This window comes from Stenella coeruleoalba, assembly GCF_951394435.1.
Source record: "Stenella coeruleoalba genome assembly, chromosome: 6".
Lineage (NCBI taxonomy): Eukaryota > Metazoa > Chordata > Mammalia > Artiodactyla > Delphinidae > Stenella > Stenella coeruleoalba.
The window spans coordinates 98874403-99018581 of record NC_137151.1 but is presented as its reverse complement, the minus strand read 5'-3'; the positions used below and the strand labels follow the sequence as shown (position 1 = coordinate 99018581).

Here is a 144179-nt window from a genome sequence, read left to right as displayed (position 1 = left end):
AGAAAGGAAAAAAAAAATAAAAAGGGTAAAGATTGGAAAGGAAAAAGTAAAACTGTCACTATTTACAGATTACATAATTATAGGCATATTTGTGCACTTAAAACATTTTGAAATTTATGAAAAACTGCTGGAACTAGCAATTAAACTTAAGGTATTATAGTACATGACCAATTTGCAAATCCATTTTATTTCTATATACTAGCAATAAACAATTGGAAAATTAAATTAATCTTAAAATGCAATTTATAATAGCATCTAAAAATAAAATATCTGAAAATTAAACCAATGAAAGATATGTAAGACCTACATATTATAAATTACAAAAGATTCCTGAGAAAAATGAAAGAAAACACAGAGGGAGAAATATATGGTGCTTATTATTGAAGGATTCAATATTGTTAAGATATCCATTCTCCCCAAGTTTATCTACAGATTCAATACAATCTCAAACAAATTTAGCAAAGTTTTTTGAAGAAATTCAAGCTGATCCTATATATTTTTTTCTGAAAACACTAATGGTCAAGAAGAGCCAAAACAATTTTGAAAATGAACAAATTTGACAGTTTGGAAGACTTGCACTACCCAATGTCAGAAATTATTGTCAAACTATAGTTACCAAGACAGTGTAATATCATGACGAAGATAGACAAATAAATCAGTGAAACAATATAGAGTAGAGGCATTGAACCACATGATTAATTTTTGACCAAGGCATTAAGAAAATTCAATGGGAGAAAGAAAAGTCTTTTTAACAAATAGTGAGAGGAAAATTGAGTATCTGTATAGAAAATAAAACAAAAAGAACCTTGTAATGGCTGCTATAGTGTACCATGCAGAGTCCTCCTTCAGACACATTTTCTCTGCCACTGGAGTGTTGGCTGTCGATGACTCACAGCTGAGTCTCTTATTCTTCAGGAATTGTAGCTAACCAATGTTACAGCTTCTTCCTGGTGAGTGCTGGCATCCAATAACTGGTTAATGTAGAGGTACTATGGCCAGCCCTCTTACATCATCGGGGACAGTGCTAAAGAACCATCCTAAATCCCAAGCTCCTCATAGGATTAGCCGAGGTCCCTTTTGCATCACAGTTCAATTTCTCCCTTTGCCCAATCCTGCTTCCTTCACCTTTTACAGGTATTTTTCCTGGGATAAGGCACTAATAAACCTCCTGCATGTGAAAATGTTTCATGGAGAACTCAATCTACAGCAAACTCAACCCTTACTTTACTCCATACCAAAAGAAATAATTTGAGATGGATTATAGATCTAAGTGTAAAAGTAAAAACTGTGAAACTTCTAGAACTCATGAGAGAATATCTTCATAATTTTGGGCTAGTCAAAGATTTCTTAGGACACAAAAGGCATTTTACATAAGAGGCAAACATTGATAAATTGTATTCCATCAAAGTTAAAAATGCCTGTTTATCAAAAGATATCATCGAGAAAATGAAAGGCAAGTCACCATCTGGGGGAAAAAATACTTAAAATATCTGAAAAAATAACTTGTATCCAGAAATATAAATAACTCTTTACAAATCAATGATATAAAGATAAATAGCCCAATAAAAATGAGTAGACAAAAAGAGATGTATGAAAGGCACAAGTAAAGGTGTTGAACAACATTGGTCATCATGGAAATGCAAATTAAAGTCAAAAAGAGATACTGGGGCTTCCCTGGTGGCGCAGTGGTTGAGGGTCCGCCTGCCGATGCAGGGGACACGGGTTCGTGCCCCGGTCTGGGAAGATCCCACGTGCCGTGGAGCGGCTGGGCCCGTGGGCCATGGCCACTGAGCCTGTGCGTCCAGAGCCTGTGCTCCGCAGTGGGAGAGGCCACAGCAGTGAGAGGCCTGTGTACCGCAAAAAAAAAAAAAAAAAAAAAAGAGATACTGTTTCACAATCACTTAGAAGTGCTAACATTTTAAAAGACTGACAACATAAGGCAAGAATGTGAAGCACCTGGAACTCTCTTATATTGTTGATGGACTATAATATTCTATAAAAATTTTGAAAAGTTTTTCAGTGTTCTATAAACTTAAATGTACACCTACTCTATGACTCAACAATTCCACTTCAAGGTAAGAATGAAAGCTTATATTCACAAAAAGACATGAACAAAAATGTTCCTAGTAGCCTAATTCCTAACAGTTAAAAATTGGGACAAACCACATATCCATCAACAGGACAGAAAAACAAATGGTTATATCTACACATTGGAATATTACTCAGCAATAAAAAGAAGTGAAACTACTGATACACACACCGATATGGATGGGTCTCAAAAGCATGTTGAATGAGAAAAAGCCAGACTCAAAAGAATCATGTGTTTGATTTCATTTATATCAAGTCTACAAAGAGAAAAATCTATGGTAATGAAAAACAGAAAATAATCTCCTCTAATTAACTAAAGAAGCATGATGGAATATCAATTGTGGCTGAAATGTTCTAAAGTATATTTACTTGCAGAGTTTTAAAAAGATTTCCAAAAAAAAAAAAACAAAACTGTGTTCTCCAAATAAAAGACACAGCAGGTATTAAAACAAACAAACCTCACCAATGGACTATCACTCAACCATAAAAAAGAATGAAATAATACCATTTGCGGCAACATGGATGGACCTAGAGATTATCATATTAAGTGAAGTAAGTCAGACAGAGAAAGACAAATATATGATGTCACTTATATGTGGAATCTAAAAAAAGTGACACAAATGAACTTATTTACAAAACAGAAATAGACTCACAGACATAGAAAACAAACTTATGACTACCAAAGAGGATGGGTGGGAGATATAAATTAGGAGTTTGGGATTAACATATACACACTAATATACATAAAATAAACAACAAGGACCAACTGTATAGCACAGGGAACTATATTTGTTATCTTTTAATAACCTGTAATGGAAAAGAATCTGAAAAAGAATATTACTAAGGTTACCTTTAGTTTTTTCAGAGTGAGAAAAACAGCAATTTCCTTACACAATGATTGTATCTTCAAGGTATCGCATATCCTACAAGTTCAGTATTGCCAAAATCAAGAATAACTTTTTCCTTATGGTCACAAAGAATCTAGGGGCAAGACGGGAATAAAAATGCAGACTTACTAGAGAATGGACTTGAGGATACGGGGAGGGGGAAGGGTAACCTGGGACAAAGTGAGACAGTGGAATGGACATATATACACTACCAAACGTAAACTAGATAGCTAGTGGAAAGCAGCTGCATAGCACAGGGAGATCAGCTCGGTGCTTTGTGACCACCTAGAGGGGTGGGATAGGGAGTGTGGGAGGGAGGGAGGGAGGGAGACACAAGAGGGAAGAGATATGGGGATATATGTATATGTATAACTGATTCACTTTGTTATAAAGCAGAAACTAACACACCATTGTAAAGGAATTATACTCCAATAAAGATGTTAAAAAAAATAGAATATCTTTTTCCTAAAGAGTGAGCAGCTTAATAGAAAAGACTCGAGACTTCATTTATTTTGAAGACTAGTGCTAAAAAGAGTGTTCGCTTATTTTGTTTTGTTTTGTTTTGATTTGATTTATCTCAGAAGGCCAAGTGCTTGTTGTTGCTGTTTTGCTTGTTTTTTCACTGTGGTATATAATGCATTAGTCATTTGGTAGCAAGACAAGGGATCACCTTTGCTTTCTCAAAACCGAAGACCCCCCTCCCAACCCTGTAGATTCCTGGGAAGAATATCAAGGTTGTTCTTTCTTTATTATACCACATTGTCTTACTCTTGATAAGTAAAAGCTCTCTGCCACAGTTGCTAAGAGATCAAGAAATATGATGAACCTTATTTTAATTATAGTAGTCTTCTTAATAGCTTCCTTTTGTGGTTTTCTACGGGGAACAGTGCTGTTCTCCACTACGGGGCACTTAGAGATGTGTAGGCACATTGTCTGGTTGTCATAGTGACAGAGTAACACTACTAGTATCTCATAGTTGGGGACCAGAGATACTAAATATCTTGCAATGAACAGAATAGTCCTGTGTAGCGAAGGATTATTCCAACCAATGTCAGTAGTGCCCTGTCTTAGTCTATTCAGGCTGACATAACAAAATACCATAAACTGGATGGTTTAAATAACAGGAATTTATTTTCTCATAGTTCTGGAATACATAAGTCTGAGAACAGAGTGCCAGCATGGTTGGTTTCTGGCAGCCGTCTTCCTGGTTTGCAGATGGCTACCTTCTCACAGTGTCCTTAACGTGATGGAGCGAGAGAGAGGCAGAGAGAGAAACAGAGAGAGACAGAAACAGAGAGACAGAGAGAGGGAAGAAGCTCTCTGTTCTCTTCTTATAAGAACACCAATGCTCTCAGATTGGGATCCCACCCTTATGACCTCATTTAACTTTAATTACTTCCTTACTACAAATACAATCACATTGGTGGTTAGGGCTTCAACATATAATTTGGGAGGGATACAATTCAGTCTATAGCACACCCCTATTGAGGACAGACATTAAAACTAACATTATTCCCTTAGGTTAAAATGAAATTGACACCTTCAAGATAAATCTTAACTCCTGATCATGGGGGTCAAGGCCCTTTCTATCCTGGCCCCAGACTCTTTTTCCAGCCTCATTTCTGGCCATTTCCCCAAATTTCTCAATATTTCCCAAATTCCTTTCTCACTTCCACACCTCTGCTTTTGCCCATGTTATTCTCTCAGCCTGGAATGCTTTTCTCTTTTTAGTCTGCTTAGGAAGTACCTACTCATCTTTAAAAGGCTTAACCAACATGACCCCCTCTTTGCAACTTTTTCTCACCACCATCACCACTGTAAGAATTAATTAATTTCTTCTTTACATTGTATTGAAATTACTTACAGCCTCTTTTGATAGAGTTTGATTTTTATAGCTGCAGCATCTAATAATACAAGGTATACAGTCAACAAATATTTCTTGAATCACATTAAAATTTAATTGATGTCAATTGTGACATCATTTATTCTTATCTACTTCCACCTTTGACATGTATCTCTTTTTTTCTTGGCTTCCTGTTGTAGAAAATTATGATTTAGCCCCAATACTACCCTTCAAGCCTTCATTTCTTCTCTCCCCATTCTCCTGATATATTATGTTACAACTTTTTACAAAGTGAATATTCATTGTTTATAATAGCGATATATGTACATATAGTAATGACTGGGTATATCTCATTCCTTAATGTATTTCTTGTAGATAGATAGATAGATGATAGATATATAGATAATTTTGCTCTACCAACTGAGCTAGCTGGGCAATTTTTTTCTTGTCTTGGACACGTTATGTCGTGTTGCTCAAAACTCCTCACCACTAAAATTTAAACAATGTTGGTAAATCCTCTCTGAATACCAATTTTGACATTCTCAAAATCTACAATGATCCTTTTGTTGAAGGATGAAATTCTCAATGACATATATGTGAAACAAAGGAGCTAAATTTATTGCTTATTAAGCAATAGAGAGCTCTTCTTATGTCTCAATCTCTCTGTACAAAGCAAGACTTGATATCATAAAGGGTTTTAGGAACCACGGAGTTTGAGGATTGGCAGACTTTCTGAAGCAGCAGTGTTTAGAGATTGGCTGACTTTCAGCTGTGGAGTTTAGGGATTAGCTGACTTTCAGAAGCAGTTCCTAGAGTGATGTTGTGACTGGTTGGCTGAATTTCAAAAGCATGGGACTATCACTAATTGATTAGTATGGGTTTAATACTTGTTCTGTGGTTACTTGTTTATTACTTTGGACTAGGACCAAAGAACAGTCTTTCAGTCCTCATTTTCAAATTAAGAGGCAAGATTTTTCCAGCTAGGGCATGCACCAGCATCACCTGGAGTGCCTGTTAAAACACAGATTGCTGGGCACCACCCCAGAATTTATTATTCACTAAGTTTGGAGTTGCACCCAACAATGTGCATTCCTAACAAGTTCCCTGGTGATGCTTCTGCTCCTGAGGCAGAGACCACACTTTGAGAACCACCAAGTTAGAGAATGGAAAGTTCCAAGGGTAAACAGTAACTAGAGTTAGCCAGGTTGAAAGAACTCTTTGGTGGTGGTAACCTACAAGATGAATGGGGCTGTGGTTGGATAGAGGAATGTCAAGGCAATGGATAGAGGCACGGACAGTACAAAGGCTAACTGTGGTGCTTTCTCGGGGACTCATGGGTGGCAGAGCTTAAGAACTATTGGTGTGGAATATCTGCAAGAAAGACATCAAAATGATAGCTTTGGGACTTCCCTGGTGGTCCAGTGGTAAAGAATCCACCTTCCAATGCAGGGGACGCGGGTTCCATCCCTGGTCAGGGAAGTAAGATCCCACGCGCCGCGGGGCAACTAAGACCTGATGCAGTCAAAAAAAAAACAAAAAACAAACAAAAAAAACACGATAGCTTTGACTTTCCTCCTTCCACAGGATATATGAATGTCTTTCATGTCTAAATTGTCAGTTAGACAAAGGAAGTCACTTTACCATAATTTATTTTTCTTTTTTGTAAACATAAAATACCTAAATAAAATAGAATTTTAATTTCCTCTTTCTTTTCAATGTATGCACATAAATGTTGCCCTTGATAATTAGCAAATCCATTGCAGGCAATGGATGCTTTATACATCTCAGCAGGCAATTCAGTGCCTTAAGAAAAGGAAGATCCCAAGGGGGAAAAATGTGCATCATCAGTTCCTACCACATGAAAGATGTATGTTGAAAAATCAAGGTCCATGCCCAAATGTGCAATATATTTTTGTCTCAAATCCATTTCCAGCACAAGAAATATGGTTCCAACTAGACTGAAGATTTTTCTTTTCTTAAGAAATGTGATAGTTGCCAACTAGTGATGGAGTTTCCAGAATTCCTCTCCCAATACTTAACAGATGAATTTATTGGATGGAAAAGTAAGAGCAAAACCGAGCCTCTTTGGAAGCATGCCCAAACTCAGCAACAGCGATATCACTAAGTGTCACACAGAGGCATGTACAAAAGACAGGAAAAGAGTGGAGCAAGCATGAAACCACCAAAAAGGCAGCAAAGTAGAGCATCCCTAACCTTGATGGAGTGCTGGGGTCAGGGTGTGGGCCTCTCCAGCCATCAGCATTGCTCGGTGGCTCATCAGGGTAAGCATAAGGAATGGCAGTGTCCTCACTGAAGTAATGAATGCTCAAGAACATGGCATGTTGTCCTCTCTATTCTCTACAAAGCCTGTGACAGCTCTTACCTTCCACAATACAAGTTTCCTCCACCTAGTGTTACGGACCAATCATTTTTGAAAGCACCAACAGATTCAAGAGAAGTTCCCCCAAATCAGAGACTATAAATCTCTACATTTTGAAATGACAGAATCTTTCATAATGGTGGGAGAATGCAAGGAATTGCGCACAGAAATTCATAATCCTCCCTACTTTCAATTCTAAGCATTCGATCAATAGTTGATGGTTCGCCCCAATGTGCACATTTTCAGCCAGAGTGACATCTATTTTAACAACATTTTATTTTCAGTTTTTTTCACGGAGAGCGAGCAAGCACTCTGTCAGTACGATGTGCTTTTTTAAAGTTTCTCAAATGAGTCTTCCAGACAATTCCAGAAGGTTCACAATGGCACAGATTTTCTGTGCACATGCAATTTATATTCTTCCTTTTCACTGAGGGATATACTGTTCTGACTTCATTCATTCAACAAACACGTCTGTGTACCTACCTTGTGCTGGGCACCATTCTTGATGCTGAACTTCCTAAGTGAGTCAAGTCTGTGGTCACCTCCAACTATGGTCTCCTGTTTCCCTACTAGTTTCTTAAACCTGGCATCACACAATTAGAGTTCTGTTCTTCTGACTCAAAATAAACAGAGGATATGTTCCTTGTTAAAACAAAAAAAATGCTAGCAATATTTAACAAGTAACATGGTCATTTAAACATTTCTATCATTTAGCCCAGGAGTGTGAATGCTTTCTGAGAAAGGTTTTGGTTAGGGGAAGATGAAGAGCCCAGAATCTAAAGGGTGGGAAGAAAAGCAGGCAGGTCTGGAAGAATGGGGCCATGTAAGCCTCGTTTCACTTCTACCCTACTCAGGGCTTCAGCTGTAGTGCTCCATTTTTTGTACATTGTTCAAATGTCTAGCCTTTCTTCTCAAAGTGTGGTCCTTTAGCAAATGCTGTCAAAATCACCTGGGAGCACTGGTTTAGATACACAGAATGCAAAGAATAACAGGCAGGGGGGAAATCTATGTGTGATTGACGACGAGCACAACCTCCATAAACCTAGCTCTTTGTTAGTTCCGCCACTAAACATTTGCAGAATGCCTGCTACGCCTGCTAAGTGACAGGTACTAGACACACAGTAGAATAAAACACACATGTCCCTCACTCAGAGTTCATATTTTCACATCTACCTTCACCACTAAAATATAAACTCTGAGTGAGAAACACACATGTCCCTCACTTAGAGTTTATATTTTAGTGGTGAAGGTAGATGTGAAAAGTAGTCACTTTTGTAAAAAAAAAAAAAAAGTAGTCACTTCACTATTTTGTGATGAGTGTTTTTAAAAAATAAGAATATGCCTGTATAATAGGACAGAATTGGGGCACCTAAACTAGTCTAGGGAGAGCTGTGAGGGAAGACAAGTAGGAATTAGCCTGGAGGCAGGGATCTAAGGTCAAGAGTGAAAATATCATTTGAGGCCGAGGGAACAACACCATAAAGGTCTAGAGTGAGAATGGGTGTGAAATAATAAGAATATATTTGTCTCTGCCCCGGGTTCTTGCTAATGTTTGGTCTTTGACCCTGGTTCCTAACACAGAGATCCTAAAGTCTTAGTAATTTCCCAAGTACTGGGGGTGACAGGAGCATCTCACACAGGACTCCTAAATCCCTAAAAATTTCCCGGCTGCTAGGAGCATCTTTTGTTCTAATAGAGCAATTCTTAATAAGCTCCTGGATGGCAGCTCGTCACCAGAAAGACCAATCATGACTAGAAGCTTGGAACTTTCAACCCCACCTTCCAACCTCTGGGGAGGGAAGAAGGGCTAAAGACTGAGTTAATAATGGATCATGCCTACATGATGAAGCCTCCATAAGAATCCCTAAAGTACAAGATGGACCATGCTCCAACCCATCTAGAATATACCTATTGTATGCACAGAGAGATGTTTAGAACTTGATCATCATGATAAACCCACTTTGTAAAAAATCTACTTACCTTATAATTTTGAGGTCTCAGAGAAGAAATTAAAAGCTATTTTATTATTTTGGAGGGGAGGCTGTTACCTCTTTGCTCTCTAACCCACATGACTTTCCCATCTCCTTGGCCATCTAACAAGTCTTTAGAATTTCTAATGGAAACTAATCTGCATTTCTAGAAAACTGCAATAAAAACCCAGCTGAGTTCTGCCAACCTAGCCCCAACCATAGACTGTTCTTCCTCCTATGTTTCTTCTTCTTTCTGGCAATGTGTGTTTTCCCTAAAAATGAGGTTAATAATATTAGGTAAAAGTAAAGTCTAAGAAAAAGTATCTCCTCTTATCGGTAGGGTCCAGTTAGAAGACAGCAGTCTCAACAGTTATTTTAAAAGAAGGAGTTTACTATTAACAATTGTACATTAGATATAAAGAATTGTTAACTGAGAGAAAGATCAGAAAGGTGAGATAAAGTGACAACTGCAGGAAGTAGCTATCACTCCTTCTTGTTTAAAAATAAAAATAAATAGGGACTTCCCTGGTGGTCCAGTGGTTAAGATTCCCCAATTCCAAGGCAGGGGGCACAGGTTTGTTCCCTGGTGGGGAAACTAAGATCCCACATGCCACACAGCGCGGCCAAAAATAAATAAATAAATACACATAAGTATACATATTTTTATTTTAAAATTGAAAGAGGTTGGAATTATTAAAGCGTAGGTGCTTGGAGCAGGGGCTTTTCTGAGGTCAGGGTGCTACTCAGCTAGTGCTGGGAGTCTTGGAAGCACTACAAACTAGATTCAGCTGCAGCTACTGGAATGAACTGCTAGCGCTGAGGTAGAAAAGCTTTGCTGGGTAACTCTCACAGGAGGGGGAGCTGAAAGGAAACCCACAAGAAGCAAACAGCAAAAAGAAAGTCCATACTTCCTGCTCTAGCCTTACAGTCCACTCTAGCACCCCCCTACTGGCAAAGCCAAGCAGGGACTCAGCGGGCAAAGCACAAATGCGATCTGCAGAGTCCGAGTCTCAGCATGAGAAAGAAGCATGTAGAAGAGTGAGTTTAAAGTTGAGAACAGATGACTCCTCTAGTCCTTTAAAAAACAAACAAACAGAAAAGGAAGTCTTTAGCAAAAACTGGAGTGTAACTCTGAATTCCAAATCAACATCAGTGTCCAAAAGCACAGAAAAAAATGAAACATCAACTGTAAGTACAACAGGTTCTGTGAGTTAGCCACCCCTTGTACAGGCCCAATAAATGATGATATAGCTCCATTTTCTTAGAGACGGTGAATATTTAAGCCAAACGTGGTAGATTTATTTAATTAGTGTTTCCTCCCGTGTAATACACTCATACAGCCACATCCCTGCCTGGCTTTATGGTGGGCACAATGTACTCTTCTAGCTCCTGATTTTGTACTCTGACATGTGACTTGCTTGAATCAGTGAGATGTTAGGGAATGTGACCAGGCTGGAAGTGAACTTGCATAGTTGAGCTTCTGCGCTTTGGTGATCTACCATGAGAGTAACATGCCCCCAGTGTAGCTGCTGCCCTTTCAACCTTGACCCCAGAATAAGATGCATGGTTCTTATCCCATGCTCTGAGTAGCCACAGGTCCTCGGAAGAGGAGAGACACATGGGACAGACCTGAACTCAGCCGGAAGCCAGGAGTTCAGGCTAACCCAGCCAAGTAACATTCAACCTGCACATCCATCAATGTCAGAAGAAAATCTGTTACGTTAAGCTCTTGAGCTTGTTATACAGCATTGTTGTGGCAATAGCTGACTAAAACTTTAGGTTTCCCAGGCTTCACTGATGTATCACCAGATCTAATCACGAAGCAGAAAACACTCTGATTATTTAATAAAGAGAATTGCTATACGGTTGATAGAAAAGGCCAAGAAGTCAACTGGAGGACATTGAGACAAGCCAGAGATTGATAACAATAAGAAACTGCTTCTACCCCTAGGCTGCAGGGGAAAAGGGGAGAGGTGGGGATCACTCAGTGGAAACTGAAACCTTGACAGGCTTCCTGGTGCTAACTGGAGCCAGAGAAGATACATGGCTAACTGCCAGAGATGCCACCTAAGGCACAGAGAAGATAACAAGAAACAGACAACCCGGTCTTATAACACTTTGAGATGACAATCATTCCCCCCTCTCTCCTCTGAGCCTAAAACCAATCTGTTGATACAAAGGTTAAAAAAATCTGATTAGTAAAACTGTATTAAAAAGTAGAGCTTGGGGCTTCCCTGGTGGCACAGTGGTTGAGAGTCCGCCTGCCCATGCAGGGGACATGGGTTCGTACCCCGGTCCGGGAGGATCCCACATGCCGCGGAGCAGCTGGGCCCGTGAGCCGTGGCCACTGGGCCTGCGCGTCCGGAGCCTGTGCTCTGCAACGGGAGAGGTCACAGCTGTGAGAGGCCCGCGTACCGCAAAAAAAAAAAAAAAAAAAGAATAAAGCTTGGACTTGAGGCCAATGTAGGCTTCCAAATAGTCCTCCCTCCCCTATTCACACACCCAAGACCTCAGGCCTACAGAGCAGACATTCACCTCCCCACCTCCAGCTGCGTAGAAGATCCTGGCCTGCCTCACCCCCTTTGAATGCAGATGTCCTACTAACAGAGACAAAGCAAATGAGGCCACCAGTGCATGCAACCCTTCACACGTTAACTCCGCCCAACAGCAGACGGTGGAGCAGCCGACCCTCACCACCACACCGCACAGATACATACCGCCCCTCCTTTCGTGGGAAAGGGCCAGAAGAGGGGGAAAAATACACACAAAAAAACCTTCTTCCTCTTACCTCAGACAGGCTGGAAATGTCTATTTTATTAGCTAGGGAGAATAAGGAGGGAGGGAGAGAAGGCTTCCTCCATAGGTCCCCCCCTCTAAAACAGTCCTCCCAGGGACCCCGGCAACAAGGAGGCTCTGGCCGTGGGTGTAGAGTGTGCTACTTTTAGCTGTGCTCACTGCAGCCGCTCCGACAAGGCACCCGAGTGCAGAGTGGAGCTGAGGCAATGGAAATGATGCTAGTGGCTGCCTGAGCCTAGGCTGACCCAGCCAAGAGAAGCCGGGGCAGTAAAACCAAGAGGGAAAAAACCAGCTGACCGAATAGCAGATGTCTAGGGACTCTAGTCATTTCCTCTACGGTTAACTGGGATTTGGGGTTTGGAAAGAAAGGCTTTTTTCCCCCTTTTTGATAGATAAGAGAGTGGGTCTTCGCGATATTCAGAAGGGAGCAGCTGCCTGTTTTGGCAACCGTCTAGAGGAAAAGAGTGAACATGTGAAGTATTACTGCAAGAATATAAGGGAGAAATTTGAGTAGACAGCCAAGAAAGAGTGAAGAGTGGAGAACAGTAAATTTAGGAGATCTCCATATGATGCGGTTTCTCCAACACAGTGCATTTAAAAAAAAAACAGGGAGCAAGGAGAGACGGGTAGAAGCAAAAGGCTTGGAACAGTGAGCACCAAATTGAGGAAAAAATTTCCTGAGAGATGCTTAAAAAGTAATCAGAGAAACAAGTTAAAGACCCAGAAAGGGCAGTGTATCTGGAGCTTGAAAGGGAAAGAATCACAAAGAGATTCCTCTACTACATCAAACTCTCAATGGACGGAGAAATCTGCTGTGCTAAGAGCTCCGAACCAATTGCTTTGCATGAGATCCGGGCTACTCCAAGTGACTTTGTCAAACTTCAGTTTCCCACTTTAAACACAGACCAAACAATTTCAAGGTGTATATAGCCTATTAAGCTGACTCATCGCCAAGAAGCCAAGTGAGTTTAGACACGCAAGGGTTTTCTCCTACGATTCTGAGAAAGGCTGGATTAGCCGCTTCGTCACATGCTCTTCTGTCTTTGCCCTTCTCACCTTCAGGGTGTGCTTTTCGTCATCTCATAGCTCATTGCTGGAGAATGCTGTGTCACCACTTCACTGTTCTTCTCCTGTATCTGGCGTATCCACCAATAGATCTGACATGGCTACAGAGAATTAATTGTTGATATAGATTTAAAAGCTTCTGTGCCTTTAGATAACTCTCTGTTCTAGACTTAAGCTGACTACTTATCACACTTGGATAAAAGCTGTGCCAATCCTTAGATAATCAAGTGGTATATTTTGCTGAAAGCAACCCTTAAAACTGTCATTGGGACCTGAAATTAAAACCAAAATCAAATCCCAGGTGATAAAAGCAACAATCATTAAAAGGTATTAACATTGAACTGTGACTAAGGGATCATTTAATCCAGACTTAAATATCTGAATTTCTAAATGACAACATCTGAAATAGATTGTCCTCTGCTACTCAGCCACGTGGAGGGATGGAGAGGCAGACTGGTCCAAATATTCTGGACTGTCTTCTGGAAGCAATGGAAAGAAACTACAATTTAATGTGAGTTTTCCAAATACCATACACTTTGCCAACCGATTTTGTACTCTTTATCGCATTGTGGCATTGGTGTCACTACTTTTACTTTAAAGATTCATAAACTTAAAATCAAAGAGCTTATGTCACTCATTTAAGTTTACACAGCAAGCTTTTTAACTCTAAATTCACTTCCATTTCATTTTTCAGAAGTTAGTTCTTAAAAGCTGTCCTCTTTAAGCCACAGCTCCTGGTCTCCTCTTATTGGACCTCTCAGAAAGAAGTCACCACCCACTGAAAGAAGAGACACCTCTCACAGACATAAAAAACAACCTTATGGTTACGAGGGGGGAAAGGGTAGGGAGGGATAAATTGGGAGATTGGAATTGACATATACACACTACTATATATAAAATAGATAACTAATAAGGACCTACTGCATAGCACAGGGAACTCTACTCAATACTCTGTAGTGACCTCCATGGGAAAAGAATCTAGAATGGAGTGGTTACATATATATGTGTAACTGATTCACTTTGCTGCGCAGCAGAAGCTAACACAACATTGTAAATCAACTCTAATCCAATAAAAATTTGTAAAAAAGGAAAGAAGAGACACCTCTGTGAACCAAAAAGAATTCAATTAAGTCCAATGGGCAACATGTCTAAGACACTATAATAGGTGCTGGGAGCAGGAAGCAGAGAATTAGGAACAGAAATACAAATATGACATGACTCTAGCCCTTTGTCACAATTTTTCTTCCTTTGAAGTCTTCTCCGCCCCCCCCACCCTTCCTAGAATTGACTTCTCTCACTTGAGGTGCTCACTGTACCAGGGACATCTTCTCCCATAACACCTATAATGTTTCTTTAGACTTTGACCTTATTTAACAAAGGAGAATTCAGCAGTTGATCCTCCTTAGGCTGGAGGAAAGGAAAATTTTGCAAATGAAGTTAACACATTTTCTCCCTATATTTGAGCGCCAACTTCTTCAGGACAGGAAACGCATCTGTACCGAGAGTCTAGTATAGGGTCTGGAGCATGGTCAGGGTTCAGTCTGAACCAGAATGAACCAAACTGAATGACTTAAGTTAATTAAGTAATCCAATCTAGTAGTCTAAAGAAATAAACAACTAGGTAAGAAACAGGGCAGATTAAACTAAGGATCAGCTCAACAGATCAGATGTTTCCAAATAGGAGTGTGCTGCTGAAAAAACTAATAATGCTAAAACAAACCCAAAAAAGTTGAAATATCACAGAGAAGAATCCATAAAACATGCAATATAATATTATCTTTTGCCCTTTTCAGGTTGTCTTCTAAAAGCATCCTGTAGATACCACAGTTTATTCTGCCCAGTGTTCCACAATCACAGGCTACAGGCAAGGTACGCAGTGTTCACTGTAACAAATTTGTATTCTAATCTCTTTCCCCCAGCTCATCTGTTATCCTGTTTCACGTCCTCTGATGCTGCATATGGGAATGCCACCTGAAAGGAATTAAACACCTTATTTTATTCATAGCAATATTAATGGCCTCTATTTATCGAGTACCTGCTCTTGGTCAGGCACCCAACAGGCCCCTGAGAGATTTTTCTTGTTTAGTCTTCACAACAACCCTAAAGAAGTGGGCATCAGGTTTCCACGTTTTACAGATGAGATTTCTGAGACCAGGTTAAGTAATTGCCCCCCAAACTCCATAGTAACAGGAAGCAGAGAGAAGATGCAAATTTTGGGTTTTCCGACTTCAAGGACCCTTAAACACCCACCTAAGCTCAGTGGCCTTAGAATTATTTGGTAGGAAATAAAAGATATCAAGCACCGACTCAAATTCTTCATTCCCAGAGAAAAGAGATCCTCCTCCTAGCGGGTCCTGCTGCGTTAAGCCGCCCTTACGGGGTAAAGCTGCAACTTCGGTACACAGTTTCAGCCCAACTCAGCTACCTTCAGAAACAGCATTTGCCCACACATACAGCTGGGAAGATGGGGCTGAAATGAAGTCTCACTTTACTTGGGAGGGTCCTATTCTGTGTCAGAGAAAGGGGGCTTACACTTTGCACCAGCAACACAGTAGGCAACACTGAATCCATGGCAGTCTCAGGAGGAAGTGTTTTCCCCTTTCACCGTTGCAAATGCTCTACCCAAATGCAGGCATGTACATAACCAGAATAACTAGAGTCAACCTCAAAGTCTCCCGGGAGGGAATTCATAAGCACTGTGCAAAGTGGTTTATAAACGTCATATTATTATTTCTTAAAATGGGTTAGGCAGGTGTTTATCCACGCTTTTTTAGAGACCAAAATGATTTTGCATTCTCGAATCTTTCTGCTGTAGACTGGATATGGTTACAGGCTGTCTCCAAAGAAGAAAATGAATGCGTGAAAGCACATGGCATGTTAGAGCTGGCAGGTGCCTCAGAGTTCAGCTCGCCCAGCCATCGTCATGCTATGGCCAGGAGAGCTGGTGACTTGCCTCGGGACACGTCCTGGACACATCAGTAGATGAGCTTGGCTGGGAACCCAGCTCTGCCTGCTCTCGGTCCAGGATGATTTTTATAACACCCTGAGGGAAGCGATGTCAATTCAGGGAAGCAAGAGTCAGTGTGTCATACGCTGACTTGGAATGCTAATGTCAAGTCAATATGTTACAATATTTTTTAAAAGTAAATATAAAGATTTTTACTTAAACAGTACAGGCTGATTTTTTAATTAAAAAATATAGATAAGGAAAAATAATGAATGGGTGGAGAAAAACCAAAATGATCATCTTATCACCAAGAGATAGTCGCTAATCAGTAAACCTTGGTATCTACGCACCTGGACATTTCTACGCTTACGTGTGCTTATAAAGTGACTCTTACACACATGGGACCATGCTATAAACATTCTTTGATAACCAGCTTAGTAGCATATTTCAGATATTTTTCCAAGCGGATGTATCTTCATTGATGTTATTTTTTATGGCTGACTAACATTCCGTGGCATGGCTGCTACATTATTTTTTAAGCCAGTTCCCTAAAGTGAGACTCTGACATTTTTTTCACTACCAAAAGCAACAAAAACATGATGCAATAACTAAAAGGGCTCAGCCCTCTGCCAGTGATGTTCCCTTAGAGCTGTGTCAGCATGGACAAGTTACTCACCTCTAAGCCACTTCCTCAGCCAGCCATCATGCCTCTCTTGCAGGGGTTGTGTGGTATCTTAGTGGAAGGAACACAGCCAACACATGTTAGTTGCTTTAGTTTTTATTATTTAGTTGTATGGCATGTTATTACTATTAACAACTCTTCCACAAACATCTTTTTTTATTGAAGTATAGTTGATTTACAGTATTGTGTTAATTTCTGCCGTACAGCAAAGTGATTCAGTATACATATATAGATATAGATATATATTCTTTTTCATATTCTTTTCCATTATGGTTTATCACAGATATTGAATATAGTTCCCTGTGCTCTACAGTAGGATCTGTCGTTTATCCGTTCTCTCTATATAATAGTTTGCATCTGCTAATCCCAAACTCCCAATCCTTCCCACCTCCACCTCACCTCCCCCTTGTCAACCACAAGTCTGTTCTCTATGTCTGTAGGTCTGTTTTTGTTTCATAGATATATTCATGTTGTGTTTTAGCTTCCATATATAAGTGATATCTTATGGTATTTGTCTTTCTCTTTCTGACTTACTTCACTTAGTATGATAATCTCTAGGTCCACCCATGTTGCTGCATTATTTCATTCTTTTTTATGGCTGAGTAATATTCCATTGTATATTTGTACCACATCTTCTTTGTCCATTCATCTGTCAATGGACATTTAGGTTGTTTCCATGTCTTCACTATCGTGAATAGTGCTGCTATGAACATAGGGTGCATGTATTTATTTGAATTATAGTTTTGTCTGGATATATGCCCAGGAGTGGGATTGCTGGATCACATGGCAACTCTATTTTTAGTTTTTTGAAGAACCTCCATACTGTTTTCCATAGTGGCTACACCAATTTATATTCCCACCAACAATGTAGGAGGTTTACAAAAATCTTTTTAGCTAAATTTTTGTGGACACTCTCAGTTATTTCCTGAGAATAAGTCTTAGAAATTTCATGACTAAATCAAAAAATGTTAATGAATTTTCACATTTATTGCCAATTGCCCTCTTAAAAAACTGTGCCCACTTACTTTTCCATTAAAAAAACAAAAAACAAACAAAAAAACAAGAGTGCTCATTTCCTCACACCCTCTCCATAATGGGCATTATGATTCTTTTTAAATAATCTTTGCCAAGTTGAGTAGTTATAAAGATAGATCATTACTGTTTTAATTTTATTTCTTTGTGGGTTGAGAAATTAAATAGCTTCCATCTATATTTTGGGCATTTACATCTCTCCTCCTTGCACTCTCTTACCCCTTCCTTTTACTTCTTCTCCATTTTTTAACTTGTCTCTGGCACAGTTCGATCTCTCTGAAACTGGTCATGAAGTTTGCTTAGCAGCTGCTTTTATCCGTTGAATTTAAAAAGTGTCCACTAGACTAGTAAACGTCTCTGAGAACAGAGACATGGACGGTTTCCCTCCCTGTTATCACTCTCCATAACGCCTAGTTGTGAAATGTTCCCAGTAAACCCTGATGGAATGGTTGACTGACCGAATGAATGAACGGATGGATGCATGGACGATGCGTGGAAGACCAGAAGGATTGTTCCCTCGAGGAGCCTGCAGCAGCTGACATGGCACAGGTCCCCAGGTTTGCCAAGCCTTCCCTTCAATCCATTTAAAGAAGGATACCCAAGCTGGGGCCACACCTCTGGTGACGCTCTCACTACCAGAAACTCCTTCCCATCCCATCGGGAGAGTTTTCTTGTTATAAGGCCACGTATATCACCAGGCATGCAAGCAACTCAGATTCACTTGATCTGAGGAGGAGAGCCTGAGTAAGCAGTAAGTATTCATCAGATAGATGATATTACCTTTGATTTTCATTAATAAATCTATATCGTGAACCTATCAAGTGAAGAAATGAGGGCTCGGGGAGAAACAAATACAGGGGGAACATGGAGGGAAGGACAGGATGCGATGCTGCCCCCATCCTCAAGGACAGGAGTCCTTCCAGATGTTGCAGGAGCCAGGCAGGTGAGTAATTGTGGTAATGCAGCCGCAACTGACGGAACATGAACTTTATCTAAAGAGGACAGTTACTCCACAGTTCTAGCCAATTGCTGCTGTAGCCAATTGCTGCTGTAACAAGAGTGTGGGTGAAGAGTTGCCAGAATCTGGAATGTTATGTGAAATACCCTGATTGAATGTTGGTTTAGTTTTGCAACCATTATGTAGTTCCCAAAAAAGGTTAGATCTGTTGCTCACTTGCAACCTCCGTCCAGGAAGCTGACAACTCGAAAATAAAGCAGCCAGGCTGCAAATGAGGGGCGCAGGTGGTAAAGAGAAGGGAATGCCAGGGAGAGAACAGTGTTTGTGGAGCAGGCAGCTGCAGACAGAAGTAAGGCAGGAGCCTCATTTTGTAGGGCGACGTTCGGAGAGGTCGAAAGGACCACTGAACGAATCCCTCAATCTTTCAAAAGCTATAACCAGCAAAGAATTAGTGTGCAGGGCACGGAGGCAGAGTTAGCAGAGTTGCATTAAGCAAGTGGGTATATAACCATTGTGAATATAGGACCTGGTGGATTCAGTAAGACACTAGAGAGCTACGGTTGGGGGAAGATTGCAAGCCCAAGTCTCCACAGGACAGAAAGACCTCTCCAACCTCCACGGCATCACAGATGCACCTCTTACCCTATTGTTTCACCTGAAAGTCACCCAGGATACCACAAATTTTGGACACCCATAAACAGGCGTGCCATGGCAACTTCAACCAGCATGACAAAAATCAGAAGACTCATGAGCCTGACTTTGCAGAATTTATACTGGCAGACTCCCATTTTCCAAGCTGCTGCCCATCCTCTTTCTCTTTAAACAGCAAACTCGTGTATGATGCTCTATTTTTCCATTTGAAAATGCTCCAGCCGAACACTTGCATGGTTACCATGGCAACTATCAGGTAGCATCGTCTTGTGCCTGAAGCTGAGACTGCCAGCAAGAAAGCCAATACAGTAGTATATTGTTTCTTCCTGGACTAATCTTTTAACCTATAGCCTATAGAGTTCCCATAATATATGCAATCAGGAGCTTGAGTGGTTCATTGAATTTAATGTGCCACGGCTCTCCTCTGATGGAGCCATCCATTCCGTAGTGGGCCTTTATTTTGAGTTTTCTCCTTGGCAATGAAAAGTGCAGTGTCTACTGTGGGGCACGTTTTGTGATTTCTAAGAGTTTAAGAAAGAAAATGGCTTTGTATACACCAACAGACTCTGTCTTTTTAATCTCACACTAGTTGAAGAGTTATTCATCTTATTTTGACTGGACCCAGGTGGGCTATTTGCCAAACATCTGATTTCTAGATACTGTATATATCACCAAGGGAGAGCTAATATATTTCTGCGATTGGTGAACACTCTAAAGAGGCAAGAAGTAAAAGCCAGCTGGTTCAGCCAAACAGTGGCTATCAATTCCAAGTCCTCTGAGGTGCCCCCTCCATCTGTGTCCTAAAAGAGTGGTCACATCCCCCACCTCCCTACCCCAGCCTCCTGGCTGAGAGGGAGATAAGATTAGCAGAGGATGGTGGCATATTTTACTGTGGAAAGGGCCAACGCAGTGGGACATCATGCATGGAAGTGTTCTTTGGGGTCAGTAAAATGAGAGGCTCCATTGTTTCAGAAGCTTGCAGCATAGATGAGAGATTAGAATAGGGGATTTAATGAGTTGCTGTCCTCTTGTGCTTGGACCTTTAAATGTTTGAGAGAACAATACTCTGTAATGGCCTATATGGGAAAAGAGTCTAAAAAAGGCTGGATTTATGTATAACAGATTCACTTTGCTGTACACCTGAAACTAACACAAGATTGTAAATCAACTACACTCCAATACAATTTTTTTTTAGAATGTCCGCGAGAAGCGTGGGTAAACACTGGAATCCCTTCGTGGGCTCTCGTTCTTTGAGTGTGAAACCACTCAGGATGGGATTGGACTGCACAGACGTAGCTTTGTACACATTAGAATTTTTTAAATTGAAAATTAAATTTTTCTAATAATTTAATAGTTTTATCAAACTACTGACTAGTTATAAAATCTTTAATATTAGGCTTTTCATTCAATGGATGTTACCTGAATACCTGCTCTGTTTTGATTTGATTTTTTTCTAATTGGACCTAAGGCACACACACTCTCATCACTGGTCCAAGCATGAACCTTTTTGGTTATTTACTTACTTATTAATAACTTATGAACCACCATGAGCCCATCACCCTCTAGTCACAGTTCTAGATGTTGTGGGAAGTACAGAGATGCAGGAAACAGATTACTCCTTTCAAGAAGCCTGTAATTTGGTGCGATAGGCTGATAGCGGCTCCCAAAGACATGTCCAAATCCTACGCCTTGGAACCTGTTGACTGTCACTTTATTTAGAAAAAGGGTCTTTGCAGATGTGATTACGGTAAAGGATCTAGAAATGAGTAGATGGCTGAATTCACTGGGTGGACCCTAAATGTCATCACAGGTGTCCTTCTAAGAGAGCGATAGAGCTCTGACTCACCTCGACAGAAAACAAGGCAATGTGAAGACAGAGGCGGAGATTTAAGGGATGTGGTCACAAGCCAATGAACACCAAGAAATTCCAACAGTCATCAGAGGCTGGAAGAGGCGTGGAGCAGCTTCTCTTCTGGAGACTCAGCTTGGCTTCAGACTTCTGGTCTCCAGAACTGTGGGAGAATACATTTCTGTTGTTTTAAGCCAGCAAGGTGGTGGCTTAAAACAACAGAAAGCCACAGGAGACATACATTTGGTAGGACAGTAGGCACACATATGAGCAGCTGCCACAGCGGCAACTATAGTAACTAGCATTTACCAAACACCTCTATGCTAAGCATTTTATGTGCATTATTTCCTTAGTTCTCCAAACAATACTATCAAGCAGGGACCATAATCACCTCCATTTTATAGATGGGGTAGTTGAGTCTCAGTGTGTTAGAAAACCTTCCCAAAGTCTTAGATCTCATTAGGGGCATTCAAGGGATTCAAGCACTATATACTGAAAAGTACACCCTCTAACTCATCCCTTACATAGTGAAAACATACTCACACACCCTGACCTCTAAAGCACAGGTCATTCATGGGTGCTGAAATCAAGACAGCTTCTTTCTAGACTTTCTAATAGAAAAATTGTGGATAGTTTAATTGAAGCTTCACTTTTCTCTGTCCTTTGGGCCTTTATTACACTGGTACTCTAAGCCATACTTCATCTGCCTAATAGGAAAACTGCTATGTCTGCCTAACACAGAAATGTGTAAAATGCCTTCAGGAAACATGGAGTCAACCAGTTTTGCTGAAACAAAGCTGCTTACGTCAGAGTCACCAGAGAGAAAAGGAGAATTTTGGTCCAAGCCCAAAGATGGTGGAGAACAAGGGAAGGCGGATCTGGACTCGATCCTGTAATCAGGATTTGGTGGAGGTGACTAAGAAAGGATAATTAGACTAGTGACTGGGGGTCATTGGTGACTTTGAACTTACAGGGTTTGGGGTGAGGATAATGGTACGTTGAGGGAATTAAGGACGAATTGGGTGGTGTGGAAATGGAAGCAGCTGGGATAAGTGTTTCCCTGGAGGTGCCTGGCAGCAGAAGAAAGGAGACAATCAGAATGGGGGTCTGGGGACATGTGGTTGGTGGGCATCAGAGGGTCAAGCCTCTCCCCTGCAGGAGAGAACTGGTGAGGGTGGGGACAAAGGAGACTGGAAAGGAAGCCAGTGTTTTCTTTCAGCCCCAGGGTGAAAGCACAGGCTCTTCCTAGACTCCAGAGCAGATGGCTTAAACTCAGGGCAGTAATTCTCAAAGAGTGTTCTAGGGAGGCACTGGCGGGCCCTTTGGAGAGCTTAAAGTCAAATGTCAGAAACACTAATGCTTTGATGATGTCTGTTCTTTAGTTTTTGCATGAGCCAACACCTTCATTCAAAAAATATTTTACTAATATTTAAAATAGCTGAGAACAGAAAATATGTATTTCCTTCTCACCCTGGCCCAGCACTGAGGCCGTGTTTAATAAACGTGAGCTGAAGGAATGAATGGTGTCTAATAGCATGACTCTGCCATGTGAGCTCTGTGACCTTGGGAAAGTTACCCAGGCCGGTTCCCTGATCTCCAAAGTGCAGATAATAATATCCCAGTCACAGAGTAGTTAGAACATTAATAGAGATAACAATGTAAACATGTAGCATAACTGCCAATACATAATGGTCCTATCAAGTTGCCGAGACCATGTTTTGAGAAGCCATGCAGTAGAGTGGTCAGGACAGAACCTGTGAGGCAAGCACACCTTACCTCCAATCCAGTTCAGCTGCTCACTGCCTTCATGACCACAGACCACTGACTTAACCTCCCTAAAGATGGTCTTTCATTGATAAAATGTGGATTAATAATATTTACTCTATTAAGGGTGTTGTGAGGAATGAATGAGATCTTATATGGAGAGCTGGCCTCTCTCTCCTTTGACATTAATATGCAAATTTTAAAATAATGCTTCACTTTTAAATGGAAAAAGAAAAGTGAAATCTCTGGTAAAAGCTGTTTGGATGTGTTCTCTTATTTTTTTAAATACACTTTGCTCTGATTTCTTTCCGTAGTTTAAAAGATAAACAGTTACGTACTGATAAATTTAATATCACCCCCCCCAGATTAAAAGGTATTCCCAACCTCTCTATTCTGAATGGGGTAGAACTTGATACATTTTCATGCATCTGTGACAACATGAAACTCCATAATGCTCCTTAGTCTAGTCTCTCTGGTTGGTTTCAGTACCTCAAGGTGAGTAAAACGAAAAAGGTTCGTTTTACTATGCCCCCGATGATGTGAGACGAATGGGAAGAATAGCAAGTAAGATTTGAGAAGATCTGAGAAAGTAGATTCTCACAGTTCACACAGCCCCTGAGTGCCAGTCCATAATATCACTTCTGGATGATTATTGAAGACATGAAAAAGAAAATATAACAATTAGATCTGACATTTCAGGGTCTAAAATCCCACGAGATTCTGCTTGATTAAAAATGGTCCATGCAAAAACTTTCAAAACCTGAAATTAGTTTGAATGTATTAAAAACTCTTCTCACACATACTAATAACAGACAAATGAACTTGATACCAGACCATGAAGATAGTCACAGGAAATGTGTTGATTCAATGCTCTAAGTAATAAATTGGAAACAGCCATGTGTCCTAACTTCCACTCCATGAACATAGAGAGTACATAGTGATTGAGTGTTCATGAGACTTGGAAATGTTTAAAACAAGATCCCTGACATACAGAGGCTCAAGGTGCAATGGTGGAGACAAATACGTAGGTATTCTAGTGCTACAACAGAGAGATGGATAGTGGGTGATGGGAATACACAGTTTATGGAGAATGGCGATCTTAAACTGGATTGACAGATTTAGCAAAACATTTAATTATATGACCTTTAATTCACTAGCTACAGACTGAAAAAAGACAGTTGATGGAGCTCGATTTTTAGCTAAATATTAAGCTCTAATTCCTCACTCTTCCTTTTTAAGATATCCATCTCTTCTGCCTCTGATCAGAAATTGAGTTCTTTTTTTTTTTTTTTTTCCTGGCTTATGGGATCTTAGTTCTCTGACCAGAGATTGAATTTGGGCCCATGGCAGTGAAAGTGCTGAGTCCTAACCACAGGACCGCCAAGAAACTCTTGGAAGTTGAGGTCTTGATGCTACAGTGTATTGAAAAATCTATTGAAAAATTGATTTGAAAAATAAATCTGTCGAAAAATAAGAAACTCAGACAACTTATTGTTTTTTTTCTACACTGCACCAAAATATTAATTTAAGTGATATAATGTTGCTATGTTTGTTTCTCATTAACTTGGCACGTAGGTCACATTAGTTACAAAATAAGTGAATTTAGAGCAAAAGCAAAAGGCTGCAAGAAGATAAATCTCTCAAGAATTACAAGAAAAGTGATGTTATTGGTACAGAGGAAATAGTTAAATGGAAATTTCAAAGAAGTCAGTAACTTATTTTTTTTTTTAATTCAAGGTTTAGATGTATTTTGAAAGTCTTTGAACTGGTAAGCTCAGAAGCTGGCTCTAGTTCTGCCTCTGACTTTATCTAGGTTTGGACAAGTCACCACCCTTGGTGTCAGTTTCCAAAGCCTATAAAATGAGCGGTTGGTATTAATCAGAACTCTTTTGGATGCCAGTAAAAGAAATCTAATTCAAACTGGCTTAATTTACAGGAGGGGAGGCTTTATGATTTAGATAATTGAAAAGGGTATACCAGCTTCAGGCATAGCTGGATCTGGGAGCTTTAAATTATGTCACCAGGGCACTATAGCTCTCCATCTATTAGCTCTGATTTGTATTGTGTTGGCTTCATCCTCAGGCATGTTCTCCCTCTGTGATGACAAGATTTCTCCTCGCAGCTCCAGGTTTACTTCCTAAAACTTAAAGCCCAAGAGAAAAAAGTTTTTCCTTCACTGCAGTTCCAGAAAAATTCCCAGAATTGAATTTCATTGAATTTGATTGACTTGAGTTGCATCCCTAAACCACTCACTGTGTGAATAGGGAATGCAGTGTTCTAATTGGCCAGACCTAGTTAAAATGCCCTGCCCTGGAGCCAGAGGTGGAGTCAGTACATATACAGCCCAAGAGTGAAGGAAGATTGATTTCCAAAGGAAAGCCAAGAGTCAGCTACACAATAAAGGGGAAATGGAGTTTAGAAGTCCCGAACAACAGATGTCCACGGTAGGAGGGAACACATTGCCTCTAAGTCCCCTTTTAACCCGAAAATGGCCTCTTGAAACTTTTTCTTCATTAGATAAGGAAATTGTTACCCAGAAAGTTTCAGTGATTTGCCCAAGTCTCACAGCTAGTTAATGAGAGAAACTGAATCCTGATCCTTTAACACGCTATACTGTGTTCCACAGCTTTTCAAGGGTTCTAACTCCAGGGATCACAATGGGCTCAACAGTAAATGGCTCACAAAGTGTGAACCCTACCACTTCAGGTGAGTATTATAATGAAGAACATTTTCTATATTTCTTCTGAAGATGCTATCAGGAACATCTGATAACTTATCGTAGGTACAGTGGAAAGCCTCAGCATCGCCTAATTTGGTTGGCTAAGCCTACTTTGAACATGCTACACATGACCCCTGTTCCAAGTCCAGCTGAGGATGCTTTGAGTTCTCATTTTAAATGTCGAAGAAGAACACATTTGTGGTTACCATAGCAACTGTCTAGAGGTGACTCCTGTGTGGACGTGAGGATGCCAACCACAACACTGTTTCTTTCTCTTGATCTAGACTAGTGCTGTGATGGGCCCAGGCAAGGGTGAATTTCTTTCTTAAGCCTTTTAGATGATAATGCATGGCCAGCATTTGAAGCCCTGACCTAGCCCTTTAAATTCTTATTAAAGCAGGTTTGGCTGAGGGTTTAATAGTTCATTCAATCCCACACCTCATGTTTCACTTCAGAGCTTCCCATAGTGCATATCTGGTGACTTATTTTAAATTGCATTTTTTTCCTCTCTTCTCAAAGGAAAGGATCTTGTCCACTCTGGGACATTATGTGATTTCTGGTTTTCCAAGATACAAACTCATGAATATTCTTAATTAGAACTGTGGTTTCTCCATCTCTTTCAAATTGGGCTATGTTGGAACTTAATTGCAGCAAGAGACCAGGAACATCTGGCGGGTCTAAAACAGCCATGATCTGTGGTTCAGAATATACCGTATGAATTACCGGCAGAGTGATGCGTCACTGTGATTGCTGATACGCTGTGGAGATGCGGAGGAAGAAGGAAGCAAAGCAAGTAATGGCCTCTCAGTTAAGTTTTCCAAAAGGCTCAGATGATTAACTGTCTACAGGCAAAGTTTACTCCTCCACTGAAAACAGAAGCAACAACATCAAACAGGCACACCTGCCATCTCAATAATTTAGGGATGGTGAAAAGAAACATCTCATTTTTTTACATTAGCAGACTGTCCAGTGTTTGGCTGCTCTTTTCCAAATGATTTTTATTTTCCTTCCTTCCTTCATTAGTGTGAAGCTTGAAATAAGTTCTACTCAATCTCATGTTGTTGACTTGATTTGTGTCCAAACATTGTACTGGTGTTGACCTAGGCAGTGATAGACATCTTCAAGGGAATATGTCTTGCTGTTTAAGATGTGATCCTTGGAAACTGAGAAATATTTAGTAGAGAAATTCCACCTGATTTTTGAGACTTTAATGGAATAAATTTAAATGTTTATGATTGAAAAGCATGTAGAGCGTTTTGGTAAAAAATAATAGAGAATTTATTCAATAAATACGGAGCATACACTATTTGCAAACTCTTTAGATGCTACAAGGGATATAAAGATACATGTTCTTGGGATGTTTACAATCTACAAGAGGAGATGAGAGAGTCATTAATAACTAGAATGTTAGGCCAGATGTGATAAAGTATGGTAGTATTTCAAAGTAGGTAGACTTCGAACTTGGCAGGGGAGAGCAAATCAGGTAAAAGGACCAGTAGAAGCAAAAATTCACAAGAGATAAAAGGGGTTGGAGATGAAACTCACTGAGTGTCTACAGTGTGAGAAGCAGGTTACAGATTTTTTTTTAACGCATTATCCCACTTAATTCCTGGAAAACCTTATGAGATTATTCCCAGATAACTTCCAGATAAATAGAGTGAAATTCTGAAATGCTAAATAATATCCCCGCCATCACTCAGGCAGTAACTGATGGTACTACTGGAATTTAATATTCACGTTCATGGAAAGATGACCAGCGCAGTTGGGCTAAATTGAAAGTAGATCTGGGAAAAGGAGGCTGGAATGCAGTCAGTCGAGGTAAGATCACCCAGGACTGGAATGTCAGGCTGCCAAGTGCAAAGTCAACTCCGCAGGTCATGTGAACCATTCATGGTCTAACCTAAAACTCAGCCAGCTTACCCACGCCCTGAGAGCTTTGAGAAGCCCAGTGCCACAACCTGAGACTGTTAAAAAGCCCTCCCCACATTGTCCAGGCTTTCTTATGTTTACTTCCTAACATCTCCATGCCCCTGTGCCATACATATCCATGTAGATGGGATATACAGCTCCATCCTAGGTTTCCACAAAAATCCATCACCTTCAAGTATTGTATGAGCTTGGTAACTTCTTTCTAAAGATGAATGGGGGGGTCAAGGGGAAAGATTATGTCAAGGAGAGAGATTTCTTCCTTCTGCCATCACCTGGACCCGTTCCTTCTGTTTCCCATTCCCAGGTTTTTGTTTTCTAGTCCCTTTCTTTCTGACACAGGCAAGAAGCTGCTCTTATTTGTCTTTCTCATGGAAGTTCCACCCATGCCCTTGGGTGGGTCCCTGGTGTTTGTCTTCTTCCCCAATACCTTGTGAGATATCTCTCCTAAACAAATGCAGGGTTCTCCTTGGAAGGAGTTCCAGTAGGATGGATGGATGGGATTGGGGTGAGCCTAGAAGCAGGGAGTTATGAGCTGAGGTCATGGCCCAGGTGCAGCATAAGCTGATAACGCCGACCCAGATCTTGGCAGTAAAGGTGGGAGAACAAAGGGTAAACATGAGACATTAAGGAGAAACTGTTTTTCAAATGGCAGGAAGGAGAGCTTTTCTCTTTTGTAGCTATGTTTGCTCCACGAAAACCACTTACTTTCTTAATGAGGGTTAGGGTTTTTTTTTTCTTTCTCTTCAAAAAGCTATAGTTCTATCTAAGTTTTGGCCATAAGGCTGTATTCTCTCCAGTTATAAAATAGAATATCAGCAGGTGGTCTCAGAAAAGAATTTTCCTAACATGCTGTACACTTTGTCAGGAAAATTTTTTCATACTGCTAGACATTTTCTTTCTTAAATCATGATTTCATTTCCAGATATTTAAACCTTTATTTCCATTTAGTTTGCTTTGAAAAGCAGCAGATTAGCTGGAGCCCAAGATTGTCTATGATCAGCTGAACGGCAGAGAACACGGCCACAGTGAGAGCAGGGAACGAGAATCATTTGTCTTTTCAGCAAGCACACACAAATGATCCTTTCCCTGCCATATGTTCCAGAGAATTCTTTTATTTCCCTTCAGGTATTTGACCCCCTATTGAATAGAGGCATTGATCAAAGTTGAAGCTGCAGAATAGAATAGCTTCAGTTTTCAGTAAATCAAATGTTAAAAAAGAATCAAAAGCAGAATTCTTGATGTTTAATTCTTATTCCTGAGTCCCTGGCTTATGTGAACATGAGGATATTGCTTAATAATCTTGTGTTTCTGTTTCCTTCCCTTTCTTTCTCTTTTTCTTTTTTTTCCTTTTTAAAAAATATACACAGCCAAGAAATTCTACAATGAGAAATTGTTTTGACGTCCACTGACCTTGGAGATGGGACTCCTTAAGTAAAAATGGTGATTTGAAATAAAACTCCTTGTGTCTATTTCTAAAGAATTATGATTTGGAAGGTTCATGTGAGGTGAAGGAGAACGAAAAGAAATAGACATCAAGTTGAGACGCTGTGCCAAACATCTGGAGGAGAGAATGAGAGCATTATGGGAAAACAGATGGAGGGAAGCTTGGCCAGATAAAATTAAAGGCAACACCACCCGGCATCCGATTAGCTAAGAGAACTCTCTTTAAAAGGAAAATATCTATAAAACCTGTACTTTGAATAGTCTCTTGACACGAAAATGCTTTAAAAAAAATTAGAGTTCTTATCAGGCCTTGAGGTTTACTTTGAAGGTTTTCATGTATTAATTACTGTGTGCATTGTTTTGTTTTATTTTTTAATTAGAAACAAGACCCTAATTGATAACCAAAAGGCTTATAGATAAAGACCTACACTAAAAATTATTTCTATGCTGTTTTAATTAACCTACTGAAATCCAATTTGGAAAATCAGGGTCTAAGTCGTTTGTGCGTGTGAGTTAAATATCTGTGTTTGTCAGGGGAAGCTGATAATGCTTCTTTGGGAACTGGCTTTACGTCTTCAAGAAAGAGCTTACTTTCATGTATGAACATTTTATCTATTAGCTATATTAAGCACAGGGCTAAAGGCTCACAAGCCTTGCAGAGGTACAGGAAAATGTTTAAAATCTGCTCTTAAAAAATGTGTTGGGTCCAAAATAAAACACTCTAAAATGGAAATTAATAATTATATCAAGAATATATAATAATATCAAAAGCAAGTTTACAAAGATGATTTCACATTTATACAACAAAATACTGTGTTGTATTTAATGTGACAAATGTGACAGGAGCCCTCTAAAATCAAGATGCCTGGGTCTTAGAGGGGTCCTAAAATAGCCCTACTAGTGGGGAGAAGCATCTCCTGCTAGTAAGAAATCACCCACACTCTTCTGCTATACATTCCTTTTGTAGCGCAAAAGGAAAGAGGAGCCCTTTCCTTTAATAACCAAATTAAAAGGTTGGAGTCTCCAATCCATGAACTGGGAGATGTACAGCACACTCCTCAAGATTCCATGTTATCCCCCAGAGGTCTGTTGACATCCTAGTTACCTCTTGCCCAGACTTCCTGCTTCTTCTGAATTCTTTTTTTTTTTTTAATTTATTTTATTTATATATTTTTGGCTGAGTTGGGTCTTCGTTGCTGCGTGTGGGCTTTCTCTGATTGCAATGAGCGGGGACTACTCTTCGTTGTCGTGTGCAGGCTTCTCATTGCGGTGGCTTCTCCTGTTGTAGAGCACGGGCTCTAGGTGCGCAGGCTTCAGTAGCTGCAGCACACGGCCTTCAGTAGTTGTGGCTCACGGGCTCTAGAGCACAGGCTCAGTAGTTGTGGCACACGCCTTCAGTAGTTGTGGTGCACGGGCTTAGTTGCTCGGCGGCATGTGGGATCTTCCCGGCCCAGGGATCGGACCCGTGTCCCCTGATAGGGCAGGCAGATTCTTAACCACTGCACCACCAGGGAAGCTCCGTCTGAATTCTTGATCCCTGCTCACTTGTCCTTCTCCTGTGACTACTCTCCTCTTCCCATGCTATGTGCAACCACCTTTGTCTTCATTTCTTCCAAAATACACCACCAACATAAAAGCCATTGCGCTCAACAGACTTATCTGATTGTTTGGCAAGAATGAAGAGGGACTAGCATCTCGTGGGAATAAACAACTGAATATTGAATGCAAGAGGATAGTGTACTTGCAGTGCCTCAGCCATCCCCCCAGGGGAAACTTTTTAGCAGCACTTTCTTGTCTTGGGGCTCGGCCTGCCCCCAAATCGCTGGGGCACACCATCCCTATCAAGATTCCCATTATCCAACTCTCCTTCTCTTCCAGCTCCCAGTACTCTGCAGAGAAAACTGAGCATTCTTGTTACAGACCACCTGGCTCATCTCACCTGGTGCTTTCTTTTGCACACCTAATGATGTCCATTATTGGACTCTCCCAACAAAGACATCTTTTGCCCTTCATTAAATTCTGCTACATCCTTGAAATGTGGGAAATGCTAAGTAATCTTCCTTTTTTTGGATAGTAATCTTTACCTTCCTAATCTTTACCTAAATCTTTACCTTCCTAATCTTTACCTAAATCTTTACCTAAAGAAGACCCACGTGCTCAAATTAACAAATGGCACATGTTCCAGCAAGACTTCTTCCTCTGAATTTTTTTTTTTTTTTTTTGGCTGAGGTTGAAAAAAAAGTCCTTGGAGATTCAAGTCCTTTGTTGCTTAACAGAGAAGACAGAGTGAAAAAACCACAAGACCCAGCTTTTGCTACCCTGGATCAACATATTTCAACTCAAAATACTGATTGAGTCCAGGGTAAGGAATTAAAGAATGGATTCTACAGTAGAGCCAATCGTCATTAGAAGAGTTAAATAAAAGAGACAAACATGGGAATGAGAAGCCAACAAAAGCCCCAGGGAGAAGATAATGTATGAGTTGAACCTTGAAGGAGAAGTAGGATCATTTCCCAGAAAGGCTAGGGAACCATTTTCTTCCGTTTCATTTGACTCAGGACATCTTGACTGAAAATATACCCTAAAAAAGTCCATTTTGTCTCAATGTAGTTTAAAGGACAAAACCACAATGTTAGTTTACTCCACAAAGAATGAAGAAAACGTTCACTGATTTTCACCAAATTTGCTAAACTATCAGTGACTCGAGATACTCTTTGATTCTGACTTGGGCTCAGTGCACTAATTTTTCCCAGTTAATCAATGATGATCATTTACAACCTGCCAAGGACAAGCACTGGCCTAGGAGACAGGAACAGACATGAGGGAACATACACTATAAGACACGGCCTTTCCGATAGCTGAGTGAGGGATGATACAGATGCAAATTAAAAATTGTAAGGACTTCCCTGGTGGCGCAGTGGTTAAGGATCCTCCTGCCAGTGCAGGGGACACAGGTTTGATCCCTGGTCGGGAAGATCCCACATGATGTGGAGCAACATGAACCCTAGCGCCACAACTACTGAAGCCCACACGCCTAGAGCCTGTGCTCCGCAGCGAGAGAAGCCACCGCAATGAGAAGCCCATGCATCGCAACGAAGAGAGTAGCCCTGCTAGCCGCAACTAGAGAAAGCCCATGCGCAGCAACAAAGACCCAATGCAGCCAAAAAAAAATAAAAATAAAAAACTTTGTAAAACAATGTAGCAAATGGTAAATTAGAGATGGGCAGGGAGAGCCGCGGGCACAGAGGGTGACCAACTCTCCCCAGGGATGTTGCGGATGGTTCTAAGAGGAGGTGAGATCTGTGCTCCTTCTCAAAGCATCAGAGGAGATCATTGGATAGAGAAGAGGAGGAGAGCATTCCAGACAGAAGAGGCAGCCTGTGCAAAGGTGGAGAGCATGGTAAGTGCTCTGGAGTTGAAGCTACCCAGAAGGAGAACTCAGGAGGAAGCTGGAGAAGCTGGGCCGTATGCTTTAGGATGCTTGTGCTCCGAATGTGTTCTAAAGGAGCCTGTGGATGCCACTGAGAGGACCGGGACTGGTCAAGGTTAAGGGGGCAAAAGACGTGATGAGACAGGCTGAGCGTGCAAGGACTCTGCCTGCACCCAAACCCACTTCCACAGGGCAGGTCTGCTTCAATGTTTTATGTAACATTCCATATTACATTTCATTGGGGGGAAAAAAGAAGTCAAAGCATACCCAAAAAAGCCGGTGACAATGATGACTGTAGATGTGTGATTGAGAAAGACAATTCTAGCATCAGTTACAAAGTAGAGGGGAAGACATAAAGATTAATAAGGTATTTATTGCAGTGGTGCAGGTGAGAGATGATGAAACCTTGAACAAAGGCATAACAGAGATCAGAAATAAAATGTAATCACTACAAGATTGTCAAATGTACTTCAGGGCCATTTTGCAAGGTAGGAAAATGTTCTAGAGGTCTAAGATTGTGCTGGTGAGGAGGGAGAAATGCATAGCGCACATTTCACTTAGACCTGCGCCCCTTGCCGTAGCAGGAGGGGCCACATGGCCTTATGGTCAATGGGTTAGAGGGGTCCATTTAGGTTGGTCTTGATGACCCAGGCTTCATTATTGGTGGAATCCAGCTGACGGCTGGTAATTGGAGAGGGAACAACAAAAAAGTATCCAACACAGACTGGGAATCCCAAACAGGTTTAGTCGCTTCTCTGTCTCAGATGCAAATAACATTCTCCATGCAGAACCAGGGAATAACGTGCTTTGGGGAGTGGCTTCCCAAGTCTATTTAGGCGCCCCTGAGCTCACAGGAGTGGCTGTCCTCTGCCCTGCTCCAGGTGCACCAAGTGCCTACCCATAGCCTGCCCCATGCCTGCACTCTCTCTCCCATGGTCCCTTGACCTTGCTCATGCCTGCTTCCCTCGCCTCCCCTTCACCATGTCCCTAGTCCTCTATGTATTACCAGTCATCCTCTCCCACACAGTCTGTTAAAGACTCCAGAACTTGAGGATAGAGAAGGAAAAGGAGAGGGAGCCCATCATTGTAGGTGAGCCTAAGATTAGAAATATGAACTATAATTAGACACTCGGTGAACTACAAAGATTAAACTCCTGCTAACTAGTCTCCTGTAACTCATGATGCTAAAGAGTGCTTCCCAAACTACCATAATATTTCAATATACATATAGATTCAGATATATAGATATAGAGATTGATACACATAGACATGTACATACAGTCACTCTATTCCCTTAACTTTGAAAGGATCCCAGTTATCCCGAGAAGCATAGAGGTAGTACACCCTTCCTTCCACACTGATAAATACTGTTCTAACTTAAATAAAGTATTTACATAATTAAGTGCTAGCACGTCAATTTTCTTTCTTAAAGTCACATGCACATTAACAAGTAAAATCTAAAATAGAGCAAAAGAAATCTGAAAAAAAAATCGCTATGATATACACCTGAAACTAACACAATATTGTAAATCAATTATACTTCAATGAATATATATGCATATAATCGGAAAAAAATTTTTTAAGTAAAATAGAGTCAAAGAAACCAAGACTCAGGGTACTATAGAGATTCATGGAGGGGCAGGGAACGTTTTTGACCTTCAGAGCATCTTTAGTGGTGGGTATTTCAGCTGCTATGTCTTCTTCAGTGGAAGGAGGGCGAGTCTGGCTGGCAAGAAAGAAAACCCAGAGGTGGGATTTGGTAAAGAGGGCCATTTTGTTAACTTAAGAGATCTTCCTCCATCAAAGCCAAGAGTCTCTATTTGTTTTACAATAATTTCTTCTCCATCCTTCAGATGCTCTCACATTCTCTGTAAATCTTCCCCCTTTTCACACCAATCCATAATGATTTACTGCTCTCTGAACTACCATTATGCTGGAGTGGTTAAGATCTGCGGGTCTTGGGATCAGTCAGGTTTGAGTTTGAATTCTCATCCTGATATAAATTTATTGAGTGAATGCTGGCAAGTTATTTAACCTCTCAGAACCTCAGGGTCATAAAACCTAATATTCATAGGCCATTGACTCCACATCAGGCACTGTTTCAAGCACGATACTTACATTTTCTCATTTAATATCAACTCTATAAGGTAAGTTTCTCCATGATGATTCTTTTTTTTTCTGAATAAAAAAAGATTTTTAATTTAATACTGAATCTTTGAATTTATAGACATATGGGAAAAGGCTAATATACTGGAGTGAAAATAAGCCAGAATCTCAAAGATTACTTGACTTTTTAATTTGTTAAAAATGTAAAAATTCACTGGTACATACAAGGAAAAAACATGGAACACTTCACGAATTTGCGTGTCATCCTCGTGCAGGGGCCATGCTAATCTCCTCCGTATCGTTCCAACTTTAGTATATGTGCTGCCGAAGCAAGCACTCCCTGATGATTCTTATTTCATAGATGAGGAAATGGAAACAAAGAGAGGATCATCAATGCTCAGAAGTCCTATGGCTAGTAGCAGAGGCTAGACACACCGTCTCCCCACACCTGTGCACTTGTGGGTTGTAGTTAGGATTGATGACATCCTTAGCATGGTGCCTGGCACAGGGGAAACACTTTGTAAATGGAAATTATAACTACTAAGTGTCTATGTAGATTTTATTATCAACCACTTAACACTTAGATGTTCCCTTAGCTCTGTATCTGTCCCATCTTCCTACTGTCTTATAGTGTCCCTGGAGAAGGAGCCGGTCTCTTATCTAATTCCGCATAGCACAATGCTGGGAACCTAGGTGCCAGTGTACATGGACTAGTGATAATTCTAGATTGAAGCAGTGGCAATGGCTGTGGATTTCCCCCAGTTTAATCCAAAGGGCTCAGCAGCATGGCGGAGCATGTGCTTATACACATTCTTGTCTTGTCATATATGTGCTGGCTTGAAAACATGGATGGGTCACTGACCCTGCCATAAACCAGAGAGGGAAAGAAGGAAAAAGAGAAAGACAGAGAACAAGAACGGAGGCAGGAGTGGAGGAGGGAGGAAGAGAGGGAGGTAAAGACAAAGAAAATCTGTCTCTTTTCGGAGCACCTTTAAACATCCTTAAGAGAAACTGGGATATTCATGTACTTGATGACATTTCCTCTATCTGTGCCAAACCCCACCTTCCAAGGGTGATTGCAGTTTGTATTAAGCACCATGTAGGGAAAACTTTTATCACTTTTAAACAGCAGACAGTGGCAAAACAACCAAGACTGTGGCAGTCATGAAACTCCCATTCTACTCTAACAGAGTTGGTATTGCCACCTCAGGAATCGGAGATGGAAGTCCTCTGGGAAGTTGTCAAGGAGGTTCTATTTTTGGCCCCCAGTCTGTTTCCACAGTGATTAGAAAAAGCTGTCCAGAACACAAGAAGTGGTTGAGGGCATCTGAAATACCCATGAAAGGGACACGGAAGGCACTCACATGTGTCAGATGGAGAAGACAATTTGAAACAAAAGGAAAATCTGGAGGCAGATTATTTAACATTCATTTATGCATTCATTCAACAAATAGTTGCTGAGTGGCTATTTGGTGCAAAGCCCTGCACGGGGCAATCCTATGGAGGATATAAATATTAAACAGGCTCAACTCCTGCCCTTATCTTGCAGTCAAGTGGGGGAGATAAGACATGCACATATTTATTATTTAGTGGTGTCATGTAAACGTCTGAGGTGGAAATCTGTGGGCTAAAAGGTTATATTAGTCATTCTACAGAGAGTGAAGACACAAATCAACCTGGCCCACAGCACATGGCATCAGCCTTCTAGCCTTTCCATAAACCAGTAGCACACAGGTCCTGTGCTGCAGACCCAGACTCTCAGGAAATGCAGTTACTCAAGTCCTCTCTCCTTCAAAGGGAGCAACGGCTGCATAAATTACACTGAAAAGCCTGCATTCAATGGCAGAGGATTTCAAAACCCTAAAATGGGCAGATTCAGAATTTCAGGGAGGCAGTGTCCCAAGGTGGTTTAGCACAGAGGCTTTGGATGTGCAGTCCTGGATTTGCTTCTCAACCCTGCCTGCTGGCTCCTTGACAATGAACCTCTCTAAACCTCTGTTTCCTCCTCTTTAAAATGTCAGTAGAGGAGATTCTCTCATACAATGTGCTCTGAAATAAAGTACACAGGAAAAGACATTGGTAATCAATAGAGTGCTCAAAAGACAGACGTTAAAGTTGACAAGGTCATTTTGGGTTCACAGCATTCTGTACTACCATACTAGGCTCTAGTCCTGCAGCCTGTCCTCGATTCTTCCTTTTGTGACGTGTGATACTTGGTTAGCCATTTCATTGCTCTTTTCCTCACTTTTTTTGTTGTTGTTGTGGTAAAATACACCTAACATAAAATTTACCATTTTTACTATGTTTAAGTGCATAGTTCAGTGGCATTAAGTATATTCACATTGTTAATGCAACCATCACCACCATCCATCTCCAGAAACTTTTCATCTTCCCAAACTGAAACTCCATACCCATTAAACATCAACTTCCCATTCCCCTCTTCTTCCAACCCTTAGCAACCACTCTTCTACTTTCTGTCTCTATGAATGAGACTGTTCTAGGTATCACATATAAATAGGAGTATACCATGTTGGTCGTTTTGTGCCCAGCATATTTCACTTAGCATAATGTCTTCAGGGTTTATCAATGTTGTACCATGTATCGTAATTTCTATCCTTTTTAAAGACTGAATAATATTCCATTGAATGTGTATATCACATTTTGTTTATCCATTCAACCATTGATGGATACTTGGGTTATTTCCACCTTTTGGCTACTGTGAATAATGCTGCTGTGAACGTCAGTGTATAAATATGTGTTCAACCCTTTTTCATTTTTAAAAACAATGTCTTAAAAATATTATGCTGTATTTTTAAAACATCTTCTTATCCCTCAGACTGACAATATATTGATAGGTAAGTTAGTTTCTCTTTAAACTATTCTGTGATCATGGTGGGAATAGCAAGAAAGTTATTTTATTTTGGTCCTATAGAGTGTTCTTCAGTAAATCTTTATCATTGTAAAGCAAACAGCCTTATAACCAGCATAAGTTTTGTTAATACAGATTGGCTATATTTTAAAATAAGTTACTAAATATAGAAAAAATGGGCACATATAGTATTGTTGAACTTTAAAAAGTATCACATTTTTCCTATAAGTAAATAAGGCATATAGAAAGAGGAGTTGGCTAACAATGGCCCATGGGCCAAAATTCAACCCACTGTCTAGTTTTTTTAAGACCTGCAAACTAAGAATGGGTTTCATATTTTTTTAATGGTTAAAAAATCATAAGAAGTCTAAAATGTCATGACATATGAAAATTATAGAAAATTCAAATTTCAGTGTTTGTAAATAAAGTTTTATCGGGACACAGGCACACCCACTCCTTTATGTATTGTCTGTGGCTGCTTTTGAGCTACAGTGGCAGAGCTGGACAGTTGTGATAGAGACTGCATAGCCCTCAAGTCCTAAATATTTATGATCTAGCCCTTTAGAGAAAAAATTTGCCAACAGCTGATATAAATCATTGATCTAATTTCACTTCCTTATTTATAGTTGAGAAGACCAAGGCCCAATAAGCATCCTGTCAGACTGGAGATCACAAAGCATAGAGTCACTAAAAGAAATCCAGCCGTCCCAGCAGGCCACCCTGAGTTCCTAAACCATATCCCAGTGGATTCCTGGGTTAAAGCACAGTGGCTTACCTTCCAGCTGTACATCATGAACTAAAACCATCATTGCTTCACATTAATAATGCAAAAAAGTCTGTCTCTGTTCTTAATTTCCTCTGCTGAATGCTAGGGAAAAAAAAGAGATGTATGCTTAGCTGTTAACTTCTTTGTGAGGGTCACATTGGTTCATATCTTTTTTTTTTTCTGCTTTTTTTAAATTTTATTTTATTTTTTTTTATACAGCAGGTTCTTACTAGTTATCCATTTTATACATATTAGTGTATATATGTCAATCCCAGTCTCCCAATTCATCCCACCACCACCACCCCCACCTTCCCCGCTTGGTGTCCTTACGTTTGTTCTCTACATCTGTGTCTCTGTTTCTGCCTTGCAAACCAGTTCATCTGTACCATTTTTCTAGATTCCACATATATGCGTTAATACACAATATTTGTTCTTCTCTTTCCGACTTACTTCACTCTGTATGACAATCTCTAGGTCCATCGACGTCTCTACAAATGACCCAATTTCGTTCCTTTTTATGGCTGAGTGATATATTGTATATACGTACCACATCTTTATCCATTCACCTCTCGATGGGCATTTAGGTTGCTTCTATGCCCTGGCTATTGTAAATAGTGCTGCAATGAACATTGGGGTGCATGTGTCTTTTTGAATTATGGTTTTCTCTAGGTATATGTCCAGTAGTAGGATTGCTGGGTCATATGGTAATTCTATTTTTAGTTTTTTAAGGAACCTCCGTACTGTTCTTCATAGTGGTTGTATCAGTTTACATTCCCACCAACAGTGCAAGAGGGTTCCCTTTTCTCCACACCCTCTCCAGCATTTGTTGTTTGTAGATTTTCTGATGATGCCCATTCTAACTGGTGTGAGGTGATACCTCATTGTAGTTTTGATTTGCATTTCTCTAATAATTAGTCATGATGAGCAGCTTTTCATGTGCCTCTTGGCCATCTGTATGTCTTCTTGGAGAATTGTCTATTTAGGTCTTCTGCCCATTTTTTGATTGGGTTTTTTGTTTTTTTAATATTGAGTTGCATGAGCTGTTTATATATTTTGGAGATTAATCCTTGTCTGCTGATTCATTTACAAATATTTTCTCCCATTCTGAGGGTTGTCTTTTCATCTTGTTTATAGTTTCCTTTGCTGTGTAAAAGCCTTTAAGTTTCATTAGGTCCCATTTGTTTATTTTTGTTTTTATTTCCATTACTCTAGGATGTGGGTCAAAAAAGATCTTGCTGTGATTTATGTCAAAGAGTGTTCTTCCTGTGTTTTCCTCTAAGAGTTTTACAGTGTCCAGTCTTACACTTAGGTCTTTAATCCATTTTGAGTTTACGTTTGTGTATGATGTTAGGGAATGTTCTAATTTCATTCTTTTACATGTAGCTGTCCAGTTTTCCCAGCACCACTTATTGAAGAGACTGTCTTTTCTCCATTGTATATCCTTGCCTCCTTTATAATAGATTAGTTGACCATAGGTGCGTGAGTTTATCTCTGGGCCTTCTATCTTGTTCCATTGATCTATATTTCTGTTTTTGTGCCAGTACCATATTGTCTTGATTACTGTAGCTTTGTAGTATAGTCTGAAGTCAGGGAGTCTGATTCCTCCAGCTCCATTTTTTCCCCTCAATATTGCTTTGGCTATTTGGGGTCTTTTTCTGTCTCCATGCAAATTTTAAGATATTTTATTTTTGTTCTATAAAAAATGCCACTGGTAATTTGATAAGCATTGCATTGAACCTGTAGATTGCTTTGGGTAGTATAGTCATTTTCACAATATTGATTCTTACAATCCAAGAACATGGTATATCTCTCCATCTGTTTGTGTCATCTTTGGTTTCTTTCATCAGTGTCTTATAGTTATCTGAGTACAGGTCTTTACCTACATAGGTAGGTTTATTCCTAGGTATTTTATTATTTTTGCTGCAGTGGTGAATGGGAATGTTTCCTTAATTTCTCTTTCAGATTTTTCATCATTAGTGTATAGGAATGCAAGAGATTTCTGTGCATTAATTTTGTATCCTGCAACTTTACCAAATTCATTGATTAGCTCTAGCAGTTTTCTGGTGGCATCTTTAGGATTCTTTATGTATAGTATCATGTCATCTGCAGTGACAGTTTTACTTCTTCTTTGCCAGTTTGTATTCCTTTTATTTCTTTTTCTTCTCTGATGGCTGTGGCTAGCACTTCCAGAACTATGTTGAATAACAGTGGCGAGAGTGGACATCCTTGTCTTGTTCCTGATCTTAGAGGAAATACTTTCAGCTTTTCACCAGTGAGAATGATGTTTGCTGTGGGTTTGTCATATATGGCTTTTATTATGTTGAAATAGGTTCCCTGTATGCCCACTTTCTGGAGAGTTTTTATCATAAATGGGTGTTGAATTTTGTCAAAAGATTTTCTGCATCTATTGAGATAATCATATGGTTTTTATTCTTCAGTTTGTTAATATGGTGTATCACATTGATTGATTGGCGTATATTGAAGAATACTTGCATCCCTGGGATAAATCCCACTTGATCATGGTATATGATCCTTTTAATGTGTTGTTGGATTCTGTTTGCTGGTATTTTGTTGAGGATTTTTGCATCTCTATTCATCAGTGATATTGGTCTGTAATTTTCTTTTTTTGTAGTAACTTTGTCTGGTTTTGGTATCAGGGTGATGGTGGCCTCATAGAATGAGTTTGGGAGTGTTCCTTCCTCTGCAACTTTTTGGAAGAGTTTGAGAAGGATGGGTGTTAGATCTTTTCTAAATGTTTGATGAATTCACCTGTGAAGCCATCTGGTCCTGGACTTTTGTTTGTTGGAAGATTTTTAATCACAGTTTCAATTTCATTACTTGTGATCAGTCTGTTCATATTTTCTATTTCTTCCTGGTTCAGTCTTGGAAGGTCATACTTTTCTAAGAATTTGTCCATTTCTTCCAGGTTGTCCATTTTACTGGCATAGAGTTGCTTGTAGTAGTCTCTTATGATGCTTTATACTTCTGTGTTGTCCGTTGTAACTTCTCCTTTTTCATTCTAATTTTATTCAATTGAGTCCTCTCCCTCTTTTTCTTGATGAGTCTGGCTAAAGGTTTATCAATTTTGTTTATCTTCTCACAGAACCAGCTTTTAGTTTTATTGGTCTTTGCTATTTTTTTCTTTGTTCCTATTTATTTCTACTCTGATCTTTATGATTTCTTTCCTTCTGCTAACTTTGGGTTTTGTTTTATCTTCTTTCTCTAGTTCCTTTAGGTGTAAGGTTAGATTGTTTACTTGAGATTTTTCTTGTTTGTTGAGGTAGGCTTGTATAGTTATAAACTTCTGTCTTAGAACTGCTTTTGCTGCATCCCATAGGTTTTGGATCATTGTGTTTTCATTTGTCTCTAGGTATTTTTTAATTTCCTCTTTGATTTCTTCAGTGATCTCTTGGTTATTTAGTAGTGTATTGTTTAGCCTCCATGTGTTTGTGTTTTTTACATTCTTTCCCCCCGTAATTGATTTCTAATCTCATAGCATTGTGGTCGGAAAAGATGCTTGATATAATTTCAATTTTTTTAATTTACCAAGGCTTGATTTGTGACCCAAGATGTGATCTATCCTGGAGAATATTCCATGTGCACTTAAGAAGAAAGTGTAATCTGCTGTTTTCAGATGGAATGTCCTATAAATATCAATTAAATATATCTGATCTATTGTGTCATTTAAAGCTTGTGTTTCCTTATTAATTTTCTGTCTGGATGATCTGTTCATTGGTGCAAGTGAGATGTTAAAGTCCCCCACTATTATTGTGTTACTGTCGATTTCCTCTTTTATAGCTGTTAATATTTGCCTTATGTTCTGAGGTGCTCCTATGTTGGGTGCATATATATTTATAATTGTTATATCTTCTTCTTGGATTGATCCCTTGATCATCACATAGTGTCATTCCTTGTCTCTTGTAACATTCTTTGTTTTAAAGTCTATTTTTTCTGATATGAGAATTGCTACTCCAGCTTTCTTTTGATTTCCATTTACATGGAATATCTTTTTCGATACCCTCACTTTCAGTCTGTACGTGTCCCTAGGTCTGAAGTGGGTCTCTTGTAGACAGCATATATACGGGTCTTCTTTTTGTAACCACTCAGCAAGCCTGTGTCTTTTTATTTTTAAATAAATTTATTCATTTATTTATTTTAGCTTTGTTGGGTCTTCATTGCTGTGAGCAGGCTTTTTCTAGTTGCGGTGAGTGGGGATTACTCTTTTTTGTGGTGTGCTGGCTTCTCATTGCAGTGGCTTCTATTTCTTGTGGAGCACAGGCTCTAGGCCCGCGGGCTGCAGTAGTTGTGGCACATGGGCTCAGTAGTTGTGGCTCGCCAGCTCTAGAGTGCAGGCTCAGTAGTTGTGGCACGTGGGCTTAATTGTTCCGTGGCATGTGAGATCTTCCCAGACCAGGGCTCAAGCCTGTGTCCCTGCATTGGCAGGCTGATTCTTAACCACTGTGCCACTAAGGAAGTCCCAAGCCTGTGTCTTTTGGTTGGAGCATTTAATCCATTCACATTTAAGGTAATTATTGATATGTATGTTCCTGTTACCACTCTCTTAATTGTTTTGGGTTTGTTTTTGTAGGTGTTTTTCTTCTCTTCTGTTTCCCACTTAGAGAAGTCGTTTAGCATTTGTTATAGAGCTGGTTTGGTGGTGCTAAATTCTCTTAGCTTTTGCTTGTCTGTAGAGTTTTTGATTTCTCTGTCAAATCTGAATGAGACCCTTGCCAAGTAGAGTAATCTTGGCTGTAGGTTCTTCCCTTTCATCACTTTAAATATATCGTGCCACTCCCTTCTGGCTTGTAGAGTTTCTGCTGAGAAATCAGCTGTTAACCTTATGGGAGTTCCCTTTTAGGTTATTTGTTGTTTTTCCCTTGTTGCTTTTAATAATTTTCCTTTGTCTTTAATTTTTGTCAATTTGATTACTATGTGTCTTGGTGGGTTTCTCCTTGGGTTTATCCTGCCTGGGACTCTCTGCGCTTCCTGGACTTGGGTGGCTATTTCCTTTCCTATGTTAGGGAAGTTTCAACTATAATCTCTTCAACTATTTTCTCAGGTCCTTTCTCTCTCTCTTCTCCTTCTGGAACCCCTATAATGTGAATGTTGGTGCATTTAATGTTGTCCCAGTGGTATCTTAAGCTGTCTTCATTTCTTTTCATTCTTTTTTCTTTATTCTGTTCCATAGCAGTGAATTCCACCATTCTGTCTTCAAGGTCACTTATCCGTTCTTCTGCCTCAGTTATTCTGCTATTGCTTCCTTCTAGTGTATTTTTCATTTCAGTTATTGTATTGTTCATCTCTGTTTGTTTGTTCTTTAATCCTTCTAGGTATTTGTTCTTTAATTCTTCTAGGTCTTTGTTAAACATTTCTTGCATCTTCTCAATCTTTGCTTCCATTCTTTTTCCAGGGTCCTGGATCATCTTCAGTAGCATTATTCTGAATTCTTTTTCTGGAAGGTTGCCTATCTCCACTTCATTTAGTTATTTTTCTGGGGTTTTATGTTGTTCCTTCATCTGGTACATAGCCCTCTGCCGTTTCATTTTGTCCTTCTTTCTGTGAATGTGGTTTTTGTTCCACAGGCTGCAGGATTGTAGATCTTCTTGCTTCTGTTGTCTGTCCTCTGGTGGAGGAAGCTATCTAAGAGGTTTCTGCAAGTTTCCTGATGGGAGGGACTGGTGGTTGGTAGAACTGAGTGTTGCTCTGGTGGGCAGAACTCAGTAAAACTTTAATCTGCTTGTCTGCTGATGGGTGGGGCTGAGTTCCCTCCCTGTTGGTTGTTTGGCCTGAGGCAACTCAGCACTGGAGGCTACAGGTTCTTTGGTGGGTCTAATGGTGGACACCTGGAAGGCTCATGCCAAGGAGTACTTCCCAGAGCTTCTGCCGCCTGTGTCCTTGCCCCCATGGTGAGCCACAGCCAATCCCCGCCTCTGCAGGAGACCCTCCTACACTAGCTGATAGGTCTGGTTCAGTCTCCTATGGCGTCACTGCTCCTTCCCCCGGGTCCTGATGTGCACACTACTTTGTGTGTCCCCTCCAAGAGTGGAGTCTCTGTTTCCCCCAGTCCTGTCAAAGTCCTGCAACCAAATCCTACTGGACTTCAAAGTCTGATTCTCTAGGAATTCCTCCTCCCATTGCCAGACCCCCAGGTTGGGAAGCCTGATGTGGGGCTCAGAACCTTTACTCCAGTGGGTGGACTTCTGTGGTATAAGTGTTCTCCAGTTTGTGAGCCACCCACCCAGTGGTTATGGGATTTGATTTTATTGTGATTGTGCCCCTCCTACCATCTCATTGCAGCTTCTCCTTTGTCTTTGGATGTGGGTTATCTTTTTTGGTGAGTCCCAGTGTCTTCCTGACAATGATTGTTCAGCACTTAGTTGTGATTCCAGTGCTCTCACAAGAGGGAGTGAGCACACATCCTTCTACTCCACCATCTTGAACCAATTTCCCTGATTCATTCTTTATATGTGGACCTTTATCTCTAATTTCTTAAGCACCATTTCATATGATGAAATAATTCCCAGTTGCTTTCAGCATAAAGCCTAAATGACTGAATATGTTATAAAGCTCTTCTTGACTTGGCTTCAACTTACCTCCCCAGTCTTATTTCCCCATCCTTGCCTTCCTCCCTTCTCTCTTTGTCCTCCATGCTCACAGGAATTCTGTAAACTCTCAGTACCCACTGCAGATGAACTCACCTTTAAGTCTTTGTTCATGCTGTCCCCTGACCAGGGAAGTGTTAGTCTCCTCATCCATCCAGCAAGGTTCTCTTCATCCTCCAAGATCCACCCCAAATGCCTCACCCTTTGAGTAGTCTCCCCATTCCTGCCACAGGCAGAAGTAATAACTCTTTCTTTCACTGTACATTTTGACTAAAATCATTTTAGGAATTCTGTATTAAAACATCTGAATTTATTATGGGACTAGACAAGAAGTTATTTCTATAGATTAGCAGACAATATGACATCCAAGGGGAAGGTCCATAGACATTTCCCAAGCTTTTAATTCACAGAGATAAGAATCAATGCCATTTGGTCATCATAAGTCACAGAAGCTTATACTGTCTTCATGTGCTCTTACAGCAGGTTTTGCCATAATGTGTAGACATGGTAACTACAATTTCTGAGTCATGGTGCTTTACACTAACATGTACAAAGCATTATGTTATGAAGACAAAATATTTTGTAGTGTTTGTTTTGAGCAGGCGTTCTAAAAACTAGAATAACGAACTCAGAGCCTCATTTTGCTTGGTTGTCACCCAATAAAAAACCTTGACAGAAATGAATTCTGCATTTGAGTTTTCTTCACTCTTGTTTGACTGATAAGACTTCAATGTCAACACAAACTCAGCTCATAAAAAGCTTCCTGAAGATGACATGACGTATAAGTGAGACTACAGGGAGTTTATTTTTTTGGTGTAAACTAGGGATTTAGGTCTCCATGTATTACGATAAATTAGATCACTATAGTGACTAAGGTAAACATAAGTAGCATGTTCAATAGGCCCTTAGGATCATTTCTACTATCATTTCATCGTCTCCTTGTTGATTTTCTTTCTCTTTCCTAGTGACCACAGGGACAATTTCCACCAGGGTGAACTTCAGAACAGCCATCCATATTTTAGCACTCCTGAAATTTTCTCTAAAGATAATTGTAGAGGTAAAAAATTGACTTCTGTCAGAATACCTTGAGTCCAAGCCTTTATTCCTACCACTGACTGTTATTTTGTCAAGTCAATCTTTCTTTGGGCTATTTTCTTACCAGTAAAATAGTCATAGCAATTCCTACCTCTCAGTTTGTTTTTTGAGAATTAAATTATGTGACTTGTTTTCAGAGCTGGGCACACCAATTAAAAGTATGACACTTATTCAGAGGGTGATTCATCTCAAACACATCCTGCCAAATGGTCACCAAGTGCCAACGCATTACCATACTGCATTGTGCCTAGTGAAGAGAAAGGGGCCATCTCACATCCAGCTTGCAGAAAGGCAGGAAAGAAATAAGTATATTAAGTAAAAACTGTGCTGGATGACACAAAGGAATGGACATGCTCTCCTGAGAGAGAAAACACCTTCATGGAGCTTGCCATCCTTGTACAGCACTATCTAAGAATCGTGTGAAGAATGATCTTGTGCATTTTCTATAGCATAAATGTTGAGAGTAGAGAATCTGTCTTTCCGAGGAAACCCCAAGTTATACCTCTGTTTCAGACAGCAGCGCTAGACTTTGTAGATTCACTCAATAAACATTTATTGTGGGCCACACATTATGTATGCTTGGTGCTATGATTGGCACTGGAGAAAGATAGAGTCCCTGCTTTCTGGAAGCTCAGAGCCAAGCCTAGAATAGAAGAGTAAAAACAGAAGAGTCCAGTGGAACATGTGAAAACATGACGGAGGATGTGAGCTCAAAGCGAGATGAGGGCACAGAGGAAGGGAATAGCTCAAACTAGAGAGGCAGCAGCTGGAACGAGGCTTCCCAGGGCAGCCATGCATAAACACAGTACAAGGCATGAGAGAGCACAACCGTTTGGGATATTGTAGGTGGTTCCATACAGTTGGAGCAGAAACTTTGCATTTTAGGAGACAAAGAAGAAGAAAAACCAGCCCATAGAGATGGGCTTCATGTGCCCTTCTAAAGATTTGGGATTATGTCCTAAAGGTTATTGGGTTACTAAAAAAAGGATTCTAAACAGAGGAGTGATGCATCCATAAGAAAATGTTACTATATGTTACATTTAACTTTTAGAATGTCTATATACATATAAATGTATAAACCATAAGTGTGCAGCTCGATAATTTAGAAATTATATCTTAGGAGGTGGCTTTGTTATTCTATAGTAATTTACAGTCACTTGGGCTGTTATCTCCTAGTTGGTACTATAGGAGTTTCCTTCTTCCTTTGAAGGCAAGTCTAAATCTAAAACTAAAGTTTCAACTGAAAATGAAGACATATTTATTCTGGCCTAAATTATGATAGAGTCCTACATCTGAAGAGTGTAAGGGGATTCAGCAAACATGATATTCCTAAGTGCAGTGTGACGGTCAGGCTTCATTCTGGCAAAGGGCTTGGATAATGGAGGCGGATGGGGGAGGCGCCGCCCTGTACGGTGGGACGGGTGGGACAAATGTAGAAATAAGACCATCAAGGCAGAGAACCCGGGAAGAGCCCTGCATCCAGGCCTTCCTGAAATGGATTTCCCTGGAGGACCCTGCTCTCCCGTAGAAACCAGGTCCTTCTGGTTGCCATCTATTCCACTTCCCAGCGGTACAAATTAATTGACTCCATTGATAAAGATCAGCATCTTTTTGCCTTGACTCCCCCACTGCTCTGGGCCTCTTCCTCGGCCTTTAATGCTTACCAATAATTTCTGCTCATTTCTTTTTTTTTTTTTTTTTTTTTTTTTTTTTTTTTTTTGCGGTACGCGGGCCTCTCACTGTTGTGGCCTCTCCCGTTGCGGAGCACAGGCTCCGGACGCGCAGGCTCAGCGGCCATGGCTCACGGGCCCAGCCGCTCCGCGGCATGTGGGATCTTCCCGGACCGAGGCACGAACCCGTGTTCCCTGAATCGGCAGGCGGACTCTCAACCACTGCGCCACCAGGGAAGCGCTTCTGCTCTTTTCTAACTGCGCTCACGGCGTTGCTCTGTATATGAGCTCCTCCTCCCGCTAGCATCTGCTGCTGCTACAAAACACAGTCCCTTTGGAGTGGTTTGCTCGCTATCCCTGACCTTGCTGGGCTAGGTGGGCCACTTCCCAAACTGTTAACCAGCCTGTAGTTTGGCTTCGCTGGTGTCTCTCCTGGTCCAGTCACTGGGGCCAGGGCAATAGGACAGGTGAGGCAGAATATGATTCCTCCACATGAGGAATTTCCTGGGCTGTTCCCTAAGCAGGGCCTGTGAGCTTGAGATTTCCCTCCAGATTTGGGATTGAGGCGACATATATCTATCTGTTTTCCACAATGGCAACAACCCACCTTAAAGTAGTTCTATGGCAGCTTTAGAGTCCAAAAAATGCTGCAGGAGGACAGTATAGGGGCAATGATTGCTTCAGAGGAAAAGGAAGAATGCATTTTTTACCCCCTTCCGAGACTCCTTGAGTGTTGGTTTAAAATTATGTGAACCGGGTCAGGTTTCTCCCCTGTTTAAAGCTTCCCAAAGTTTTCCCACTGCACTCAGAATAAATCTACTCTCCTCCGCAAGGCCACTCAGGTGCTGCCTGACCCAGTCCCTGCTTCCTCTTCAACATTGGCCTGGAATTCTTTTCCACTCACTCACCACCCTTCAGCCATACCAGCCTCCCTTCTGTCACTCAAACACTAAAGCTCTTTCCTCAGCTCAGAGTATTTGTACCCGCTGTTCCCTCTACCTGGAACTCTTCCTTCAGCACCCAGGGGATTGAATCCTTTCTGTTCCAACTTGAATGTCACCTCCCCAAAGAGATCTTCCCTGAATCAGAAACTCTGAGGATGGTGTGAAGTGAAATTCATGTTTTCTGACAAGACAAGAAAAATTTAAACATAAAAAAATTTTCTCTGCCCTTTGGCCTCCTCTCTCCCCTCTACTACGTACTGTGTATCTGCATTCGGCATTGACCAAACCTTCCTCATCGGCAGAAATTCCTGCTCACCCATAAAGAGCAACTTCTCTTAAGACAACTCCTTAAAGATAACATTCCTTCTTGATAAGGGGTGGCATGGCACTCAGATCCGGATTATGTAAACTGTCAATAATAAGTCATTTGATGTACAGTCCTCTGTCTCAAAGAAGCTTATGTAACTGTGTCTTGACTTCTAACAGGCAGAACAGTTCTCTGAGCTTTCTGAGTTGCTGTTCCTGGGTTATAATCCTCAAATTTGGCTCAAATAAAATTTCCACTTCTTTTGTAGATTGACTATGTATTCATTTTCATCGACAGTGGGCACAGCACACACTGAACTTTGAGAACCCTAAGAGAGCATATGAAAAGAATTCTAGTTTGAGTCAGTGAGAGTCTGAGTTCTAAAGGACTTACGTGCCACTACAAATTTATCAGATAAGTAAATATCCTATATCTATATCTATATCATTATGCACTGTTCATGTGAGAAGTGCTATAAAGAAAACAGGATAGAGGCTTCCCTCGTAGAGCAGTGGTTGAGAGTCCGCCTGCCAATGCAGGGGACACGGGTTCGTGGCGCGGTCCGGGAAGATCCCACATGCCGCGGAGCCGCTGAGCCCGTGAGCCATGGCCGCTGAGCCTACGCGTCCGGAGCCTGTGCTCCGCAACGGGAGAGGCCACAACAGTGAGAGGCCCGCGTACCGCAAAAAAAAAAAAAAAAAAAAAAAAGAAAACAGGATGAAACAGGGACCAATGATGATAGTGTGCTATGAACCCCGAGGTTCCCCCAAATCTATTCATTTATTCATTAAACAGGGCAGTGGCCTTGGCCGAGTGTAACTGAGGTAGGTTGGTCACAGAAGGCGTGCTGTGCTCCTGAATCTGCTCTGAGTTGAGATGTGAGTCTGGAGGTGTCTATGCATCTGTGAGGAGGGCGGTCCAGGCAAAGACCTTAAAGCAGAAAAGAGCTTGGTGTATCTGAGAAACAGAAAGGAGTCCAGCACAGAGCACAGAGCTGGGATGCGGAGAGAAGGATAAGAGTGCAGAATGAGGCACGAGCCGTACTGTACGTGGCCACGGTGGATGGTTTGCATTTCATTCCTCTTGCAATGGGCAGTCCTCAGTATTTTAAGCAGGCAGGTGGCATGAAGGGATTCTTGGTTTTAAAAGATCACTCTGGTTGCTCTGCAGAGAACGGATCATAAGGGTAGAGATGTAACTGATAATTTCTGTTTAAATATTTACTTGTTTATTTTGAACTTTGTTTTATTGAAGTATAGTTGATTTACAATGTTTCAGGTATACAGCAAAGTGATTCAGTTATATATATACACATACATATATTTTTTTTCGGATTCTTTTCCATTATAGGTTATTACAAGATATTGAATATAGTTCCCTGTGCTATACAGTAAGTCCTTGTGGTTTATCTATTTTATATATAGTGGTGTGTGTCCGTTAATCTGAAATTCCCAATTTATCCTTCCCTCCCCCTCTTTCCTTTTTGATAACCATAAGTTTGTTTCCTATGTCGGTGAGTCTGTTTCTGTTTTGTAAATAAGTTCATTTGTATCATATTTTTAGATTCCACATATAAGTGATATCCTTTGCTATTTTTAATAACATACTTATGAGGCTTACAGTGTACTCAGCACTGCTTTAAACGCTTTGTAAACTATTACCAAATCCTGTAACACCCCATGAGGTAGATACTATATCACTCACCCCACTCCACTTTTTGAACGAGACAACTGAGATTCAGAGCGATCAATAAATTTTCTGAGATCGGACAGCTGGTAAGTGTCCAGGACTCAGACCCAGGCCGCAGGAATTCAGCGTCTGGGCTCATAACCACCATATGCTAAAATAGGTATACTGTCCTTGCCCTCCCTCCTGACAAAGGATGGCTTTGAGCTTAAAATAATATGCTCTGGTAAAGTGCTTTGAATATTAAGAAGGGTACTATGTGGATTTAACAATGCCATTAGATTGTATAAATTTAAACTCATTAAACAAAGCATAATGAATTGGCTGCTAATCTGTATATTGTGGTTAAAAGCAGCACTAATGTTTGCAACAAGAAAAACAATTAGCACATTCATTAAGTAGAGTCCTGCTTACACTTCACTCATTAACTTTAATCATCTATGAGGTGCTTGAGCTAAACTAACCTGTCAGCCCCAGAGTCATTAGTGCCTGTCTGCCAAAGATGATGCTGTAATTTTTAGGGTATGTTTTAATTTTACAGACTAACAAAGAACCCAGCTCAGTCACTAATTTCCCTAATGGTACTCATGATCAAGATAGTGAAAATTATTTAAGCTAAGAAGTTATTATCCTTCACGATAGCACCATTAACTGGATCCTAATTAATAGTTACATTTTTTTCCCTTAGCTTTTCAAAATATTATAGCTCCTATTTGGCCTTTAAATAGCAATATGCATTCTTAAACCGAACATATCAATATTTCTAAGCTGGTATAATTCTTAGGTCTAAGTCAACACAGAGAGCTCCATATGTGACACTGGATAACCAAGACAATTTAGGAGAATTGTTCTTAATTTTCTGAGGTATGACAGATACCTTTGAGAATCTGAGTATACTGTGGACCTCCTCCCAAGAAAAATGTACTTGTAGACAATTTCAAGAGATTCACAAAACTCCTGAAGTGTATCCTTGGATCACTAGGAATCCCAGCGTAAGAATCTGTGCTTTAATTTAACTTGACTGTTTAGAAGCAACCAAAGTTTATCCCTAGTTGATGATAAAAGCCTATCTTAAAAGATGAATACTAACAGGTATAGAAGGGAGAAGTAGAAAACTCGCCACTGGGATACTAGATGGTTTTAGTATATTATTGATACTAGATGGTTTTAGTATATTATTGTTTCTTTTCTTAGATGGTATAATGGTATTTGTTATTCAGGAGAATGCTCTTATTTTTAGGAGATGTTTGTTAAAATATTTAAGGATAAAGTGTCATGAAGACTTGAATTTACATTGAAAAGTTTCAACGAGATAAAGAGATGATAGATAGATGGATAGACAGATACATACATACAAACATACACACATTTATGGACTGAATTGTGATTCCGCCCCCCACCAAATTCATATGTTGAAACCCTAATCACCAATGTGACTGTATTAGGAGATGGCTTTTTTTTTTTTTTAAAATATTTATTTATTTATTTATGGCTGTGTTGGGTCTTCGTTTCTGTGCGAGGGCTTTCTCTAGTTGTGGCAAGTGGGGGCCACTCCTCATCGCGGTGCGCGGGCCTCTCACTATTGCATCCTCTCTTGCTGCAGAGTACAGGCTCCAGACGCCGTGCAGGCTCAGTAATTGTGGCTCACGGGACTAGTTGCTCCGCGGCATGTGGGATCTTCCCAGACCAGGGCTTGAACCCATGTCCCCTGCATTGGCAGGCAGATTCTCAACCACTGCGCCACCAGGGAAGCCCTAGGAGATGGCTTTTAAAGAAGCAACTAAGGTTAGATAATGTCACAAGAGTAGGGTCTTTATCATATAAGACTGATATCCTTACGAGCAGAGAAAGAGACAGGAGGAGTACACATGCACAGAGAAAAGATCATGTGAGGACACAACTGGATGGCAATAAACTTCACAATTGGAGAAAATAAAATTCTTTTGTTTAAGCCACCCATTTTACAGTATTTTGTCATGGCAGTTCTAGCTGCGTAAGATAGATGGGATGGATAGATAGATGATAGATAAATAGGTAGAGAGATTAAATATGGGGAAATATTAATAACTGAAGAAACTAGGTTGTGGGTATGTGCTACTTTATTATTCTTGCAAATTTTCTGTTTGAAATTTTTATAATAAAAATTAGGAGGGGAAGCCTCCTTGCTTTTGAGCACTTGGGGTATTGGAAAAGAAAGCATCAACGTCATTTTAAAGTCCAGGGGAAAAAGCAGAATTTACGTGGATATTCTTGAACAGAAGCTAATATTAGCAGATTCCAATGGAATAGAAGTTTCAGAGTTGTTCTAGAAATAAGATTGGGGAAGAGGTTAACGAAAAAGGAATGCCTTGGGTTAGGATTATAATTTTCTTAACCCATTTTAATTTCAAGTAAACTGAAACTTCTTACAGGTTTTCTTTATTTCATATTTTCTATGTACAGCTATAACTATCGGCCTTGATCACTGGAGCATTAAATTTTGAAGAACCTGTTTAAAAATACTGATCTGATTTATGGCTTGCCAGAGTTTGAAGATAGTACCAGTAGATATGGCAGGAGGAACTGATGTGGAACAAGGCCCTCCCACTGCAAATGTAGGATCACTGGATACAAGGAATTTTAATGCATTGCTAGGACACATAAGAAAAAAAATGCATAAATGGAGAGATGTACTACAGTCCTGGGTGGAAAAACTATTAAAGATATCAGTTTTTTCCAAATCTATATATAGAGTCAATATAATTCCAATCAAAATCTCAATCAGATTTTTATGTATCTTGATTCTAAAATTTGTATTGAAGACCAAGGTTGCCAATAGTAGAAAACAAAAACAATGTATATAAAAAGAAAAAAAGGTTGGGTGACTTGTCCTGGCAGATGTTAAGTTCTGGTTATGAAGATAACATGATAGTATGTTATTGGTGTGGGAAAAATAAATAAATGAACAAAGTAGCCCAGAAACTGAACCACACATATATTGATATATCATAGAAGGGACTTTGCATATTAGTGAAGAAAGGATGGATTTTTAAATAACTTGTGCTTGGACAATTGGCTATGTATATTGAAAATATAGAGCCAAATCCCTCACAATATAGCCAAAAAATCTTAAAATTTCAAATAAAACTTTTCTTGATAAACTTAGGCTAAGTAAAGAACTTACTTCAATATGACCAAATAAACAAACAAACTGTAAAGGAAAATATTGATATTTTTGAGTACACCAAAGTTTAAAACGTCTGTACTTTAAAGGACCTCATTTAACAGGTGAAAATAATCCACTCATTGGTAGAAGATATTGGCAATACATATAATAAACAGAGGCTTAGTATGCAGAATACTTTGAACTGCTCAAAGTAAAAAAGGCAACTAAGTTGATGGGCAAAGGCATGAACAAACATTTCACTGAAGAGGAAAACAAAGAGTCAAAAACATATGAAAATGTTGTTCCCTTATCAGAAATCAAGGAAATACAGATTGAAACCACAAATAGATGCCATTTATACTCACCAGATTGAAAGAAAATGTAAAGTCATACAGTCCCACGTGTTGGCAAGGATGTGGAGAAACAGCAACACTTAACACACACACTGATGGGAATGCACATTGGCTCATCCACATTTTCCAATAAAGTTAAAAAATTCATATACCCTGAGGTTCAGCAGTTTAATTTCAAACAAATACCATAAAGAAAAGTTTTCGTGTGTGCAGCAAAAGAGACATGCAAGAACATCCATACAGTGTTGTTCATAATAGCAGACAACTGGAGACAACCTAAATGGTCATAATGACACTGAATAAATATCTATATCTAGATAGATGATAGATAGATAGGTAGATAGATAGATAGGCCCCTTAATATTTTAGTTTGTATTTCCTATGAAAGCTTTTCTTTTTTTTTTTTCCAAAAAAAATAACAATTTATTTTGTGGTACAGAAAATTTTTTCTATAGAAGGTGATTTCTAATTCCTTGCTCTTTTTTTAAAAAATAGATCTTTATTATAGTATAATTGCTTCACAACACTGTGTTAGTTTCTGTTGTACACCAAAGTGAGTCAGCTATATGCATACATATGTCCCCATTCTCTTATAACCACTGTATAGCACCGTTATCAGCATCAGGAAATTTAACAAGGATACAGTATTTTTACCTAATTTTCCATCCATAGTCAATAATCTTAGTCAATAAAAATCCATAGTCAACAATCTTCTTATGTTTCAATAATGTATCTTTATCCTCCAGTATAGGATCCAATCCAGTAATCATGCACTACACTTAGTTATCATGTTGCTTTACTCTCCTTTAATTTGTAAAAAATTCTCAACTTTTTCCTTTTTTTCTTTCATGATATTGACATTTTTAAAGGATATTGGCCAGACTTCCCTGGTGGTGCAGTGGTTAAGAATCCACCTGCCAATGCAGGGGACACAGCTTCGATCCCTGGTCCAGGAAGATCCCTCATGCCCCGCGCAGAGCAACTAAGCCTGCAAGCCACAGCTACTGAAGCCTGAGCACCGCAATTACTGAAGCCCGCGCACCTAGAGCCTGTGCTCTGTAACAAGAGAGGCCACCGCAGCGAGAAGCCCGTGCACCGCAACAAAGAGTAGCCCCCGCTCACCACAACTGGAGAAAGCCCTCACGCAGCAACAAAGACCCAACGCAACCAAAACTAAATAAAATAAGACAAAAAAAGAATATTGACCAATTATTAAACAGAAAATTCTCAGTTTTTCTTTATTACATATTTTCAGTTTGAAAAATTTTTATGTTTAGATCTTCAATTAATGTGAAATTTATTCTTGTATGTAGTGTGAGCAATGAATCTAACTTTATCTTTTTCTAAGTGGTTATCCAGTTGCCATGGCTCAACACCATTTGGTTAAAAAAAAGAAAGAAGCCAATCTTTGCCCCAATAACTTGCGATACCTTTGTCATGTACTAGAATTCTCCATGTAGGTGGTTTATGTATGAACTTTCTATTCTGTTCCATGGTTCTGTCTATACATGCACCAGTACCATACTACTTTAATCATAGAGGCTTTGGAGTGTGCTCTGTTGTCTGGTAGAGTTAGTCTTCTCTCCTATTTCTTCCATTTCAGTGTTTTTCTAAATACTCTTATGTGTCTATTTTCTCCTATTAAGTTTAGAAACTTACCCAGTTGTGAACAAGAGCTTGTTGGTATTGGTGTTTTTATTAGGATTGCATTAGATTTATAAAGTAATTTAGGGACAAGTAACATCTTGATTATGTTGAGATGATCTAAGCAAACCAAGAGATATCATTCCATTTGCTCAAGTCTACTTTTGTTTTTTGAACATTTTTGATCTACAAGAATGGCATTTTAATACAGTTAACTCTAACGAATGGAGAAGATTTATCATGCCTTTGGATAGGAGACTCGATATAATGAGGATGTCATTTCCTCCCAACTTAAAGCACAAATTTAATAAAATTCTCATCTTAGCCTCAGCAGCAATTTCATTACCTTTGATAATAATTCCAAAATTCATTTGGGAAAGTAAAAAGCCAAAGAAGGTAAGAAAGAGAAGGGTGATGGAAACTTGCTCTATTAGAAACCAAGACTTCCCATAAAGTCAAAATAATAAAGACAGTGTGGTATGGGTGCTTAGACAGAGGGACCAATGGAAGGAAGTAGAGAACCCAAAATCTGAACCATGGTGTATTAATCAGGATAAGCTAATAACAAATACGCCCTGAAATCTCAGAGGTTTAGCACTTAACAGTTTACTTCTTGCTCATACAGAGGCCACTGTTAGTACAGATGACCACGAGGTGATTTAACAATCCAGGCAGCTCTATCTTGTGGCTCTGCCATCTCAACATTCTTCAGGGAAGCTGAGAGATTGATCAACAAATGTTCAGTCTCATCCCAGAACTGACACAGGACACTGCTCACAGGTCATTGGTCATTGCTAGTTACATGGCCCTGCAGAGCTGGAGAGCAGCTGGGAGGTTGTGTCTTTGGAGTATCCAGGAAGGACAGGATAACCACATATTGGTGAGTGCCAGTAATGTCTACCTTATACAGGAACTTGGCATATGAAAAAGGTGACATTACAGATCAGTAAGAAAAAATGGAATATGCAAAAGCTGGTAATGGGTAAATTGGTTTGCATATAGAAAAAAAAATTAAATTAGATTCCTATCTCACACTATGCCGAAGCATCCCAAATGAATTGAAGATTTAAATGTGAAAAACAAAACTCTAACAGTTTTAGTAGAAATTAGAAGTTACTATCTTTACTAAATCTAATAAGAAAGGATTTCTTTAACAAGACAAAAAGCACCAATTATAAAGGAAAGGATTGATAAATTTGACTAGGAACAAAAGAAAGCACAAACAATGTTTAAAAATAAACTGTATACTTTAAGGAGATATTTGCCCTATACAAAAATAACAAGATTGTATTAAGAAATTTAAGTAACTCCCTCAAATAAGTATGAAAAATAAAATTTTTTAAAAACACAAGAAAGATGAATTAGATGGAAGGGCAATTCTACTTCTAGGTGCAAAGATGAATACTGGAGTATTGTTGGTATTAAAGAAAAATCAGAAACAACAAAAATGTTCAAGGATAGAGAAATGGATAAATAAAGTACGGTATATCTCATACAATGGAATTCTAAACTAAAGTTAAAATAAAAATCTAGATCCACTCATATGAATATGGAAAGGGGTTAGAAAACAGAATGTTGAATAAAAAAGCAAGTTGTAGAACATGTATAGTAATGATGCCATTTAGTCTGTACATTCTGAATAGCTCTATGTATCTATTCTGTGGATTGTTCATGCATATACATGCACCTAGTTGAATATAAAATCGTGAAAAGGAAGAACACACATGAACTTCAAGACAGGGGTTTCCTTTGAGGGGGGAGAGGAATGGGCTTGGAAAAATCCTTCCCAACTCTGTTTAGAGTGTTTCGTTCTTACCGTCACTTCCCCATAAAAAATCTGAAGTAAACATGACAAAATACCAGCGTTTATTAAATCATGGTAGGTGGTAACAGTGTTTGTCGTATTGCTCTCTATACTTTCCTGTATGTTAGATACATTTCTTAATAATAAGGGAAAATAAAGGAGAGCAGAAAGCACTTAGAAGACCTGATTTGTTAAATATACTCTATGTGATCAAAACAGATCTCCCTCATTAGTCAGAACGAATGCACAGACACTATAAGCGTACATTTTCACAGACACTATATTCATCCATCAGAGACCAAACTAAATTGGAAGTTAAGAAGCCTGAGTTCACCTCTCTGAGACCAGGTCTTACTTTTCCCACTGGCTTCCTTTTAAGGATACAGTAAACGTTGCAGTGTTTATCCGAACAGATCCTGCCTGGGCGCTGGAAACCTTCAGAGGTGCATTTATGTTTGCAGGTCACAGGGATACAATTTAGTCCACAGAAGCAATAATTTAAATAAAGGCACCCCAATGACCTATGCAGAGTAAACAATCTCACAAATAGTCCTATTTTATGGTTATTAATAGGCACGTGACATGCTACTGCTGATAAGATGCTTTGAATTCCTGAGGGGGAAAAATGATTATAAAATATTATTTACCATACTTTTTTCCCCTATTTTTGGAATCAGTGGCATTTTAATAGCTGCCGTAATTTTGGTTACACTGTAAAGTCACCCATAAATCATTTATGAAGCTACCCAGACATCTGTCTCCTGCATTAGGTAATTAGTTTAGACCAAGTTATGGTGAATGACGTATATTTGTTTGACCATCTGCCTCCATAATATAGCTGGCTTTCAGGACTTGGCTCTTGTTCTGTCATATCATCAGTATTCACTGCATAGGTATATTACCCAAAGTTCCGCTTCTATTCTCTGATCATTTGTATCTTAACTCCTTCCATTAAGATTTACAGAGCAGACCCACAACTAACACAAGGGAGATTTAGTTTTAGAGAGACTTAGGGGATGTAATCAAATCCCTTTATAGATAGACTGGTCAAATAGTTACAAATGGATGTTTTTATATGTGATGTGTTTTTCCTAAATCAACAAATCTTATTATACATTATACACCACAATAACAATGACAACTGAGAGCGGGGCTCTGAAACAACTCTGAAGTTCAGGGCCAATGTCAGACATTTCTTCTGGGGAAGAACAATAGTTCTCAGGATAGTGCCGTGAGACCAGCTTTGAAATCAGCTTGAATTTCCTGTTATAGTCAAAACTGCTTCACACATGTTGGTATAGCAGCCTTTCTTGCTCCTTGTTCTATAAGCCTAGTAAAAGTGGATTATCATGTTATTCACAAGGGGTTAGTTTGTTGAAAAAAAAAACAAAAAAGAAAGAGGGAGGGGGGAGTGAGTCTTATTTTCCAGAAGACTTGAGCTATAGAATACAATGTGTGAGTGTGTGTGTGTGTGTGTGTTAATCTGAGACTTGGTTTTCCATAATAACATTCAAACGTCACTTTGTTAAGGCATTATTTCTATTTTCAATTGCCATATTGCTGTTCCTACCTTACCAAGAATTATGGGTGAATAATTCATCCTAATTTTCACTTCTCTTTATTTTCTACATTTTTTAATAAGAAGCACATATTAATTCTATAAGTAGAATAAAGAGGCACTTTAATTCAAGAATGTTTTAAGATTTGCCAAAATATTGTGGTTTCATCACATAATTTTATTTCTTCGTTATCTGGTTCTATCACTCACAGAGGTAATGTGATAGTAACTGGGAATTCCTTTATATCCACTGCTTTGCTGCAAATTTTAGGAAACTATGTCATACTAGCTACAAAGTCACTATTTTGCCCCTGTTGTTACTAGGAGATTACAACACTATGGCAAATGTTAACAAGTAGCAAAGCAAATGTAAACACCATTTGCTCTGCTGATACTTTAATAGGCTTCCTTTGCTGTAAGGTCTCTTGACACCATAACATGATGGATATGTAGATATCACTTAAATAGCAAATAACAATATAATGCAAGTGGATCAATAATTAGATCCCCACAAATTTAATATACTATAAGATTCAGCTAAAATAAAGAGTGAAACAGTAAAGTGTGATTTCATCTACTAGAATAGACCAGGATGAATAGATAAATACACGTTTTAAAAGTCAACAACCATAGAATCACAGGCATTCTTAAGTGTGCTATATTTTTTTCTTCAAGGTCTTATTCAAATTTTACCTCTCCCCTGAGGCTTTTCCTGTTATTTCTAGAATGGTCTCTCCTTCCCTGGCTTTTTCCATAATTGTGTCATTTTATTATAGCACTCACCACGCCTCATACTGTATTGTCCCCTCACTGAGGGACGTCATAATTATGCATATTTTGACATCTCTGAAATTGAGCTGCCTCTTATAATTTGTACGTATCTAATGTGGTGCTGTTTTCCCTTCTTCTTTCCCTCCCGCACCCTCCAATCAGCTCTCATTAAATCAGTGGAACGATTTACAATTGATCAAGCCTGGGAATAGCCTTACAACCCACTTACCTGGAGGACAGGTAGCACATCTGTTGATTCTTGTGTTCTCTAAGAAAATACAGTGCTTACAGGATAGTGACCTGGGGGAAATGAAATTAATAACCTCAGGCTCTCTTAGACTAAGAGAAGAGGAGAATTTGAAAGAGGTGACCACCATCAAGAGGAATCTATATAATTGGATATATGTAATTATACAATTGGATTTATATAATTGGAGTCCTATCCAACAATTTCTCCTTCATCTCTCCAAATTTACATTAGTGTTCTAAGTCTCAATCTCGAATGCTTCTGTGATATTGTGTTAGTCTATATGGCAGCAAACAAATCAGACTTCACCTATTTTATGTAAGTGACAAAGTTCAATGCCCCAGCTTGCTTTTCTTTCTCTAATGGACACTGTGCTGAACCATCCAGAGGCCTCCACAATCTCAGGACTGAAGCACTTATATCCCAGCTGCTAGGAGTGTTGGTTGCTGCCAACTCAATATTGAATCCTGCTGCAGAGATTGGTTTTTGTTAAAGAAAACTGCTTAACCTAAATTTGCATCACCTTCCTTCCTGGGAGCAGCCCACATCGAATGACTGTCAATGATATAAAGGCCATGCCCCCTGCCCTAATTTCGGACCATATTGCAGAAGCACCCCAGCTCCAGAGCAAGCCATGGGATTGGCTGGGGTCTTGGTCATAAATGCATCACAGTTCAATTTCTTCCTCTACTCACTCCTGATTCCTTCTCTTTCCCACAAGAGTCTATCCAGAGATTACTGTCACCCAAGGAACCTGATCTGTGACAGTTGGTGCATTAGAAGTGGTCCCCAAAAGTGAGTCAAAGATAAGATTTTGGAGCTGGACCACCCATGAGCCAGTTAATAATAATAACCCCTGTCATTGACGGTAGGTAAAGCATGGATACGACCTAGCATGTGGCAAAACTTCCACTGGTGGTGAACTGGGATGGCATGCTAGCAAAATGGAATGTTTAGCCTGTCTAGTAAATGAGGCATTTGCCAAACACAGAGGAAAGAGTAATAATAAGGGTAATTCATCACCAATTAAAGACTAAGTGTGAAAGCCAAAGCCTGCTTTGCAAAGTGACTCTAATCTCCTGCCACTGGAGGACAGACAAAACTGAGAATCAAGCCCAAGACCTATAAGAACAAGAGTAGCATTAACTCCCAATAATTCAGTATCTCTTGTGGCTCTGATTCACCAAGACCAAGACTCTGATTAGCAAAGGATGGGACCTTGAGACTTGAGATGGAGATATCAGAGTTGATGCACTCAACAACCTTGAGTCCCCAGATGCCCTCAACCCCTCTGTGGAAGTGACTTCCTCCTCCCTGTTAATGGCTTATGTCCCCTCCTGATGGAAGACAAAGCAGAGAGAACCTGCCCTTGCGAGACAACATGGACTCTATTCAGCATCTTCCCTCACCTCCCCTTCTGGGCACTCAAATAACTAGAATTAAGTCACAAGAAAATTTGGCCTGGGAAGAGCTGGGCATGCTAAGGGAGGGATGGGGTCCTAGGCCAAAGGAGCTATGTTGCCGGGACAATGTGTACTGCCGGGACAGGGACCAGGAGAGTATGTGTGAGACTGAATGCTAAGGATTAAGGGGGTGGGTGGAATATAAAGGCAGATAAGGGAGAATTTATAGGTACAAGAGTAGTATAGAATTTAACACTTGGCAAGGACCCAACTGGACAGTGATAATAGGTTACTAGGAGGGTTCTCAGGAGCTTAGAGAAAGCAATGGCCCACACTAAGCGATGTAGAAATACTGTGCCATATGGCTGAAGGAAGGATTAAAAGCGTCAGAAAAGTAAGCAATAATGGGTATACCAGGTAAACTTGAAAAATCCACCAGATGACTCAGATCCACAAGAAGGCCCAGAAAGCATACTACTTAACAAAACAAGAAGGAATTCACTGGTGCAGAGGGCAGCAGCGTTGTTGAGACTCTATGCGCCGGCCAACCTCTGTAGATCCTACCTGACTGTAGGGGATATCATCACAAAATTGAGCTCCCTGCTAGCTATGGGGATCATTGGATCCCCCAAAAATAAAGACGAGGGAGCGAGCGGCACTTAGTCATCTGAAGCAAAGTGGGTGCAATTATTGCAATGAGCAGCAAGGACAGAGTGGCAGCCAAGGGGGGGCTGGCCCTTGGAAAGCTGTAAGGATGCTTAGAAGAATAAGACATCCCTAGAGATGACAGACAGACGTAGGGGCTACAATTTACTCCACTAAACTTCCCCTTATAATTGTCTCCTGGAGAAAGAGGGCCACTAGGACATCAAATGAGCTGCTCCCAGGACATACATGAAGCAGGTAAATCTGAATGTCTTGAGAGGAAGACTGCAGTAGATGCTGTGGGATGCCCCCCGGCTCCTCGTTTTCAGGACTGAAGTACTCACTCCCGCAGCTGCTAAGACCGTCGGCAACTGACAGCTCATAACTGAGTCCCTGCCTAGAGACTGTCCTCTGCGGAGAGAGCCACTGCACCCAACTTCACACCCCGCCCTGACCCCGGATGCACACATTGCGTGACTGGTCAGTGAGGAAATAGAAAGGCCCACCTTCTTTACCCTAATTGGGACAAATATGCAGAGCTATTCTAGATCCAAATCTCTCCTTGGACTCATCCGAGGCCTTTTTTTTGTGACTGTCTCACAGCCCAACTTTTCTCTCTGCCGTATCTTTCCTCCTTCACCTATCACAGATGCTGATCCCAAGAGCATCCCCCAGTAAGTTTTCTGCACGCAAATCTCTGCTCCAAGTCTGCTTCATGGAGAGCCTGACGTGCCACACTTCCCCCTCACCACAACTGACATCAGCACTTTCTAAATATATGTCTTTGGACTTGCTGGAGCAGAAACACCTTGAGAAAAAAAAAAAGTATATTTCTCAGTTTTGACCCCATACCTACAAGATCACAATCTTCATGGATGGGCCCCAAGAGTGTGTATTTTTTAAAGCTCTCTAGATGAATTCTGTTTTGTAGCTTAATTTGGGAAATGACTACTACATCAAGAAGTCAGACTCAAATCAGCCTGTGATGTATGTCTTACCTCATCTCCCTGTTCCAGCGTACTACAGAATGGAGAAGCAACAATGGTCAAAAGTTGGGTACCAGCTAGATAAAACATGGGGAGCTGGGGCTTCCCTGGTGGCGCAGTGGTTGAGAGTCTGCCTGCCGATGCAGGGGACGCGGGTTCGTGCCCCGGTCCGGGAAGATCCCACATGCCGCAGAGCGGCTGGGCCCGTGAGCCATGGCCGCTGAGCCTGCGCGTCCGGAGCCTGTGCTCCGCAACGGGAGAGGCCACAGCAGTGAGAGGCCCGCGTACCGCAAAAAAAAACAAACCCAAAAACATGGGGAGCTCATGTCAGTTCTCAGGAGCAGCTAGTATGCTTTTGACTGTTGGACACTGTGACTATTGCAACTCCTCACATTTCCTCCTTTACTCAGGAAACCAAAGCAGGGTTTGTAGCCAACCTCTGGCTTTTAAGAGAACCTTCTCATTTGTGTTTCCAAATGTTAACTTCATCCCTGGCTGTCTCTCATTTTTGCAATCCAATTCCCCTTTCACCCCGATTTCCTCCTCTATTTCTTGTCATAGTTTACATTTCACAAATTACTGTTGGCAACCTAAAACCCATTTTTGGCTCTTGTGAGGAACAAGTGGAGAATCGATTAAATGGGGGAGAAAGAGAAAAAGGATCAAGTTCGTGCTACGAGCAGAGGCACTCGTGGATGTACAGGACTTGAATTATTATAGACTATCACGAGCTGCTTTTATCAGACTGTTACTTTATTTTATTTTATTTTATTTAGATGTTGGGGGTAGGAGTTTAGTAATTAATTAATTTATTTTTGCTGTGTTGGGTCTTCGTTTCTGTGCGAGGGCTTTCTCTAGTTGTGGCAAGCGGGGGCCACTCTTCATCGCGGTGTGCGGGCCTCTCACTATCGCGGCCTCTCTTGCTGCAGAGCACAGGCTCCAGACGCGCAGGCTCAGCAGTCGTGGCTCACGGGCCCAGTTGCTCCGCGGCATGTGGGATCCTCCCAGACCAGGGCTCGAACCCGTGTGCCCTGCATTAGCAGGCAGATTCTCAACCACTGCGCCACCGGGGAAGCCCCAGACTGTTATTTTAGAATGAGAATTTACCACTGAGCTTTTTTCTTAACATTGGACAGTTACATTTGCAATATGTATACCAAGGTGAAAGCGTGAGGAGGACCTTGGCTGGTGTGTACTCGTTGCCCTAACTGAAGGTTTGAGTTTCACTGTTTGTCCTCAGGCATGACTAGGTCCCCCTGCCTGGCATCGGTCCTTCAGACCCAGGACGTCACAACATCTGTACACAGGCAACCAGTCGGGTGGAGACGGTGGCAAGGGCAGGGCTGAGGGATATGTTTAGAAGTCATCCTTGCCTTGTCCACAGAGTGATATTTATTGTAATTGTAGATCCCTAAATTCCTATCTGATTCTGTTCTTTTTCTACCCAGTAGCCCCTGTGTGTTGTATTAAGATTCCGTGTCACGGGAGGGAAAGTGAAAAGCTTTCTCTGGAACAAATCTGGAATGGAAACCTAATTTTTTTTTTTAAGGCTGAATAAATGTCCTTAATGAAAGTGCCAAAGTCTGACATTACATCCCTAATTATAAGTTTTTTCTCTTCTTCTGTAGTTGGTAATTACTTGGAAGAATAAAGCTATGGTTTCCAAATGTATCAGAATTTTAGAAATACAGCTTGCACAGGTTGAACTTTATTTTTTCCTCTCTGGAAGGTAAATGATCATGATTAATAGCAATTCCACTGGGGGACTCCTGGGCCACTTGACCCACTAAGGAAAAATGAGAAAATAAAATCAAGCTAAAAAAAAAAAAAATCAAGCTAAAATGCATTTATCTTCATTTCAAGAGTATGTGTTTTTCGCCTCTATTTATTTAATGGTATGTTCTATCGGTCTTTGGCTGGGCTTACCTAATATTCTTGTGCCTCCTAGAAGATTTGCAATGGCCCAGCTGCATTTTAGAGCTTTCTCTGGACTAAGCTTATCATTCAACCTGGCTTCTCACCCTCAGGTGCCCTCTGGTCCTTTAGAGACATCTGCCTATGACAGGGAAGCAAGCGTGGGCCCTGTGGTCCATACCTCAAGGCTTCTTGCTTAAGCCCACAAAAGGGCTTGGCTGTATGTTAGTGCTACCCTAGTCAGCTTGCAAGAGCTGAGAAATCGGAACCCAGAGGAGTATTAGGGCACAGGATAAACTCCTTCCTTAAGCACAAGCAATTTTTGAGAATATTGGCCAATATTTACCTGGTTAATCTGGAGAAAAAAATATAGCCCCACCTTCACGTGGCATGTTATTGTTCATAACAAACTTTCACAATATCATTCAGGGGGTCTAAAGATAAAACTGTGAAGGAGGAGGAACTGGTGCTGTCATTCTCTTTACACGCCCACCTTCCTTGCCCCAACCCCTGGACACTAGTGCCTCTTGGGCTCTGATATTTACGGATTTATATTTAAGATACACAAAATAATTAACTAGTTTTCTTGATCAGCCTAGTAGGGTTGCTAAAATATCGTCTTCACATCCTTCTGGATAGGATGAGCACTTCAAGGCCTCAGCTTTCTCATCTTAAAAATAAGGGGTTAGCATCTGATATCACTTTTAGGTGGAATCTAAAATATGACACAAATGAACTTATTTACGAAACAGACTCGCAGACATAGAGAACAGACCTGTGGTTGCCAAGGAGCGGGGGGCGGTGGGAGAGGGATGGATTGGGAGTTTGGGATCAGTCTCTAATTTTTTAATAAATAAAAAAAAAATAAAGTATATACCCTTGGGAAACTCTCAGACATGTGCACAAAGGAATATGAACAAGGATGCCTATGAAAGCATTGCCAGTAGTAATGGAAAAGTCAGAACAACACAAATGTTCATTAACAGGGTAATTGATAAATAAGTTGTGATATTATGTTTTAAAAAAAGGGCTGGTATTGTAGGATTGCTTAGCATCCATCTAGCTCTAATACTCTATTGACCTATAAAAAGTCCTAACCAGAGTATAGACGTGAGCAGTCAACAGTGGAAAGCACGTGCCCACAACGGGAATAAGATGTAAGAAGTTCTCCCATAAACACAGAAGAGCTGTATTAACTGGACAGGTTATAGCCTGTAAAAGAAAATAAGAAATAAGAGCCTTGAAGCAGAGAGACAGCATGTGGTTGAGGCTATTAGTGATGCCACACAGACCATCTGGTCTGGGTGATCTGTCCATAAAATTTGTAATAGTGATGGGTTAAATTGGGTATATTAGGATATGTAGGGAAAGCATGAGTGAATCCAACTGGGGGGTGACTAAAGCAGATTATGCATTTCAAGATTGAACAGACATCCATACAGGAGAAGACCTGTTACTGACCGTAAGATCTGGCTTCTGTGAGAATGGTGGAAAATTCCATTTTTCCATTTACCTTGCTGGCCTCCCTTCTCAGCCTCCTTTGCTGGCTTTTCCTCCTCTATTACAAACTCTAAGCACAGCTGTGCCACAGGGCTCAGTCCTGGGGCTTTCACTCATCTCTACCTGCCATCTATCCATAAGTTATCACATCTAGACTCACGACTTTCAGTAGCATCTACATGATGAAGACTCCCGTATTTTTATCTGTAGATCTGACTGCTCCATCGAGCTTCGGTTTCATATCCAATGGCTGATTAAGCATCTCAAACTTATCATGACCAAAATAGACTCATGATCTCCTCTCTAACTCCAGACCCTACCAACCCAAATCTCCTCCCTCCCCCTGTCTTCCAGTCTCAGCACCACCTTCCATTAGATGTTTAAACCTAAAAATCTATGCATCATCTATGATTCTTTTTCCCTCCACCTTGACAACCAGTTCACAAAACATCAGTCTCTGCCTATCAACATATGCTGAATCTATCCATTTTTCTCCAATTTCACTGCTATCATAATCCAAATTACCATCATCTCCTGTCTAGAATACCTTAACAGTGGTTATAGTACCTCTGGTTGCCAGACACAGTATCTAGTCTGTAGGTGTAGATACTTGGCCATAGCTAGGTCAATCAGATTCCTCTCCCAGGAATTTGAATCTTCATCAGGAGGATACATAGAAGTCACCCTCTGTCATAGTCCTATTTTAGGAAGCTAGTTGGAAATGAGTCACAACAATACTAGCACCATCAGGAGCCACCACAAGGGTTCCTGAAGCTGAGATTCTAGAACTCTCTTGGCATTGTTCCTCTGAAGCCTCATCATTTAGCTTTTCTTTTGGTTTGGTGAGCCACCCAGTATCCTTCCCTAGGGAAAAACGCAGTGGAAAGTTTCCCTTAGGGGTCCCTGAAGATTCTGCAAATGAGCTCTAGTTGGATGCCTGCCATGAGAGATGACCAAAAAAAAAAAAAAAAAAAAAAACCTGATTAGAACAGCACGAGTCCTGTTGTCAGTGAACAGGGGCTTCTGTATTTTATTCACTGCCATACCATTAGTGCCTAGTACAGTACCTCACCAATACTATACCATATTAACAAAGTGCGTGTTAAATGAATGATTGAATGAATGTTATCCAGGCAAAGAAGGAGAGCAGAGAGTTCCAGACAGAAAAAGCATCACATTGAGATGAAAGACAACATCAAATATTAAAGAAACTAAAAAGAGGTCAGCCTGGATGTGGCCTAGAGAGCCAGAGGGGGATGGTTAAAAACAAAGTGGGAGCGAATACCAGTCAGTAGTCATGTACAATTATAAGCCTGGTAAAACTTCATAGAGAAGGAAAAGGGTACACCTTTTTAAAATTTTAGGCAGGGGAGAAAATGATAAAAAATTGCATTCAGAAAGGACACTCTGGTTGCAATTTGGAGGTTTGGGTTGGAGAGGCGATGGACTGCAAATAAAAAGACCAGTTTAGAGTATGCTGGAGTAATCTAGGCAAGAGGTCTTGGTGGCTAGCCTAGGGTAGTAGTAGTGTATAGCGGTATTTGAGAGAGACTTTTAAGAGGTAAAATGATGGTGATGGAGAGCTAGCAGGTGGGGATGATGTCCTGATATCTGACTTGTCTGCCAAATGTGCAGAGATGCCATTGACTAAACTAGGGAACGTGGGGGAAGGAGCAGGTATCAAGGGAATGGCGATGAGTTGAGTTGTGGTTTCATGATGAGTTTAGGTTTCTACAGGACAAGCAAATGTAGAGTCCAGGAAGTATCTGGGGATATATGGGTCTGGAGCTAAGGGGATATATGTGAGTTGAAGATGTGGGTTAGGTAGTCATCAGCATAAAGATGTAATGAAGACATGGGAGTGAGTAAGATTAAGCAGCAAGGTAAGGTAAAGAATAGAAGGCCCAGGACAGAACCCTGGGGAGAGGAACACCAACACTTATTAACAGGTAGAAGAAGAGGATACTGGAAAGGAGTGGCTGCAAAGAATATTGGAAAGGAGTGGCTAGAAAAATAGGAGACACCGAAACATTTTAAAAGCCAAGAAAGGGGAATATTTCAAGAGGAAGGAGCGGTTAAAAGCTGCTCTGAAATCAAGTGAGATAAGGACCTCAAGTCTGCATTGCATTTAGCAGCAAGGGTATCTCTAGGACTACTTGAGAATGACGCCAATGAAGGAAATGGAAAGGAGTCAGTAGGAGTGGGTAAAAGGGAGGTGGCGGGCTGGGGGTAGAGTAGCGAAGTGAGGACAGCACCTCACCTAGGAGTTTGTCCTGGAAGGGAGTGGAAAGAAGGCAATTGTTGGAGAGGGATTTGGGGTTGTGGGAGGGCTCTGTATGTTTAAGATGCAGGCATGTGGGCATCTCTAAACAGTGAAGGGGAGGAGACAATAGGGGAAAGAGGGTAATAAACAGAAGATGGGACTGAAAGTGAAAGAGATTCTAAATGCTTACAGGCAACCCCCTCTACTTCCCCATAAACCATCTCTCCTGTTTTCCAAGTAACCATTTCACAGTTTCCTACTCTCCCAGAATGCTTGACCTCCCTGCCCCCAGCCATTATCAACTGAAGATAGATAGCTTCTCAGAATTCATAGAGAAGACAGAGCCTTCAGACAGGGGCTCCCTGGACTTTTTGTTTCCAGGCCCATCTTCTGCTCCCTTCGCCCAGATGTGCTGAGAGAGGTTTTCTAACTCCTGTTTAGGGCTGTTACCCCACTTGCCTTCTCCCTCATCTTCACTCTACCTTTCAAACAGCCCCTACTTTGGGCCAAGTATGCACTAGGCTCAGGACACACAAAGCTGGAGAAGATAAAGTTCTTCCCCCAAGGAGTTCAGAGTCTACTGGAGAAAAAGCTAGGTAACAATACCATAAAGTGGATAATATTGTCAGTGCTGTGGTAAAAGTTTGAATAACCCCACATGGTTCTTTTTGGACTCTCAGATAAGAAATCCTCCTAAACTTCCCAAGACTAGGCCCTCTCAATTCATCATCCCCTACTCATCAAGGATCATCATGCTAGCCCAACAGAAAAATGCCATTTTAACACTGCAGAAGAAAACAAAAACCCGAATTCTCTCAGGTGTATTTCACAAAATAGAAACAAAGCTTCCTATTTTGAAATACAAATATACTCCTAGTATATTTTCTTCAGATAGTAAGTAAACAAAACACCCCATTCAATTTCAAATGTTGCCATTTATTTCTTGGTAGCAAATCTTAAGTGCCATGTTCCAGTGACAGGTTTGTGGAACAATACAGGGAAATCCTCAACATATATTCAGGCTTCCCTTGGATTTAGTTTGAGAGAGCATGTAAATATGATAGGCAATGTAATTACCACCATGTTGAGCTTTGCTACATTAAGAATGAAGTGTATTCAGGTGCGAATAACTGAAATGTATGAAATATTCAAATTGTATCAGCTTGAACACGACATTTGAAATATGTAGTTTCCAGTGGCTTCTCTCTCAGCAATGAACAGTCACCATCTGGGCATCATCAGTAAGATACAAGGGCCCCTGCCCAAACACCCCATAAAATGAAACTGATTCCAGAGAAAGAGAGCAGTTACTGAAGCAGATCCAAAAGACTGTGTGGCCGAGACTACCATGTGCCCTCTCCAACATCACTATTTTCCCCATCTTCCTTTTAGTACTAGAAAAATCTGAGTTTTAGCTGAGCACTTGGCCACCCAACTAGAGACGTTATTTTCCAGATTCCCTTGAAGGTAGGTGGGGTCACATGATGATATTCTGACCAATGGGATGAGCAACTTCTGGGTTATATCTTTTAAAAGGAAGCTGGTTGCCCTCAATTCCCTTTTTCCCTCTTCCCTTGGGCTGGAAAGAGGATGTGATGCTTACAGCCTGGCTTTGACCATGTAGCTGAAGACATTAGTCCAAGGGAAGGCAAAGCAACAAGTTAGAAGAAAAATTAGACCCTACATAGCTGGTGGAGCAGAATCATCTACCTACCCCAGACTTCTCATCCTTGCCTCTGGACTGTTATGTGAAAGAGAAGTAAACTTCCAGCTTACATGAGTCATTGTATATTGGTGTCTCTTTGTTACAGCAGCTTATTCTGACACTGACTAATACAGCCTGGTTCTAGATAACTGTCTCTAAAAAGAGGAACCCCTGCTGGTGCATACTCACAGCCAGTAGAAGAGAACCACATATTCCATTGGAGCCCAGGGACCACCAAGACCTCTAGAGGATCACCAAGACCTAACCTGAGTCTAGAGAAAGCACCTGAGACAAGGACAACCACTGAGTGTGACATACCCATCTATAGCATACTGGTCTTGTAAGTTTCTGTTATATCCAATACCAGAGAATCAGTTAATTATTTTTCATCGAGGTGTTTAAGGCAAAAAAAGAACCAGGTAGACAAGGTAAAAGTGTACTTCACCCATTGCTGCCACATTCCAGCAGCCTGCCAATACAGAAAGCAATCTTTTTTTTTTTTTATGGTACGCGGGCCTCCCACTGCTGTGGCATCTCCCGTTGCGGAGCACAGGCTCTGGACGCGCAGGCCCAGCAGCCATGGCTCACGGGCCCAGCCGCTCCGCGGCATGTGGGATCCTCCCGGACGGGGGCACAAACCCGCGTCCCCTACATCGGCAGACGGACTCCCACCCACTGCGCCACCAGGGAAGCCCAGAAAGCAGTCTTGCAATGAAGGATTTTACAACCAAAAATTTCACAGAACAATTAGAAAAAAACCCAGCCCTTTGTGTACACTGAATGGTCAGCAATATGCTATTATTTGTTCTGAGAGCTATTAGCACTGCATTCCCACACATGGTCACAGTTTGCAATTTTTGCCAGTGGTGCCCTCCACATTTTTCTTTTTCTATTATCCATTGAATGTCATACTAAATACATATTAAAATATATATTTTTTCTGAAACAGAAGCTTCCATTGCTGAATTGGTACACCAAAACATTTTCATTTTCATAAGAATTAGGGTTCATCATTGGTTATAAACCCCATAAACAAGGATCCTTTTATTGCCTCATTGACAATTACACATATCTCTACCTTTCTACCTACTGAGTTTTATGGAAACTATTTCAACCGAGTAGACATTTATCATCACAGGAGAAACTCCCATTTAGACATTAACGACCTTAGCTTTATTAGAAACCCATTTTCCACAGATGTCCAGGCATGATTTGTTCCTTTTATCAGGAAATAAATAATATCAGGTAATAGCTTCCTGTGGCAAGAGGTTATTACACCCAGGGATAGAGATATCAACCAGTCTGAGAACAGCCAGATGGCTTACCCTTCTTATCAAGAAAATTTACTTTTCACTAAGCCAATTGCAACCAAGCTCATTTTTAAATAGGAAGCAGACATTTAGGATTCTTACAAGAAGCAGCAAATATGCCATCCATGAGAGTTTCCAATCTGCACTAACACAGATCCCGAACCAGAAACCTGGGCGTCTTCCGTGGCACTAAGCCAATCATTCATCAGGTCCTCTAGGTTCTAACCCATGTGATTTTTGCATCTGTCTACTCTCTGTATTTCTAATACCACCCCTTAGTGTAACTATCATCTTGTACCTGGTTCACTGAAACAACTGACTCATACCTGCCCCATCCTCCCCCCTCCTTTGTGTCACAATGGTCTTTCAAAAATGGAAGCTCATTCCATTTAGGATAGAGCAAAATGCCTAAATGTGGTTTTAAATGTCCACCTGATCTGCTCCCCTGCCTAGTTTCCTGCCTCATCTGCTACCTCCCTCCACTCCCTGCCCCTTACCTCTGACACGTTTCATTTGTATACTTGCAGTTCCCTCAAATAGACCAAGTTCCCTTCTGCTTCTGTGCCCTTGCAAACACTGTTCCCTTTTCCTCTCCCCCCTCCCTTCCACCTCAACCTCAGTACTTAACTGCTGCTTTCCTTGCATTTTCAGCACCCACATCATCTTCCCAATGAAGACATTCCTGGTCCTTTAAGACTAGACTAGGTACCCTTCCTATATGCTTCCCCAGCATCTGAGTGAATGTGTGTCGAGTTTTACTGACAAGCAATAGCACTGTCAGCATCAACTGGTTAGTCTTGTAAGATCTTGCACAGATGATTAGCTTGTGGGGCGGGGGCGTGGGGAGGTGCTCAGGTATGATTATTACTCACTTCTGATTCTGACACCACCACCCTCAGCCCTTTGAACTTGACAACATTACCAATATCACTAGGTGTCTCAGTTAGAATCTACAATAAACAACTGCTCATATCAGAGAACAGAAAAAACAGAGGCTTAAACAAAATAGGAGGTTACTGTGCTCTCACAGAGAGGAAAGCCTAAAGCTGGACAATCAATGCAGGGCGGATTGCAGCGGTGCCACGAAGCCACCCGGCACTGCAGCTCCTACTTCTGGTTGCTCCATTATCTTTAGCATAATGACTTCCATTCTCAAAGCCACAAAATGTCTCCGGGTCTCTAGACACCCAACCTTCATCCCGAACAAGAAAAAGGGAAAAGTGAAGGGTAAAGACGGACTCTTCCTGATGCCTTACCTATTGCCTTCAGCTTATATCACATTGGCCACCCCTGTATGCAAGAAGTATTATGAAATGACGTCTCTCAGTGTAGCACACTGACGTCTCAGATAGCATCTTATTAAGAAAGAAGGAAAATGTGAACAGTGGGTAGGCAACTAGCAGTTTATTCCACATTCAGCCTAGTTTTGGAATCCATTCCTGAAGAAAATAATTATCCTGTTTTATACATTCAAATTTCATGTAATCTAAGAAACAATTGTTTAGCAAAAAGAGCCACAGCAGGGACTTTTAAAACAGCACACTTCAAATATGAGGGAGGTCTAAAAAATTTTGAATCATGTACAGTCTTTCAGGAACACATCTCTTGTGTATAGGGAGGGATACCCTCCCCCAGAGATCTCACTTATTCACTCCTATATTATCCACAATGACGAATGTATTACCTTCTTTGCTCCTTACATTATGAAGCAGAATTATTATTCCCACTTTGTAGATGAGAACACTGAGATAGAGAGAAGATAAGTGACTTGTGCAGAGTTACATTGCTGGCTACAGCACCAGCATTTGAACCCAGGTTGGTCTGATGCAACCTCTCCACAAACTCCCCCTGCTCCGCCTTCACTTTGACTAATGATTCTGTCACTCCAAGGATAGAATTTCCACCATGTTGTTTGCTACATTAAGACTGAAGTGTACTCATGTATGAATAACTGAAATGCATTAAATATTCAAATCGTATCAGTTTAACCATGACACGCAATAACCAATGAATTGAACTGCCCAGGAGAGTACTCAGGCCTCTAGACTCTAATTTTTTCTAGGTTGTCGTCTTCTGTAGCGTCCCTCAGCTTTCTTTCCCAAATCTTTCAGTCAGTGATCTAAGTTCTCTGTCACATCTCAATATTCTTTATTTTACAGAAGTAATTTTATTGGATATATATAAATCAGAGGTTTTCTAAGTCCAGCTCAAATTCCATGGTATCCTTAAGGCACTCCATGATTTTCCTAATGAGGATTAATTATTCCTTGTTCTTCACTTAAATTATACTTTGAACTTCAGTTTGAGCCCTTAATTCCTTCTGATTTATATTCATTTTGTGTACTGGTGTCCTGCTCTAGATTATAAAACCTTTAAGAACTTGCTTTTTTATAACCTCCCACCATCTGGCCTACTCTTTTGTCTATACTGGGTATTCAACATGTGTTTATTGAATGAATGAATAATCTAATAGTATTTTAGTATCTAGAGTGTCTTCCATTAGAGCAAGACATCATCATGTCTGATATAGAGCCAGCACCCAAACATCTGATAAATGACAAATAAGTGACTGAATCTCCTCCTCTGTTTTACAGATATTCATAAGATCTTTGCAGTTTCAATCCAAGTCTTTCAGAAGCATGAACCCACCAGAAGCAAATACCTCAAAACAGCTATTGCATTCTTGCAAAGAAATTATTGTAGAATGTGTGAGAACATCAAGCGGGCAGATATGCAATGTGTCTTAGGGAAAATGGAAGTGTGGTTGTCAAGGAGAAAAGATATGAGGACAAAAGTCTGTGAAGCCATGTCATTCGCTTTTCCAAAGTAATGCTGACTAACAAACAACCACCACACTTCAATGGCTACAACAATAAGCGATTCTTACTCGTGTCTCTGAGACGGTTGATTTGGCAGCTCTGCTAATCTTGGCTGGATGGCTCTTCTGGTGTCAGCTGGACAATCTCACAGATATGGGGAGATGTACTGTTGTATGGGGGTCAGCTTGCTTTCAGCCAGTATAGTATGTTCTTGGCTGGAATGACTGGGCTAAGTCATCTCTGCCTCAAGTGTCTCTAACAGGCTAGCACAGACATTATTACAGTGATGAAGAGGGTAAGAATGAGGACAAGCCTGATTGCACAAGTGCTTTCCAGTCCTTGCTTATGTCATGCTTACTAACAACTCATTGGCCAAAGCAAATTTCATGGCTGGGATCAGAGTCAATGTGAAAAGGAACTATAAAGTTATGTAGCTAAGAAGGAAGGGTGGAGAATTGGGTCCAGTTTTGCAAATCTACCATAAAAGTAAAGACTGAATATTGCTTGCTTAAATCTTTTGACCCTAGCACATAATAGTAGGTTCAATAAATATTTGTTGAACAGATGCCCAGATCAATGGATGAATTAATGAAGCTAGTTTATGGAGCTCTTAACAGAGACTAGTCATCAATAATTCAACTATTAACTTGATGATGCCAGCAAGAAAACATTTGTCCAGAGATTTCTACAAGATCCAATATAATATCTTACAAAAATAGAAACAAGGACACACTTATTGGGTCCATCAAGCAACTCTGGGGAAGGGTTCTCAGAATCTTTCCCTAATGAACAAGAAGTACTTTCCAAGGCATCTACCCTTCCTTAGTTATCACAAATCTTTCCATACAACTATGCTGAGTTTTTATCACAGTTGTATTAAAAACATTCTAATATCATCAATGCTTATTTTCTTGCTAAACAAAGCTACAGCATCAGAGAAGTAGCTTTGATCTTAAATATAAACTCTTTCATTGCAAGACTCCTGAACCATAGCTAACTACTGACAACGCCATGCAAAATTTTCTGGAGTTTCTAGGCAGATCTCTACTCAGGAACCTTTAATGGAGGAGAAAATTGTCCATTGGTGATTATATTGCAGTAGAAAATTCCGAACTGCAACTCATAACTGCTATACCTTCCTCTATATATCCCTTTTATCTAATCCAAGAACAGTAAGTAGCATTTTAGTGAAATGGATTTAATAAAAAATTAATTCACCCAAGTCAAGGGGTTAGGATGCTGAGACTTCTATATTGTACTTAAAGGAAAGAGGAAAAGAGCACCCTTGTTCCAAGAAATAAACCCAAGATCTTTTAGTGAGTTCCATATGGTAAACAAGTGATAAATATTAATCATTGATAGTATTTAACTTTCCAGATTGCCTGAGGAACATGAACATTTGTATACGTATAGATAGTTCAATAACTAACATTTATTGACTTTTAGTATGTTCCAGGTTCTGTGTAAGCACTCTTCATTCATTGTCTCATTGAATCCTTACAACATCCTACAAGATGGGTATTTTTCAAATTCTTATATTTTTCCTACATATTTTACAGAGGAAAGAACTTAAACTGCTACCAACAGGATGACTATGCATCCAGGTTTGGCCAAGACTGTCTTGATTTACACTTGTTGTCCTGGCATAATTATTGATGACACTCTCCTTCACTCTTAAAAGTGCCCTGGTTTCGGGCTTCCCTGGTGGCGCAGTGGTTGAGAGTCCGCCTGCCAATGCAGGGGACACGGGTTCGTGCCCCAGTCCGGGGGGATCCCACATGCCGCGGAGCGGCTGGGCCCGTGAGCCATGGCCGCTGAGGCTGCACGTCCAGAGCCTGTGCTCCGCAACGGGAGAGGCCACAACAGTGAGAGGCCCACGTACCAAAAAAAAAAAAAAAAAAAAAAAAAAATGTGCCCTGGTTTGAGTGATTGTTATGGTCACCCTGTTAAGAAACTTGCCCACATCGCTAACAAATGGCGGAGCTAAGACTAGAAGGTAGGTTAGTCTGACACCAGAGGCAGCAATTTCACACTAATATCCTCACTGTCCTACACGTTCAACCATAATGATTACGGACACAAGTCCATTCCTCTAGTCTCTGACACCTTAAGTTCGGAAACTGGAGGCGTGAAGATGCTCAAATGTAATAAGACTAGAAAGTAGAACTTGAGTAAATTCTAGCTGTATTTCAAGAATGGAAAAAAGCAAACTGCCTAAATGGCTGGAAAAGGAGGACGGAATAGAGGCTTTTGAAAGCAAAGTCCATGGAATGACTCCTTTGGATAGAAATTAAAATATTATTTTTATATATTTAAATATCAGTGTATTTATTGAACTGCCACTGCTTATTGAATATGCACATTGAAGAGACCAAGGTTCTGTCCCTGCTCTCAAGGAGAAGAGAGGACAACTTTACAGTTGGAATATCCTTCCCCTTTCTTGTTTATCTTGTTACTAGTAAACCAACAACACTTATCTCCTATTGTGCAACAGGATGGATAGTTTGTACTTCCAAAGAGGGTCAACTTGGCTAAAATGTAAATCAACAACGTCATAAATTTCTTCTTTCCACCCTCCCCTCCCCACCACCAATAGTAGGAATCAGCAGCACAGAAATGCAGAGGAACTAAGGAAGAAAATTGTGGGAAAATGTAAATAAGAACAGTTCTTTTATTTTACTCATGAGTAGATTTCTTGAGAAAAGAGACAACCACCCAGGTTTTTTAGATCACATTGATTGCCCTTTGCTACATGCCTTATGCAGAATTCAAGCACTTCCTCCTTATGCAAATCAAATTGGAAAAAAATTAACCTGGAGGGGTGGTTGTTTACTCATGAAAGGATTGCCATTAAATTATTTTGAGAAAATATATTGACTAAATCAAAGGAGGAAGAAGTAAGCAGTCCAGAAAAATGACAGTTGTAGAAGTCGGTCCAAATTATAAGAACAGAGACCAAAAAACAGTGAGGGGGTGGGGAAAAAAGCAATAAGAATGAACACATATAGATGTGAAAGGAAAGAAGTTGAAATAAGGCTTTCCTTATAGAATAATTAGAAAGAGTGCTGGTGACATTAAGAAATTGCTTTCCCAAACTACAATACGAAGCCAGAGCACCTCTGGTTTATGGGGGATAAATCAATTTTAGACAGTGAAAACAGACGTTTTCAAGTCGCTTCATTGCTCTGGAGAAAACTATGGGAGCAATAATGCAAGCCCCATCTAGGAAACAGAGAGAGACAGAGACAGAGGCAGAGAGGAAACTCACTGACTCATAAAGGAAGAAAGGAATTGGGTGGACACTCAGCCATCTGCCTGCCATTACCCAGAGCCACACCTAACCCATCCCAAGCAGATGAGACCTCCAGATGTATCTGCACCATCTCCTTGGTCACAGTGTTCCGGGGCAGAACATTGGTCAGAATGCTTTCCTTCTTACCGATCAACACCCTATGCATAAGATTATTCTCTTTTATTCTGTTTGCAGTGGAGACAGAGGGCAGACCAGCCCCTCACCTCCTTGTTTTCTTATAGGGCTACTGGGCACTTGCATTACTTTATAGTGTGGAGATACCATCTTCAGGAAGACCGCTACCAAGAACTCCCATTGTCATCTCTGGGCACATTCATCCGGATCCCTGAAGCCTTTCCTCCTGAGAAGGAACTCTTGGGCTTTAGGAATTAGTGCATTTTGAGAAGACAGTTTTTAAAATCATGCTAATGAAATAAAGCTTCTCATAGTTAAAAACACTTAAAAGCAAGACACTTGGGAAATGAAACGCAGTCCCAGCGGTGGCTCTCGGGATATGGGTTCCAACTATTAGGACCCACCCAAATCCCTTAGAGTGTGATTGTCGGAAAACAGAGAGGCAACAAAGAACTCCAGGCAACCCAACATCTGATTCAGGCAGCTCTGGATTTTGATAGCTCTCTCAGTTCTCTCAACTCCTGTTTGAGCCCTCTCTTAGATGGGGTAAGTACTACTATTACTAATACTACGAATAGTAGTGATAGAAAATTATATAGTTAGCATTTATTTGTGCTTATTGTGTATGGTGAGCAGGATAATGATCCCCAACCCCGCCTCCAAAAATGTCCTAATCCTCAGAAATCATAAATATGTTATGTTACACAGCAGGGGAAAATGAAAGTTGTAGAAGGAATTCAGGTTGCTAATCAACTGATGTTAAAATAGGGATATTATCCTAGATGATCTGAGTGGGCACAATGCAATCACAAAGATCCTGAGGCAGAAGAAGCGGGTAGAAAAGTGGCAGCATCACCCAGCCATTGCTGGCTTTGAAGATGGAGGAAGAGGCCAGAAGCCAAGGAATGCAGGCAGCCTCTAGAAGCTGAACAAAGCAAAACCAAAAAACAACCCCAAATCCCCCGATTCTCTTCTACAGACCCCAGAAAGGAAGGCAGCCCTGCTGACACATTAATTTTATCCTAGTAAGACCTAGTTTGGACTTTTGTCACAAACTCCACCACTATAAGATAATAAATATATGTTGGTTTAAGCCACTAAGTTTGTGGTAGTTTGTCACAACAGCAAAAGGCAGCTAATGCACTGTGCAAACTGTATCACGTCCGATTATCTCCAATTCTTCCAAACACTCTAAAAGGCATGATCATCCCATTCATACAAATGAAGAAACTGAGGTTCCAGATGTTAAGTGACTTGCCTAAGGCCTCAGCTAGTAAAATGCAGAGCTGGAGTGCAATCCAGGTGTGTTTGACTCCAAAGCCCATAGTTCTTCTCCATGCGAAACTAACCCACGTGAAATCAAACCCTAAACGACCTCAGCTCCATGTCCAGACATGCACTGCTCCGCCTCAGCTGTCAGACAGGCTCCACGGAAGCTGAACAAAGCACACACACAAAAACGTCAACTACCGTTTAAAAAAAGCTCGCTATCCAAATGGCCAAATGAAAGTATTATTTTGGTCTACTTGGTCCTCATTTATTCACTATGTAGGACTCCTCTGAGGAAAAGGGTAGAGGAGGCACCGGGTGACTTGTGAATGTAGCCTAAGAGTGCAGCTGAGAGCACATTGAATCAATAAGCAAAGCTGATGCTCTGGTCTGGGAAATTTACTGTAGTCGGATTTGAAATTCTTTCTTGTTTTCACTTTTATAATTAATTACCGTGGATAATGTTTTCTGTTAATATTTTAATAATAAATTACCAAGTGTTGCTAGTAGCCAGCAACTTTTCATACATTGCTTAAACATACGGAGATAGGAAATCAGAACCGTAACTAGAGTGCATGTTCATGGATTACTAAAATACTCACATAAGAATTACACACTAATTCAACTACAATAAAAAAAATTACAATTGAAGAGCTTATTATATACTATTCCTTCCCCTTCTGAGAAACATTTGAGCAGAAGCCTAGCATGGTTACCATGGCAACTATAATGCAAAATTGGCAGTAACTTTATGAATTGCAAATTCCTCCAAGGGTGTTGGGGATTTTTTTTCTACTTCCATTTTTAACCATCTCATATGCACTATTCCAGCAATATGTTAAACAAGGTTTTTGGGAACTCATGCATCATTTCGAAATAAGCTATGTTTTAAACCCTCAAATTCCATTATTCTAACAAGTGCAGGCTAAACAGGGAACACCCGATTTACTGAATTTTAAATTGTCCATTGTTTTTAACTGAGTGCTTAACACCTTTACCTTTTCCTTAAGAGTTAGTCAAATAAATGGAATCTCACCTTTTCCTTAAGAGTTAGTCAAATAAATGGAATCCCGATCGTCTTTAGTGTTGTCTAAACCTCTCTGAGAATGGAGAAAGGGGATACTCCTAGTTTAAAAAACAAAACAATACAAAACAAAAACTCACACTCTCACACTCTGTTTTTCCCTCCAGGTAATTTCAATTACATTGTGTCAAACCTTTAACCAAACGAATGGTCAATGTTCATTATTTTCCTTTCTCAACCACATTTTCTCTCATAGATGCTTCTCTCATTAGACCATGAAAATGCCTCAGAGAAGTTGCTTGAGTAACCAGTTACCCAACATGGATCATTTGCCTTGGAAGGTTAAAGACTTACGAAGGTCGCCAAAAATATCGTGCTACAGTGTGTGTGCCTTCTCATTTATAAATCCTTGTAACGAGAGGTAGTATTACCCCATAATCATAGCGGGTTCAGTTATTAGTGCGGCAATCTCCCAGCTGTGTGACTTTGGACAAGTCACTCACGCTCTCTGAGCTTCAGCTTCCGCATCTATAAAACACGCATTTTCATTTTTGCCTGGTCCATTTCACAAGACTGTTGCAAGGATCATATAAAAAAAGTATTCAAAAGCTACCACATCCTATTAAAATACTACTATCAATTCTTCTGAATTTTAATTTCAGATGACCAATGTTAAGAATCTCCAAAATATGAATATTCTTTATCTTCAGAATCTGATGTTAAGAAGATAGGTGCTGATTCACGGTTTGGGTGTCTTGGGATTTAGGAGATAAATTGAAACAAAGGTAAGAACAAAAAAATCAGAATTAAATCCTATTTTATAAAGGAAGACCTAAATGACTGCCTGGCCAGTTTCTAATTTGGGACACCCATTGGTTTGCAAGACTGTCCACAGGAAATGACTGCATTCAAAGCACATCTCTAAGACCAGTGTCCATCCACATGCTTCACGAGCTCCGGAAGCAATGGCATTCTGTTCAGACAAGCGTGTCTACTGGTATTGTTCCTTTCTGTGCTGTTCCATAGAAACTTCCCAAGGTCAGAGGAGCATTAGTTGTTTTCCTATCCTGGAACAGTAGCCTTCAAAAAGGATGTTAGTATGGCATGAAAGCCTAATATATCATAAACAAGATAGTCAAGAGAAATATGGTGGAGAAGCTTCAAAAGACTGAGACTCCGCTTAGTTTCCGAGGACTTTCTGTTCATTCTTTCATTCGTTCGCTCAATAAACTTACTGAGAGCCGATTATACTCTACTCTGGAAAATAAAGGGACTAATCAGATATATTTTCACTCATGAAGAGCTCTCCAATGTATGGGGGGCAATTATACACCCCTCCTTTCTCACCCCAACTGCATCTAAGGGTTAGGGGAACACAGAAATGACAAAGATTAATCACAAATGGGGAGGCAACGAGTGAGCAGAGACATCCCAGGGCATGTGTTGTTCAAACTGCATAGATCAGGAGCTTTCCAGGTGGAGACGGGGTGGGAGGGATGCTGCAGAGGAGAAAGCAGGTGGAAAGGCTCAGGGAGATGAGATTGGAATGTGGCTAGAGCACAGGAGGCCAAGGATGGGGAATAAGGACCCAGAAGTCTCAAAAAGTAGGTGCAGGCCCAATTCGAGAGCATGCAGTGCGTGCATTAAGCTATGAGTCCTGAATTTTTTGAATAAGGGAGAGAAATGACCCTGTCAGACCTGGGCTTTAGGCAAGCCCCTTTAGGAGTTGCAGAGTCGACCAAAACAAGTACAAGTGGTCAGTCAAAGTCACTGACCTATCCAACAAGAGAGCCTGGGCAGACCTAAACCCCCAGGGTCTCGGGGCACAAGAAGCCCGGGAGAGCTGCAGGAAGGAAGTCCTGAGAAGTGAGGACAAGTTTGGAAACCTGTCAGCGTGATCTCAGCAGGTGAGCACACAGATTACACAGTATTTCTACCTTCCCAAATTTGGCAATCATACAAAAATGTGGTCGATTCCCTTCACTCTGAGTAACTCGTACCAGATGCTGATGCCCTTAGACTCTTCCAGTTCCAGCTACAGTTCCCCAAATAATTTGTTCCCAGAGGTCAGGCATATGGAGCTCATTAAGTCCCATTCGCCAACATTTCAACTGTGTACAACTTTCTGTTTGCAGTGCAGTTGAAAGTTGAATTTGATTTACGAAGCATTGCGTACTTAGTCCTGGATGACAGCGAGCTCTTCTAGGAGCTCAAATCGTGGCTGGAGGCAATGGGGAGGACCTTGGACCAAAAGCTGGAATTGGAAATCTGGGCTTTATGCTAATGATTTGTAAAGAAGAGAGAGCTGCACGTCTTAGAGATGTTCTATCTGACCTCCTTGTTATACAGACAAGGAAACCAAGCCCCAGAGAAGTCTGACGATGGAGCTGGAGGCTGGAACCCAGGCGGCTTGATCCTCAGTCCAGTGGCCTTTCCTCCCACTCCCACCCTGCCTCCCTACAGTTCAAAATACAAGAAAAGGAAGAAAGGGCAGGGAGAGGGTCTTTTCAAACCGTGATGAAATTCATTCAGAAGTGAAAAAAAAATCCCCATAATAATGAATTAGTATCTTCAAATTCTAGTATAAAATGAGAGACATTTGTTTGAAAATGACTTGTCTTTTGTTTGATTGGTACAAAGTTATGTAATGTGTCATATATGGCTCTGGAATCAAATCTAGGGTTCTTCATCTGTGAAATGGGCATAATAATATATACCTCAAAGCTGGAGGCTTTAATTTAATTAACCTTTGAGAAAAATGTGAAGAGACAGTGCCTATTAATTATACTTGATATATATGTGGGTCTGGGCTTAAAATAGTTTCCCTGGGAGACTCACCCTATACTCATTCCCATGATGCTGACATCATTCAAAATATCTGGTGCATTTTCCTTTCGGAATTGCTTCCAGAGCTAGAGTTTATATCTTAGGAGAATATTATCTCTTTATGCCTACATTTGACCAAAAAGAGTTTAATTCAGTTTTATCAACCTCATTCACCAATGTTAGCTGTGAGGTACTTTTAACCATTTATGAAAACCACAGTCAAATGCAAACGATTAAGATTTGAAGATCTGCCATCACTGAAGATGTTCAAAAGAATTTGCTCCCTCAAGTGGAGGGCATACATTTTCTGTTTGCTGGACCAGGCCCAGAAACCTTGGGAAAGTCATAAGTCATGGAACCAAACACTGTTCCAGAGTCGAGAATGTGGGAACAGGGGTTTTGATGACTCAAGGTCAGCCCTGGAGAAGCTAGAATTTTCTGGAACTTCTGAGAGAGAAATACGGCCTCTCTGAAACAATCACATGTGGATTTTCACAAGCAGGGAAGATCATTGTAGCTCTGGTAATGATTAATTCTCATTCTGTATGAGGGATTGAAGTAAGGAAGAGGCTTGTGGGAGCCCTAAGCCCTCCTGACCTTGAATGCAAAGCAGCCTTTGGAAGACAGAAGAGAAGCACCTGGGTCACTCCTGCCCCATCCATAGTCACGTATTCAGGGTAATCTTATCCCCTTCTTCCTCCCCTTTCCCCCAAGAAACACACACACACACACACACACACACACACACACACACAGAGCTCCCTGCCTCTGAAACTTTCAGATTCTATCATTAGCATCTTGCCTGAAATTTACACCTCAAACATTTTCATTAGTCATGTTGTTATCATTATAACCTTATCATTACAGTCCAGGTTAATCGTGAATAAAACAATAAACAAAAAAATCCTTTCCCTAGCGAGCATAAATAATTGCAGATGAATTCCTCTTGTTTGGGCCTTGTACCGCATAAAGTTATATGCTATTATAAGCAATAGTAGAGGATATTTTATTGCAAGAAATAATTTTTTCTAATTGTAGTGTTGATTCCCTTCAGAGTCCCTCACCCTAAAGGCCCAACAAAGTCACCTAGAGGGAGTTAGCAGCTCTTGCCAGCAATTTATGGAAAAAGTATTCTCTCTCCTTGGTAATAACCCTAAAGTGAAAAATGTGAAACCAAGCAGAGGAGGGCGAGGGATGCTTCTTTAACCAGAAGTTAAGAGAAAAAAAACACATAGGATATGAATTCTAGAAAGATCCTAGCTGTAGGGGGTGAAGGAGCAAGGGAAGGAAAGCCAGTGGTTCCTCTGAAAATATCTCATGCACTTGGGAGGCTTTTATGAAGTGAACCTATGGGCTGGATCAGTACCTAGACTGGATACAGCTCAATTTTCTCCCATCCCCTGCCCATCATGCCGGCTCTGCCAGGTTTCTTTCCTCCCCCAGTAAGGAGATCTCAAGCATATACTGGGGCATTTGGGGCCACACTTGAATATTAGAATAGTCTCATTTTCAGGTATTAAAAAGTCCATCTACTGATTGATTCTCAAAATACTGATCTCTCACCCAATTTAAGGTTCCCTCCCCCTGCTCAGTAAGGAGCAACATCTCTTCTTTTGCTGTTTGTCCATTTGTTCTTTCTTTCACTCCTGCCCCCCTCACTGTGCTGCCTCTGGCTCCTGCAGGGTCAGGACGGAGAGGAGAGACAAGAGGTACAGGGGCAAGTCTTAATATTAACCCCTGACCTTGTGTTCTGTGAAGATGCCTTTTTTGTGTGTTAGGTGCACAAACGCTGGTTCCTCCACTTTGGGGGGTTCTTAAGAGACACCCGACCACCAACACCCCCCTTTCCATTGTCTGCAGCCCTCTGACACCACAGTGTCCCTGCCCTGACCCTCACAATGTGCTCTCAAGCTGACCGTGAAGACCTCACATGGCCTGTTTTTGCTGGGTTTGCTGTGCCTTGGCAGGAAGTCCTCTAGGGCGATGCTTTTCAGGGTGACTCAATCCTGCCATCTTCCTTGGCATCGGTTTAATCCATGGAAAAGGTTATGCATCCATGCCTTCCCCCTCCCCACTGAAACCTGGAAGCCTAAAGCCCTCTCCTGCTGCCCTCTGCTTCTGCTCTGCCATCAAGCAACTCCAGGCAACCTCCTGCCTTTGGGCTGTTCCAGGAAAGAATCAGGATCCTATCTCCAAGCCCCACAGTGTCCAAAGAACTCACATCAAGCTCTCAAAAGAATTCTGAGTCAAGGTTTCTGAGTGTCACTCTCTGAGTCATGGTCTACCTCACTGAGTAAACAATGGGTTCAAGCCAACAGACGTGCCCTCCAGAACAGGGACCATCCCCCCTCTGCCCCGACCCCGCTTCCTCTCCACACTCTGGGCTCCCCGCATGGCAGGTAGCTCTACCTAGGATTACAGATCATGTTGCTTTTGAGACTATATCAGCCTTTGACTTAACTAAAAATTTTAAGCATAACATCCTTCCCTGGGGTCATTTTAAGCAATTTATAGAGATAAACTTATGATATCGTATCTATAGCATGCATTTTTTAGATTAATTAGAATATATAATTCCCACATATAAAAGTGTATACTCATAAATAGTATTTCCACAACACGCAAGTCAAAGATGGTCCCATTATATACAGTATAGTAAGATTCATCACTGATGAATTAAACTTAATCCTGAAAACCTTGTCAACCACACGTAATATACGGCGCCTAATACATTCATAAATTCTTATGAAATGGATGAATAGGCGGATGGATGAAATATTTTTAAAGCACCAAATCTAGGAAGGTAGCATGAAATGAGAGATGGATTTGGTTTCTTTTCTTCAATATAATAATTGTGACCTTGGGAAAGGTCATTTAACCTCTTAATGTCTCAATTCCCTCATCTGTAAGTAGATAAAACAATCACAAAGACTAACCGTGGGCATCAGATGAGATAATCCTAGGAGCGCTAAAGCTGTATAAAACAGAAAGGTGTTGGTGGGATGGGGACTGAGGTCCTGCAGCTCTGCTGCTGCCCTGAACAATTTCCATGCTTCTGTGACTCATTCTTACCGTCTGCAAAATGGACAATAAAAGACCTATCTTTCCTTAGAAGGCAGTGCATTTATATCATATAGGAGGTCTTTTGATTTCAGGGTCCAGAAGATCTAACTAGCTGTACAAACATGGACAGTCATCAAAAATCTCTGTGATCCAGTCTTCTCAACTGTTTAAAAGGATAATGATGACTACTACATAGGGTGGTTGCAAGAATCAAGTGTCTCACAGTCATACAGTGCCATGTTCATAGATAAGAATACTCAGCCTATACAATTATTAGAATCAACAGTGTCCTGTGAGTTTCCAGTAAAAGATACCACAGGGTTACCTCTCCCTTTATTGCCTAGGTTCAGTCATTTCTGAATAAGCTCAGTTGCTATGGTTGCCTTCCAAAGACACCACATTTGAAAATGTGTTGGGAGATGGGGATTGATGGCAGAAGGCTTTAGTGGGGGACACAAAGCAACTTCAGCAATTGAGACATTTTAATACATGTGAACTCTTTCCCTTGGAAACCAAAGTCACATTTTGCCAAAATGGAAATGATCTCAGGAAGTGGAGTTTCAGAAGTTCTGCATCACATTTGGCCAGTCTCCTTCCCCCATCACTGGGACCTCAAGGACAGGTATTTCTGGCCCTGAACCAACTTCTGAGCACCTCAGTTTCCTCCCCCAGGATCTGGCAGTCTGAAAGATGTTGGTTGCCAGACAGAATTCATCAGATTCACTTCCCAGATGCTATCGCTTCTGATGCCGAAAGAAAAATAGGTTGCCCAGAAATTGAGGTTGGAAAGGACGAGTGCAGCTGAGAAATGCACAGTGATACAAAACAGTAAAGGGCTATTCTTGTTAACATTCATTAGCATATTCTATCTGAATACTCCAGGGGTCCTCACATCCCTCAAATCCCAAACTTAGTCCCCGGAGGGGCAAGCACTACATCCCAGGCTAAACTATCCCCCAAAGCAGAGTTATAAATGGTTCTCGATCTGTCAAAATCAGCCACGGCTCCAACACCGGATGAATAGAAGTTGGCCTGACCCCGCTTCCTGTTTCCAACTACAGCAAACCCAACACCTCATGGGGCCTCACCAGCAAGAGTACTGTATACTCAATCCTACTAAAAAGACTCTTTCTTCCTGGTCATTTTTTCCCAGACATCTCAGGGAGCTGTCCTGCTCTTATTTGAAATTCAGACCAGAAGAAAGTCACCTCTAAAAATATCGTTTCCCACTTGCATTTTCACGATGATGCAGCACCACCTAGGGGACATTTTTATTCACTATTTCCACTATAACATTTCTTCTAAAATAACGCGGCACCCTGCCCCCCCCATATATACATGAGATAGGTATACAAGCTTCTCTGCACATATTTTTCAAGATTTCAGCTCCAGACTTAATTCAGCTGGAAACCCTGGTTGACTAGCTCATTACATAAGGATCACTGCCAAGGGTTGCAGTTCACATTTACATCACTATAGAAAATTTGCTATATTAAAATATTGTTATTAATATAATGCTATATTATATTAATATATTATAATAATATATTGTTATATTATTATACATAACAGAATATATTTTATATTATGTAATATATTTATTGAATATAAAATATATAACTGTTACATATTTTATATATAAATATTATTGATTCATATTATAAAATATAGTTAATATTTTATATTATAATTAAATATTATTTATTATTATAAGAACCACCAATTAAGCATCTTCTACATGACAGGGTATATATATTTTATTTCTAATATATACAATAGTCCTTCAAACTGGGTATTAGCATCCCCATTTTACAGATGAAGAAACCAAGGCTCTGAGAAGTAAAAGACTTACCCAGAATCCCAGATCAGGGCTGTCTTACTCTTTCCACTATAAAATGCCATGAGTTGTGCCTACACAGCAGTGACGCTGTTCATTTTAGTGACAATAAAGCAGAACATTCAAATATGCTTTCCAAAGAAGTCACTTTGAAGTCTGTATTATCATTCCAATAACTAACGGTCATAACATTTCGAGTACCTGTTGTGGGAAGTGCGTCAGAGCTGTGAGCTGCATGACACAATCTCTTTGCCTTAAATGTTTATCACATGTTTACTAAAAATACGGTGGAGATACCATGATCAAGCGGTGTGATTTTTCTCAGGTCCCTCCTCTGCAGATTTTGATTAGGTATATCTGGGCTAGGGCCCAGGAATTTGTATTTTCATCAAGTATGCAAGTGATTGTAATCATCGGGAAAGTTTTAGAAAATAATAGTGTAGTGATACATGTATGAGCTTTGGGTTCAGAAGGACTTGGGTTGCAGATCCAGCTCTGTCTTTCTTCTAATTGTGCCCTCCTGGGAAAGGCACTTAAAGCTTAAAGCCCCTGAGCATCAGTTTCCTCATCTATAAAATGAAGATTAATATTTATTAATAGCCATCAAACAGGGTGGTGATAAGGACTGAATGAGACTATGGATGTGAAATGCTACTACAGTGCCTGGCATATAGTAGTCGTTACTATTGTTACCTAATCACCCACCCTCAATTCATCAAATTTGTCCTCTGTGGCTTTTTACTATTTCCAAAAATTAAGTCCCCGGTAAAAGAATATGAAGATGCACAAAATATAATACAGTAACATGTACTTAATTTAAAAATAAACAACAAAAGATTCTTAGGAGCGATGGTAGATAATAGATAAATAGACACAGAGATGTGTAATCTTTAGGATAAGAAAATGCTCTAGAAATAAGAAACCAACATCTAAAACAGTTTAACAAGAGAATAACAAGTTTCTTTGGGGGGAAAAAAACACAACACATTGATACAAAAAGTAGAAGCAACCCAAGTGTTCATGGATGGATGAATAAACAAAATGTGGTATATACATACAATAGGATATTATTTAGCCTTAAAAAGGAAGGAGATTCTGATACATGTTCCATCATGAATGAACACGGTGGACATTATGCTAAATGAAATAAGCCATCACACAAAAGGACAAACGTGTGAATCCACTTACAGGACGTATCTAGAGTAATCAAATTCATAGAGACAAAGTAAATGGTGATTGCCAGCGGCTAGAGAAAGGGGCAATGTGAGTTATTGTTTAATGGGTACAGTTTCAGTTTTACAAGGTGACTGGAGTTCTAGAGATGGATGGTGGTGATGACTGCAGAATAATATGGATAGACAATGCCATTGAACTGTACACTTAAAAATGGCTGACAGATGGTAAATTTTATGCGTATTTTACCACAATTTTTTAAAATTAAAATATCCAGATTGATATTAAAATCACAGTTAACATGAGTTTGAGAAATGTCTTGCTTGGTTTGTATTTCTAAGACAAAGACTGCCATGCAAGATACTGTCGCTTAGAAAAGCATATAGTACAACCTTTTTTTAAATGGGCAAGTAAATTCTCAAAAGTGTGACCAGCACTTCTTTGGTTGCCCCTGTTTTTCCTTAAAGCTACGTTTACCCAAGATCACCCATTATTGGGCAAAATAGGAGGCTAAGACTGGAAAACTTGTTCTGATTTTACTACCCCAGCCTGGGAGAGTGCTTTGAGAAAAATGGCTGTGGATCATAGCGCACCCTAAGGAAAACTTGGAGGAAGCGGGATCATGCGCTCTTAAAACATGGTGGTCTGTGCGGAGTTCTGCACGGGGGGGCGGCAGAGTACAGAGCAGGTACAGCAGGGGCACAGCCTGTGGACTGGACTATGCAGGACCCCGTTTTAACTACCGCCTGCAGCAGCAGCAGCAGGAGTGACAGCAGTGGATGCAAGTTTATGTGAACCTCAAGCTGGCGAAGAGGGCATTGCCCTTCCATTTCAATTATCTTTAATTGATTTTCTTGCAGACTAGCATTTAATTAGGTAGACGGAATATGTTTTGATGAGTGTGACACTGAAGCACTTCAAAGGTCCTAAAATATGATAGCATTGGCTTTTTTGTCTGATTTAAAAGTTATGACAAAAGTCTTTATATATTTAGTAAATTCCATGTCTTCCTCCCTCTACTGTATCTTTTTTTAGTAAAATAGGAAGGAATTTCCTGAGACAATTGGGCAAAAGCTTGATGCTATTCCCCTTTGTGGGTCCTAATGTAAAGAAATTGCCCAAGATGCAACTAGCAGATTTGCAGAGTTGCAAAATCGGGAAGTATGGAGAAAATTGGGTACAAGGAGAAAAAGTAGAAAATAAAGACAGGTGGGCTGATTTTGCCATTCACCTGCCAGTGAAATTTTATTGCTGCCTAGAGAAACCTCCTGAGGGTGAGGTACATGTAAAACCAACTGACAGTATATGTGGATATTCCTAGTGGGTCTTAGTCACGTGATATATGTGTCTTACCTTGAGTGAAATTCTTTAGAGAACTCAGGAAGTTTTAAAGAAAGGTATCCTATTATGGGTGTGTACATATAATACATATATACACATCCTATACACACACACATATATACTGTAGTATGCTGTAGTATATATGGGTATGTATATATAAAAAGTGTATATATATATGTATATACTGTAATATATTACGCTATCTTTATCAGTGTTTATTGCTGATAACAGAAACCTCTCTAGTTCAAACACAGTGTGCTTAGTTGTCAACTTCTGGGCATTCACAGAAGGCCCCTTCTGCGTACAAGACGACTGGAAGGGCTGAAGCAGCAGCCTTTAACGCGACTTCCAGGAATCCCTCTGAGAACACCACCACAGAACTGGCCGTCCAGAGGAGCTGCTATCTCTGCTCACAGCCCAGAAGCTAGGTAATCAGGACCATGCTGCCTCGTTGCTAGCTCTAGCTCCGTATTACCGTAGCGACACTGCCCCCGGCAAAATAGAAGCCCCATATCCTGCTGCACCAAACCCTGGGACCTCTGCTATTGCTATTCCAGAAAAATCCAACGTCCCTGACTGTTGGCAGAAATAGCAGAAATACGACCTCCATCTCATCTGGCTTTCTTAATCTCAAGCAGGCACATCTGTTTGGGGGAAGTTAGGTCACATCTGGAATTCAAGCTGTAAGGGGATTTGGGAAATGTATAGATTTTAGTTTTCTGGGCCCACCAGTGAGCCTAGCACACACATGTGCCACAAATGGGTTACAAGTGTGTCTTTTAACAGGAGGTATCTATTTCCTCAGCCTTCTGGGGAGCCACAAAGGGCTGGGCAGCCAATGGCCTCTTGGCCAGTAACCTCCTCACCTAATGCTCCCTAGAAGGTAGCCTGAAAAGCGTGGGGTCTGATGGTTCACTCAGCTCCTACAGATAAATAATATGGGAGGCGTCAGGCCCTCGCTGCTCTGCTGTGATGCTGTGTGAGGCCGAGAATGCATCCAGTCACCCAGACAGCTTCTAAGAAGCCTGCTGCTGAGTGAGCCACTGACCATCATGGACAAGAAACACGCTAGCTGCTGGGTCATTTCATGGTAAGGTGCAGTCAGGGTTTGGGAAAGGCCAGCTCCTCATAAGTACAGCTCCAGGTAGATGCCCCAAATCTCTGTCTTATGTTTACTTATGTCTATTTGCTAGTTGCAGGGTGACTGCTCTATCAACACACACACACACACACACACACACACTCACTCTATAAATTAGGACTTCACTGTTATTTGTAAATACTTGATATGAAAAAATTCAATTGCATTTGAGATCCACTTGTATTATCACAAAAAAATATCAACATCACATTTGTCAATGACAGAACAAGAAAGCTGTTGGGCTCTAAACATAATTTTTAATTTTTGAATGGTTTTAAAAATAGTTTAAAATTGTTCCATCGGTTACTTATGTAAAGCTTCCTGCCAATGACAACAAAGAATTTGATAAAATATTTTGATCAAGAATTGCATATAGCCATTTCAAGCATACAACTTGGTATTTAATGGTTATGTCTAGAAAGCAAGATCAAGCTTCTCATTAAGGAATTTGGAAAAATTAATGTGTTTGGGAATTTAACACAAAGTCAATATTTAAAATCTTCCTTAATACTTAGAATTTTACTGATTTTAGTTCTTATTACATCATATAAAGAAAATATATTTTTTCTACTAAGCTCCAAATAAACACCAAAATACACTCGCACTTAGTGCTATGAAAGCTGTCATTTTCTTTGTGCACCATGACATAAAAAAGATAAGGCTTGGAATGGAGTAGAATGAGCCAATTTGCAATATATGCCGCAGTGTCACATACACAAGATTTCCCAGTAAATGTAAGAAAGTTATTTACTTGCAACACTAACATTCTCAGCAAAGGATAATTCTCCTGGCTGTTTTCCCTTTTAAAATTCAGATATCAAAATTTAACACATGTACCTCCATCAATATCGTTCCACCTCAAAAAACCTGGGAGAAACAATTTTCAGATCATATATGGTCTCCCTTTGTATGTTGCCAAATCTTGTTCACCCTCCTCTGTTCAGCTCTGTACAGCTCTGAAAACCCAACGCAGTGACCCCTTTCCCCTCTGACTTCCTCTTATCTTCTGCTTTGTCATACATCAGATTATCTTTCAACATACAATAATGGTGTCTTATAAACAACTTGAGAGGATCTCTGTGTTAATTTCTTTATCTCCCCCATAGTTCTGGGCATATATTAAACTCTTAGTGGTTATCATTAATTTCTAAAATGCTGTTTGGGAAATCAAACAATAGAAATGGATTGAGATCAGCTAATGATTTGCTTTCTGATTTTAAGTATACTGCATATTCATTCTTGAAGTATGAAAAATAAAGTATGAAGAAAAATAAAATTACAATTCCATCAATACTATTCAGAAATACCACTTTCTACATTTTTATCCCTTTTCTTCCTTTTACGCACCTCTTGCCATTATTTAAAACAAAATTTGAATCCTCGTATATAGAGTCAGTGTTTGTTTCTCCATTTAATAGAATTGTAAAGTTTTCCCCTCATCATTAAGTAACTTATGGCACGTCCAGATAATATTTTACAAATATTAAAATGTCTTAGAATAGCACTTCTCAAATTTTCATGAGTATACAAATCAGCTGGGATATTGTTAAAATACAGATTCTGGTTCAGTGGGTCTGAGATGGGCTCCAAGAGTCTGCATTCCTAACAACCTCCCAGATGATGCTGATACTGCTAGTCTGTGGACCACATTCTGAGTAGCAAGTGCTTAGAAGATATATATTCCATTAACGATGAATGCTTAAATAGCTTCCAGTGTTTGGCTCATACACGGTGAAATATCAAATCAATGGAGTGATAAGTATCCTTACACATATTGTGGGAATAATACAAATATGTATCAAGTGTATACTAAGGGTGCATACAGGCGCAAAGATAATTAAAAATCTAACTCCTGGTCAATGTCAATAGATATCAATATTCTCAAGACTCTGCATGCATATAGCTGAAGGGCATTCCACAGTGACAGAGAGCCCATCAGTGGTTTCTAGGGAACAAAGGGAAAGGCAAAAAGGGAGGAAACTTTTAGGGGTGGCGGATGTTCATTATCTTGATTGTGGTGATGTTTTCATGGATATTTTTTATATATATATATATATTTATATTTATATATATTATATATATAATCTGTTAAAGCTTATCAAATTGTATGCTTTTAATATATGGAGTTTGTTGTTTGTCAATTATACCTCAATAAACCTATTTTTTTTAATATGGGGAAAAAAGCCACAAAATGCGTTCCAGAAAGGTTGTATTAATTTACATCCCACCAGCAGCATATGCAAGCGCCTGCCTCATTTCCTTTGTCAGCACTGTAATCCTTAAAGAAAAAAAACCATGATGCTAATTTAAAAGGCAAAATCTCTCACTTGTTTGAATGTGTCTTTGATTACTAGTAGACTGAAATTTTTTCATGTTGATCAGCTCTTCACTCGTTTTTCTTTTGTAATGTGTGTTTATCAACTTATAGGAGCTCTTTATTTAGATATGTCATAAATAAATCACCTGTTTTTTTTCTCTTGGCTAGATGTTTACATTTGTGTATGTGATGTAATTATAACATAAATAGACATTTTAAATAAGTTCAAGAATCAAAAAAACAAAAACAAAAGCCAATCTTAACACTGCTCAAAACACAAACCAAAAAAGCTCAGTCAGGACACAGAATTAAAGATAAAAAAAATCAAAAATCTTTTACAACACCTATTTCTTCCACAAGGTGGCTGACTTATTAGCATAAAACTACATCAGAAGCAAGCCATATACATAAACATATCAACCTTATACCTGTCATATTCACTATTTTAGTTGATTAACACAGTAAAGTAGGTTAGTTTTATCCTCTTTAACATGAAGAGTTTGGTACTGAGGTATAACATATTTTGTGATTTAATCAGGAATAGTCAGAATTTGGATTTATAAACTCCCACTTTTTGTTTATTTATTGACCCTAATTGTGTTAGAAATGGGTCCATGAAATCAACCTGGGGTTGAGTAGTTTTTGTTTGTCTTGAATCAACTGAATAAATACCAGAAAAGGAGAATATTTACATATTCTCCTGGAGAGGAGAGTAAATCTTTATATTAACAATCCTGAGAAGACATATATATATATATATATATATATATATATATATATATATATATATTTATTTTTAAATTTAGGTCTAGCATTACCAAGTGTTGATGAGGATACAGAGCAATGAATTCTTTTTGGGTTTTTTTTTGTTTTTTTAATTAATTAATTATTTTTGGCTGTATTGGGTCTTCGTTTCTGTGCAAGGGCTTTCTCTAGTTGCGGCAAGCAGGGGCCACTCTTCATCGCGGTGCGCGGGCCCCTCACTGTCGCGGCCTCTCTTGTTGCGGAGCACAAGCTCCTGACGCGCAGGCTCAGTAGTTGTGGCACACGGGCCTAGCTGCTCCGCGGCATGTGGCATCTTCCCAGACCAGGGCTCGAACCCGTGTCCCCTGCATTGGCAGGCGGATTCTCAACCACTGCGCCACCAGGGAAGCCCGAGAAGACATATTTTTAAACTGTTTTCCTTCACTCTATACCTGAGTCTCACAAGATTTTTTTAGACAACACAGCAATGAAGAATGCTAATACTAGTAATATTGGTAAAAGAGGAATGCTTCTTTATCTGTCATGCCAATTGGTACAAATTCAAGAAAACTAGTTCCTCCAAAAGGTAGTTACAAGTATTCACAAATTTGTCCAATCCTTTGAAAATGAGTCATAATTAGCCACCAGAAGAAAGAGATATGCACTTACCATGTAAAGAATGAAAATTTTAGTTTCCTTAATAGAATATTTTCAACTCTTGTTCTGAAGCATTACAAGGTTAAATCATTTGGTCAAGTATGCAAAACTAGATGACGTCTAACCTGGAACAAAAGTCCAGATTTCCTGAGGTACAAGCTCAAGAGCAGTAGGAGATGAAACGTGGAAATAACGTGGAAATCAATGATGTGGCTGAGGCTCCAGAAAATTCCAATTCTTTGAACTTTTACTTCCTCATCCATAAAATGAGGGAGGTGGATTAAATGACTGATACATTTCCTTCCAGCTCTAACCTTCTCTTAATGTAGGCAACATAAGTTGATAAAACCTGTGACAGATGCAGTCATACTGCTAGAGACCTTTTATTGCCAACCTGGGGTTTCTCGACTACTTTGTTTGTAAGTCCATGTCAGCTCAGGTTCAAACTCTAGCCCTATCCTATTTATGTAGCTTTGATAGTTTATCCTCTTATTAGATAAAAGGAAATAAGGGTCCCAAGAGATTAATAGCAGCTACACCTCAAAGAGTTAAGATAATGAAAAGAGAGAATACATCCCAATACTTAGCAGTGCCTGGCACAGAGTAAGACGTCCAGTAATTGCACGTCTGCGTATTTGGGGTACCTTAGTCCATCCAGGATGATATTAACAGAATACCATAGACTGGGTAGCTTATAAAGAACAGAAATTTACTTCTCACAAATTAACTGTGGGAGAGGCTCGGAAGTCCAAGGTCAAGGCTCTGGCAGATTCTGTGTCTGGTGAGGGCCCCCCTTCCTGGTTCGGAGATGGTCATCTTCTCACTGTCCTCACATGGAGAAGTGACAGGGGAGCTCTCTGAGGCCTCTTGTACAAGAGCACTAATCCAATGTATGAGGCCTCCACCCTCATGACCTAATCATCTCCCAAAGCTCTGCCTCTAAATACCATCACACTAGGGGTTAGGTTCCAACACAGGACTTGCGGGGATGGGGTGGAGGGGCGGCACAAGCGCTCGGTCTTTCACACGGGGCTAAGACAATACCAACTTATGTGGCACTCAGGTTTCACAAGCGGAACTTGCTGTATCCCCAGTGAGTCAAATACTAGGTAGACAGGCGTGTGACAAACTTGAACAAGTACTTCCACAAAAGGATGAACAAACGTAACTGAAAAACAGCCCTCGGGTCTGGCTCACAAAACAGCTCAGCTATATATTTACTTGAAAAGACTTTGTGAAATGGTGGGAGGGGAAAGGGGAAGAGGGAGAAAGGAATGACCTCACCAATGGCAAGGACTGTGGTGTTAGCAACCCACAACCTATCAATCTTAAGAAATTAGGACTCCTTGCCATCTCTGTACTATCTCATCTGCGTTTCTCTTAGTAAGGTCCACAAACCACTTCCACCTAGAATGCTTGTTACAACTGCAGATACCTGATCCTCACCCATTTTTAACACGCTACCTCGTTAATTCTTATACATTCTACAATTTGAGACCCTAGCCCAATTGCTTTGTGGCCAGTGCTTGAATGTGGTCCATACCTGAGTCCTAAAACAGCTTAGATTCCAAACCTGAGGACTGCCCACAGCAACTTACCTGCAACCCATCACAACTAAGAAACCAGTTTTGAATGCATCAAAGCTAATGAGAAACAGAAAAACCTATAGCTCGTGAATTTATGAAGTATCTGGGCACTGGAAGGAACAGGTATGACTGCAAAAATGACCCTTCTGGAATTTTCTCAGCATTTTCTAAAGTGCCAGTGAGAATATTTCTTTCATTCTCAACTTTAATTTTAGCAGTGAACTGAAATAACACTTTTTATTATGGTGAGCAGTCAGGTAAGTTCCATCGACAACTGAATTGTAGTCTTTATTAAAGTTATTTTTATAAATTTACGTCTAATAACATTAAAAGGTTGCTTTTTACTTTAACATGTGCTTTGCAAATTTATATCAGCAGTAGAAAGTGCTTCCTGTGAATAGATTTTACTCTTCAAAAATGTGACTGCATCCTTCATCTCTAGTTTTTCCATCTCCCAATTATTGACCTTACCAAAGAAAGAGGAAAATAATCAGTTTGCAAGAAGATGACGATGTATAAAATAAAAGCTAGTTTCGAGATCCAAGGATATTAAAATAACATCAGCCAACCACTTATAATTATGCACATTTTAGAAGTTTAGTAAGACTATGTGCTAGGGTCGAAGAAAGCTCTCACAGTGAAAATTATAAAAAAACTTTAAAAGTCCTCTAAAGGGTGCAAAAGATCCTTTCTTGGGATGATCTTCCTTAGAATATAAATAATAGCCAACATGAAAAAAAAAGTGTTACAGATTAGCCCATTAAGAGAAATGGGCCATCTTAACCTTGGTAATCCGGGCATGATCCAGTTTTGGATACTAAAGTACCATAACGAAGATTCAAATATTTACATTTCACATTATATGTAGGACCAAATGAGTGGCATTTAGATAGGTCCTAACATTAACATAAATATACATTTATTCGTATGGTTCTTGCTCCATACAGAGACATCTAGAGAGGCTGTTCAAGAAAAGTTGTGCTCAGAATCAAAGAAAGCAGAAGGAGGGAAGAGGAAGAAGCATCCTTATAGTCATCCAGCACTTTCTAGTGACAAACATCCTTAACAGCCTCACAATGGCCCATGAAAACAAAGCTTTAATTAACATCTTTTCTTCTCCTGTTCAAGATAACCTAGAAACTGAATATGGTTTCATGTGTCTTAAATTAAAGAAGTACACATATTATTTACATTTTTCACTTGACAAAAATGATTAAAGTTGACTAAATGCAGCACTTATAAAACCCCAGGTAAATAACAGTATCAGCTGAGTAGGAGCCAACTCACATACCAGAAAGGTTCTTTTTCAAAGAAAACAATAACTAAAACACTTATTCCGATACTGCTGACAATTCATCTAGTCCTAGTAACCAACTTCAACCACAACATTCCCAGTAGAATGAACATCAGTAACTGAAGACTATTTCATTTGCATTTTTTTCTTACCAAGATCACATGAAAACCCATTACTTTCAAATGCCGCATTTTCATAGCAAGGAATCCTCTGGGGTGGGTTGAATCCAAACAGTACGTAGATCTAGGAACACAGAGTACAGCTACTCTGAAAACAAAAACACAAAACGTGAGACTAGTTACTAACGAGATGACCATGTACAATCTTGCTGCATCCTTGTTCTTTGGAGATTTCAAAGCTGAGCTCTCCACTTACCACATTCCTCACCATTCCCTCCTGTGTTAGTCCTTCACTTCCTCATTACCTAGACTATGCAGATATTCCAGTACATGAAGACTATTTTAGGAACCACAAGCTTATAAAAATGCTTTATACAAACAGTATCCCTTAACCATCTTTAAGAATGGCTACATTCTCGATGAGGAAAATTTTCAGATATGAAAGCACCCATTTTAGGGCTTTCCTGTGCAGAGCTAATCTCTGATCTAAACATAATTATTTATGCTGCTAGAAGCACTGATGTAGATAATACCAAATGGAAGATGCTCTGCTTGTAAATATTGTCTCCCAGAGACAGACACATTTAAAAGCCAGAATGGGGAGACCAAATACAAAAAAGAAAACACTAAGAGATAGGCAAGACCGTTGAAAAGATAAAATGTATACGTGTAACAAAAATGTGGAAGGTGTAATTTGTCTTTCATTGTTCATGGCCTTTTGGAAAGATTAAGTTCATTGGGGGAGACAAAGACATTTGTATCCTTACTGTCTTCTGTCATACTCTGGCTGTTATCTGAGATAAAGTAAGAGAAATTTCGTATCTTTAAAGGAACACTGATTCCTCATTTTTTCTCGGTACTTTAGGCTGAGAGCTACTACATTATATTATCATGCCAGAACAGATGAACACCTGAAAAAGAAAAATGATGTTTCAACTGGGTCAGAGAGAAAGCCTCTTTTTGAGGGAAGATGGGTAATAAGTAGAAGGAAGATAGTGGCTGAAAAAGATGGCCAAGGAACAAGCTAGGTGGATTTAGAAAGGTGCAAAAGTTACAGAGCTGTGTATGAGTGGAGAGGGATGAGTAGATAAGAGTTTGAATCCCTACAGACTTTTTCTGTACCTCTCTCTACCATATTTACGTGCATGTGCTACAAAGCAGTAGGGGATATACGTCGCTTGGGGTCAGGATCCACGTCTGACTCATCTTTGTGTGCCCTACAGGCCCTAACAGAGCCTTTCCACAAAGAATGACTGAACACAGGGTGTGTGCAATATGACCTGATCCAGATGCCTACAAGGCAGAATATTCTCTCAGGGAGTAGCATCAATTTCTCCCAGAAACACTCTCTGTACTGTGTGAGTCAAGGAAACTACTTCTAATTAACTTCAGTATGGTTTGATCCATATACAATACAGCTTAATTAAAAAGCTAAAGTTTCTCTACCTTTAGAAAGGTTTGGCGGTAGAGAAAAATATTCTTTGGGTATTTGATTTTAGTAGAAGCCTTCATTCTTTATGATCACTACTGCATTATCTTGTCAAAAATTTACACTGCACTGATGGTTTCAATTATATTAGCACTGTTTTATTGAACTGTTTAGCTTTAAAACCTGATTTTAAAAAGTTGCCTGTTTCATTAAATGGACAACTCCAATCCACTGTCTTCAACCACAGGGTCCCACATTTATACCTAAGGGGTAGATTAATGGTTGTCCCTTGGTGCATTACAAGATCTATACAAATATAAGGTCTTTGTATTGTTACTGCTATTTAATATGAAGTCTTCGAGAATTAAGAGTTAAATTTAGAAAGCTCAGCAAATGCATATGTGTAAACAACCTTTGAATATTTGTAGCAGAAGTTACCACATCCACGTCAGAAAATGGAAGCACTTGGCTCCTGTTAGCATCCATTCTGATTTCAAAATCTGAAAGAAAAAAATTGATACTAATTTTTCAAACATCGCTCCGAGTGATTTTTTGTTTGAAAAGGTATACTACCACTACCAATAATTATAATGGCAGCCGGTAAGCTATACTGAGCTTATTTACCATGTGCCAAATACTAGTCTGGATTTTATATGTATAACCTCATTTGTTGGTCACAGGAACCCTGTGAGGTGGGTAATATTATTATTGCCATTTTACAGATGAGGAAAGAGGCTGGTGAGTGCCTAACACACAGCACTAGTAAGTAGCAGAGTGAAAATCCACACCCAGCAGTCCAGCTCCAGAGCCAATGCTGCACCACACTAGACTGCTGCAGTAAACTCCTTATCTTTTGTCAGGAAAGAAGTAAAACAGAGGAAAATCATATGAAGTCCCATACCGATATAATAATTATGTGGCAACCATACACTTTTTGAGAAGCATCCTTCTCCCAGAAGGCTACTCAGCACCTCGGCAACCTTTGCATGTGGATGTGATGGCATGGAGGACAGCTGTGGCAGCACTAAGTGTGTGTCCTTGTGACAAGGAACATCATCAAGTTTTAGACAGGCAGCCAAAACATGAAGCTTGTGAACATTCCTCTCCACATCACCTTAAAAAAAAAAGAGAGAGAGAGAAAGAAGATTATAGTTAAGAAAAATATGAATGCTACATTTAAGAAATTGTATTAATGCACCTATAACTCTGATTATTTGCTTCTTATCAGGAGGAATCTCTCTGTGTCTCCCTAGGTCCCACAGTGTGTAGGTCAGCGCCCTGATAATGTTTTAATCTTTAAAATATCTTTCAAGGTCCTTTAGCCTCAACTCTTCACTGAACAGATGGGAAAATGCTCAGGAATGTTAAAATGCCTCCTGATTAGAGGCAAAGTTGGGACTAGATTCCAGGTCTCCTGGGTTCACGGCTGCTTCCTCCATGTTAGACTGCTTGAAAAATCAGCACATGGTGTTCCTTTTCCACACTTCAACTTTGGAATTTCATACTGTTGTTTTTAAAAGGATTTAAAATACTCTATTCCCAGATAATCATCAAATTTTACACATCTAGCCTGATATTGCTTCTCCTTATTTAATAGTAAAGACTGAAAGACAACAATTAATTTGGTTCCAAGAGTAAGTAAATTCACTACTTTGGTAACTACTTGGTTTCTTGATCTAACGGCTGTGCCCTCATTACAGGCCATGAGTGACAAAGTGTTTATAGCTGCAAAAGTTGACTTAACTTGGCTTCAAACGTGACACATATGGATTAGAAGTACAAACACCTCTGATCAAGGCATAAAGAACAACCTGAACATTTAGCCTTTGCACAGGTGCATGAAGTGTAAATAAAAAGAACAATGACGCTGTGTTTCTCATTCTTGCCGTCTATGGGCAGGATCTGTCCCTAAAGGAGCCTCCACCGGTTTGCTGGTTTGAAGCATGGCCCTTTGACTTCACCATCATTGGTCCTTTCATCAGGAGCACCCGCTCCACACGTTTTAACTAACACTGCGGCAACTGAGACCCCAATCTGGATCACCTGGTAGCCTGGCAGTACTGCTTTATTTTAGTCACCACCGTGCACTGATATCCTACCTGACGTCAGCAGATCATGGATGATGTCCTTTTGAAGAAGCTGATTAATAGGGGCCAGGGGAAAATGGTTCATCAAGCAAAACGAACACACAGCATTCAACAGGTTTTCAGAAGTGATGTGGTGAAGACTACCAGTCAGAGCACTAGCCATAACTTCTAGGAACCTACAGGGGCAGAAAGGAGAGTCAGCTTTCAAATATGAAGAGTAGACAAGGTCATGGTAGAGCTAGTGAGGTGTCACAGAACTGACAGCTTTAAGGGGATAAAACAATCAGGCTTGCAATAAGTCTTCACACATCTTTCAGGTCGGTGACTATCTCATAATAAATACATACACTCAATAAATGTTAGCTACTACTACATGTCTTACACAGGGCAAATGTTTACAAGCTTTAACTCATTTAATTCCTATTCAAACTCTGTGGGATAGGTATCATTATTTTCTTCATAATAAAGATGCGTAAACAGGCTAAGCAGGGTCAACTAACTTGTCCAAGAACACACAGCCAGGAAGTAGCAGAGACAGCCCTGGAATCCAAGTTGTCAGGGTCCAGAGGCTTTTAACCATTGTGCTAGATTTTTTATCATGAGTAAGTCTTTAAGACCTGGAACTCCACTGCAGTTTTATAATCAATTACAATTCTCTAGCTATTAATACTCTGAGTTAAAAGAACTGCTAGCCTAATCCTACCACCCAAGCTAATGTTACGCAGTATAACAAAGCAGCTAAGCACAGAGGCAGAGAGGCAAGATCAAAATTAGGTAAGGTCACGTGTGCAGGGTGGCACTGCTGATAAACGGCACAGATGCACTTTGAACCCAGGTCAATTTGACTCTTAGGGCATAAGCTATATATCATTATATAAGAAAAAGGAAGTATTGATACTTGCAGAGTACTGTGATAGTGTACAGGAAAGAAAGTAGATAGGGTAGCTTTGGGGATAAGGAGAATTTCAGTTAAGTGGAAAAGATGGCAAAAGGGAAGACCACTTGAAAGTAACCCCTGAAAGTACATGCCATTCACGCTGTAATAACTAGCGAGGCTGGGGCACAGGCAGAGAGGCCCACAGCAGGGCAAGTATGCCCTGAAGTAAGCCCTTAGCACCAATGAGCCATAAAGGGAAATGTGAGATCAACTGGGAGGTCCCGTGAGGAGCAGATGGCCGAGTGAGGAAGGCTGTGACAGGCTAAGCAGGACTGCTAACAGGTCCTAGAGACAACAGTGAGGCAACACTTACTAAAGGGAGAACTGATGGAGTTTGGAGTATGCAGCAAGAAACAGCGGGGCTGCAGAGGACCGATCTGGAGCCCAGCGGTAATCACCTCCCCAGTCTCCTCGCATCCCACTTCTTATGCTGTTACCTCATGCTTCAGCGACACCAAAATCTGTGTCGTTCCCCGCATGTACTCTGCTGTTGCTTTCCTTCCTGACCTGAATACGGAGCCCCTTCTACTCAGAATGGTCTTTCCATCGTTAACTGCTCTCTCTCCATCTTTCAAGATCTGCTCAGGTACCAACTCCTCCAGGCAGGATGCTTGGCACCCACCCTGAGCCTCCACTTCGCCAGGCTAGCATCCTGGTACATCCCTCCTCTATTCCTATATACACTGTATAAAACTCTATCACTTCAATGTTCATGCTGTATTTAACTGCAGAAAGGATTATGTCTCATTCATTTTTGTCTTAAGTACCTGAGTGCTTGGTACAAGTTTTCCGACTAAAGGAACAAATAAACTTAGATGAGGAGGAGGAGAATGTTAATGGAAAAGGAAGAATCAAGAATAATGAGCTAAAAACTCACCAAGTTGTATACATTGAATATGCACAGCATTTTACATGTTGTTATTCATACCTCGATAAAGTGGTTTAAAAAGCTCTAGAGCGCTTTTCAATTATGGAGCAGAGACAGGCTTATTGACAAATAATTGCAGCTATGTGTCAAGGCTCCACCAAAGAGTTATATAAGACATGACAAGCACAGGGGCTGTGATGGAGACAATTAAGGGAAGGCACATGACAAAGCTATATAAGACATGACAAGCACAGGGGTTCTGATGGAGACAATTACAGGAAGGCACATGACATGCAGTATGAACTGAGTCTCACAACAATGGAGAGCACAGTGGGCAGCTGCTTTTCTTGGCCCAGCACTTCTTTGATTACCTGCCCCAAAGAAATGGGCATGTGACCCAAACTCGTTCGATCAGATTTTCTCTTTCGGAAATCTGAATCTTGAGGGAAAACCACAGGGACAAAAAGCTGTTGGAGTCAAGCTACTCGATGGCAAAAAGATGACCAGTGAACCTTGCCACTGAGACCCTCAGAACTGCCCTAGTTTATTCCTCCAAGGCCTCTGTGACTGACACTCTAGTTTTTTTTTTTAATCTAACAATTACTGTGTCTGGCATTGCCTTAAGAACCTGACATAGATTAACTCATTTAATCCTCATAACAACCCAATACGATTAGAAATAACTCTTTATTTCTCATCCCCATTTTAACAGATGAAGAAACTGAGGCACAGATAAGTAACTTGCCAAAGTTAAGTAGCTAATGAATCGCAGAGCTAAGATTCAAACCTAAGCAAGGTGTCTCCAGGGTCTGCGCTTTTAATCACCCTTCTAACAAATGACAAATAACATGTTATATGCGTTTCTGGTTTTTAATGAAACTTAGAACTGACCTAGAGAGGAAGGAAAGATGTTCTGGGTGGAAAGAAGATGAAAGAGCACAGCATGTTTGAGGAATTGCTGTGTTTAATAGCAGAAATGCACAGTTGTGGTTAAAATGAAAAGAATAGAAAGCAGTAGTCTGGGACCAAATGAAGAGTTAGGGTCAAAACTAAACTATAAACTCAGGAGCGGAGGGAATAAGCTGGGGGAGAGTTTGAAATGAAAACTCCTATGCTGAATTACCAAATATATTGCAAAGAACAAAGAAACTGGCAAAAGCAAAGCACATATCTTTAGCAAAGATAAAATAAAATTCTGTTTAACTTCATAAATAAGGAATATTATGTTTTATTTCTGGACATGGATGAAGGCCATGGATGGGTTCGCATGTAAGAATTCATTAAGCTTCGTAATCTTTTCTATAAATACGATATGTGGCAATAAAAAAGTAAAAAAAGAACAAGTACATACTCGTGAGTCCAGCATTTGTGGAAGTGATTGAGAGAAGAATACACATGAAGAATAGAGACAAGGCTTTTCACGTTTAGGAAGCCAGGTTCATCTGCTGCTTTCTTCATAAACAAGTCCATCAAACTAACAGGTCGAAAGCCAACGTTTTCAAATAAGATGAGGAGAAAAAGAACCTAAAAAAAGAAAGAATTGAGGGAAAACTTCTTAAGAGTTACAGTATGCTATTAGCAATCTTTTAGATCTCAAAATATTTAAACCGCAATAGAATTGTCCTGACTGACCAAATATTCCCTTAAAAGGAACAATTATCTTTTCCTTACAAAATCTGTTCCAGTTATTCTTGAATCAGAGTATCGAGTTAACAATCAACCTCTTTTTATAAGCTGAGAACCAGAGCACAGAACGGTTTCCATATTTCCATCTCATTTAAAATAAATATTTTCCTATACGCTTTTCATATAACAGCTCTGAAAATTACCTTTAAATATACCTCTTCTGAAGTTTTTCAAAATGACCAAGCCAATTTTGAACTGCTCTCCCTTCCAAACCTAGACACTTCCTAGATTCTAAGAGATAACTCAAAAATTTCTATGTTCAGTACTAATTTCTATAACTGAGAATAGAGCTGAAATACAATGATTAAATGTTCCAGTTCACCTCTCATTTCCCTCTTAGTCTTTCTCACAATAAGTACTTCTCTTTCCAAAACAATTTCCATACTAAAGTCAACCTCACCCTCCAAAGTGAACTAAACCAGTGACCTAACATGGTTACCACTACTTAACTACAAAAAGAAGTTTTTACCACCTGCTTCATTTAGATGTTTAATTAACACATGCCCTGAATTAAAAGGCTCTTACTCTGGAAGAAACAAGCAAACTTTCCATAAATAGAAAACACACATGATCATTAAGTAATGACAGTTTATTCTTCAAAAAGCGTAAGCCTCTCACATCACCTATCTCCATTATTCTAAATCTAATAAAGGAAAAGTAGAAAGACAGAAATAATCCTTAGTATCCAACCAAAGTACCATACAACCTTTTGAAGAACAAATAGAAAAACAAACTTTGGACAATATAATTTTTGTTTTGGAGAGAAAGATGGTCCAGACATTGAATAATATATTAATAGGTAACCCCCAGACAAAATTTATAAGGAGCTAATTTTTCAAGCCAATTTAGCATTGGAATATTTTGGAATCTAAACCACTTTAAAATGATAGAGAAATTATTTCGAATGCTAAATAAATTAATACGTTTCTTGAAAGTTTCTGAGGCTTACTCTAAACTGTTAACATACTTACTTTTTTCAACTTCCAGATGTCAAAAGTTGTAGCCACATAATCTGCTATTCCCTTAAAAAGATCTGTATTGAAGTACTGGAGGTCTCTGCAAGACTGCAATATGCTGATCAATATTTTAAAGGGACACCCGTGGATATTACCTTTAAGAATGAGTTAGAGAAACAAGAATCACCAGATGGTTTTGACTGTAAGATCCAAGATACTATATACACAGTACTTTTGTTTCTTTAGAAAAAATAGCACTATATTTTGTTAAAAAAAACAAACAAACACTATAGGCAAAAATAAAATTTAGATCTAACGATATCATCAGATATTTTTCATATAACAGCAAAGTTGTTAAAACAAACAAAACAAATATAGTCCAGAACAGATCGGATGCTACAAATCATATAAGAAAAATTCCCCTTACTTGTGACTATCTTACTGCACTCATTCAAAAGGATAATGGAGCGGTGATTCATGGCAGCCAGTACTGCAAACATGCGCTGGCTATTCAAAACAGAAAACTGGTCTAATTCTTTCAAGGCTTTCATCTAAAGAAAAGTAAACTTAAATTTAATTTATCATTTGTGGCAAAATAAATTAAACTCCTATATTTAAATAAAAAAGGATAAAGTTTGAGCAAGATGACTCGGACAAACAGGTATATAGATAAATATACGTAAATATATATACAGATAAAAATAAATCTATTTCTATTTCACTTTAGCAAAGTTACATACAAAAGCATAATGTCCTCCTAATAAACTGACTTTAGGAGGTGATAGCAAATCACAAGAAATATTTTTTTCAAATTTTACCCAACAGAGAAAATTCAGAAGGTATTTACCTCCAATTTCCTTTTAAGACCAATCGGTGCATCTTTTCCAATACATTTCATTACAGCTTGTAATGTGAAGACACGTTCTATTTTCCAAACTTGCTGATCAACTAGCATCCTGTCATCAAACACAATAAATACCACAGTCCTAGGATCTTAATGCCAGGTGAGAAATCGTAAAAGTCATTTGGTCCAGCTTCTACTTCTAGGCAAGGAATATGAAGCCCAAAGAAATGATCTACCTGCCCAAGAGTGCAAATAGTGAAAGCTCCAGGACCAGCCTAGTATTGTTTTCTCTCACATTATTTTGCTATCTTTATGCATGAACAAATTTCAGGAGATTATATTAAGACATCCTAATGCATAGTCAATGAAAAAGGGAATTAAAAATTATTCTCATCAACCTATGACATTAGATTAGGTGCATCAATTTTATAAGTTGTAAAACTTAACCTCCTTTTCAAGCGGGGCCAGTGTCATGTGACCTCCACATAGTACCCAATTAACCATTATGAACTGAGTACATGTCAGTTATCCCCCAGCCCACATCAGTACTATGTTTTCAGATAATTTTAGATTTTAATGTTACCCACGCCTTTTATTTTATGGTGGACCCTGAGAGAAGCATTATTTCCAGCTTTACCTGATCCAGAGTCACTATTTTAAGTTTAATAAGGTATTAAAGACCATAACTACTAACAAAGTCTTCCATGCCCCCACTCCAAAAAAGGGAGCTCAACTTTCATCTTCGTTTTTGATTTAAGAGAAACAGAGAAAGGCACCTGAAGAAAGGGTAACAGAGTTCTCACCGCAATCCTGCTCGAAGAACATCCACATTCTTGCATGGCTCCATTGCCTCTAAGATAGTTGACAAAACTGAAAGACATTTCTCATCACACTCATTGATACGTTCCTATTGAAATATAATTACAAAAATACCACAGGTGATGAGCTCATAGTGGACTATCTCACCCAAGCAAAACCACTGAACTGATGCTTTCAACTAAAGGATTAAGTATCAAACCAATAACTCACAGAGTCTGTCCACAATAAACAGCATCTTTGGAAAACAAGATGTCATATGTAAGTGAATTTTCCAAATAATTGATACATTCTTTTATGTATCAACCATTTTTTTACATTCTCCATTATCACTGAAAATGATTTGATATTGATTACCTTCCTCCCCTTCTGAAATAACTTTTATCAAACATTATTTTTACCTCTTCTTGAGACCCAAAGCCATCATGATGACAAGTGCAGTAATATTAGAGCTACAGGACAATTTTCCTACCCCTAAAGAATCTTACACAGCTGCACTTACAATTTCCCTATATCCTTTCCTGGGTATCAAACTGCAACCTCAGTTGTGAACCTTCTGATTCACATCTGCTGTCACATGTTACCACCACTACCTGGATCTCAAGAGGAGCCCAGGCTTCATGGATCCTTCTTTCAAATCCTCTGAATTAGGGTACTAATTTAGGTTCTAGAAATGGTCTAATTTAGAAAACGAATAGTAACAACACAGCTTACCTAGTGCTCTACAATTTAATCATAACTAGCTTATACACCTCACAAGAGTACTTGTGATCACATCTGAAAGATGTAAGCTCTTTTGCTAAAATTACAATACATGGCTAACTAGTCACAAAGTCTCAAGTCAGAACCAGATAATGATAAGAAATAGATACTGCTGGAAGGAAAAAAGGTCTCATTCCCATGAGAGGGTTTCCATTAACAATTTATAGCATTCCATCAATACCTACTGTGAAAGAAAAGACCACTGGCTATGTGTTTGAAGGGCAAACTTCAGTGATGACATATTTCATCCCTAGCTAAAATGTCTTTGCAACATTCCAACATGTTAGTGAGATACAATTATACGTACAGTTAACCTGGCCCCAAATATCCACTGTCCATTCCTCACCAATGCAGATACTATGCTGATATGAATACCTGTCCAAAGTTCATTTAGAGCATCACTGACCAGGTAGAGCGACTTACTGTAATCACTTTTAAATAACTATATAGGGAACACAGTCTACCAAAAAACACGGATATTCTGCGGTTTAAACACTCACACACGACACACAAATTAGTTCCTGGGCGAGAACATGGAAATCATAGTAATGTAAAAAGTTAAAGTTAAAAACTCTCATATACCTATGAACCCAATTCTTGAATTCTATAGTAGGATAGGATATATATCAGATCATCCTCAGGAAACTCCTGTCTTCAAAAATAATTATTTAATTATGATCATTGAGTTCAGAAGTCTGAAGAGTCCACTCTTAAAAGGTAAATGATTACTTTAAGGAACTCATCTTTTCCTCAGCCAATCTGGCATCATTTCAGTGACATCGAACAGGACACTGACTCCTTTGTTTGAAACTAAAATTGGCTCCTTCCTCCATTCCATTTCCCACTCCCACCGTAATCTAAATACAAATTGGAGCACGTTGATGACCTCTGCTTAAAATATTTCACTGGATCCCCATTGCCTACAGGATAAATCCGAACTCCTTAGCCAGGCAGAAAAGGCTCTTCACGATTCATCCCCTTTTTCCCCAACCTCATGCCTTGCCATGACACCCAACCCCACCTCCTTGACAACCACAGACACAGTTTCCTCTCCATTCCCTCAAACTCGCAACCCCAGTATTCTGTACCTCCAGCCACAATGAACTACTTTCAGCTCCACAAACTATTCTCCAGGATTTGAACATACAGTCTTCTCTGCTTGAAACACCATCCCCTTCGCTATCCATCTTCTAAGTGCTGGCCATTTCTTGGACTCAGCTTAGCCATCATCTCCTACTGGGCTTGAATTTTAGCTCTACTATGTCGAGGTGTTTGTTCATTCACGCAGCAAATATTTATCAAGTACCTACAGATAGTGACACTAACGGGTATGTGACCGTGGGCAAGTTATTTAACCGCTCTAAGCTTAAATTTCCTAATCGGTAAGATGAAAGTAACAATACCTACTTTTAAAAACTACACTGAGAATTACATGAGACAATCCTCTTTTCAAACTTTGTACCTATCACTGCTTCAAACGGTAATCCTGTATCCTCCTCTCCCATCACCTCTTCCCATCATGAAGGCATACTCCTGCTAGGTTTGAAGACCTTGTAATGCACTCTCTATATTCTTCTTTCATTGCACTGAAAGCTCTATGTGGCCGTTATATTGTAACTGTATTCCCTATGCTCAGCACCATGCCTACAACATAGTAAATGTATGACTCATCAGATGAACATTGGTTATTTTTGTAATTACCTACAAAATATCTGTTGTCCCCTCTAGGTTATAAGGGCAGGGATCATGGCTTCTATATCTTTACATCCTAGTGACAAGTCTAGTAACTGATACATAGTTGACACCCAATAAATGTTTACTGTATGAAGAAATCAATCCAGTAGCTGTGTGACTTTAGCCAAGTTAACATCACTAAATCTCTTTCCTCATCTGCTAAACTGAGGTAACATCAACCTTACAGGGCTATTGTGAAGATTAAATAAGACAACACAAGAAAAAGGTATAGGTAGTCAATAAATACTAGTTCCCTTCCCTTCTCTCCTTCTTTCAACTACCCAACCTTTCCTTGTATATTTTGTACCTCTCCCCATTTTAGCTTATTCACTATTACTCAACTCCAGAGAAGAAAAATGGGGCAAGCTTTCATAAATTTCTACAGCAAAAAGATCTGGCTAACTTAAGGACTCTAAATCATATAATATCTATGCAGAAACAAATATAAACTACCATCCCAAAGATAAGTTTCTTTCAAGGAGGCTACATGTCTACGTCCCATCATTCTTTCAAGATATGCTAAACCAAGTAAAAGTATATTTAAGGCTCCTTTTGATTTTACCTGGACCACCCTCAGCAAAGTCTGTATGAGTAGCGTATTCTGAGGGATCCCGAGCTTCACCATAGCATGAAGACTAAACAGCAGGTTGTCGTAGTGCATGATCTTGGCTTCTCTCATAATTTGTTCACACAGCTGGCTAAACATAGGGTGGTTAAACATCAATTGTTTTTCAAAGCGCTTCTGGTCATCAGACATCCGTTTGGCAATTGTCCACATGGCTGAGAAATAGTTACTACTAGGAAATGTAGGTGCTTTTGAAAATATATCTAACACGTCACTCAGGGAATTACACTCCTGAGACAGTTTTCTACAGTTGATCGGGGTTGGTTTTGTTCTCTTGGTGAGAACATCTTCATTGGAAGCCTCATGATGAAAGTTTTTCTTCAATCCATTATCAGAGACAAAGTGTTTTGAGTTAAAGGACAGCCTTCTACGACAAAGTAGTCTGTCAACTGTAAGGACTGTTGCAGTGCTTATGCCCTTTGTTTGAAAGCCATCACCTCCTGATTTAAAAATTAAGGCATCCTGAAAGAGATATCTAATAGATGACTGCATTCTATTATCAAAGTTACTTAAGAGCTTTCTTGGGTTCCAGCTTGAATAAACAATTTTTGGTCTGCAAAATCCCGAAGGATACAGCCTCACAGTTCTGCCTGTTGGAACTAAAGTACTGAATTGTCTGATGTTCCATAAAAAGGAACCTGCTCTGTTATTCATTTTCCTAGCCACTGAAACACTTTCAAATGGCTTTAAAGTTGTCAAGATCACACACACACGTCGCTTCTAAATATGAAAGAAAACACATGTCGTCGCTTTCCTGTAGGGGAAGGGGTTATAAGAGAAATAAAAATTAGAGTAAAACTTCTACTTAAAAATATCAAATGCATTTAACAGAGACTAAAGTGAGAACCTAGGGAGACATTAAGATTTCCGTTAAAAAGGTAAAACCATGTTAGCAATATGGGCTTTCTCCATTTCTACCACAATGTGTATATACACAGCCTTAAAGGTGCAAGGTTACTTTGGAAGTAATCGTTGTACAAATAAGGTATTAAAAAAATAAAAAAGGAAGTGGGTTTCTGACGTAAAAGTTTTCCTGCTTTCTTTGCAGTAAGGCATTTTATGTTACTGCCTTGAAGATGTCGTCAATGAAAAACTGCCTTTATGTCACTGCCTTGAAGATGTCGTCAATGAAAAACAAGGGTTTAACCTTGATGTATACTTTTTAACACAAGAATTTAACTACAGGTAAACACGAACTGTTAAGAATAAGGACTTGGACAAGTAGAACGGCTCAGAAGCAGCAGCAAACTAAAGTGATGCACGTGGCCTGCGCTTGTCTGGAGATAACAACCAGACAGTCTCACCAGGTCTCAGAACCGGTGTCAGGGGTCCGTCCTTCCGGAGCTGGACCTCTTAGTATTAACCCACCTCCCTAAACTTACTTCCCGGGCAACTCCTGAGACCTTTCTCTGAAAGGCGAGAATTCTAAAGCGTAGTACGACCACCTGTTCCACCTATGCTCGTCCTCCACTCACCTTAGTTCAGAGCCCCCGGGTTACACAGAGGCGCGGCCTTACAGCTTCCCCGCGAGCTGAGCGTATCGCGAGATTTTACGGATCCTTCATAGGTCAAAAAGTGTTATGTTCGCGGGAGGTTGGAAATAGTTTACTTGGAGTGAAGAAAGCCTACCGAAAAACTGACTAGTTTTTCTTAGCTGCAGGGAATAGGCACGGGGGAGACCACAGAGCTTTTAATGACAGTGTATAACTGTGTACCCCAACACGCAACCTCTGCAGCTGGGCGCCAGAGTCCGCGCTCAGCTTCAGAGTGCGCCTGCGCCAAGTCCCGAGCGGCGTGGTTGCCTGGAAACGGTGGAGCAGCGGTTCAAGCCCGCGGGTCCTGGCTTCACCATGGCCAAATTCGTACTCGCTGGTGAGTGATCCCCGCGTCCGCCCGCAGATCGCTCAAAACACCGACAGCTACTCTCCTCCTATGACCGCTTGCCAGTGATCTTAACTCGCCTATGTTCTAGCAACTCCAGCCTCTATATGGACCACCCAGGCTTTATTATGCTTTCATTCAAAAATGTATGTTGGGCAGTGACTGTGTACAAAGCACTGCTGGACACAGGGGATACAGTGAGGGGAAAGACACATCCCTGCCTTCGAGGAGCTTTCAGTCTCCTGGGATACAGAAGCATGTAAACAAGTACTTTTGATACAGTGTGATTAATGCAATGAGGGGTATGTACACAGGGTTCTGGGGGGTGTTACAAGAGCCGATTTGTGAAGGTTTGGAATAGGGAGGACATTCCAGAAAAAGGCACAGAGGCTAGAAGTGTCATGACCTCTGGATATGGAGGAAGTGACTGGACCTGGGGCAAGAATGGGAGCAGAAGCCAGATCCTTGCACTTCAAGAACACCAAGCAAAGGTGTTTGAACTGTATGCTGAAAGCATGAGGAGTCATTTAAAATGTTTAAGCAGGAGGATATCTTAATGAGCTTGCATTTTAGGAAACCCACCTTGTCAGCAATGGAGGGGACGGACTGGAAATGTCGACTGGCATCCAGAAAACCACCAAAGAGGCTCTTACTGCAGCAGGCTATTGTACCTGCCTCCTTTCCTCTCAGCAAGTTTCTCAAAAGGGTAGACTGCTCTTCTATCTCCAGGTCCGCCTTCCACTCAATCTGGTTTCTACTTCTGCCTCCTTTCAGAAATGGCCCTCACCGAAGTCACCAATGACTTTACAGAAGCTGTCCGGTCCTTGTCTTATTTGACCTCTTTGATGCCTTAACACAATTGTCATCTCCCATCTGCCTGAAAACCTATTTCCTCTGCTCCTTTATTCATTCAGAAGAGTATTTTTGAGAATGTTGCATTTGTGGCAGTGGCAGGGCTGGGTTCTATAGGAGCAGGGGCAGTGGCAGGGGACCTTTCTTAGGCAAAGACTTCCCAGAAGAAGTGATTTTTTAATCAGGGTCCTGAAAGATAAGTGTTACCTATCGGAGAGGAAATAAGTAGGGAGGAGGAAAGTAAATTAGGCACGGGTAGCAGGGAGTGGGGCTGCAATGAGGAAAGCTAGTTTGGTGATTTTTGAGAGTATACAATAAGCAGAAAATTGAAAAAGATTTAGTAGGGTTGGAGCATAGAGTACAAGGAAGAGACTATCATATGTTAAGGCCAGAGTTAGATAATGTATATTCTTGTGAGCCACGTTCAATATTTTTTAGATGTATTTATTTTTATTTATATTTATTTTGGGCGGCGTTGGGTCTTCGTTGCTGTGCGCAGGCTTTCTCTAGTTGCAGCGAGTGGGGACTACTCTTCATTGCAGTGCACGGGCCTCTCATTGTGGTGTCTTCTCTTGTTGCAGAGCACGGGCTCTAGGCACATGGGCTTCAGTAGTTGCGGCACGCAGGCTCAGTAGTTGTGGTGCACAGGCTTAGTTGCTCCACGGCATGTGGGATCTTCCTGGACTGGGGCTCGAACCCTTGTCTCCTGCACTGGCAGGCGGATTCTTAACCACTGCACCACAAGGGAAGCCCTCAATATTTTAAACTTTATCTAAAGTACATGGAAGGTTTTTGGAAGGAGATACATAATAAAATTTGCATTTTATCTCAGTGTTATTGCTACAATGTGAGAAGAAAAAGACTGGATGCCCAGAGCCCAGTTAGGTACTGTAGTCCAGGAAGGAAATACTGGTGGCCTGGTTTAGGAAGGTGGGCAATGGAAATGCAAAGAAGTGAATGGATTGGAGAGATGTTAGGGAGCAGAATCTATAGAACTAGACATTTGACTAGGTGGAGGAGGAAAGGAAGGGAGAAGAAAGAGTTAAAATTATTCCCAAGCAGTAGTTTGCATAACTGGGTAGATGGGAAGTCATTGAAAAAAAGCAGAAGAGTAGGCTTTATACTCTGGGTACTGTTAATACTCTTAAATAACTGGGTAGATGAACATAAAGAACATAAGAGAAGGAGCAAATTTAGTAGGGGAGTGATGGCAAAATCTGTCATAGACATGCTGAGTGCCTATGAGACATTTAGAAGGAGTTGAAAAAATACAGGACGGTGTAGACATCTAGATAAGGAGATAGTTCTGAACTGGAAATACAGATTTCTACTTGAAACAAAAGGAGTGGAGGAGATTATCCAGGAAGGATCATAGAGTATGAAGATAAGATGCCTTGTAGAATGCTAACCTTTTAATGCATTAATAAAGGAATAGGAACCTAAAAGTGTAATGAGGAGTGGCCAGAGAAGTAGGAAGAAAACCTGAAGAATGCCCCCACCACAGTGGGTATTTCAAGAGTTGAAGGGAGACAAATGCTACCAAGGGTCAACAAGAAAAGGATCAAAAAGTATCCATTGGATTTAGTGACATGGAGGTCCATGGTGACCTTCTAGAGAATTATGGGAAAAGCCAGATTGCAGTGGCATGAGAAATCAATGGAAGTGAGGAACTGGGGATGGCAAGTGTAGAGAACTATTTCAAGAACTATTTCAAGTTTTAATAGAAAAGGGCAGGTAGAAGGCAATGACTGAAGGGGCTTTTTGTTTCTCAGGACAGGAGAAACTTAAACATAATAAGTATATTTTAATTATGGTAGAAACAGCCCATTAGAAACAGAGCTAAGATGCTAGAAAAAGGGGATAACCAGTGGAGGTGGAAGAGGGTGGTGTTTAGAGCATAAGTGGTGAGATTGGATCTGGATAAGAGGTAGGATCCCTCTTCCACTGAATAGAAGAAAGAAGGAAAGGAGGAATCCAAATGCAGATAGGCTAGTAGGTTTGATGGCAGGAGCTTGGGGGATTTCCCAACTGATGCCTTTTTGTATGATTTGGTTTAGTTTGCGTAAAGTAGAAAGCAGAGTTTTCTGTTGTCTTCTGATAGTACAGAAAAATATTGGAGAGAAGGAAGGGGCTTGAAGGAAGTAGGCAGTTTGGAATGGTAATTGTAGAGACCAGAAGAGAGTGCTGCCCAGGGAAACAGAGGGATCTCCAGGAAGAGTTGAGGGCCAGTTGAGACTGGTGACCATGTATTTATAATGGTACCGCTCTGCTTAGTTCTACCATGTTTATCCAGGGGTGCCAAGTACATGAAACCCAGGCACAGAAAAGGCAAGTTACTGGGTTCATTCAGGGTAAGGGGCTTTTACCAAGCTTACTTGCCAGAAGCACAGTGGGGCAAGAGAATTGCAGACATGAACCAGAAGAGTGGTCTGAATTCATGAGTCATGGATTTGAACTAAACAGGGAGGCTAATAGCCAGGGGGAGTTTGAGAGGGGATGATGACTTAGAAGTCACCGGGAGGTTGAAGAACTGGTGAATTGGGAGTAATCGGGGAAGAAGGCTATAGAGAGGGTTCTGCCCTTGGCCCCTGCCCCTCCTACTCTACCGGACGTCCAGTCCCACCAACTTTAGTGGCTGTCACTTTCTCTGTGTTTATGCCTGCAATACCTGTATCCTAAGCTATTACAGAAGGCCTGCTCTTCAGATTTGCAGGTGCAGCTGCCTGCTGGTCATATCCACTTAGATATACTACAGATACTTCCAGCTGCGCTTTATAATTTAAACTTCTCACCCATGATTTCTCTCTAGTAAGGTCAGGATCACCTAGCCACGCCAGAAAAAAGAAGTTAAGCCAGACTCTTCTCTCCCTGCCACTTCTCCTTCCCCCAATACTCTCTGCACACATAGCAAGTCCACATGTGATTCTACCACCACTCCTCACTTCACACTTTGCCTTTTAGTAGCTACTAATGAGTAGTTCATTATGAGTAGTTCATGCTTAATTAGTAGCCTGGCAGCCTCTTAGAGGAAGTGAGGTCTAATACAGCACTGGAGGAGAATAAATATTCAAGTCTTTTTTTCTTTCCACATTTTATTACTAATGATGCTGATCTCCTATGAAAGTCATTTTATTTTGCCAATATAATAAAAATCAAAAGTTTATGTTATGGCAGTTTATGCTATAGCTCTATATAAATTATATTGTAACTGTGTGATTAATTCTGTAATTATATGACAAATGCTTGTAACTACATGATAATTTCCATGTGATGAAAGAAAATATTGCTAATTTGAATTTTTTAGGTAGAGCAGATTGCCCATATTATGCTAAAGCAGAACTTCTGGCAGATCTTTTACAAAAGAATCTTCCTGATTTTCGGATACATAAAATTACACAGCATCCTGATGTTTGGGAGGTAAGAGGCCTTTACAGTTTGTTAAACTCACACACACAGAAAAATGTGTTCTGATTTAATTAAATATTAGCTAGTGTATCAGATAGCTTTCCAGGAATGTTCATGTACTATTGATATTTTAATATTAGTAAAATCAGTCCTGACTTATCAGCCTCAAAACATTATTTATATTTTTTTCCTAGTACCTAATAGAACAAATAAGGCCCTAACCAGTAAGTAGAATCAATTTGGCTGGTATTTTCCCCCCAAGAATCCACATAGCTTATATTGTACTTTTTTTTTTTTTTTTTGCGGTATGCGGGCCTCTCACTCTTGTGGCTTCTCCCGTTGCGGAGCACAGGCTCCAGACGCGCAGGCTCAGCGGCCATGGCTCACGGGCCCAGCCGCTCCGCGGCATGTGGGATCCTCCCGGACCGGGGCACGAACCCGTGTCCCCTGCATCCGCAGGTGGACTCTCAACCACTGCACCACCAGGGAAGCCCGTATATTGCACTTTTTAACTTTCAATTCTCCTTCATATTGATTTCTAATGACATGAGGGACTTGTTTATTTGACACACCCTTCTTTGGGACTTAGATGGAAATTTGGGGGAAGGAGTTTCCTTTACTGGGGAGTGTTCTTGGGAACAACATCCTTAGAAGGAATGAGGGCAGCAGGACTGGGCAATGGGGGAAGTTGAACTGCCATACAGCTCTAACAAAGGGCTCAGCCAGCCCTGCAGGGAACTCTGAAGCTGGGATGGCCCTTCAAAGATACCCCCCCAAACAGGCAAGGAAGCCAGGCTTTTGTTCTCCTGCAGCTAACAGTCAGAGGATGTGGGCTGCCCTGGGGAAGAGACTTAACCTTAGGCAAGGGAACATCCTTTGGCTGAGGTCAGTTTCCAGAGAGAGACTCAGCACTGAGCCATCAACAGCCAATACGCCTCGTGGCAGGGGGAATGAGTGCCTTGGTCACGAAGGAGGAATAGGGACTACACGTGACAGGATCTGCTAGTTCACCAGTTGTGCCTTTTGGATCCACATGCTGCATATAATACGTTCACACCATCTGGGAACAGCTCTTCCAGAATTCTGGTTGGCATCTCTCCCCAGGGAAACTTTATAAGAGGAAGTTAAGTGAATAATAGTCTCCGCTGCACATCATTTCAGCACTACACATCGTTCAGCACCATAACTAACTCATCACCTTTCTTCTCTTCTATCCATTGTAGATTCCCCTCACCCTCTGCTGATTCAGGTGACTTATTAGGTGTGGTGGTGACTTACACCTGTATCCTTAGGGGCCTGAGCCCTCGTCTCTATTCCCTTTTCAGGATATGGCTGTTGCACCTGTCCATGTGCTGTCAAAATTAAACAAGGCACTACCAAGGATGCCCCAATGGGTTACCTAGATGCCAACCATTCTTTCCTGCCAACATTGGGTAATAGCTGCCCTACGTGCTCCTGATCAACGGGGCAATTATCCCTTCCATGATGGTAACTCCTCTCCTTACTGGCTGATCTCTTGGCACAGGAGCTCTAAGTGACCATGTGGCAGCCATAGATTAAAGTTTAATGGGACTCTTCCTGATAGAAGCACCCCTCGCCCTGGGTGGGTCACTGGGAGTGATGGTAAGCAGGGTCACTCTTAATTCCATCCTTGGTTCCTGGATTCATGTATTCAACCTATTGGGGCAAAACTCTATTGATTTGTGGTATATATTGCATCCTGAAAGATGGTACCCCATCCTTGCAAGGTATCAGTCTCTAAGCTGGTGCATGCATCTTCAGTGTGTTGTTCCATCCCTCTATCATGCTGCTGGATGTTGCCATATATGATAGGGCCAGTGGGTCCCTGGTTTCATGCCCAATGTCATACATCGTTTACTTTAAAATGGGTTTCTTGGTTCAAAGTGATGTTATGCAGGATCCCATGTTGGTAGGTTAAATATTTTGAAAAGTCTTGAACAGGGTGCTGGCCAAAATCCTACAAGCAATAAAGGCAATTCTTTATCTAGAATATATGTTGATTAAAATCAAGGTGAATCACTGCTCTTTCCAGGGTAGAAGGGGTCCAATGTGATCAGATTGCCACCAAGAGGCTGGTTGTTGTCTTTGAGGGTTAGTGCCATTAACAGGAGGTCTGCGTTGATCTCTGTTAATGGCAGCAGCAATGGCTAGGTCAGCTTTGATGAGTGATAGCTTGTTTTCTCAGACCATTGCATAAGCTCTAACTTTTTCATGTCCCCATTGTGCCTTCAGCTGTCTAAGTTATCTTACTGCTGGGTTGCTTAGTGCTTCTGTCATAATAGACGTTCTCTGGTGGGCACTGCCCCCCCGTCCTCTTTTATTTCAGAATTCTATCATCCCAATTGCCATGGGGCCCAGCTCTATAAGAGCATGTCATTTAACAGCCATGGCCCAGAATTGACAGCCACACCAGGCTTCTCAGTGATGCTGAGACCCCTCTCATCAGTGCATTCCTTGTCACTTTGGTGAATGTAGTGTCCTCCAGGCCCTTCCAGAGAACATAGGTGACCAATAGTTTTCCAGCCTTCCGTCATAGCATATCCACTCTAGCGAGCCCATTTTTTCTAAGCTTTTTCATCCCTTCTTCCATGGTCTTCCATGACAGTTCTGGCATTTCCACTTTATTTCATCCCTTGCTCCGAGCTCTGAAGAGCCATCCTAGCAACATGTTGGACTCTCTTCTGAGGTCTTTGTCAGGGTGTACACTCTTGAATAGCAGAAGAGTGATTCATTTTGAGAAATTCTCTCTTGTCCAGCTTTATGTTCCACTCTTGCTTCAGCACCCTCAGGGTCCAGTCCTGTACATATTCTTCCAGCTCCTGCCAGGACATCACCATGCCCTGCTCGCTGCTGAAGGTCCTTTGAGGTAGAGTCTCTTCTAGATTCCCAGTATTTCACTGGTCAGGCTACGTTGTGACTAGAGAGGCCATGGGGGAAACATCAACGAGGGAAATTCATTTGTAAGGTAGCTTCATGATACATTCCTCCAAAGACAAGAATGTTGCCATGTACTTTACCCATAGAAATGTTGCATTCTGTCTCTATGCAGATATTGTCATTGGAAGGCCTGGTGTACACAGACCAGATAATGATGATTTAAAATTTTTCTAGTAAATATTGTCAGAAATCCCCAGATAATTTTTAGCTCATTAATTCAATCTAAAAAATATAAACTATACTCACATATTTGGAAAGCAATATCAAATTTATATGGCCCTAAGACCAGAGACATCTCATACAGAAGACCATTTGAGTTGAAAAATTCGGCTCCTTTTTTAAGCCAAAACCTTGCACTTCAGGTCTACTCAGGAAAGAGAGCAACATTCAGTACCTTTATTTGGTTGATGAATTCGAAGAATATTCTTTCTTACTTGATTAATTTGTTACTCAACTCATCACTATTTCTATATTTATATTTCTATATTATATTTATAAATATATTTCTATATTTATATTTTATCTATATCTATATTTCTATATTTATATTTTACATCAAATATATTTCTATATTTATATTTCTATATTTATATTTTATATTTACAGTTTAAAGATATCTAAATTTTATTATGTATACACAGAGGTAGTAAAAAAAAAAACACTAGTATTTTAACGTTTGAACTCTAAAGCATTGAATTGAATTCCAAGGCAGATTCAATGTGCGACTTCTCATGGACTCTATCATTCAATAGGAGTGGCTGAAAGAGTTGTGTAAAAAGAATAAGTGGAGTCACAAAAATTCCCCCATCATCTGGAGAGAGCTGTTGGATCGTGGAGGAAAGGGTTTGCTTTTGGGAGGATATAACGAGTTCCTAGAACATGCCCAGGTATACAAATTCAGTTGATTTATCTGTCTAAAACATTATTGTTCTCTCCTATTATTTATATTTTTCCAATGTCTTGCTTTCTAAGGTATTCTCTCAGCTCTCTTTTTACTCTATTTGGGCTTTAAACAAGAACTTTCCATTATAGCCATTGTCAGCTATTCTGGTGTTGATTTTTTCTTTCCCAATATTTAGCTTTACTATGGTGTCACCTCTAGCATGACAACTGAGCTGATGAAGACAGTTGCTCAAGAGAACCTGGGGGCACACATAGAAAAAGAGCTGGAGGAAGAAGCCCTGAAAGGTCTCATCAACCCCTTGCAGGTCTGGATCACCAGGTGGGACCGTCAAATCCCAGGATTCGTGAGGTTGACGTTTTATGTTTAGAAGGACAGTGATGTAGGATTAATTACATGATGGAAGAATATCTGGGTGTCAAGTGTGAGATTGGTGTGTATGTATACGAATATTATAGATATGTAATATATGTGTATGCCTATATATCCCCTAGTGTAGCCCCATGTATGAGTTTTAGACTATATATAGATTCAATGTGTATGTAATATGCATATAATACACATACATACTAAATCTAAGAGCAGCTTTATAGCAAAGGTGTTTACTTTTCATAACCGTCTCCAGCTCTCCTGCCCTCATTCTGTGTGTCTCATGCTGTCTGCTGCTCATACGATCCTGCTCGTCGCCTCACTGTCCTTCCTTCCCTCTCCCTTGTTTCCTTCCTTCCCTCCCCCAGCTTCCTGACTGTTGCCCTCTTCCTCTTTCCCACTTGCTAGAGTTGTCCTCATCCTTAGCTCTTCCGTGTTGCACTCATTCTCTCTAACCTCACCCCCGTCACTCTTACCCCTTCTCACTTTTTCTCATCACTCTCGTTCTCAGTGGTGGGTGGACACATTCGATGATTGTCATTGCTTTCTCTCTCTATCTCTGTGCTCTGTCTCTCTCTTTGTCCTTTTGCTGTCCATCTTGCTCTATCTCTCCCTCCCCCTTTCCTTTCCCCACCTCTCAATCTGTCTCTCACACTGCCCTTCTTACTATCTATGTGTGTATCCTAATATACAGGCTCATCTGAAAAATTATTTGTTATTATGAAAGATTTCAAGTGCAGAAAAGAACTGAGAATGATGTAATAACCGTACATGAACTTTACACTCAGATTTAATAATATTACATCTGCTTTAGAATTTCTTTAATATTTATTTATTTATTTGGCGGCGCTGGGTCTTAGCTGCAGCACGCGGGTCTTTATTTGCGGCATGCGGGCTCCTCCTTGTGGCCTGCGGGACCCAGCTCCCCGACCGGGGATCGAACCCAGGCCCCCTGCATTGGGAGCACAGAGTCCTAACCACTGGACCACCAGGGAAGCCCCTAGATATTTTTAAAGGATTAAAATGGTACAGATGCTCTTGAAAACACCACTGCGCCTCTCTCCAAACCCACTGTGAAAAAATGCCCAGATGCATTTCTAAACTCCCCCTCAGGGGTCATTAGGGCTCTCAGTTATCAGCCAAGCTATAGAGTACTCAAATAGTAGCTGAATTGTGGGTGCAGATACATGATACCTCACCTGTGTTGATCCTAGGCTTCTTTATAAGGATTTGGAAAAATAGACCTTTCTAAAAGATGTCATTACTTTGCAGATAAGGGTACAAAACAGAAAAGAGTTATGGTTAAATGAAACTGATTTCCTTATCTTTTTTTAAAAAGAATATAAACACGTAATTACAGTAACACGTAATTACAGTAATATACAGTAATATGACACAGTTCTTTTAAATTTTGCTTTCTGCCTATTCTATTTAATTTGAAAAGCCTTATAAACAAGTACATTTCTTATTTTGGTATTGTTTTCAGATGGCCAAAGCAAGAAGTTAGCAGTGAGAATTATTTTTTTCTACTTTTGATTTCTAGCCTTAAAAATGTCTGTGCAGCTGTGTATGCCAATTTAATATTTTAAATCACCCTATTAATGCACGTGCAGAAGAATATCTATTAAGAATAAAGCCTGGGGACTTCCCTGGTGGCGCAGTGGTTAAGAATCGACTTGCCAATGCAGAGGACACGGGTTCAAGCCCTGGTCCGGGGAGATCCCACATGCCGCGGGGCAACTAAGCCTGTGCGCCACAACTGCTGAGCCTGCGCTCTAGAGCCCGTGAGCCACAACTTCTGAAGCCCGGTCGCCTAGAGCCCGTGCTCTGCAACAAGAGAAGCCACTGCAATGAGAAGCCCGCACACCACAACGAAGAGGAGCCCCCGCTCGCCGCAACTAGAGAAAGCCCGTGCACAGCAATGAAGACCCAACACAGCCAAAAATAAATAAATTTATTTAAAAAAAAAAAAAGACTTCTATACATGGTTGGTACTTTAAAAAAAAAAAAAAAAAAAAAAAGAATAAAGCCTGAAAAGGAGCAAAAGATTTAACCACTCGTAATCGGCTTTGCATTTTTATTAGTGCATCGGCTCCTGCCTGCTACAACCTAATTCCCATCTTGACAAGTGGTGAAGTGTTTGGACCGCATATGGAAATTAGCATAAACCTATTTGACAACAAGCAGGCAGAAGAGAAACTCACAAGCCTTGTGAAGGAGGCTCAGGACCTGGCGTCGCCCTTCCTGCGGAGTGTGTCCCTCTGCACCCAAGCGGAGGAGGCCTTCCGCCAGGCCCACGTGATCATCTTCCTCGACGACCACGTGGACAAGGAGGTGTACAGTTTGGAAGACTGCATCCGAAGCAGGGCTACTCTGTGCCACCTCTACGGATCCCTGATTGAGAAAAATGCTCATGATTCCGTCAGAATTATTGTGGGAGGAAAAACCTTTGTGAATCTCAAAACGTCTTTGCTTATGAGATACGCCCCAAACTTCGCCCACAATATTATCGCTGTGGCCTTGGGCGTAGAAGGCAAAGCGAAGGCGGAGCTGGCCAGAAAACTGAAAACGACTCCGTCATGTGAGTGAGCTCCCGTTTCCGTGTCTGGTTTTAAACAGCGTGATTTCATTGCAGCTAGGAAGAACACTGTCCCCTCTAAAATCAGTCGGGATATCCGGACTAGAAAGTATGAAGCAGAGGCCAAGAACTTCTGATTGTGTGGTTTCGCTACTGTGCATTTTCTTTCTACTAGCTTTTATGACTAGCTGATCTTTTCCCATCATTCTAAAAATTAAGAAATATTTAAATAAGATTTCTATTTTTCAAGTAGTAATTTGAAACTTAATATTCCTTCCCCCCCCCCGCCCCCCCCCCCCCCCCCCGCCCCCGTCAACCAATGTAATCGGTGTTTTTTAAAAAAATACTCAGGGCTCTGTTAAAGTGACCCCACCCCGCTTCCCACCTGTGTGACTTGGGGCAAATCACTTAACCATGCTGTGCCTCGCTTCCTCACCTGTAAAATGAGGACGTAAATAGCACCTACATCCCAGAATTGATGCAAGGATTTAAAGAGATAATGTTTCTAAAGTGCTTGGAGGAGTGCCCGGATGCAAGGGTAGTAAACTTGTTAAGGTGATTATGCTATCTGATCAGTTCCTGCTTCTAATAATCCTTGTACTTATAGAGGTCAAAATTATAGGAGGATGAGACAGAATCAGAAAATGGATTTTTGTATCTAAAGGGGGAGTGCTGTATCTAAAAATATTTGTCATGTTTGACAGACTTTAGCTATTTGTGCCCTTAGATGGAGCAGGTGCAACGAAGTCCATTTAGAATGCCAGGAAGTGCAAGACATGACATCAAGCAAAATTGGGAAGACAGTGAAATGTGAGCCTAGAATGCTCTCAGTCAGAGCTCTAAGGGACTTCGGTGAGCCCCTAACACATTAGGGCAAAGCCCTAGGACCATAACTTCCGGTATTCTTGCATACAAATCATTAGTGTCTTACCCCCAGGGTCACTGCATACCTCAGCCAGATGGATACTAAAATTATTCGGTAGGAAAACATTTCCTAATCATTTTCTCTCTGTTATCAACCTTATATGTATATGTGTAGATACTGATTTCTCACAAAAGATCTATGATACACTGATGAAAGTGTCAAGAAGAGGCAGTGTTACAAAATTTAAAACAGGGCAGGCACTTTCAACCAGAAAGCTGCTCTCTTGTGGGTCTGGTGGTACCATAACTTCTAAACCCTGCTGTATTCAAAGCCAATAAAAGCACAGGAGCAGCAGAAAAAAGAAAAGTGGAGACAAGTTGGGACAAAAAAGGGAAATGTTAGAGGGGCGGCTGTTAAAGTGGAATTGTCAGTGGAGTAGTAAGGAGGAAGTTGGCAACGACAAAGACAGAGTTAAACAAAGTAACATGAACTAGAAAAACCATCAGGGAGAATTATTCCAGGAGAATTCCAGATGCCAAGAGGGGAGCAGACCTTTTCAGGATATCCCTTGAGTTCAGTTCACACATAAACCTGTTTCTCAGACTATGTACATTGGCTTAGTTGGAACTCTTTCTGTACAAGTGACAGAAAGTCCACTCAAAGCGACCAGAGTCAGAGCTTTTTTTCCACATAACTGAAGAGTGCAGGAGTAGTTCTTATTTGGGGCATAGCCAGATGCTGGGGTTCAAGTGATGAGGTCAAGCCTGGTTTGTGCTCTCACCTGGCTCATCGCTGAGCTCTGTTTTCCTCAGCTTTGATCTGATTCTCGGATAGGCTTTCTCTAAAAAGTGGCAAAACGGCTACCGGCATCATAGCTTAACTACCCCAGTAGAAAAAGAGCATTCTCTCTCGATTCTTTGTATAAAAGTAGCAGAATAATATCTCATTGACTGGGCTTGGAACACATGCCCTTCTCCAAGTCAGTCAGTGTGGCCAGAAATCTGGAATCTAGGTCGGATGCCTATCGATAGACCTGAGGGGTAAGGACAGCTTCACCCAGACCAAATGGACTGAAATTGGGGAAGCGTACCTATTTAAAGAAAAGCCAGTATGCTGTTAAAGAAAAAAAGGAGGAAGAGATGTTAGGACAAAAAAAAAAAAAAAAAAAAGCAGCTGTCCGCTATAATTTTCTCTAGCTTGATTTAAGGCATTTAGAGCTATAAAGGGCCTTAAAGCTTTAAGAAAAATTCTTTTCCCTCCTGCCTGGCTTTGAACACAACTCTGTAAGGGTGTGATACTTGGAGCTGCTGCAGTCATTTTAGGACCATGAGGAGAAGGCCAAGAGAGAGTAACATCTTTGAGCCGCTTAACAAGCCCCAGTGTCACTGCCTACCTCGACTTGTTATCTGAGAAAAGTAAACTCCTTCTAGTTAAGCCAGGTCAGAAGGATATTCTGTTACTTGAAGACAACAGCAATCTTATCTCATACAGAACAGGAAAGAATTTAATCTCCGTAATAGAAAGTGGTATGACCTTTTAAGAGAATTAAGTTTTTAAACAAATAAATAAGTTTATAAATAAATCAATAAAATCCCCTATTTTCACTTCAGATACATTCCCAGAAAATCCACAATTATTAGAGAGAATTATTAGAGAGAATTTCATATATTAGAATCATATGAAATACCAATTCCTATTTCTCTCTACCCCCACCCTCTTCTTTTCCTTGGTAGTATGTATCACGTTGTATAGTAGTTGTTTTCTCACCCACTCCCCTCTACCCCCAGAATATTGCAAGGATTTGGGCTGATTTGTTTTCTTCTGAGCCTCCCACCTAAAAGTGCCTCACACGTACAAGCTAATTCAATATCTCTTCTTTGATTAAGATGTTCCTCGGGGTCCTCTTATTCCAGCACCTTCCATTCTGCAGGAAACGAAATCCACCCAGGGAGTCAAGTGACTTGCCCGAATTTCTATTCCAGTCTAAAATCAGGGACTCTCTGTCAGAATCAAAGCAGATAAAAAATCCTCTTCATGGCAAGCAGAGTGGTGAAGTTAGGACCAGAGCGGGGGTATAATTTTCAGTAGCGCTTTCTTTCAGGGAGCATTTCAGTGTTCCCTGAAGTCAGTCCTATGCTCACACCATCCACGTGCGTTATTAGGAATGTCCAGACTCTGATGATTAAGGAGATGATCCACAGTGTTTGCACATTTTTAGGCAGCATAAACTTAAGTCTGTCTTATAGCAAAAGGACCAATTGTAAAACAAACACACAAACAGAAAGTAGACTACAGTCAATTTTTTATATTACGTTATTTTTTAAAATTTCTTTTCTTCACAGGCATCAAAGATGTGATAATTTGGGGTAATATTAGTGGAAATAACTACGTCGATCTGAGAAAAGCCAAGGTTTACAGATATGAGAGTGCTGTTTGGGGACCTCCTCACTATTCACGCCCTGTTTTAAGCCTGATTTTTGATAGGTACAGTATCTTTTTAAGTGAAGTAGTCTAACAATATTGAATAAACGTGTAATGTTATTATAATCATTTAAAAATCATCTTAGAAATCAGTGTGCAGAAGTAACTGTTCACACTCATCCTCATTTATGCTTTCTATTGAAGAAATGTAGAGAATTCCACAGAATTTCAACTAGTCTGTCCCCACACCCAATTTATTTGATTTTGGAATTTTGAATTTTTATATTTCAGTTTATCCTTAAAGTGGCTCACAGATTCCATTAATGTTATCACTAAAGCAAACATATGTAAAGTGAATCTTATTTAATGTAAAGACCTCTGTCCAAGTTGAAATTAGTTGAAAAAGCTTCGAGAGTAAGGAATTATAATGGTGAGCAGGCCCAGGCCATGCTGGGTGTTGGGTTCCAGGAAAGGCAGAATTGAGACATGGTAAGGGGCACCACCTCTGGAGCCAAGCCACCTGGGTTGGAATTCTCATTCAGCCACTCATTAGCTGTGTGACTTTAGAGAAGTTACTTAACGTCTCTGTGCCTCGGTTTTTCCATCTGCCAAGTGGAAATGGTAACAGAGTGCAGGTCTTATAGGGTCATTGGGAAGATGAAATGGGTTAAGACAGGCAAAGCACTTAGAAACTGTGCCTGTCACAGTCAACACCACCATTACGAAAAGGGCATGGAAGGAGGAAGGGGGAGGAAAGCCTTTGTAACAAGTTTCGAAACTTTGCAGCACTTTCCCAGTGGTAGCATGTCCTTTCCATCACCCCTTTCTTCCCTTTCCTTCCTTTACCCACACCTAGAAATTGTGTCCCTGGACTCATTGTCTTGCATTGCTGCGTGGGTGTGGGCAGCATCTCCTGGAGCTGTATCGTGCCGGCTTAGCAAGGGCAGCTGTTTCATGCTTTTTCTAGTCCAGCTGGACTGTCCCCCGAGTTTAAACTTCAGATTAGAAAACTTAATTATTTCCTTAGTTCTCAATGTGACTAATTCAACATTTCATGATACTATTTTATTTAAAATGAAGGATACCACTGGTTCCAAGATAGCCTCTATGGAGAATAAATTCTTTGTGATGAAATTAATTGTTCTTGCAGCCTTTGGCCACTTTTCTGTGTTCCATATTTATGGTATCAAGTTTTTAGTGTGAAACTTTAGGACTCCTTTCTGCTCTGTTTCATTACTTTTCAGTTGACTCTTTATGGGATTAAAGAAGCTTGAAGAAGGGGCACAGGAAGTCATATTTCTGTTTTGTGGAGGTGATTTCTTGTACTCAGATCCATTGACCCAGGGAACATTCTTATTCATTCCTATTCCCTCCTCCATTGTAAAATTGTTTCTTTCTCTCCTTACAGTGAGTGGGTAAACAGAGAATTTGTGGAAAGTCTTAAAAAGTTCACCGCCACAGGAAGACAATTTGGGGGCATCTTAGCTGCACACAGTATAGCCACTACGTTGAAATACTGGTACCATGGCTCACCCCCTGGGGAGATTGTGTCTTTAGGGGTACTGAGTGAAGGTAAATCTGGGTTTTTCATATCTTACGATATTTTAAAACCTCCATGTATGCCTTGTGCTCCTACTTCTGTGTCCTTACCTAGACAGGCTCCTACCTCTTTTTTTTTTTTTTTTAAATGGTACAGTTACTTTTTAATTTTATTTATTTATTTATTTACTTTTGGCTGTGTTGGGTCTTCGTTTCTGTGCGAGGGCTTTCTCTAGTTGTGGCAAACGGGGGCCACTCTTCATCGCGGTGCGTGGGCCCCTCACCATCGCGGCCTCTCTTGTTGCGGAGCACAGGCTCCAGACGCGCAGGCTTAGTAGTTGTGGCTCACGGGCCTAGTTGCTCCGCGGCATGTGGGATCTTCCCAGACCGGGGCACGAACCCGTGTCCCCTGCATTAGCAGGCTGATTCTCAACCACTGCGCCACCAGGGAAGCCCGCTCCTACCTCTTTAAAGGCTCTGTGAGCTCTCCGGCTTTTCACAATTCCACAATCATTCATTCATGCCTGCATTCCTTCAGTTATCCATTCAACAGTGCAACAGTATTTTGTGTGCATGCACTGGGAACACACATAGGGAGTAGGCCCGGCTTTTGCCTTTCAGGAAGCTCGCAGCACAGTAAAGGAGAGCCACATACATAAATGAAATAATTCTGTTAAGTTTTTCTCACTGTATCCCTACTGAGGAAGGGAAAGCAAGGTCAGTTTTCAGCAGGCAGCAGGAAGAATCAGGACCTGCATCATAAAGGAAGTGACCTTCAGGAAGTCTCACCTGCAAGCTTGAGTAGTTGTTTACCTGACAGACAAGTATGGGAAGAACATCTGGGCACAGGAGCTGTAGGAGCAAAGACACAGACCCACGATACAAAGGGCACAGCAAGACCCAGATCTCAGAGTACCAGGCAGCAGCCGGAATGTGGAAAGCTTGCTCTCCATCCACAAATACTGTGGATATATTTTTATATCCTTAGTATTTTAATCCGCTAAAAGCTATTCAGAGCACTTCTACTATTTATTGAAAAATAGGAAAGAGAGAATAGCTGATGCTCTGTGCACTGAAGACCTAAAGCATGTCTTCCCTTTGTGCTTTACATTCTCCCTGAACAAGCCCATCCACTCCCATCTCAGCCTTGCTGCTGAGCCCTACCTTGTCAGACATTGCCACCTGGATGTCATGCTGTCACTTCAAACCAACACACACCAAACTGAACCTGTTGTCATGCTCCCCAGTCTGATCCACCTCTTGTATCCTTTATGTTATTAATGGAACCACGATCCTTCCCATTGTTTCAGTGACTATGGTGCAGCTCACGGAAATCTCCCTAAGCCCCCCAAGTCAGAATTAATCTCTGTCTCTCCTCTGTACTCACATAGCATTTGTTCCTCTATCAGAGAGCGTATCACAGCCTGCCTTTATGGATGGGGTGGTTAGTTGCATATGCCCTCTGCATTAGAGTTCACCCACCCTGAGGGCAGGGCTTTGGCTGGGTCTACTTGTTGCTCCTTCATGGGTAGACTCTCAGTGTGTCTCGTTCAATTAAAGTTAATGTGCACGAACATCTGCAAGTGTGAGTTCAAATCACTGTGTTACCTTTTTAATGAAATAGACACCTAAAACCTCATCTTTATCTGTCAAAGTTTAATTAGGGAATTCCCTGGCTGTCCAGTGGTTAGTATTCCCCACTTCTACTGTTCGATTCCTGGTCAGGGAACTAAGATCCTGCAAGCCACGCGGTGCAGCCAAAAAAAAGTTGAATTAATCTCTGTAGGAATTCATCAATAAGCAGTTCAGTGTTGGGGGCAAGTGAGGTGAAGAGCAAGTGATCATTGTGTCCCTGAAATGGTAACACATATGCAGACCCTCATCCGTTGTTCACTCATAAGGCTGGCTCTCAAATAGAGAGTGAACAGAGGGCCTGGGACATCCTCTACGGAAAAGTCTTTTAGATCCTGGTTTCTTGACTCTCCTCAATATTTTGCCCTAGTGACAACATTTTTTTTTTAATTGAAATATAGTTGATTGACAATGTCATGTTAGTTTCAGGTGTACAGTTCAGTGATTCAGTTATATATACATATTCTTTTTCAGATTCTTTTCCCTTATAGGTTATTAAAAAATATTAAGTATAGTTCCCTGTGTTATACAGTAGGTCCTTGTTGGTTATTTATTTTACGTATTTTAGAGTATATATGTTAATCCCGTCCTCCTAATTTAGCCCCCCCTTTCCCTTTGGTAACCGTGAGTTTTCTATGTGCGTCTATTTCTGTTTCATAAATAAGTTCATCTGTATCTTTTTTTTTCAGATTCCACATATAAGTGATATCATATGGTATTTGTCTTTGTCTTATTTCACTTAGTATGATAATCTCTAGGTCCATCTATGTTGCTGCAAGTGGCATTATTTCATTCTTTTTTATGGCTGAGTAATATTCCATTGTATAAAAGTAACACGTTCTTTATCCGTTCATCTGTCGATGGACATTTAGGTTGCTTCCACGTCTTGGTTATTGTAAATAGTGCTACAGTGAATATTGGGGTGCATATATCTTTTCAAATTAGAATTTTCTTCAGCTATATGCCCAGGAGTGGGATTGCAGGATCATATGGTAACTGTTTTTTGTTTTTTAAGGAACCTCCATACTGACAACATTTTTGATGACTAGAATGGCAAGAATAATTTTCTTACTTGATTGAGACACAAAAAACGGGAGACATTTTATCTGAAGGTTGCTCAGTTAGTAATAAGCATTATCCATTTTTTTTATTTGGAGCACATTTCAACTGGGAACTAGGAACTGTGAGATCACCGACTTTCCTTTCCCACTGCCTGCCCCTTGGCTCTGTGACTGCAGCAGTAGGCTGGAAGAGCAAAGGCAAGATTGGACACATGCTCGGGCTCAGGGGCTACCTAGGGGGACAAGGAAAAGCCAAGGAAGCAGACAAAAGGAATCCAGACAAGGTGGAAGAGAAGGACTGCATTAGTTCCCAAGGCAGAGGCAGGGCATCTGTCCCCCAGCAGGGACAAAAGGGATAAAGACGGAACAATGGTTCTTCCTTCTGAGAGAAACACAGAAGGGCAAGTTGTCAGAACTTGGAGAGGTGCTCAATAAATACTTCTCTAGTAAGTGTTTCAATCTTCCCTGGGGAGGAATTTGCAGGAATTCCTCCATTATCATTAAATCCACCATTATCATTAAAAAGCATGTACCACGTCTGTCCTTATCTACAGTGTTACCAGGAAGGTTTATTTATCTGAGTGCTTTCGTTTTGCTTTGCTTTGTGTTTGCTCCCTGCAGGCCAGTTTGGTATTCCTGAAGGGATTGTCTTTTCTATGCCTGTGAAATTTGAGAATGGAACTTGGGTGGTTCTTACAGATCTCGAAGATATTGAAATAAGTGAAAAAATAATGACCAGAATGACAAGTGATCTAATTCAGGTAATGTCAGAATAGCTCCGAGGGAACTGACTTCAATAATAGCCTGAAGCCGATTGCCCTAGATCAAGGCATACACTGATTTTCTGTGGGTTCGATTTGCCTCTTATTCCTAAGAACAATAAGGAGGCAATAAAGGTTTGAAGAAATCAGCAGAAGAACACTCCTCATTTGGTTGTGTAATATCTAGTATGTTAAAAACAGTTGTTGGTTACTTAAACATCAAGAATCAAAGTGTTTTTCTCTTAAAGAATGATCGTTAGTAATTGTGGTCATTTAATTCTCTGATTACAAAATTTTTCCACAGGAGAAACTTGTTGCACTTGGAGAGTTGATAAATTTTCAGCCGTATCAATCAGGTAATCTTTTAGATACGATGTTTCACTGGGCTGCTATTAAAAGAGTCTTAAAATATATGTTAAAATGGAATCACTATTTAATATAAATAAGTATAATTCATATTTCATCACTTTTAAGGTAACTTATTGACAAAATAAACTACCAGGTTTAGTGTGTCCTTTGAAATAAAGTTTCTTAAAAGAATGCTAAAGAAATCACATCCTAAAGACACTATTGCCTTATAAAGTTTATGTATACCATATGTATTAGTTTCCTAGGGCTGCCATAACAAATTACCACAAACTGGGTGGGTTAAAACAACAGAAATTTATTGTCTCCTAGTCCTGGAGGCCAGAAGACCTAAATCAATGTGTCAGCAAGGCCGTGTTCCCTCTGAAGGCTCTAGGGAAGAATCCCTTCCGTGCCTCTTCTAGCTTCTGGTGGCAGTGATTGGCATTCTTGCCTTGTAGCTGCTTCATTCCAGTCTCAGCCACGGTCCTCACAAGTCTGTCTTCCCTCTGGGTGTGTCTATGTTGCCAAATCTCTCTCTCTTTACAAGAACACCAGTAATTGCATTGGGGCCCACCTTAAGCCAGTCTGACCCCATCCTAACTTGATTATATCTGCTAAAACTAATTTCAAGTAAGGTCACATTTACTGAGACCAGGGAGCAGGACTTCAACATTTTTGGGGGGGACACAATACAACCCACAACACTACAGTTACTTTTAGGTAACTTTAAAAAAATAAATTTCAATAAGCTTGTTTTTCCTATTGGTATTTTCTCTAATTGTAAACTTACAAGGAAGTGGTCTCATCTTTCTTTCTTTTGTCTTAAAGAAAATCTCATCTGAAATATGAAAATACAAACATAAATAAATTAATTCACTTACAGAAAGGCACTCAAGTGCCTTTTGAGAGCCCAACATCCCTTCCATGTACCGGTGTTTATGGAGCGTCAACTGTAAGCCAGTGCTAAGAGCTAGAAATATGGGGGTGGTGAAGATAGACCTGTTCTTGCCTTTTGAAACCTACAGTCCATCAGGGGATTGTAATTTACACAAATGTCTGCAGCTGTGGTGAGTCTTAGGCACGAGAAGTACAGGGTGCTGTGCTATGAGAACTTATACCTGGGGATGTGAGCAAAGACCTTGAGGCAGGAAATCATGTCACCTTGTTTGAAAAACCACCAAAGCCTAATGTGGCCAAAGCCTAATGAGATGAAGCTGAGAGAGACATGAAGGGTAGATGAGAGTTGCAGAGGCTTCTGGATGGAGAATGACCCAATCGGGTTGTGATTAGTTTGGAAAATAAATTGGAACAAGGCTAGACTGTTTGCAGGGAGACCAGTATCAGGAGGGTAGCAGAGTGACACAAGGAAGCGGTGATTACAGCTGAGGCTGGAGGCTGTCGAATTTTGAGAGATATTTAGGAGGTGGAATTATCAAAGACTTGATGACGGACTGGCTCTGGGGAATGTCAGAGGACTCAGACTTCATTTGCTTGAGCAATGGGGTGGGTTTACCAATATGGGAAATAATAGTAGAGGAAATTATCTGAGAAAGACAGAGAGAGAGAGAGAGTGTGTGTGTGTTTGCCTATGCGTGTGTCTGTTGGGTGGCAGAGGACGGGTGCACTGCCAGAGTAGAAGAAGGATTAGTTTAGTTTCTTACATTTTGATTCTGAAATACCTACAGGATATCTCAAATGGATACATTACATAGAGAACTGCATACTTTCTGGAGCTCAGCAAGATCCGGACTGCAGTTAGTCAAATTGGGAGTTGTTGCCTATAAATAGGAATGAGGCCATGAGCATGATGGAGATTGGAGAGAGCAGGGGTACCTGGAGGAACTTAGCCTTTAATGGTTAAGTAGAACAGGAACAGCTGACAGAGGACTGTGAAAAAGGAGTGATCAGTCAGGACAGCCCCTGAAATCTGACACCATGGAAGACCTAAAGGCGGAGAGTGTTTCAGGAATGAGGGCTGGTCTACACTGTCAGATGCTACGAGGAGGTCAAATAAAATGAGGCCTGAAAAGTACCCAATGGATGTAGGACACAGAGGTCATTTGTGACTTTGATTAGAGCAATTTTGTGGAATGAGGAAGGCAGAAGTGAGACCAGAGTGGGAGGGGAGGACCCCAGCTCCCTGTGGAGCTGGGGTGCTTAGTGCTGCGGGCCTGAGGAACATGCTGGGCGCTGAGAACAGTGAGAAGGGCCCCATCAGGATTTTCACACAATAGACGGGCTTGTGTGAATAGAAGGGATACAAGGCTTGTATCCAAGTCATGAGAGGAAAGGAGACATTAGCTAAGGTGGGGATAAATGGGAAGGTTGGTTCATTCAGAGAGAGCAACAAGGTGTACAAAGGTAAAGACATAAGGCAGAACTTTCTGTGAACCGCCAATTCATTTTATCTGGAAAATAAAATTTGAAGTGAGAAATGTCAGGAGGTGGAGAGGTTACTTATCTTGTTAAAACCAGTGAAGGATTTTAGGCAGGGGAGGGACAGGAGCAAGTTCAAATTTTGAAATGATCATTCTGTTCTTAATGAGAAGAATGAATTGGATGGGAGAGACCAAAAGTAGTAAGACCAATCTTTTTGCAGGTAGAGAAATGATGAGGGCCCTAACCAAGAAGTGGCCATGAAGATGTAGAGAAGGGGCTAGATTTGAAGATAGAAAGTTGACAGAACTTGACCAATCTGAGATAGAGGCTAAGAGAGAGCTCCGGAGGGTCAAGTATGTCCCAATGTTTTTGGCATCTCGACATATGGTGGTGTCATGCCCTAAGACAGCAGTTCCCAAACCATCAGCCACAAATGGGTTGGGGGTGTGGAGCTAATGGTCCCCTTAGCTCCACAGACTGAGTATGGGGCAGCTGGAGTCTCCAGGCTGGTTACCTCTATTGTCCTTGACATTTGCTGTGTGTGCTAAGTCATGAAAATGATTGGGAAGCTGTGGGCAAGGTAAGGAGTATAGAAGGAGCAGATTTTCAAGAGGAATTTATGTCCAGTGGGTGAGGGACACATATCTCTGGAAGCCAGCAGAGAGATTTGGGCTGGAGATGAGGCTACGCAGTCATCAGCAACTAGGTGGTAGTTTTTTAGAAGAAGCTGATTACCATGGTGATCCTGTGGGGAAGGGCCTGAGTGGCTGAGGAAGGAAGACTGCTTCACTGCATGGTCTCTCGTGGCTTTTGAATTTCATTCCAGGTGCATGTTTGACACATTCAAAAATATAAATAAGTGGAGAGATAGATATCTGGATGGATGGGTGTTAACGTTTAACTACCATTGGAGAGTGAGAGGGTGAAGATGGAGGGGCGGGAAGAGAAAGATCATCAAGACAGCAGTAGAAAACAAGCTTCAGAGCACAGGGTCAGCTTCACACAGGAAGCGTCTCTGCTGCTGAGACCTAAGAGAAGGGAAGAGGTGATGGATGGGATGCAGGGAATTATGTCGGATGGGGGGATTCAGAACAAAATGGGCAGCAAGGCCAGGTCCCAAAGATTAAAATCTAGGGGAAGGGCTAGGGTTATAAGGGAAGAGGTGAAGATTTGAAATAATTTGTTAAGAGGAAAGGAAAGAAGAAAAATGGAAAAAGCCAGATTTTTTTTTCCAGAGCTGAAGGCTCAGTGAAATTTAGAGACCGTGAAATTTGTAGTAACTCCGATGTACAGTTGCGTGATTCCCTGCAAAGGTGCTCGGCTGCCTGGATGCAGGAGAGGAAACCTAGATGTATGACCTGTAGTAAGCCCTGAAATATTAGAGTACTGCCACCCCTGCAATTAGAATAAATGCAATTAGAATAAAACTAACACTGTACAGTATTCCAACAAAATTCTGAGTATTTCCATGATGACTTCATTTGGAATATCAAATTTTTTTCCCAAAGTTTTTATTGTTCTCATATTTTTTTGTGTCCTTGTTTTACTGGTGCCCTAAATGAGTGCTGAGGTGATTTGCTCGTTGGCTTTGAATATGGGAATGGAAAATGAGTACAGTTTTGTTACTTTACTTAGCATTTGGGAAGGAAGCAGGTGAGGCAGTGAAGATGAGGACAATTGCAAGGAAGCCGATGAAGTGATGGACTGCAGGGGTCTCCACTGGACAAGGAAGGACGTAATAAGTAGAAATAAAATTTAAAAGCCCCAGGCAGGGGTGATGTTGAAAATATTTAACCATCAGTATGGCGCGGATGACAACCAATAAAAGCAGTTGCTGCCTCTCAGAATGGATTCACTGAAAAGAAGCTGGCAGGGGACAGAGGACTGCCCTTGGTCAGACCCAAGAGGCTTTAGTGAGGTCACAGCACCAGCACTGGGAGGAAGGGCAGAGCGTGGGGTTTGGGAATTGAGAGCCGGTTGTGGCTGGTGGTCAAGTCACCAGGCGTGGGCCAAACCAAACAAAGCCCCAAGGCAGCATGGAGGTGGAGCGGGTGGGCACAGAAGTCCAATGACCAGTTGGTTTTACCTTGAATTATTCTCAGCATTTAAGGCCCTCTCCTCCTGCCTAGCAGACTAGAGTTGCAAACTCCTCTTATGATAATGAGCTGTAAGGCAGTCACTCTAAATTTGACTCCATTGACTGGTAGGTAGTCCTAAATTTCCCATAACACTTGCACTGTACATGGTTTTGTGAAAGAAAATGACCTGATTTTATGCTGTGTTTTATTAACAAAAGTCAAGGTATATATATATATATATATATATATATATATATATTCATTCATTGATCTTAACTCTGTCACCATTGGACCTCGCCCAAAACACTGTTCCAGAGATTCCAAGCTCAGAGCGTTGAAAATAATCAGAACTTTGTAGAGTTTGGAGATCTCTGCTTATTACCATATCAATGAGATGATTCATGTATGAGGTTTGTTTAATCTTTTCAATTAATTTAATTTCCTGACTTTCAGAAACCGACTTAGCCAAAGAAGATGAAAAGACCACCTTACCTACCACAAATGACAACCGGGAACATTGGAAAGTCTCAGATGGTAGGTATATCACTTGAAAAAAAAAAGTACCCTTTGTATCCAAGGCTTAATACTAAACTTCAAAGAAAGGAGTTTGATCATTTATTAGCCATAAAAAATGAGAGTTAAGTCTTTCATCACCTTCATCCTATATTCAAAAAAGAAAAATCATTGTTAAAAATCTATTGAAATCTTTGAAGGAAGGTACCAGACATTCACTCAGCACCTTCTAGATGCTGGTCACTGTGAGAGACACCGGGGCCCACAGTAAGGGAGTTGTGGCCACACAATCACATCTGGGGGAAAGGAGTCATGAGAATATGAGAAAGTAAATGTGAAGACACACAATAAATTAAAAAGCTTGATGAAACAGGGCAAGGTAGTACACAAGGAAAGAAAGTATATGATCTAGAAACTCACAAGGAAAGAAAAGATCCTTGTGATGTATGAAGGGAAAACTTTAATAATATCTGGAAATCTAGTTGAGACTTAAGATGGCTAAAAATAATCCAATAGCATGTATTTATTTATTCAGAAGCTGTGCTGGTTCAGTCACACAAGATGAAAAAATTCTAGAGATCTGCTGTACAATGATGTGCGTATGGTTAACAGTTCTGTACTCTAGATGTAAAATTGTGTGAAGAAGGTAGATTTCATGTTATATGTTTTTACCACCATTGAAAGAAGAAACTGTGAGAGGTGCTAGGGACATAAACATACATTGAACGTTGTCCTTGCCCTCAAAGTGCTCACCGTCTAGCGTGGGTGACTGCAAAGCAAAGCGAAAACTACCTTATGGAGAGGTAAGTGTTATGATAGAGGGTATAGTGGGACCACATAGGGGGTCTCCTGACATAGAGAGTGTTAGGAAAGGCTTTCGGGAAGAGATGAAATGGAAGCTGAGTCTAGGAGGAGTAGGAATTACTCATGTAATTTGGTGAAGAGGAGGTGTGCAAGAGGGGCAGGTAGGGAAGAGGTTGTGAAAGGTGTCCCACCAGAAGGAAAAACAGGGGCAAAGCAGGCATTTCAGGGGATCAAGCCAAGGCCAGAAGTGTGAACCAGAGGCAGCATCAAGTTATATTCAGAAGATGATAAGTAGGGCAGCTGGGCTAGAGTAGGGGATCCAAAAAGGATGAAGAAAGCTGGAAAAGGTAGGTAGAGGCCATCCGTTGTTTGGCTGAATAGTTGTTGGAGGGCTCAGCAACATAGCTGGTGGCTGGACAGAACATGAAATCGACGGGGGCTCGCTTAGCGAACTAACCTAGCTTCATCACTGACCCTCCGGAAGATGCTCAAGCAGCCCAAGTCACCGTCCAGAAGAGCGTGGTGAATTCAGTTCCAGCCAGAATACATATCGTTAAGAGGCCCAGTCAGACAGTGTATCTGGGTACCTGGGTGGCAGCACCATTATTCTAGTCGGCCCAGCTGGTGATAAGCAACACTCATGGGAAGGAGGGAGGGCACTATGGCCCCCGTGAGAGAACTGAGAAAAAGCTCTACGGTCTCTCATGAAGGGGATGACCGGCAGCTTCCCAGGATGGAGGAAGAAAAGCCAGATTGTCGAGTATGTATTCCCAAGTCTTTGCAACAGAGCGATTTAAGTTGGTCATTCAAATTTTAAGGCTCTTAGGCTTAACTAATTCATAATCTTAAAGAAATTTAGTGGTAATTAAGTGAAGAAAATGGGGTTGATTTCAGGTTGTTGTGAGGGCTGTTTATTCAATGAGCACTGGAATCAAATATAACGAGATACAGTGCTTTCCATATTGTGGGTTCGGTGAGTTGTGAAAAAAATTTAGTGGGTCATGAAATGGATTTAATAACTGGCGTTTTTCCTTGAACGAGAATAAAATTGATGCTAAAAGGGTAAGTAAGGAGAGCAGATTTTTTTTTCCAATGAATGAGAATAGGATAGAAAGAAAAAGATAAGTATTAGAAAAGATAAGAGAAGGATAAGAATAGAATAGAAAAGGGTGAGTATTTCGTTCATTTAACTTTTTGTTTCATTATATGCACACAAGTGAAGGTACTGGACTGGAATGTAAAATGTATTTTTTTTTTTACACTGGGTTTTGGTCAACAAAGTTTGAAAAGCACTCACAAAGAACATCTCATGGGCTGTTAGTTATATTCTAAACCACCATGTTTTATCTAATATTAATTTCAGAATATAAAACTTTGTTTTCTGGTCTAATGCCAGATGATGAAAAAGATCTAATTTTGTCAGATGGTATGTCTGTCAAGTGATGAGCAATCTGCGTGGTGCTAATGGTCGTGACACACATTGTCCAGTCTTAGAGAATGACCCTGTGGTCAGAGAACACAGTCCAGCAACCGAAGTAACTTTGAAATAACTCTGTTTCTTTTATTCATAAACACTTTGAAGGAGGGATAAAAGATGGAAGCAAATTTTTTTTTAATGCTGAAATTGCTTCCATGTCATACTCACCTCAAACTCTCCCCAATAAGTTCAGCTCCAGCCTCTATGTCTCATCCTTCTCACCTTTTCTTCTCAGTCCTTCGTTACAAAGCTCAAAATAGCTGACACGGCAAATCAGGATCCTCCTCAGAATGTGGGTGAAAGGAAGACCCTGACAAGTCCAAGTTAGAATTCTCTTTAACAGGGAAAACCTGGGAATTTTTATACATGCATACATATATGTATCTTGTATATATTTGTATATAGGCTTATATATTTTCTAAATCTGCCTATACGACCTGTATATCTAGAAGATAATAATAATCTAGTCTGTTTCCATCTTTACTACTTCTTTACTTAAAACTCTGTGTACAGGAGGGAGCTGGCAAACACTGAAACATTGCCAGTGATTTATCTTGTGGGGACCAAGGTTTCACAGGGAAGTTGGTAGAAAGATGCTACACTGAGCCGTTTGGCTAGACACCCGTTTGCCCCGGACAGTGGCTTATCCATGATGCCATATAGAAGTGATCTGGCATCTTGCAACTTTCAAAGAGGACAAGGCATTCAGAGAAACTTGGAGTGGAAGGAAAAAGGAAAAAATGAAAATAACTGCAAAACTCAATGTCCTTTAAATACTAAAAAAACTCAGTTCTTTTAATTCTCTATATACTGCAGTAGATTTTTTAGATCTGATTCCTCAAACCAGCTCTGAAAAGTCACAAAGTCAAGAACACACACATGGTAGCTGGTAGACAAACATTAATGTTAAAAGGTGGTCTTTCGGGCTTCCCTGGTGGCACAGTGGTTGAGACTCCGCCTGCCGATGCAGGGGACATTGGTTCGTGCCCCGGTCCGGGAAGATCCCACATGCCGTGGAGCGCCTGGGCCCGTGAGCCATGGCCACTGAGCCTGCGCATCCAGAGCCTGTGCTCCGCGACGGGAGAGGCCACAGCAGTGAGAGGCCCGCGTGCCGCCAAAAAAAAAAAAAAAAGGTGGACTTTCCTTTTATAAATGGAACTGGGTAGAAGAGGTCAAGTGTCCCTGTGATATGATTCTTCTCAAACCCTCCGTGTTCCCACATCCCCAGAAATTCAGCCATGTTTGCTGATTCTCTAGAGCTTAGCTTCCTACTTTTATATTTGACAGTGACAACCGAATCCTCCCCTCAGAATGAGTAAGTGAGGAAATGGACACAAATATATCTGCAGGTCCAGATTTTCAAAGATCGTAATTGAGTTGTCATGATATTTTATGCAAACAAGGCAGATGTAGGTTTCTTTGTGGTTGACCAGTCAGGATATTCACCCATGGCTTCACACTTTCATTTAAATATCCAATAAGATTAACAGATCCATTGCACCTTCCAGTCTGAAAATGTGCAGTGTGACGGGCTTTGGCGTGGGGTTAGCTATGGGGAATTAGAATTGGTGCACGGAGGAAAAGTAGGGCCAAAAGAGGAAACGGAACTGACAATATAGCTGCTAAAAAATTTCAAAATGAGAAGCAAAGGAGCCAAGAGAGATGGCACATAGACATAGATTAAGGTCAGGAAAGCGGCCAGAATTTCGTTTTGATATGAAACTGTCTAATGATGATCATGTGGTTTGATTCCCCTCATAGGATCCTTCTCACACATGCACTCCCTCAGCTATTGAATCAGATTGAATACAGGAATCCAGTAAACAGAAGGAAAAGGATAGCCAAAGAAAAGCTAATAAAAACATGTTACTAACATATTTTTAAAATAGTTACATCGTTTCATTTCCTTCCTTTTACAGATTCTGAAGACAAAACTATGGAAGAGTAGCAGATCAAATTAGATCAACTATAAAATTATTTGGTAGTGTAATAAATAGGGAAAGACCCATGAATGTCTGTATTTAGAGAAGAATAATTCGAAAGGTTTACTTCAGTCTTGGATAATATTATGTGAGACAATTAAATAACAGTGACAGCACACACACAAAAAGTCAGAGTTCAGTCATTTTCTGTTACTTGTATCCATTTATATGTTTGCTTATTATTGCACTCTCTCTAAATAGTTTGGTGTTAACTGCTGCTTTTAAAACTACACTAAAATAAAATAGAAAAAAAGAATTGTCAGTCATTGCATCCTTGCCCACACATCCTTCTGAGAGAACCTGTTTCTCCCGCAGGCCATACCTAAGACATGGGCCTAGGTGGCCATGTTTGCTCAGATGTCCTTACCACCTTGACCTCAGCTGATTGGGCCAGAATGGATACACCTGACTCAAGGAGACCAATCAGAGTTTTCTCTTGCTCTCTCAAAAGATCTGAACTGAGAAAAAATGAGTAAGTTTGTGTCTGAGTGATGGTAATTGTAGCGAACAAGAGAAGGCCACCAAGTTCTGCCTGTGAGGTCTTCAGAGCCCGTCAGGTTTACCGCCTTCATAAGAACCGGCTGTGTATTGCTTTTCCTTGGATTTGCTTTTAGTTTAGTCTATATTGAGTAGATTTCTGTTTCTTGACACCATATGTAGCCTGAGTAAATGGAATTTTAAAAGAAAAGCGTAATATTTTACCTTATAATTGCATGGTTTAAGAAGAAAATTACAGTATTTTATTAAAGTAGTAGGAGTCATACCCATCTGCTCATATATTTCGAGCTAATAAGACCGTTTACAAAGGCCAGTTAGGAACTTTTGAAAGACCAGGAGTGATGTTAAAAATTGCTGATACCTGTGTTTCTCTGTAGTTTTTTTTTTTTTTTTTAATAATTCTTTATTTTATTTATTTATTTTTGGCTGTGTTGGGTCTTCGTTTCTGTGTGAGGGCTTTCTCCAGTTGCGGCAAGCGGGGGCCACACTTCATCGCGGTGTGCGGGCCTCTCACTATCGCGGCCTCTCTTGTTGCAGAGCACAGGCTCCAGACACACAGGCTCAGTAGTTGTGGCTCACGGGCCTAGTTGCTCCGTGGCATGTGGGATCTTCCCGGACCAGAGCTTGAACCCTTGTCCCCTGCATTGGCAGGTGGATTCTCAACCACTGCGCCATCAGGGGAGTCCCTCTCTGTAGTTTTAAATGGTGTTTCAGGTACAAGTTACTTTCTGAAAATTCAGGGAGCTTTCAGATGCTTCTGCATTGCTTCTATACCATCATAATAAAATGGATGATTTTAAAACCATGACTAACTTTGGCTTATTTCCGAAGTCAGCACCTCATTTATTATGAAGAAAACTTAAGGACTTCAGGTGAGGTTTTGTGCCCTAATCCTACCACTTCCTCTGCCCCTTCTTGTGGGTTTCTCAACCAAAGGGGTGAGACCACAAAGAACAGTAACTGGAGGGGAAATCCCCTGGTGCTCTACAACACACAGTGGGGCATGTGGCAGTTGCCCGTCAGCACACAGGGCTTCTTCACGGTAAAATTGAACTCGATTAGAACGTGTGACTCAGACTAAGAAAGTCGAGCAAAGCTTCCGGTTCCATTCCCCTGGAGTCAGCTATGCCCATCAGTTATCAGCCAGAACCAAGAGGAAAAGTCTGAACAGAGAATACAACCATGAACACAATCACCTTTCAATCCAGTAGCCCTGCCCTTTAGTGAGACTCTTCCCAGTGGGTGTCAAGCCCTGACCAATCAGATAATCGCTGCTTCTCCAATAGCTGGACATCTAGGAAGGGGTTAGAGAGAGACATGGGCAGAGTTTCTCCTCTCTGGGGACACTGTAGGAAATATTCAGCCCCATCCCCAGTAGGCTGTACTTCCCAGTATGAATCTGAACAATCGCTTGTTTGAACCACTATGGGATGACTAGGATGGTCCAGGATAGACTCCCATAGGAGAAGAGAACAAAGTGATTTTAACCACTATACCTACTACCATACATTTGTCCAAAATTAATACAAGATATGGAATTATATGTGCTTGCTATTTGTTGAAAAATAATGAGGGTGCCATTTCAAAAATAATATCTTTCAGATAATTACTATTTTGTTTTTGTTTGTTTGTTCATTTTTCAGCTGATGCACTAGCTCTCACACTAGCTTATTATTTGTAATGACCCAACTTGGGAAATCTCAAGTCTGGTCTTCCCATTAGGAGTAACTTTAATGTGAGATTATTAAAAAATAATTTCTCCATGTTATT

The 144179-nt window shown here is 40.5% G+C and overlaps 2 protein-coding genes across 4 annotated transcripts; one reads left to right on the top strand and one right to left on the bottom strand.

The window, feature by feature from the left end:
- Positions 1-96618: 96618 nt before the first annotated feature.
- Positions 96619-112685, bottom strand: FASTKD2 (FAST kinase domains 2). The gene is made up of 12 exons (XM_079924654.1): positions 112583-112685; positions 111045-111861; positions 107974-108077; positions 107174-107282; positions 106754-106877; positions 106342-106481; positions 105036-105208; positions 101892-102055; positions 100694-100906; positions 100205-100292; positions 98397-98511; positions 96619-97416 (listed from the first exon to the last, which is right to left on the bottom strand). The coding sequence occupies exons 2-12, from the start codon at positions 111759-111761 to the stop codon at positions 97297-97299; spliced, it is 2067 nt and encodes a 688-aa protein (XP_079780780.1). The 5' UTR covers positions 111762-111861; positions 112583-112685; the 3' UTR covers positions 96619-97296.
- A 68-nt stretch (positions 112686-112753) lies between these two features.
- MDH1B (malate dehydrogenase 1B) lies at positions 112754-143117 on the top strand. 3 transcript variants are annotated; one of them, XM_079924937.1, is made up of 11 exons: positions 112754-112979; positions 117145-117257; positions 120956-121090; positions 121283-121425; positions 123558-124054; positions 127259-127400; positions 128746-128909; positions 132191-132330; positions 132635-132686; positions 137589-137669; positions 142227-143117. In XM_079924937.1, exons 1-11 carry the CDS (start codon positions 112958-112960, stop codon positions 142235-142237), a joined length of 1500 nt encoding a protein of 499 aa, XP_079781063.1. In that variant the 5' UTR covers positions 112754-112957; the 3' UTR covers positions 142238-143117. The 3 variants fall into 3 exon arrangements, 2 of the variants coding, with proteins under 2 accessions (XP_079781063.1, XP_079781062.1); XM_079924936.1 differs by lacking the exon at positions 142227-143117 and adding an exon at positions 141849-142188; XR_013828820.1 differs by lacking the exon at positions 132635-132686 and having other exon boundaries at positions 142227-142275.
- Positions 143118-144179: the final 1062 nt, after the last annotated feature.

What these genes read in the sequence shown, in the direction of transcription:
- FASTKD2 (XM_079924654.1), bottom strand. Translation starts at nt 111,761, where the DNA reads ATGAATAACAGAGCAGGTTCCTTTTTATGGAACATCAGACAATTCAGT. An exon ending in CTTTGCTGAGGGTGGTCCAG is followed by an intron (nt 108,078 to 111,044) that starts GTAAAATCAAAA and finishes ATATTTCAATAG; the next exon opens with GAACGTATCAATGAGTGTGA. An exon ending in ACATCTGGAAGTTGAAAAAA is followed by an intron (nt 105,209 to 106,341) that starts GTAAGTATGTTA and finishes TTCTTTTTTTAG; the next exon opens with GTTCTTTTTCTCCTCATCTT.
- MDH1B (XM_079924936.1), top strand. Translation starts at nt 112,958, where the DNA reads ATGGCCAAATTCGTACTCGCTG. An exon ending in ACTGAAAACGACTCCGTCAT is followed by an intron (nt 124,055 to 127,258) that starts GTGAGTGAGCTC and finishes TTTTCTTCACAG; the next exon opens with GCATCAAAGATGTGATAATT. An exon ending in ACATTGGAAAGTCTCAGATG is followed by an intron (nt 137,670 to 141,848) that starts GTAGGTATATCA and finishes TTCCTTTTACAG; the next exon opens with ATTCTGAAGACAAAACTATG.